Source organism: Canis aureus, chromosome 29 (genome assembly GCF_053574225.1).
Source record: "Canis aureus isolate CA01 chromosome 29, VMU_Caureus_v.1.0, whole genome shotgun sequence".
NCBI classification, from domain to species: domain Eukaryota; kingdom Metazoa; phylum Chordata; class Mammalia; order Carnivora; family Canidae; genus Canis; species Canis aureus.
This window is the reverse complement of record NC_135639.1, coordinates 3,711,491-3,855,669: the sequence shown is the minus strand read 5'-3', so window position 1 is coordinate 3,855,669 and position 144,179 is coordinate 3,711,491. Positions and strand designations below refer to the sequence as shown.

General features: G+C 46.8%; 1 long non-coding RNA gene across 5 annotated transcripts; it reads left to right on the top strand.

Annotated features, from left to right (window-relative positions):
- Positions 1 to 27,074: 27,074 nt before the first annotated feature.
- LOC144300936 (uncharacterized) lies at positions 27,075 to 114,237 on the top strand. Of its 5 annotated transcripts, XR_013367680.1 has the most exons (7): positions 27,075 to 27,187; positions 27,314 to 27,403; positions 27,519 to 27,688; positions 66,014 to 66,391; positions 91,790 to 91,889; positions 112,209 to 112,324; positions 114,026 to 114,237. It is a non-coding gene; the product is annotated as an uncharacterized LOC144300936 (long non-coding RNA). The 5 variants fall into 5 exon arrangements; XR_013367682.1 differs by lacking the exon at positions 112,209 to 112,324 and having other exon boundaries at positions 114,026 to 114,235; XR_013367679.1 differs by lacking the exon at positions 114,026 to 114,237 and having other exon boundaries at positions 112,209 to 112,672.
- The last annotated feature ends 29,942 nt before the right edge of the window (positions 114,238 to 144,179 follow it).

Sequence of the window (144,179 nt, the reverse complement as noted above, 5' to 3'; positions counted from 1 at the left end):
CCCACATGCATATGTATGTATACGTGTATATGCACAGTATATATTCTAATATAATATATTATATATTAGGTATTCCACATATGTATTATATATAATATATATCATATATTTTCATGTACATATGTATATATATACATTATATATTCTAATTTAATATAATATTATATATTCCCACATGCATATAATACACATATATATGTTACATATTGTATATATTATATATTCCCACATGCATATATATGTATGTATATGGACATTATGTAGTCTAAATAAAACTGAAATCGTGCCAATACGCATCCGTGTGGCATCTGGTTTTATTCATTTCTATTTAACAAACATTGCAGACACCAGGCGGGCCAGCCGTACTGCAGAAGCGCTGCCTGCATCGCATTCCCCTCTAGGAATGTGCCATGACTTCGTCCTGAAGGATCTAAAATTTCGGTTCCTTGGGATCTTTGCTTTTCCACACGTGATTGCCATGCTACCCTTGTACGTATCTGTTAACAGACTCGTGGTAACACTTCTCTAGGGACGAGGTGTTTGGTCATAAAATACACACATTCACAAACGTGCTTCCCAAATGGCTCTGCAAACGGGCACCGTCCCAAGAGTAGGAAAACCGCCCGTTTCCCACACTCTACTTTGAGAAAGCGTGTCAATCAGTGTGAGAGGCAAAGATCTTGGCCCATTATGTTGGGCACTTTTATTTCTTTGTTCCCTGGTTTTCTGGTTGTTCACAGGGGAGATAGTACATCTAGGGCTCCAGAGTTCACCTCTACTCCCGACGGAGATAAGGAAGATCGGGAACGTGGCCTGGTACAAAATTAACAGTAAAATATCTCAACATTAATGGTTTAATTGACTTATTTTATTTTATTTTATTTTTTGTTTTCATTTTCAGGGCTAGTTGATCCAGCAGGTGAGTAGTTACACGCTCCTTAGCGGACCATTTTTGGACTTCCTCGGACGTAGACAAATAATGACATTTTATACTTTCTTCCTAATATTTGCACTGCTTCCTCTTTTCCTTGTCTTGGCTGGTAGAAAGGATCACAAGGGTAAAAAAACATGACTAAAAATCTGTGTTCTCGGGTGGGCAGGCTGGGGCGGGAGCAGGAACACGCTCCATGGTTCATGGCGAAGCGCAGGCCTGGCCGCCTGTTTCTGGCACATGTTTCTTCCGTGTTTACTTAATTATTTTGTTTTAGGGTCTCTGCCTCTGGACCTGAAGGCCCTTCACAGTCCTGTCTCCGAGTTCGGGATGTTCTCAACAGCTGAAGCTGTTGGCAAATTTTAGTTACCATCAGTTCAGTTCAAGAAATACCTGTCAGATGCGTGCACCTGGAAGGCCCTGGGGACACCGCAGCAAAGACAGTGGCAGAGGTCTCTGTCCCTGGGGAGCCAACAGCACACCTGGAGTTCAAGTGCCATGGGCGTCCCATGGCAGCCGTGGCGGGGTGTCGAGGGAGCCCCAGGGAGGGAGCCCCAGCCTCCCAGGGGAGGGCCAGCCCGACTCAGCCCGAAAGGGCCATCGCTGCCTCAGGACCATATTCGCAGTGAGGACTAAGCCACAATCTTCATCTAAAATTGATGATCCTCTGATTAATTGACCACCGAGAAGTCTCTGCTGCAGGTGCCCGATTCCCCAGGAACGCCTGGGATTTACCTCCTGATGGCTTTGTGCCTTCAGAAAACTCAGAACCACGTCTGTGTGCGTGGAGGGTCTCCTCGGGGACCCGTTACTGCGGTGCCATTGGCCTAACCCTAAAACCCCCATTACCTGTGTGTCCGAGGGAGGCAGCCGGGAGGCCTGGCCCCTGCCCTCCAGGAGGACCCGCAGCCTCCAGCTCTGCCCTTGGGGTCAGCCTCGTCTTTTCGGTCAAGGGGATGCTCTCGGAGGGGCAGCCGCAGCCGGGGAGCAAACAAGGGCCCGGCGTTTCGCCCACAGCTGGGTCCTGGCTCCGAGGGCCACGGGCGGGCAGAGAACCGGTCTGTCCCGAGGCCCCCTCAGATGGCTTCGCCGCCTAGGCCTGCCCTCCTCTCTCCCTTGCGGGGGGGGGGGGGGTGCTTCCCGATGAAACTCAGGCAGCCCTGCAGAGCCCCCAACCCGTGGGGAAACTGAGGCCCCGGGAGCAGCCACCCACATTCGCTGCTTTGCTATTTATTCTTGGCTGCCTTGGACGGGCACAGAGTCAAATGTGTCCTCGGGTCCCCTCGGATGCTCCCGCAGACGTCCCTGGGGTAGAAACTCCCCATTCCTTCCACTCACCTCCCCTGCCCCACGGCCCCAGCCCAGCCCTGGAGAGGCCCGGCCTCCGCTGGCACACGCATGACGTCTGCTACCCCCTCTTATTTTACTTATTTATTCATTTATTTATCTATCTCTTTATTGAAAAGATTATTTATTTATTTATTTATTTATTTATAAAAGACCCAGAGAGAGGCAGAGACACAGGCAGAGGGAGGAGCAAGCTCCATGCAGGGAGCCCGCCGTGGGACTCGATCCCAGGACCCTGGGATCACCCCCTGAGCTGAAGGCAGATGCTCAACCTCCAAGCCACCCAGGCGCCCCGCTGCTCCCTCATCAGGAGGGCCTGGCGTAGCTGGGGCACCTGTGAAATGGGAGGCGAGTAGCACCCCGAGATGAAGGGGCGCCGGCCTGCAGGGCCTGATGGCGACCGTGGGAGTGTTTGCCTTGTAACCCAATCGCAGAGGGCGCGCTGGCAGGGCGGCTGTTTTATGACACCGGCTCGAGTGTGTTTTCTTTTGGCACCTAGCAAACACCTCAGGTGGCACAGAAGTCACCAGACAGGGGCGGGGAGCCCAGCAGCTCATGAATGGGAGCTTTCAGGTCCCCCCAAAGCGCTTGGGGCCCCTTCACTCCTGAGGGGACTGATTCCCAGCACCCTGGCCGGGCGTCCACACTAGCGACTGGGTTTACTGGGGCCTGGCCGAGCTGCGGTGTCCACACTGGTTGGTCTTTCTCATGGACAGCTTAGAGCACAACGTCAAAGGAGCTTTCACAAGAGAAAAGAAAACTTATTTTTTTAAAGATTTTATTTATTCGTGAGAGACACATAGAGCGGGACAGAGACAGAGGCAGAGGAACAAGCAGGCTCCCTGCGGGGACCCCGACGTGGGACTCGATCCCGGGACCCCAGGATCATGCCCTGAGCTGAAGAGAGTTGCTCAACCACTGAGCCACCCAGGCATCCCGAGAAAAGGAAACTTAAGGTCTGATAAAAATGTCTTGAATTTTGCAGTGAAAAACCTTGTGTGCTCACCTTGTAGGGACCAAGGAAGCAGCCCCGCGGGTGCCCCTGTGACTCCTGCCATGAGCAGGCCAACCCAGGTCTTGAGCTGCCTCCTGGGGTCAAATATTTTGCCCCAGTGCCCCAGACCCAGAGGCGAATCAGGTTTTAGGAGGCCCCGAGTATACACAATTTGGGAAGCCTTTTTAAAGAAAAAGATACAAATTGGGAATAAAAGTACATATTTATCTGGAATAAGATCAGAGTGGTCATTATGGAGATTAGAGAGGGCTCCTAGGCGGGAGGTGTGTCCTGGGCAGGTCACAGTCCTGGGGACACGCTGTCCTGGCAGCAGCTGGTCACTGACGTGCCACCAGCTGGGCCATCGTCCCCGTCCACCCAGACACAGAGAGGAGACCCAACGTTCTCCTGTCCTGGGCTGAGCATGTGACCAACTGTGGACGTGGTGTTGCCCGAAGTTCACATCTCACCTGCCCCCGCCCCACCCATAAAGTCATCTGGGTCAGGGGGACCCACCATCCAGTTTGCCTCAAATCCAAGCAGTTTTCTGGGATCCAAGATCTTTAGTGCTAGCACACGGAACATTCTGGATGAACGGGGGCAAGTTTATCCCCTATCTGGCTCAAGTAAGTAGCCAAGTGAAGTCCTCCTGGGCCAAATTCTGAGACTGTTAATCTGCAAAACTGATAAAGTCTAAGAAGAGGAATCTGAGTTCCGTGTTTCTAGCCTTTCTCATGTGCCAGGTCGGGGCTAATACAGGACCATACACGTCCTGCAAATACTTGAACTTTTGTTATTTTACTCTTGACTGAAAAAGTTCATGGGAAAAAACAAAAACAAAACCTTGCTATCATTCAAGAACTTGTCACCTGCCATCTAAATAAATCTCCTAAAAACATTCAGAACCTTCTTAAATACAGGTTTGGCCACGTCTCTCCTGAGCCTAAAAATATTTAATGGCTCCCTAGTGCTATGTGGCCACATCTTTTAACCAAAGTCTCTGGCAAGCTGCCCCAAATCGACCTTTCTGGGCTTTCACCTGTGTCCAGATCTGCCCCTCATCCCTGTCACATGTGTCTGTTTCTGATGCTGATGGAGCCACGCACCAGCCCCATGGGTGCTCGTCAGATGGCCCACCTCTCAGAGCTGGGCTGCAGGGAAGCTCTAGGGTGTGTAAGCCCTGGGGGGGTTACTACGGTTCATCAAACACTCAGACACAGTGCGCTGAGCCTCCCACGGCACCTTCCCAGGGCACTGGAAGCACTGGGCTCACCTCTGCAAGACCACCCCACGTGCACCCGGGAGGGGCTTTGAAGTCGATGTAACTCTGTGACCTCACTGGCATCTCAGCTGCAAGGGGAGGGGTGCCGCGGGGTCCTGCCACCTTCCACAGATGACTAAATGGAGGCTCAGAGAACCGAGCTGCCTCAGCTGGCCCACCCTGCACCCACCTCGCCTCCTGGCTTCTGCACCAGCTCTGTCTCCTTGGGCCTCGTGCCTCGGCCTGCAGGCCTTGGGCTGGGCTGTCACCGGGCGGCCCTTCTTCTGTGGACTGTGACAGCCGCTTGGGTGATTTTCCATGAAGCTCATGGAGGCACTCTGTGATTTTAACGACAACCAAGAATTCAAACAACAAAACAGTCTTCCTTAAAATAAATTACTCTGGAAAACTTCAAATGTTTACAAAAATAGAAAAACATAAGTTCCCATAGACCAATCACTCAGCTTAAGCAATAATGATCTTGTTTCATGTATACCCTGCACCCTTCCACCCCTCCCCTTTTCTAGAATATTTTGAAGTAAATCTTGAGCTCATAAAATTTTCAATTTCTGCTGGTAAAAATAAGGAGATATATATATGTATATATATATATACATATATATATCTCCTTATACATACATATATATATATATAACTATTATTCCTCTAAATACTTTACAATAATTCTATTATTAAATATCCCATTAGGGTTCAAAATCCCCTGGAAACCTCATAAATCTTTAACAATTCATTGCCCAAAGCAGGATCAAGATAAGACCTATGCATTCCAATTGATTAGTGAGTCTCAAGTTACTATTAATCTTTGGTCTTTCCTTCCTTCCTTCCTTCCTTCCTTCCTTCCTTCCTTCCTTCCTTCCTTCCTTCCTTCTCCTCCTTCCCTCGCACACACACACACATTCTCTCTCCTTCTTTCTTTCCATTTCCTGAGCAATTTAATGATAAAGGATGCAGATCGATTGTCCATGGATTTCCCATTCTGCATTTCACCCAGTGATTCCTGTCACTGCATTCCCTTTTGTTGGATACCTGCTGTCATCTGGTTGTTGCATCTAGACAGGCTTTCCCAACTGATGCATTACTCTTATGTGGAACAGGATACTTTTCTGTGGTTGACTATCTTGTGCATTGTAGTGTTTTTAGCAGCATCTCTGGCCTCTACTCACTATTAGTGAGTAGCACTCCCAGCTGTGCCAACTAAAACGGTCTCTGGAAATTGTCAGCTATTCCCTGAGAGGCAAAGTTGCCTTTTGCTGAGGCTTGAAAGGGCAATGAGGTTCAAGCTTAATTTCTTCTCGAGACCTTTTGAGAGTAGCAGTGTTCACGTCCCTCTGCGTTGTATAGCTTCCTGTTCTCATTGGAGCTGCTGCTGTCTCCAAGCTGATACCAGCCCAGAATAAGGAACTGATTCAAGGATGTATTAGCCACTTCATAAGACAATAAAGAAATAGATTAAACCACAGTGTTGCTTTTTATCAAAAGTCTTGAGTGGTCTGTGCTAAATACAAGTGGATATCTGGACAAACATTTTTTCCATACTTCTTCCTTGATGACAATTGGATTAACATAAAGAGAAATGGTGTTATGGTTGGCGGTGGGCTGCCTGCAGTGGGGGGGGCGGGGGGTTGCCCACAGGGTGTTGGGCCGTCCTGTACAACACAGTCCCACGTTCTGGGGCAGTGTAGCTCTGGTTTGACTGTGCAAGGAGAGGGCGCTCTGAGCTCCACCAGTGAACTGATTTTGTCTTGATTTGTGGGGCGTGAATTCTGACAAATTAGAAACATTCAACCAACTGACTGTTCTCTAGGTCATTGCTCTAGAAAAGATGAGCTTCTTAATGAATTCTTTTACATTAAAATGCCAAAATTATTTAATAAGGTTTCTCCTTTCTGCATTAGATGACACAATTTTGACTTTTTTTCCTCTGTTTTGTATTATTACAATTTAAAATGAGGAAAGCTATGTAGCCATTTCAGGTTAATTTGTTGTTATATTTGCCAGCTTTCTTCACTGCATTATTAAAACATTTAGTACTGTGTGTCATTAGTATTCCAAAATGTAATTAGCATATTTAATCAAAAACAATTAAGAACAAACATTGCTTCCCTTTTTAAGTAATAAAATATTTACTACTGTAAAAATAAATGGAAACCAGAACATACTTTGAGGTGTTGATTCCTGAGAAAGAAGAAAGAAAGAAAGAAACAGAAAAAGAAAGAAAGAAAGAAAAAAAGAAAAGAAAAAGGAAAGAATCCTAAGGGTACTTGCCAACTCTAAGCTCCCTCTGGTGGATTCTTTAACTTCTTTTCCTCTTGGGAATTTTGATTTCTGTAAGTCAAGTACAAAGAAATAAAATTTCATTACGCCTTCTCAAGACAATAATACAGGGCAGTGCATGAACTAAGAAAAGTTATGTAATTTTGAGTCTAGGGATTTGATTTCTCAGCTGAAAATGTATTTCTGCAAAAATAAGTTTAAATGCTAAAGTATCAAATGAGGCCTTGAGATGTCAGTAACAACAACAAAAAGGGACAATTGAAAATCAGTAGACCTTCGCATTTGGCAGTGACTATGAAAACTCCACAGCTCCCAGCTAGCCTTTTGTTAGGTTTAGTTGATTAGCCTGTACTTTGTTGGGCTTCTTGAGATCATGCAAAGCCTTTCACATGTCTTTAGTTTCCATGTATTTCTACCTGTGCTTCTACCTGGCCTGCAGGTGTTAATGGTGTATGGCTTTGGCTTCTACACCTTCAACTCTGACTTTCAGAGTCATGGGCCACAGCAGTTACACTAATTTGTCCCTTCATCAAGACCATTAGACCCTGGACATCGTACTTCATGGTGAGAAATTCAAAGCTTCCTCACCAAGATCAGGTACAAGGCAAAAAGGTCCCCTCTCACCATTCCTTTTCAACACCATAGTGGAAGTTCTAGCTGATGTAGTGAGACAAGAAAAGGAAATAAAAGGTATACAGATTCAGAACAAAGAAATAAAACTTTCTATGTTTGCAGATGACATGATTATGTATGTGGAGAATCTGAAACCACAGACAACAACAAAAATGCCTGGAACCAATAAGCAGTTATAGCAAAGCTGTAAGATGCAAGGTTAATATATGACAATCACCTATCTATATGCCAACAATGAACAAAGAATTTTAAATTAAAAACACAATGCCTTTTTTATTAACACTCAAAAAATTCTAAATACTTGATCAAAATTCTAACAAGATATGTAAAGATCTATATAAGAAAACTTCAAAACTTTGCTGAATGAAATGAAATAACTAAATAATGCAGACGAGATATTTTCATATTTACTGATAGGAAGACTCAATATTTTCAAGATGTCAGTTCTTTCTTCCGAATTTGATCTATCGACACAATGTAATTCTAATTAAAATCATAGCAAGTTATTTTGTGGATGCTGACAATCTGATTCTAAAATTTATATGGAGAGGCAAAAGCCCCAGAATAGCCAACGTAATATTGGAATAGAAGAACAGCACACCTGGGTGGCTCAATGGCTGAGCATCTGCCTTTGGCTCAGGTCTTTATCCTGGGATCTTGGTCAAAAATCAATTGACTTCCCAGATGGGTTCACTGGTGAATTCTATAAAACATTTAAGGAAAAAATTATACCAATTCTCTACAATATCTTCTAGAGGATAGGAGCAGAGGGAGTATTTCCTAACTCATTCTGTGAGGCCAGCATTAGCTTAATATCAAAACCAGACAAAGATATTGTCAGAAAAAAAAACTATAGAACAATTTCTTTCATGAATATAGATGTAAATTCTATATTCTCAACAAAATACTGACAGATAATATTCAAAAAAGTACACAAACAGACACAATTGAGTGGGATTTATCCCAGGTATGCAAGGCCAGTTCAACATTGAAAATCAATGTAAACTAACATGTCAACAAACTAAAAAAGACAATTCACATATCCATATCAATAGATGCAGAACAAGCATTTGACAAAATTCAACACCCATTCATATAAAAATTCTAGTACATGAGGAATAGAGGGAAACTTCCTCAACTTGATAAAGACTATCTCCAAAACCCTACAGTTAACATAATGCTTAATGGTGAGAAACTCAAAGTTTTCCCACTAAGATCAGGTACAGGCAAGGATGTACCCTCTCACCATTCTTTTTCTTTTTGAAGATTTATTTTATTTTATTTTATTTTTTTAAGAGAGAGAGAGTGTGAGCGAGGAGAGGGGCAGAGGTAGAGAGAAATTCCTCAAGCTAACTCCTCGTTGAGTGCAGAGACTGACGCGGGGGTTAACCTCACAATCCTGATATCATGACTTGAGCTGAAATCCAGAGTCAGACGCTTAATCAACTGAGCCACCCAGGCTCCCCTCACCACTCCTTTTCAACATTAGACTAGATGTCTTTGCTAATGCAATTAGTAAGGGAAGGAAATAAAATACATACAGATTAGAAAGAAAGAAAGGAAAGATCTTTATTTGCAGATGACATGGTCATCTATGTAGAGAATCTGAAAGAATTCATTAAAAATGGAACTACTAAAGTGATTAGAGAAAAGCTATTGAATACAAGGTTAATATAAGAAACAGCAATTGCTCTTCTATATATTATTAAAGCACAAGTAGAATTTGAAAGTAAAAACACAATTATCATTTGCAATGGCACCCCAAAATTAAAATACTTAAATATATATCTAACAAAAACAGTATAAGAACTACATAAGTGAAACTACGGAACTCTGATGAATGAAATCAAAGAAGAGCTAAATAAATGGATATATATTCCATATTCATGGATAGAAAGACTCAATATTGTCAAGATGTCAGTTCTTCTGAATTTGATGTAAAGATCCAATGCAATCCCAATCAAAATCTAAGCAAGTTATTTTGTTTAAATATTGGTGAACTGATTCTAAAGTGTATAAGGAGAGGCAAAAGACCCAGAATGGCCACCACAATATTGAAGATCACAGTTGGAGAACTGACACTATACTACTTCAAGTCTTCTATAAAGCTATGGTAATCAAGATAGTGTGGTATTGTTGAAAGAATAGAGATATTGATAACACAGGTCAGAGAGTCTTAAAATGGGCCTACACAAATATAACCAACTGATCTTTAGCAAATAACTGGAGACAATAAACAGAGAAAAGATAGTCTTTGCAACAGATGCTGCCGAAACAACTGGATATCTATATGCAAAAACCCACAAAACCCAAAAAACTAATCAAGGTCCAGACCTTATGTATTTCATAAAAATTAATTCAAAATGTATCACAGATCTAAATATAAAATGCAGAACTATATGACTCCTAGAAAATAATACAGGAGAAAACCCCAATTATCTTGGGCACAGTGGTGCCTTTTTAGATAAAACGCTAAAGTCACAATCCTTGGAAGAAGTAAGTGATAAGCTGAACTTCATTAAAGTTAAAAGCCTTTGCTCTATGGAAGACCATGTCAAAAGAATGAGAAGATAAGCCACAGACTGGATGAAAGTACTTACCAAAGACACATCTGACAAAGGAGTTATTTAAAATATACAAAAGGAAAAAAAAATCACTCTTAAAACGCATCAAGAAAAAAAATAAAAATAAGCCAAAGACTTTAACAGACACTTCAGTGAAGAAGATATACAGATGGTAAATGAGTGTACCAAAAGATGTATCATGCCATATGTTATCAGGGAAGTGCAAATGAAAACGACCATGACGTACAACTGCACACCTATTAGAATGTCCAAAATCCAGAAGGCTGATGACAGCAAATGCTGGTGATATTGTGGAGCAATAGGAACTCTGACTCATCGCTGGTGAGAATGCAAAAGGGCGCACCCATTTTGGAAGACAGTTGGCCAGTTTCTTTCAAAATCAAACACATTCTTACCAGGCAGTCCCTCAGTCTTGCTCCTTGGTATTCACCTGTAGAAGCTAAAAACATGTCCACACAAAATCCTGCACATGAATGTTTTCACAGCAGCGTCATTCATAATTATCGAAACCTAAAGGCCACCAAGATTTCCTTCAGTAGGTGAATGGATAAATAGACTGGTACATACAAAAGAAATAATGCAAATAATAGTTAGATAATGTAGATAATAAATAAAAAGAGAAGAGATATCAAGCCATGAAAAGACGTGGAGGAAATGTAAATGCATGTTAGTAAGTGAGAGAAGCCCATAGGAAAGGCTATGTGGTGTATAATTCCAACTTTATGACATTTTTGAAAAGGCGAAACTTTGGAGATAGGGACAGAGCAGTGGGTGCTTGGGGTTGATAATGGGGGAGATGAACATGCAGAGTGCAGCGGATGTTTAGGGCAATGCAACTACTTCATGTGATACCATCATGATGGACACCTATCATTATACGTTTGTTTAAACCCATAGTATGCAAACCCCAAGAGTTAACCATCCTGTAAACCATGGACCCTGGTGACGATGATGTGTCAGTGTAGGTTCATCACCTGTGACCAGTGTACCCTCTGGTGGGGGTGTTGATGTGCAGAGATTATACACGGGTGGGGGGCAGTAGATACACGGGAAATCTCTGTGTCTGCCCTCCGTTTTGCTGTAATAAACACACTCTTAAAAAATAAATCTTAATTTTAAAAAATCAAAGTAAACATTAGAACACATTTGGAACTGAAGTCCAAGGAAATTCCACATGTCAACACTTACAGGCGGATTAACTGGGCAGGTGAACACTGGAACTTTCTAAGGTGTCGGACACACACGAGGTGCTGACCCTTCTCTACTACAGCTGACTCTTGTGCTACGCAGGTTTGAGCTGCGGGGTGCACACGCACACGGACTTTTTACAGGACAACAGTGTAAATGTATTTCTGTCTCTTATGATTTTCCTAATGACATTTCCTTTCCCTACCTTATTTTTGTGTAAAAATACAGCATATAATACGTATAACATATAAAATATGTGTTAATCCACTGTTTATGTTCTCCAAAAGGCTTCTAGTGACAGTGGGCTATTCATAGTTCAGTTTTGGGGGGAGTCAAAACTATATGCAGGTTTTTGACTGCATAGCGGTTTGGAACCCCTAATTCCTGCACCATTCAAAGGTCAAGTATATTTCTTCAATGGTACTCTTAAGGTTGGAACCTTTCATTGTATGTAATATATATTAACAACAATAATAAATAATAATAGTAATATGTCTTGTAGATTTCCATGAAAGAAATATTCATCTGGCAATCATTTTTTCAAGCTCATAAAAGAAAACTAAGAGCTAACTTAAGAAATACGGGTATGAACAGTAATAGTAGAAAGATTGAAATAACAGTTGGGCAGAAATTATGAGAATAAAAGAAAGAGAAGATCAACAAACCTAAAAGTTGGCTTTTTAAAATGATTAATAAGGTAGAAAGAAATAGGCAAAATTAATCAACAAAATATTGTGTTAATCCCACAAGTGTAAAAGTGGTTTAATACTAGAAAATCCATTAAGGAAGTTTGCTAAATTAACAAGTTAGAGGTGAACACCTCTATGATCAACTCCCTACATTCAGGAAAAAAAAAAAAAAAGACAACGCACATTTTTTTTTTATCAAAACTCTTAGCAAACTATGAAAAGAAGATAGATTTTCTAACATAACTACCAAAAAATTGTACAGCAAACACCACATTTGAAATTGATTAAAAACTAAAAAAAAAAAAAAAAAGAAATTGATTAAAAACTACTGGATACAGATCCTTTTAGATTAAAATCTCAGGAGCAATAGATGGACACCCACTATCACTACCTCTATTAAGCCTCACAATAAGGACCCCAGCCAGAGCAGTGCCAGGGAGGGGAAGTTCAGAGAATTTGAAAGGAAGAAAAAAGATTGTCACTAATCATGGTGGATACAATTATCAACACAAAAATTTAAAGAGAATCTGTAGAGTCATTGTCAAAACTATACGCCAGAAGTTTACAAGAATTGAAATTTTTCCCAAATTAAAATCCCCATATTCCTGCAGCAAGTAAAAATAAGAGTCCTTTCATGATAGCCACAAAATCACAACTTAAATATAAGACATTTTTTGAGTAGGGCATTTGCAGAGAAAATTTAAAACTGCATTGAAGAATTTAGGCCTAAATAAGTAGAGAGATAGCAAATCCACAGAAGGAGAGACTCAGTACCAAAAAGATAATTGATCAGTCAATAAAACAAGCAAACAAAAACTGAATTAATTAAAAAAAAAAAAGTTCAATTTCAATAAAAATGCCAAGGGTGGATTTCTCTGGAAACTTGCTTTCCATAAGAATGTTTGACTAGTTTTTCAATGGCCGAGGGCTAAAACCAGCATTAGATGGGGAAACCTACAGATACCAGGGCTCATTATTTGTACACAGCAGGTAGAAAAGGAGAAGAAACAAGATGGAAAGCCTATAAGAATATCTGTGTATTTGAATATTATTTAACATGCGACATATAGCAACATCGGCAGTAGGATTGGGAGAAACGAAGGAGTTTTGAACAAACGGTACTAGAGCTAATGGTTATTCTCACTGGAAAAAAATAAAGACAGATCCCTACATTGTGTCTTACAGACGCTTCAATTGCAGGTAGATTCAAGACCTCTGTGTAAAGAACACACCCGACTTCGTGAAGATTCCCTCCTACTTCTGCTTAGAGGTCCTCAACAAAGCGCAAGAATCCAAGACCCTAAGTTTATCTACATACAAGGTGAAAAAAAAAAATGTGTAGCAGACTAGAACATACCTGCAACCTTATCACCGATAAATATCAAACCCCAAGGGAGAAATTTGCAAAATTCACAAAAAGCTGGTTGAGACCCCAAGGGAAAGGCAGGCAGAGGTTCAGGCCATTTCCCAGAAGAGGGTCCTTGCCCCGCTGCTGATCTCGAAATCTAATCATCGGTCTTGCCCCCTCTGTTTCCTGCAATCCAGGAGGTATTCTTGGGCAAATCCTGTTAGTTTGGCCTCTGAAGCACAAGCCCAGGAGACTAGATCCCCCGGTTGGGCTTCCATGGCTACGCAGAGTCCCGTTGGCAGACACACCCCTGCAGGACTCAGCAGCCCGGGCACGGCCCCCTGCTTTGCGGCCATCCCGCGGCTCTGTAAACGTCCCCGGGTGGGGTAGCTCCTGTCTCTGTAAAACCCTCCGATTTTTCCTGTCCCCCTTAGGGGGAAAGCAAACAGTCACTTCTCACCATGGCTAAGAGTCTACAGGACCTGGCCTCTGGCTTCCTTTCCAAAATCACTTCTTACTCCTTTCCTCAGGCATAAACACTCACCCCAGAGCCTGGAACACTGTCTCCGAGATTGTGCTTCACTCGGTATTTCTCAGCGAGGCCTCCCCCATGACCACAACCACTCCCAGGTGCTTCCCATCCCATCCCTGCAGCTCCCGCCCCAGCGTGATTCCTCTGCGTGATGCTCAACACTCCCAGACATCAGACAAGAACAGATAAAGAGAAAAGATCATCTTTCTCCGGCGTAGGATGTGAGCTCTGGGAGTCTAGGCTCCCTGTCTCTGCTGCTCACTCCTTCTCTCCTGGCACCAAGGACAGGCTGGGCATTTATGGTAAGGCCTCGTGGAATGAAGGAAAACGCTCAACCCGATGGTGGTCAAGGAAATGAAAATCAGTGAAACAAGGAGCTATCATCATCCCAGACCCATGAGATGGTGAAGTTAAAACATATGCTGGGAGGGTCTGTGCAGGTGCTGAGATGGGTGCTGTGCGGTCTGTGCCTGGCTCTGTGTCCTGGCTCGACTGGGACCACTCAGGTTCACGCTTCTTGTCCAGCATAATTATCCACAGAGACTATCCTCATTGTCCCAAGGGTCCTGGTTTGACAATAAATTGTGTGGCTTCCCTCTGTTCAGGGGTCCGCACCAGGGGAAAGGGGTATCGGACATACTGTAGTGCAGTCTGGCAACATCTAGGTGGAAGACGAGTTTACTCTTCAGTCCAGCCATTCAGCTCCTGGGTGAACCTTGAGAATTCCTCCCACAGGCGCACAAGAACATTTTTAGAAGGATGAAAGAGAGGGGCGCCTGGGGAGCTCAGTCGGCGAGGCATCTGCCTTCGACTCAGGTCATAATCTTGGGGTCCTGGGTTCCAGTCCTGTATCGGGCTCCCTGCTCTGTGGAGGGTTGGCTTCTCCTTCTCTCTCTGCCGTTCCCCTGCTCATGCTCTCTCTCACTCTCTCTTCCTTATAAGTAAATAAAATTTCTCCCAAAAGAGGATAGAGAAAATGGATACAGTAATTATTATATACTTATATAATAGAATCATATGTGAGCTAGAAGGAACTAAAGCTACATGTGTGAATCTTGAAATCACGCCAAGTGAAAAATCAAGTTGTAAACAAATCTTTAGTGTATTTTGCCATTTACTCAGACTTCAGAAAAACATACATGTTGTTTGTGAAGGTATATATATTTTATATATATATATATAAAACCGAGATGGTTGGAGACCCAGTGATTTCAAGGATGTGATGGCCCTTCAGGCAAGAGAGGGCAGTAGTGGTGATAACGATGGCTTTAACTGTGTCTAGAAAGGTTTATTTTATGAAAACTTAAGACTGGAAGTAGATATGGCAAAAGCTTGCATTCCTTAATATCTGTTTGGCACTTTAATGGGCATCTGTTATATGATTCTCAGCTCTACGCTGTATGTTTGAAGTACTTCATAATTAAAATTGCAAAAACAATTAAAAAGATAAGAGCAGATATTAATAATTCAGAAAACAAAAAGCACGGATAAGTCAAAAGCTGTCATGATAAACACTAAAAAAAGGCACCTCATGAAACAGACAAAATCCTAGATGGTATAATAAGGAAGAAAAGAAAAGAAATATAAACAGAGAGGCACCCTGGAAATTATAACAAGTTGCAAGGCATTGTCTGCACAGATGTATGCTAAAGCATTCAAAAATTTCTTTTTTTTAATTTTTATTTATTTATGATACTCACACAGAGAGAGAGAGAGGCAGAGACATAGGCAGAGGGAGAAGCAGGCTCCATGCACCCGGAGCCCAACGTGGGATTTGATCCCGGGTCTCCAGGATCGCGCCCTGGGCCAAAGGCAGGCGCAAAATGGCTGTGCCACCCAGGGATCCCACATTCAAAAATTTCGATAAAATAAATGTACTTTTAGAAAAATATGAAGGAACAAAACTGAATTGTCCAGTGATAATGGAAGAAATTGGAAAAAGTTATCTCAGTCTTGATCATTCTGCTGACAGGGTGCTGAGAACCTGCTTGTTACCGGTGGTTTCCTGAGGTGCTTACATCTGCCCTGTAGAGCGACCACGTGAGCTCCGTGGCCCCGTGGCTGGCTCAGCATGGCATCATGAATAGAGTCAGAAACAGCCAAGTTCCACTTTGAGGGTTCGAGTTCAGCCTGTAATTGTTGTTCAAATACTCCTTGCCAATTGGTAAAAACCCCAGCTTGACACTGCCCAACCCAACTTCCCTATTGTCTGAAGCCCTCTTCTTGGATCCCTGGAGGGATCCCCTCAACCCTACAACCAAGGCCTCCGTGCCTCCTCTACCCTCCACGGCTCCCTGACTGCCCCTGGCCTGTTCTGTACCAGTATTACATTCTATGGACATGGATCTCACCCTGCCTATGCTACAGAAAATATTTCAGACCTTAGGAAAAAGGAGCAACTTCTGGATTTGTTTAATAAGAACAGAGTAATCTCTCATATCTAAATCCAAAAGATTACATATAAACATAGAAATAAAACTATTGATCACTTTTACTTTTTTTTTAAGATTTATTTATTTATTTATTTATTTATTTATTTATTTATTTATTTATTTATCTGCAGTGGTAGGGGCAGATAGAGAGAGAGAATTTAGCAGATGCTTGTGCTCAGCACAGAGCCCAACACCAGGCTCCATCCCAGGACCCTGAGATCATGACCTAAGCCAAAACCAAGAGTAGGGTGCTTAACCAACCACACCACCCAGGCATCCTTCTCTTTTTACTTTTGACTATCGGCCCAAAAATCTTGTCGAAATGTCGAGTTAAGTATACTAATAGAGTAATAGTTTGCACTTCCTGAATTTTACATAAATCGGATCATACAGTATATACCTTTTTTTTTTGTCTGCCTTCTTCTCCTCAGAATAATTATTTTGAGATTTATCCATAATGTTGTAGAGTGTATAGATATTCTATTCCTCTTTAATATTGACTAATATTCTTTGGTAGGGAAGTTATTTTTTTAGGGGGTGGAGAACTAACCAAAATTTTTCTACAATTCTCCTGGTAGAAAGGACATACAAGAATCATTCAGAAAATATTGAAAGGGAAGAAACACCAGTGGAGAATATTAAAACTTACTATTGAGATGCAATCATTAAAATGTGGTACAAGGCTCAGAACAATGAATGTATCACGGGATGAAAAGGGAACCTCTAGAGACTGCAGGGGATCTAGAATTTAAATAGGACAAAGGACTTTCAAAGCAACAGGTAAAGGATAGTCTATTTAATATATGCTCTTATGAAAACGAATTCACGGAGATTAACACATATACATCAGCTCAGTCTCCATTTGTATATTACTATCAACAGCCAAACTATGGAAGCATCACACAAGAAATATCTTCATAACCTGAAGGCATCTGTGGACTTTCTAAATACTCAGCCAGTGGGAGAAACCAGACAGGAGAGCGAAAGGAAGCGGAACTGCATACAAGTTAAAACTAAAGACTCTGACAATATGGAGAGACCAAAGGCACAAGACCACGAAGGACTCACATAATTAATATGCAAAGATATCTTTAGAATTAAGCTGAAAGTCCACAAAGTTTCTATGTGGAAAATGATCCTCATGGGAAATTCCCAGAAGAAATGCAAGTGCACAAATGAGAAGATGAAACCACGCTCAGATGCCCTGTCGAAACAGTCTTTCGGGCCAGGGTGAAGGGCTTGGGTTTCACTTCTAGGGAGACGCAGGGCCATTAAGGGATTTAGTGGGGTCCGAGGTATCTGAGGGAGAGAGGGTCATTGCAGGGGCAGGCGTGGGTAAGAACGGAAGCAAGAAGCTATTTGGGGGTTCTTGCTCTACTCCCGTCAAGACATATGGTGTTGGGGGCTTGGTCAACGTGGTGGTAGCTCAAAATAGATGGGTTCAGGATGTACTCGGAGGATGTTAGAGGACTTTGTCATGACTTTGTTTGGAGGCTCTGGCCCAAGAGAAGAGGGTCATCAGTACCACTACCACGGCCTCGGTTTGCCCAACAAGGAGGGCTCTGACAGTCTCCTGATTCTGTCTACCCCAAGGCCGGTGGCCTGGCCCTCTGGGCGTCTCCCCTACACTCAACCCCTGCAGGTGGACGGTGGGACTGAGTCTGACCTGGAATCCCATCGGCTGGGCTTCTGCTGAAGGAAGTGTTCTTAAAATGTTCAGACCTAAACGAGGAGATCGGTGAGACATTGGACCACTGTTATTTCATAATAAAGTTTGGAAGTTTCACAAAATTTAAGATTCATTTATTCATTTCCCTCCACGGCAAGCTCTTACCGATACTCACCAGGTGCCAGCCACCACTCGATACGATAAGAATAAAAGACAGACATGTACCAGGAGCCAGGGCCTCCCAGAACCCTCCAGGCTGCAGAGACGTGCAATCAGGCTCTCCAACAAAATTGTGCAGATGACTCCGCTGCCTGGGAGTATCTGGGTGGGTCCATAGAGGGCACGGTGTGTTGGGTTTCCTAGTATCTGCTGAGAAGTTGTCCAGGTGGGGTCTGTGCTGAGACCCTCTCCCAGAGGGGCTCATCCGATCCTCACATCAACCAGCAGATAGGTGTGCTGTCGTGGCTGGGATTCGGAAGACAGTGGGCCTTAGGGAGGTCATGTGTCTCCAAGACTGCCATGTCTAAGGTTGAGTTTTATTTTTATTTTATTTTATTTTATTTTATTTTATTTTCTTAAGGTTGAGTTTTAGAGCTGAATGTCACACCCAGGCTCACCACAGCTTCCGTCCATTCACCCCCACTCCACACATGAATCTTCCCTTGAACAAAGACCAAGGGTTCGCAAGATGAACCTGGGGTCAGGCATTCCAGACAGACGATCGAGTTGACAATAGCAAGGGGACATCTGCGGACTGTCTCAGTGCTGTGTGGCCGGCCCCCAGCTTGGGGGACCAAGAGCAGTGATGATGTCCGTGGGGGTCTGGGCTTCCTGAACAAAGACCTGGAAATGCTAAGGGAGTGGGACGGGGCTCTCACTTTGGAGATGAGCCTTGTTGGACAGTGGCTGGGCTCGCCCCTCTGTGGGGGGTCTGAACCCATACCGGAGGAGAGAGACGGTGCTCGCGAGGCTGAGGGCGGGGAGCGGGGGACACAGAGCCAGCAGAGGGGCAGGGAGCAGAGGACCCCCTCACCAGGCACTCAGGCCTGTTCGTGCCCCTCAGCAGGAGCCTGCACCCCGGAGATGCCCTGGGCTGGAAACAGTGGGGAACAAAAGCCATCACACAGCAGGGAGAGGAAGAGAGGGAGGGAGCGAGGGCGGGAAGAAACTTCCAGAATGAGGCAAACATTTGTTCAATCCTCTATGGGGAAAAAAAGCCAAACCAAATGAGCATATAATATCGATGAATGTCTCTTGGGCAAAAGTCACACCTAAGCCCATATGTTTTAACAAATTAAGAGGTAAATAATTTGCTGAAGGTAGGCTGAGCACCTCTGTCAATGAGAAATCCTTGTCCCTCGACCACCCATCTCCCTGGGAATGCGCGGCTTTGGGTTTTCCCTGGGAGACTGCTCTCTGGCCGGGCTCTGCAGGCGCGCTGGCTGCCTTGTGCTAACCCCGCAGGCTCCCCGGGAGGAGAGGGAGCCTTCGGCCTGCTTCTGTGTTGGCTTAGAATCCACCCGCGACCTCCGGGGCTGATAAGACAGAGCTTTTTCAGCAGGAAAAAAAAAAATGCACCGAGGATTGTCTCATGCATAAAAAGAGACATGCAAAGGTTACATCCTGAATTTGAAGGGCCCGCTCCTCTTCCTGCCAAGAAAACATTAATTTATGTAAAGAAGCCTGGCGCAGCCCCCAAATGGTTAAATTTCCCTGGTCGCGTTTCCTGTTCGTTAGCTGCGAATCTATCTCCACGTACAGAGGCCATCAAATCCGGCCACCAGAGGCCTCGGCGTCGGCTCACACGGGGGTCCGGGGATTGCTCCTGTTCTTGTGGAAAATATCTCGGAAATCCCCGAGCGGTGTGAGCGCGGCTGAGAAGGCTGGAGAGGGAAGAGAACACTTTCCTCGCATAATTTCATTTGTCAGGAGAATCTTGCGGCTGACATTGGAAGAGTGATTTAATTGATTTTAATCATACACCTGAGAGCGGGAAATTGAGCCCTCTGTCCTGAAAAATAATTCTAGGCTTCCACCAGAATATCTAATTTGCAGCTAATAGTTTTTTCTTGAAGTTTTGTTGTGAAGTTTGGAAAACACAGATCAAGGGTGAGTGTCAGCTGATGAACGGCTTGCAGCCCTCCAGGCTGGGGGCACCCAGGTGCTCCCTGCAGCTCGGCCTGTGGGGTCCGCGGCATCGGGCCCGGTGGCTGCCAGCCGTGGGCACCTTCCGCAGGACCCGCCGCCCCCGGCCTCCTCTGCCCCGGGAGGGGGGCTGCGGGCACAGGCTCGGGGTGGGACAGTCGCGTCCCTGGTCCCAGCCCCCTCATTAGACGCACGATCTAGGACCCCAAGGCTCCGGGGGACCCCGAGCTGTCGTGGCCTTGCCCGAAACCCAGGAGGGGCACATTGCACCACGTCTTCTTCCAAGGAAGGCTTTCATCCGAAATGGATAAACATGAAAAATAAATGAGTGTTGCTTTCATCTTCTTAAATTTAATCCACTATAAGGAAATACTATTGCACAAAAAAGAGCTTCTGGGCTGAAATGAGTTTATCTACAGAAGAGAAGTCAGATTAGCTTCGCGTGGCAAAGAGCCAGAGCATTTTATATCTGCTTCCCAGGAAAACCTCTGTGACCTTCCGGTACTATTATTAGCTATTATTCAGATGGGATCACGGTCAGCAAAAGTGTGCGCATCCCCTAAAATGCATGCACGCCGAAACAGCCTTGTAACGCACCGGCAAGCAGAGATGGGCCACGTCAGTGTGAATCCGCTTGGGATCTGCAGGGGAAAAAAAAAAAAAAAATCCAAGGAGCACCCGGCAGGGGGTGCTCGGGAAATCACCCACCGGGTGTTGGCTCTACAGAGACGCGTCTCAGCTCAGCGGAATGCTTGGTTCCCATAAAACCCAAAGACACATGTGCTCTTGTCACATGGAACGGGAGGCCATTAAGGTTCATGTACTGCATGAATACGTGACAGACACTGCTGCCTACACACCCCTCCTCCCCCCACCAGTGTGTTACCAGATTCAATTAAAGTAAAAATGTACATTTTCTTGTACGTCTCTAGCTCATCAACAGAGAAGCCGGGGAAATATTAAAGAGGCCGTATGTATTATGCACACCCAGCAGACTGAGCTACAACGCATTTTGTAATATATAATTTGTGAAATTGTGTGTTGCCTTGCCAAAAAAAAAAAAGAAATGTGCTCCGCAGACCCCAAGGAGAGATGAAAACGAGGCAGGGAAGCAAGCGGTGGGTGAGCCCACCATTCCTGGCGGGGCGGGGGACGCTTCTCAGGCCCTCCCTGGCCCTCGGGCCTGGTTCCCGGGGCCTGCAGCCTGCATCACGGCTGTGGGCTAATTCGCCTGTGACCTTGAACGTGTCACATGCCTGATTTTTTTTTTTTTTCTTTTTGCAAACGGGTCTCGCACATGCCCTCCCTGTCGCCTGGGGATGACAGGTGTGAATACTGTCACAGACATGAACACACACAGCCTCTTGAAAGTAGTGGAAAATTAAATCTGCAGCTTTCTTCACAGATCTTGGATGCAAGGATGCGTGTGTGCCTTTAGCCACCAACAGCACTCAAGGCTGCAGGTGGGTGTGCCCGCCCTGGGCTTCCCAGGGGCTCCGGATGCCAGTCACAAGCGAGCAAGGGGCCAAAATCACTGGTGTTGTAGACGCGGACTAGGGCGCGGAGTTTGAATACCTGGTATTGAATTTAAAGTTGGCCATCGGCTGAGTCTGCGAGGTAAGGTGCTGTCTGGTTCCCTGAGCGCTGGTCTTCCCATCTGTCAAATGGGAGAAGCCTCATCATTTGACCTTCTAGCAGCCTAGGAGGGAGGAAGGGAGGGCAGGAGAGAGAGCTCTGAGTGCTGGCCACATGTGGGCTGTTGCACCTGTCAGGCCAGATACCCCGCCATCTCCCCAGGCACCTACCTCTCTCCAAAGGGCCTTTACCCAGAATCCCAGGACTTGGATCAACAGAGCCGGAACTGTGGATTAGGGTGGGCCCCACCAGACCCAGGCTGAGGGTTGCTCACAGCTGGCAGGGTGCACCTGACCCCAAGGCCCACTGGCTGACAAGGCCAGGGCTGTGGAGACAAGGGGCAAAATCAAATGCCCCGAGCAGACCTGGGGAATCCTGCAGGGCAGGCTCCGCCGGCAACAGGAGAAACAGCCTGAGAAGCTGTGATCCACCTGGCAACCGACGATGAGATTGGTCTGCAAAGAAATGACACATCGGCCAGGACGGGGCCACTCACTCACATGGTGGGAGTTTGGAATTCGGCCTTTGAACTGCATTGCTTCGACCCTCTGCCTTCTCAGGCCTGAGGCCCACAAAGCACCGAGTGCTTAAAAATGCTGCCCTTTAGAACATTTTCAGTTTTCCAAGGGTATCAGCCGCAGAAGCCCACACATCTGGGCAAAGCTGGAGAGTTTACAAAGGCCTTTGATAAACATCACCACATTTAACTTTCTCGGGGACCCTCAAACTCAATATTTAATAAGCTAACATGGGCATATTGGGTCTCAGTAAATTCACATTCAGGAGCAGAACCAGGCAAATTAAAAATGTGAGAGCAGTCATTAATCTGCTTATTAAACATGTATATATTCTGCAAAATATACTGTATAATTATTTTTAATCTTTTTGACATCACACCCAGTGTGTGTGTGTGTGTGTGTGTGTGCACCCCTAATTAAGACAAGTTCCACAGAACACTCCTTATCTCTAGTACAAGCCAAGATCTTTCATATTTTCTATTTTATTCAATTTAGTTTCATTTTCAAACAAGTGCTGGCTGCAGATCATAAATGATTTCATGACCACACCAGTGGGTCATGACCAGCAGGACAAGATTTTAAGTCTCTGTATCTTTAATAGTTTTATTTATTTTTTAATTTTTTATTTATTTATTTATGATAGTCACAGAGAGAGAGAGAGGCAGAGACACAGGCAGAGGGAGAAGCAGGCTCCATGCACCGGGAGCCCGACGTGGGATTCGATCCCGGGTCTCCAGGATCGCGCCCTGGGCCAAAGGCAGGCGCCAAACCTCTGCGCCACCCAGGGATCCCTCTTTAATAGTTTTAAATATCAATAGGTTTGCTTTTGAAATTTTATTAGCAGGAAAGAAAGTAGCTGCGAATGGCAAGCACCTCACGTTTTTCATCAATTCTACCTGCCTCCCGCCCCTGAAACAGATGGATCAGGACTTGGTACATGGGGCGGTGGCCTGGTCCCGGAGGTTGACAAGACAGCGGAGTGTGTCAGCTCCAAACACCCCAACCGCCTTTAGATACCACATGCCAGCCATCATGCCAGTATTCACACGATTTCATGTGACTCACTCCTATTTAAAAAATTATAAATTATGAGCATCGGTACTGAAATAAGAATATTTTCAAGCTGAATAATTGTTTATAAAAATCCTTTTCCCTGTCAAAACCAAAGAAATGTCTGTTCTAATGACAATTTGTTTATTGATAACTCGTTTTAGTGAGTATGTGAACTTTTCTTGATGATTCCCACGTGAAGAAACAGCACGTGTTTACCGAGCACGGTTGCTACCTGGTAAGTAATGAGGTCCTGATGTGTCTGCTGACTTTATTTACCATCACAGGCTCATTCTTGCACGCGATCCGCATGCCAGGCGGTCATTTAGCATGTCCTGCCACTTGGGTTCCTCCTCTCTCCTCTCTTCTGTTCTCCTCCTTCTCCTTCTTCTCTTCTTTGTTCCCTTATTCATTTATTTTAGGTCTTAAATAATGATAGATTCCAGGTAATTACAAAATATACAGAGGGGTTTTGCGTGCCCTTCCTCCTATTCCCTCTGTGGTTCCACCTCACATAACTATGGTGCAACACTAAGACCAGGACATCGACACCAGTATCATCCATAAGGCTTTTCCAGATTGCACCAGTTTCACACGTACTCAAGTGTGTCTGCGTGTGCATGTGTAGACTTCTCTGCCATCGTGTCTATGCATAGACCACGTAACCAGCCATCACCACAGTCAGGATGCAGAACCGTTGGAGCTCCCTGGGCCCCCTCTTACAGCTGCACACTTCCCCCCAATCTCTCACGCTGGCAAGCTCTGCTCTCTTCCCGCCTCTATAATTGTGTTATTTCAGGATGTTATATGAATTGAACCATACTGTCTGGGACCTGAGATTGATTTTTTTGACTCAGCACAATTTTCTTGACTTGCGTCCTCGTTATTGTAAGTATTAGTACTTGATTCTTTCTTCTTGCTGAATAGTATTCCATATACTTACTTTGTTTAATCGTTCACCTATTTAAGGCTACCTGGGTCACTTCCAGCTTTGTGCTTTTACAAGTAAATCTGCTGTAAATATATTTGCGAACAGGTTTTTGTGTAAATGTAGATTCTTGATTCCTCTGTGGTGATGGCCGGGAGCCTGGTCACTGGGTTGTATGATAACTGCATGCTCACACTTTCAGAAATTGCTCAAGTGTTTCTTAGGGCAGCAGCACCATTTTACGTTCCCACCTGCACTGGATGAGTGATCCAATGGCTTACAGCCTGTGCCTTCATCTGAGTCCTCATGATCTTCTGATTTGGACATTCTGATAGGGATGAGTGATGCCTCATTGTGGTTTAATTTGTATCACCCTATAGCTAATAAGGTTGAATCCACCTGTTTCTTTCTAACTTTATCAAATCATTGAGTCTGTTTATAAATTGTGATAACCTCACTGAGCCTCTCCTACCCCACCCTCCTCAAGAATTTCATTCTACTTAAGACATTTTGCCTGTGGGATGAGGGAGACAGGACGTTCCCAAAGGCCTCCTCAGCATGTGGACAGGAGTCCCTCTCTAAGCCAGGCTCTCAGGCAAGCCCAGCTAGAGAGGAAGAAGGACGCAGCCAAGGGGACTTGGCAAACATGTGAGTGTTCACAGCTGAGCCTCAAGTGCGCAAAGGAGCCATCCGTGAATGCGGAGTGACCCCAGGCACGGAGATGACAGCTGAGACATGAGTGCCATGCTTCACGAGGGCATGGATGCTGAGCCTCCCTCTGTTTCTTGTCCTGTATATTTACGTCTCTCCCTCTCTCCTTCCCTCTCTCAGTCTGTCTGATGTCCCTGTCCCACTTTTTCCTTCTATTCTTGGTAAATGGCAAACACTTACAACCCAACTAAAACGCCACCAGGATAAACCTTGTGTTTGCTCTTTGGACAATATTCAATAAATTATAGTGAGCTGCAAATGTCACTGGATTGGAAACTGTAAGTGCTCTGCCTGTAAGTCTTTAAGCAAAGACGCACAGCTGATGCAGTGGCGAGGTAAGCCCCAAGGATAAGCTCCTTTTAATGTGGGGTGAGGTGGTTTTCCACAGAAACCGCAATGCATTCAGCTGGCACTAGACCCTGTGCAGGGCTATAAGGCTGGGCTTCCCTGCTTGTCCAGAGCCGTCTCTTCAGAATGGACTTGTCTCCTGCTTTCTCTAAAAATAGATTGATTTGTCTACTATTAAAAAAAAAAAAAAAAAACCTGCCAAAAGTTTGAACTGTAAAACTACCACGCTCATCTCTGGAGACCAACCTTGGACTATTAAATTCACTTGATTTGTGATTTCGGTAACCTGAACCACCCGCTGAGATTCTCTGATGTAAAATGTGGGGACAAGAATCAACTGTACCTACTGGCTCCCTTTAAAATGTATCAAAACGTGCAGCGGCTGTCCTGCAGGAAGGGTGACGATCACCTCTTCTTCCACAGCCAGCTTAGCATCGACATCCTTCTAGCTGGGTAGAGAGTGTGCCTTCCTTGGAGACTTTAACCCAGAGGTGAAAGGGAGAAATTCATTCGCATTTCTTATTTTCAGTAGAAGAGCTCCTGCTCTCCATGTGGCATTGGAAACACTGTCTCTGCTCTTTAAGAAAGAGGCAAGATGCATGACCTAGCAGGGCTCCTTGAGCATTGCCAGGTAGTGCCTTTGTGGGCACACACACCGGCCTCAGCACAGAGCCCCTCTTAGGAGGGGGCCAGCTCCTGAACACACCTCCATTATAGCAGATCCCCTACTCAGGCAACTTACTGCTTCTCAGTTAAGATTTTCGATTTTTGTTCACTTTTGGAGTTGATTTTCTGTCCAGTGACCCTTCTTATGGCTCCTTCCATTAAATCATTTGTTAAAAAAAAGGGGGGGGGAGAGAAAAAAAAAAAAACAACATAGGCCAGCAGCTGTAGGGCATCTACCAAACATAACGTAGTTTGGTTTCTTTTTCCTTTTGCCCCATGCACCCCTGTGTCCGCGTCTCCCAAGTGTGCCAGCGCTTCCTCTCAGGTCTCATGTGTGGGTTGTTCAGGGACACATCCAGAATGTGATGGGGAGCAAGGCCATCCAGCTCTGGGCTCAGGGCTGCCACCAAGACTGTAGACACAGGGAACTCAGAATCGGCCTCCCTGATTCATTTACACTCTCCCTCTTGATTATTTTAGTTTTTAACCAAAGCAGGATTTGGAGATTTTGTTGTTTTTAATGATCCCGATTACTCCTTCAGCATGGGCACACGGGGCTCCCACTGCCCGGTGCTGGGAGAGCGTGGTTTTCTCCAGTGCAGAAGTGGGGGTTTCTGCACTTGTGTGACAGAAGGCTGGCTGCCTGGCCACGCAGGCCACAGGGTAAGGACGTGATGAAACTCACTGCAAGGCAGAAACCTGGGGTGATAACTCAGATGCGACTTCAGTGTAAATGTTAACATAGGCAATCAGCAACTGAAAAACAAAATGTCTAAATAAATGTACAAGCCTGGAGAGAAAAATGGGCAGGAAAGGGAGCCTGAGTTATTCTGAGAGTGGCCAAGGTACTGGAAACAAATAAATTCTGGCAAAGGAGAGCGTGGCAGTTTGCTTTCATTCTGGAAGGAAGAGAAGGGCCGTTATTGGCTTTGTCATATAAGAGTGATGGGGACTCTTTGGATCCAAGTGATGTCAGTGGGAGATGTAACTCATATTGAGGACCAGGAAGCAACAGCCAGGCCTTTATGTCCTCTCGGGTTGGCCAAGGAGGCCTGTGAGGGACAGGGACTCAGCAGAGGACGGGGATGATGTATGCTGGCTTCCCTCTTCCCTGTAGGTCTTGTTGGAATGTTGTCTTTCTGTACCAGGTTCTAGTTCTAGAATGGAGACCCCAATATTCTAAAAGTGACTGATGGGACCCTGGTGAGCCTGTGTCAAGACAAGGGTCTCCTGCCCTCGGGAAGGGCTCCCAGAAGAAGGACATACTTGAGGAACTAGCTTGGTGAGGCCTGAATGTGGTCTTCCTGGGACAGCCTTTGGTTTCTTAAAATCCATCGTGGGAAAGAGGAGCCATTTTAAAATAAAGAGGCAGAAATGGTTGCATTAGACTCTCCTCTACCTTCTACAGTAGAGTCCCAGCCTGCAGGTGAAGGCATGGCTTCCAGCTGTATCATTGAGGATATGCCATTCACCCTCTCAGATCCCAGCAGGAAAAAACGTGAGTGTATCCTCCTCCTGGTTAGGCTGTTTTAGGCCTAAATCTACTAGTAACCCAGGGGAGGGGTTTTGTAAATTAAAAGCACATCTGTTAGATGGTATTGTTATTACTACAGGCTTCAGGGACCAGAGATTGAGCTTGCACTCAGAAGAAAACCTCGTGGAAACTTGATTCTGCTTCTGTATCAGTTCTCAAAGCTTGCCAGTGGATGTCTTGGGGAAGGCAGACAGGTTTCTCCTAGTGATGACAAGTGGCATTAAAATGATTTGTCACCAAATTCCAAGTGTAAGTGTAGACACAGGACTCCCCTTCACTCGCCCAAGAGTGGTGGCAAGGCGGTGGCCATTTAAAAAGTCAGAGATAATAGGTGTGGTTTCTCTGAAGCCTCTGAGTGAGCTCCCCTCAGAGGGCTAGCCCTTTACTTACAAAAATCCAGACTGCGGATTTCATTGATTTCAATGTATTATTGTGTGTGGCAGGTTGTTGGCCACCTCAGATGATAGCTAGCGAGCTTGGAGATTGATGGGAAGAGCAGTCATCTTCAGCTCTCAGGCAACCCACTGAAAATTCTTCCCACCCAGTAGGGAAGCATGAGGGCATGGCCTGAAGGTCACTGCACATCAGTGGTTCAGGATTCCCTGGGCCAGGATGCAGTTGGGAAGAAGGCAGACAAGCCCGAGTGATCAGGGAACATCCAGGGTCAGGGTGTTCAGAGAACTTCCAGGAGAGACCTGGAGGTGGGGGCCTGTGATGCTTGTATTTTTTCACTCAACAGTTACTGAGAGCCTGTGATGGGCCATGGTCACTGCTAGAGTTACAGCCATGAACAAGACCCAAATGCCCTCTGCATCGTAAGGGCACATATACTCCTGTGCATTCAGATATGAAGCATATAATGTGACGAGTCATACTAGAATTTGGGTAAGTTACACTTCAAACGTTAGTGAAAGTTCGCCATGAGCCTCTGCTGTGTCCTCAGCTACAGCGTTAGGGGAGTTTTCACCACTGATGAGCCCATCCTCCTGGCTGAGTAGTCAAATCTTGTCCAAATGTAGTCAGGATAGGTGAATTGCTTGTCACTGATAAGCCCAAATCTCAACAGCTTCAAACAATAAATGTTTGTTTCCCACTTTTGCTGCGATTAAATATTGGCTGGTAGAGTGGAGAAGGCTGCTCAGTGCCAGCTTCAGGATACAGAACATTCTGTCTTGTAGCTCTGCATACTCCACTTGCTGCACAGAGAAGGCAAAACATGAAGATGCCTCACGGAGATGGGTGCCACTCACCACCATCACCCCCACTCATTCCATTGGTCCATCTGGTGATATGTCTCCACCGAGAAATACCCAGAATTGGAAAATAGAGTGAGTGGTGTGCCCCAGAAGATGAAGGAACATGGCCATTGGTGAGCTTTCTGGCCACCCTCTGCCCTTAGGATCTCTCTCTTCAGTAGTGTGTGTTACTAAGATGGCATGGTTGACAACTGTGGCATGTCTTTTATTATTGATTTGTCAGCCAAGAAACACTCATAACTGTGGCTAAAAGTCAACTTTTGTTGACTTTTACTTTGTCGCCTTCACAAAATTCTCTGGTAATTATTTTCTAAGGAGTAGACTTGCCTTATACTTTCCTGGAGTTATAAGTTATATAGTATTATTATTTTTTCTTTTATTGTTTTGGTCAAAGGCTAAAGTATGCTCATCGAAAAAAAAAAGTAAGACTTTCTAAACAGACATATCATGTGCCATGGGGCTGAGATGTCTTGCTTTTGGGGTTATTTTGAGATTCAAATGAAGTAACACAAGGTGAAATAAGACAGGATGCATTGTAGGTGCTCAGTAAACATGTATATTTATGATGATTTCATAGGAACTTTCACAAACATGCTTAAGGAAAACACAACAGCAAGCCAACCTAACTGAATTGAAAATAGTCCACATTCTTATATTTCTTGAGTGGCAGGGGCTAAAAGAGATGTTCTGAGTTATAGGATGCTGACACAAGCCTGACAATTGGCAACTGGCTGGCACGTGTTTTCCTGACTCTGCTCCAGGACTTGCTGGGGCCCTGAGTGCCAAGATGAGAAGACACCATCCCTGCCCACTCCAAGGTCCCAATTTTGTGAGGGCAGATGCTTCCGTGGGGCTTTCTCAAGGCTGCCCAAGTGTCACGTGACAACAGTGATGCCCGGGCAGCTCTCCCCGGGGGCAGTCCAGCTGTCTCTGCGTGAGGCTAATTTTTTCATTCACTCACTCGGTATCGGTGGAGACATCATTCTGAGCACAGTAGTGCCTCTGGAATTTTCTGGTTTGTTTTTGAATTTTAAGTCTCTTCCTCTGTGGACGAAAACAGGCTTAGAGATACTAATAATGAGACCTCCCAGGGCTGGTGCGAGGTCGAACATGACACAGTGGGCAGAAGGCCTTCCATAAACAGCAGAGCAGCCTGGGTAAGCTGTGACTGTCAGTGTTGTAGAACAAGACATTCTGAGACATACTTTTCATTAATGTCATCTTCAGTCAAAACAAACAAATAAATGCAAAACGTTTTCCCACAATCAAATGGGCGGTGGCGCTGGGTGGCAAACATTCCCGCTGTTAAGATGTTACGACACTTGCCAAACAGTCCTTTCCCAGTCCTTTCTAGCACCTTCTAATTTCTAGATGTTTTTGCTGCTTTGGGTTTTGAAAATTGATATCTCTGTTGATCCTGACCGCACATACCGCCTGATGGATGACTTTAATTATTAATGAATTGTTTGTGTCCACTGATTAGACCCCGAACTGTTTATTTTTAAACTCTGAGATTGTTATAGTTAGAAAATCAGGGGAAGGGAATATTTGGAAATGAAGTACAGAGGAAGGACTATATTATAAGGCTATATCTCAGAGAGACAGATGAATCAAAAAAGAGAGAAAAAAAAAAGGAAAAAAAAAAAACAAAAAAGAGAGAAGTATAAAAATAGTTAAGAACAAAGCTTACTGAATTCCAAACACCTAAGGCAAGTCTGTCTTTAATTTTTGAACCATCCAATTAACTATTTTCTATTCTCCACCTTGAGCTTTTCACAAGCGGACCAGGATTCCATATCTAAGGAGGTGGTAATCCTGGGTATATTTTGCATAGTGCAACGCATTGTTTAAGGAGTAAACAGGACGGTGGCTCATATAACAGAGGACCACATTTTTTTTCCATTTGAGAGTGAAAAAAAAATTGTCCTTCACCATTTTCCCTTAAAGTTTTGATCAAATGATATTATCTTCAATTCAAGATACCTGTGGACAACGAAGCCACAGGATTCTTAGGATCAATACATTCTTCTAATACCAACCATTATGTAGCTATCCCTTAGAAGCATGATGCTCTGTTTCCTGAGCACGGCCCCTCATCTCGATGGCCCTCTCCCAAGGCCGGGAGCAGGCATCCTGCACAAGAAACCCTTGACCTCTCCTCGGTGGGGAGAGCCATTGCTGACTTTGAGGGAGAGGGCATGCTGCAGAGGGCTGGACGCTCACAAGCCACGAATGCCTCATGGGTGCCTTTTTGGAGTTTATTTCCCCTGACATATTTGTGTTTTCCTAATCCTTTTTTTAGCAGCGATGCTCCTTAGCTCAGAAAGAGGAAAAAAGTGAGACTGGTTCTCAGAGGTCAGCCTTCACTAGAGTGGCTCCCTTGCAGCTCTAAAATTAGAAAGAAAGGAAGAAAGGAAAAGGAAGGAAGGAAGGAAGGAAGGAAGGAAGGAAGGAAGGAAGGAAGGGGAAAGAAGAAAGAAAGAAGGAAAGAAAGAAAGAAAGAAAGAAAGAAAGAAAGAAAGAAAGAAAGAAAGAAAGAAAGAAAGAAAAAAGAAAAGGAGAGAGAAAGAAAGGAGAGAGAAAGGGAGAGAGAAAGGGAAAGAGAAAGAAAGAAAAACGGAAACTGTTAACTCTGAATACTGAGTCACTCAACCTATCCTCCCACCCACCCTCCCACGGAATGATCTGGGCCCTGGATCCTGAGAGTGGCAGCCCCCGAAGCCCATCCCACCCCTGCCCGAGTGACAGCAGCACTCTTCAGGGCAAGCTGGCAGATCTGGGCAGGGGGTGGGAAGAGGAAGCTGCCAGCCTTCTTTGCAATTCAGATGGTAATGTTCTCCTGGGCTTGTTTACCATCTGCTGGGCACTCAGACATTTCTCTATTTGGTCATTAATTAATGTCCTAACTACCAAGCCACACCAAACGTGCAGAACTGGTATTTCTGAGGCACTTGTTTACAAAGTCGATGCAACTGCATTTCTCTCAGAAAGCTAAGACTTTTTACCATTTGAGAATGGCCTGCTCTGCTGTAGGTTTGATTTTGTTAAGACCAATTTTTACATCATAAACTCATTTCATTGAATTGCTCAGAGGGTAGTCAGAGGAATAACATCTGAATTTTACTCTATTTTCAGTGTTTTCCCTGAGAAGTGACATTGACTCTGAGGAGCACAGAGGTCTCTTTATTCCTTTAACAATCTGATGATTATAGTTGAGGCTTAGGGCATAAAGACACATGCCCTAGGTTAGATTTCCCCTCCTTTCCAAGTTAGAGACTGGATTGCCATCTTGGTTCCAGCCCCTGAAGAGCTGGTTGGTCAAGACATGCAGGTGCTCGTTTTAAACTCACCATGTGACCTCGGATGAGTCTCAAAGCATCTCTGTATTTCAGTTTCTCTCTCTGAAGTGGAATTGGGGGCAAGTGGTCTCTGAGGACCCTTCCTGCCAGAGATCATCAAGATGATCAATCTGATGGTAAGGCTGGGGAGGGGGAGCTTTAGCAGGAAATGGGATGAAATGAGGTTATGAGGGTGGAGCCCTCATGAATGGGATTAGTTCCCTTCTAAGAGTCAGGAGAGAGCTTGCTCCCTCTTGCTTTCTCTCTGCCATGTGGGGACACAGCAAGACGACAGTGGCCTGGAAGCCAGGAAGAGGCTCTCAGCAGACCCCAACCATGACACACTCTGGTCATGGACTTCCAGCCTCCAGAACTATTGTTTACAGCCATCTAGTCTGTGGTACTTTGTTATAGGAAGCTGAACAGACTAGGAGAGCATGAAAGTAAAGATGCCTGTGAGGCTGGGCCCTGCACTGGCCAGAGGAGGAACAGGAGGCTGGTGTCTGTAGATGTCTGCAAGACCGCTCAGCCCTCTTGGTGGGTTTGACCTGCCCACCAATGAACAGAGTCAAACAATCAGCCCATAATATATAGTTAGAGAATGAACTGGTCGCTTCCCACTCCGTTTGGATGTCATCTCAGGGAACCAATGAGTGGAATCTTTTGGCCAATGGGACTAGAAGTACCCAGGCTTTCTTGGTTCATTAAGCTTCAAACCATCAGGTTCTAACATAGGGCATTTGTGTAGGGCACTGGCCCAAAATGGAGCAACTACTTTAAAAAGTATTTGCTATAATTCAGGAGTTAATATTTTCCTGCCTCCATTTCTTTGATTTGGAAAAGTTGGACAATCCAGTTAATTTTGTTGTTGTGGATTCTGTGTTTTTATATTCCACGGAGGAACAGGCTTTCTTATCCTAGTGGACAGGCCTCAAATCATAAAGGGTAGCCAGCCAGGGCTTTGGGTGAGAAAGTATGGAGTGACTTTCTCAGGTTCCTGTCATCCTGGGACTGGAAGACCTGATGTCCTATTGTTGTGGGAGTATTGCTGCATCCTCTTTGCCCCCCCAAGCTCTGTGCTTTCAGGAGTGCCTCCACGGAGGGCCTAGACTGCCATTGTCCTTGATGCCACCGTGAGCATGGCAGGGACGCCGTGGTACCCCACAAGTGGTGCCCTCACCAGGTGGGAGGAGGGAGAGCAGCAGGAGTTCCAAAGCAGAGGCCCCTGGTGACCATGCCCTCTCCCAATGGAAAGCTTGGTTTCTGAGGAGCATCCTCAGATGACCACTGAAGGACATGAGGTTAAGCGGCCTGACAGGTGGAGAAGATGCAGGCAGACCTGGCTTCTGGAGCAGCGGTGAACCGGACGCCTGGCAGGTTCAATCCCGGGGGGAGGCGGCAGGGTGACGGTGAGCCTGGGGCTGGGGCCAGGCTCAGAGGAGACGGGGCTTGACTTTAGCAGGCAGGGAAGGGATCCTTGGGTGGCTCAGCAGGTGAGTATCTGCCTTCGGCCCAGGGCGTGATCCTGAAGACCCGGGATCGAGTCCTGCATCGGGTTCCCTGCAGGGAGCCTGCTGCTCCCTCTGCCTGTGTCTCTGTCTCTCTCTGTGTGTCTCTCATGAATAAATAAATAAAATCTTAAAAAAAAAAGTCTTTAGCAGGCAGGGAAACCACCGAATAAAATGTCAGCTTCTTTTCCCATCCTTCCTCTAACGACTTTTCATCACTTCATGCACCATCCTGTCAATCGATCACCTTAAAACATGGGCCAAGGCACTCCTTTGGGACAGCGTCCCCAGGGGAGCCCAGCTGCGTGTTCCCGGCCCCAGCCCCAGCTGCAGCGACTGTTGGGGTGAGACCCCCCACTTTTCGTGAGGGCTCAGCGCGGGAAGAAGAGCCCAGGCCCCCATGCCTGCAGCCCTGTACACAGCCCGGGGAATGCTTTAGGATTCTCACTACCTGTTGAGACAGCAGACGGGAGTGACATGCCGAGGTGCCGAACAACAATCCCCCTAAACTGTTCTGAGCAGGAACACCTGTATTCACCCTTTTGGGAAATTCTGTGCTCTAGGCAGCGCTTTCTACAGGGTGTCACCCTCCGTGTGTGTGTGTACCCTACCCCCCAACTGCCTCCAAGCTGGCAGTCAGGCAGAAACATGAACTACTCTATTGTCACCGACTCTGCTAATTAAAACTGACACACACGTGCAAACAACAACCCCACCCCCACCCCGAGCAAACGCTAAAAAGAAAACAATACCTCAAAATATTTCCTTCTGGACAGCCTTTGACCTCCGTGAAGGCAAACCTTGGGGAGCAGTGCCTATCATTAATGGCTTAAATCTATCAAAACACCTTCTTGATTGATAAACATGCCAGGTTTATATTATGATTACTGCATACAATTTTCTGTCACTGTTAATTTATTTGAAAGTCTTAACCTGGTAGGGTATGACACCAGCAGTATTTTATAATGAGAACTGCGGAAATAAATCATCCCCTCCAAATAGTACAAAGAAAGCACCACCCAATCACTCAGTACACAGGTGCCAGGATGGGAGCAGGCTCAGCCCGCCGGCAGCCAGATGCAGCCCCTGGGATGGGCATCCCCGGACCTGAGCCCTTTAAAAGCCAGAAGAGGAATTCGCACCCCTCGGGGTTCTTGATCTGATGATGTCCAAGTGGTTAGAGCGGCAGGTGCGGACCCCTCCCTCCATCGGGGCAAACCCAACCCAACCCAGACCAACCCCTGAGGCTCAGCGGGGGGCAGGCTGCGGTCTGCAGTTGGCATTGCCAGCGCCTGGACTTGGAGCCCAAGGCCCAGAAGGTTCGCTCGAGGTGCCCCTGCTTCTCGCACACAGAGGCGGGCCAGGCGGGCGGGCTGCAGGACGATGCGCTGCTGGGCGGCTGCGGGGAGGCCGCCCGGCCGGTGAGACCGGGGTGGCGGGTGCTGCAGGCCTGGGGCCCCCAGCCCGGCCCGGCCCTCCTGGGGCTCCGGGCGTGCAGGTGCCCGCCGCCCTGTCCACCCGCGACACCGCCTCCAGGAGGCCGCCGCTCCTCAGGAGTTGGGGGACATCCAGACAATATTGAAACCTTCCCAAATGAACTTTGCATAGAGACATTTTCATTCGCTGCCTCCCTCCTCATGCATATTAACGAATGGTATGCGCGGCCTCATTTAATTCACTGATTTTACATTCGGATCACTTTCTCTTTTACAGCTATTTTTACCGGGCTTCATTAATCTTTGTTGAATACAATGGCATACATCTTTAATGCGGCCGCTGTCAAGTCATATTTCAGCAAGAGCTGCAAACTGAATGACAGGGAGCAATATTAATAAATTTAACATAGACTATATCAATTTTTAACAGAACGAATGTGGAAAGCTAAATGTATTATTTTTCGTTTAAATCATAGGGTTTATCACCGGTTAAGTAGCAGCGATTTCGCAGAAACTTGTGACGCGCCATACAAATAGATTTACATCTCATTAATAAGTAAATTAGGCAAATGCCTTTCAAGTTCAGACAAGTACATAAGTGTAATCTCCATATTAAAGGAGTAGTCTTTGATAAACCACCGAGGAATTGTGGCAGCCAAGGATATGCCATGTTGCCAGGGCTGGCGCCTGGTCTGTAGGCCCACCTTTAATTACGCTCCGTCATTACTAAAGAGATAAGTGTCTCTCCAGTTAAGATTCTATAAATGAACAGCATGCTGGCACCTCCCAAATCATTTCTGCAGGAACCATGAAAAGGTGGGAACGGTTATGAACAAAAACGAATTATCACCTGTTCTTTCTCTTTCCCTGCCCTGTAATAACGTGGATATATTGACACGGATTCACCTTAAATCTCTAAAAAGAAACGATCCATTAAGGATGCTGTTTTGTTTAAGGAAGAAAAGAGGAGGGAGCGTAGGAAGAGGGGAAAAAAAAAAAAAAAAGAACAACAACAACAACAAACAACTCCTGATTTTTTTTTCCTAATTTCTCTTCATAAATCCCCACAGAGATAATTTGCTGTAAAATGTAAACCCAGTGAGAACTTGCCTGTCTGTGTTAAATAAAAAGTTACGGTTGGCAGGAGGCATGTTTTTGCAGTAGCTTTAGCGATTATAGGAAATTACATGCAAAGCCAGAGTTCTGATCCTAAGTTAATTTATAATTGGAAAAAACTTATTAATTAGCTATGTCGCTCTAATTAAGAATTAGAAGAGTGTGCGCTAGGACATCATTCAGTAGCCACCTGACAGGAGTTTCTGAAAGCCCAGAAGAGACAGCTGCTCAGCCTTGCCCACCGTCTCCTGCCTCTTCCGGGAGCTTGGCAAGCACAGATGCACGCCTGTCCTGTGTCGCGGAGCTCCAGGAAAGGGCCAGAGCGTCCTGAAGCCTGGCCACCCGGAGGCCCAGGGTCTGGCCGGGCACAGCACCCCGGCCCAGCTTCCACGGAGGACCAGAAACTTCTAGCCATCCACACACACACACACACTCACACACACACAACACGCACACACCCCTCTGAGCCTGTCCCACCGTTTTTTTCTTTCTACCCTGGTTCTATTTTTGTTTCCAAACTGGCTTCTCTTCCTCTGCATTTTTTAAAGCGCCTCTTTTTATTGTTTTCTCTCCACCCCACGACAGATACAAAAAAAAAAAAAAAAAAAGAAAGAAAGAAAAAAGAAAAGAAAAAGAATTAAATATTTAAGCACTTGTAAAGGTCAGACGTTTTCTAAAAATTACACCTTTAATTAAAAAACAAAAATTTTAGAATCTTTAATCCCGGGGCCCCCCTGCCTTGGCTGCCGCTTTTTCCTGTGGATTTTGTATCTTGAGTTGCAAACCCAGGACTGTAAAATGACTTTCTGTTCTGATCAGTTAAGACAGAAAATGAAATAAGAGCACAAACAACAGGATAAAAGCTACTGTCTAAGTTAATTGTTCTCTGCAAAAAAAAAAAAAAAAAAAAGAAATACTTGATTAATTTTTTTTAACCCAACCTAAACCTTTCCCATCTGTAAGGGTCATTTTCCACGTGCAGGTTTGCTTTCAATTAGGGCAGAACAAAAGCTCAAGTGGGCATTGGAGAGAATTCCGTTTTCTTATTTGAATACCAAAAAAGATGTCCCCCAGATAATGATGCTTAAAAAAAAAAAATCTCTGCATTAGCACATTTCTACCATTCTATTCCATTTGCTGGCAAAATACAAGATTCCTGATACACTTATCTTATGAGGTTAATGATCTTTTGTTGTCTGCTCTAAGCCTATTATTCATTTTAAATTAGAGGCAAAGTGGTGTGTTTAAAAGTAATTCAAATGGGAAGTAGTCTTTCTTTAAAATAAGGGGCTTTAATCCCTTTTCACGATCATTAGCCTGTACTTAGTTAAAAGAACTAGGTTGTGGAGGATAAGGAAAAGCTTGCTAGATATTTTGGGTGTTGCCTCTAATGAAACTCTAGGGGCAAAGCCGAAGGAACCCCCTGCTTTCCGAATCCCTCCTAGCGCTCCCTTAACTCCGGGGAGGTTTTCAGCAGAACTGGAGGTTCCCCGCGAGGCTGCGTGCTCAGGGTGCAGCCTGGGACGGATTCTGTAGAGTTAGCTCCCAGTCTCAGGAACCATCACCCAACTTTAGAAGCCTGAAAATTGTGGAGTTTATCCGGAGATTAAAATCTCCGAAACCTATGGCTTTTCTGGTTTACATCCAGGTGAAGAGGGTTCGAGAAAACCCATTTAGAAAGGTGGTCACTTGGGCCAGCATCCAGGGTAGGAAAATGCAGGCTCTCCAGGAACATGGCTTGTGGTCTCTGGTCGTGAGGCCAACTGCCAGAGGTGGGCCTCTCGGGCTGCTCTCCCCCACCCGGCCCCCCATCATCTGGGACCTCTCCTCTGACACCTTAGAGCCCTTCCTGGTCTGCTTGGTGAACTTGCAACCTCACTGTAAAGTGCAGCTCGAAATGTCAGTCCTCAGCGTGCTTGCCTCCCAACACCTGCCGGTCACGCTGCTCTGGGCACCAGGCAAGCATTTGGAGGGGCCCGTCCGGCACTGTGCTGCTGTGAACTTACCTTTGTTTCTGCGTCCTCACCGTCTAGCTTGAGGCCAGGCGCGTAGTAGGTGTTTTATGAATCAGTGAATGAATGAAGGGAGAGCAGAGGTGATGGATCGGCTGACACAGAATTTGAACTAGGTCCCTCTATACCTATCCAGCCCCTCAGAATCACCTGCTGTCTCCCCATTGTTCCTTCTCCGGAGGAAGGGGAGGCCCTGCTTCCCAGAGCTGCTTGCTGTTTGTGCAGAGCCTCCTTCCTACTTTGGGAGAGCTCGACTTCTTTTGAATAGAAGGAGGTCTTCTAGCTCAGATGGCTCGGAGGAAGGAGCTGACTCTCTGGGGCTCTCAGGACCTCACCTGCAAGCAGAGGAAGCTTCCGGGGTCCCTTTGGTACCCTCAGCCTGCCAGGGCTCCCCACCAGAGCCCATCCAGTTGCTGTCATGGCTATTTCCTTACATTGTGTAGGGGGTGCTAACCCAATGCAACAAGTTCGAAAAGGAAAACAAAACAGAACAAAACAAAATGTGTAACTATTAGGACAAGGGGAGCACATTTTTTATTATTTACAAAAAAATAAATGAAAGTTTACTTGGAAAACTTAAGAATTTAAAAGAAGTACAATATTAGATAATATATAAATCAAATAATTATAAATTAGAAATATATAAATTAGATAATATATAAATATTAGAAATAATAAGATTTCAGTGACATCCATAATTTTAAATAAATAAACAAAAATCAATTGCCTTCTTATATGCCACTGATGATCATTGTGATTATAATGAGTGATTATAAAATGGGTGTATTAATGCACTGACAACATCAAACGCATGCTATAAACTACCTAGGAATAGTTACCAAGAAATGCACGAGGAAAGTATATGAGGAAAACTATAAAAATCTAATAAGAGACATAAAATAAGACTTGAATCAATGGAGGTGCAAACCATGTTTTCAGAAAGACTCAATATTGTCAAGATGGCAATTCTCTTCCGATTATTTTTTACGCTAAACATCGTCCCCATAAAATTCTAACGGGATTTTTTTCTTTTTTTTGTGGGGTAGGTTTTAGAAATGAATAAAATGAGTTCTAAGTTTAATGTAAAAGATAAACATGCAAAATAGAGTGCTTCTGAAAAACCCAGGTAAGTAGTGCGGGAGAGCAGATTGCACCATGCAGCAGACAAACCATGGGCATAACACAGTGCAGTCATGGTGCAGATACAAAGAGATCAGAAAAGCAGAAGAAAGAACTAAAAAAATGCCCAAGTACATATGGCACTTCAGTATATGCTTTAAGGTGGCATTTTAAATCTATATGAAAAATAAGTTGTTTCCTAAATGCTGCTTGGACCCCTAAGTAGGCATTTGCAAGAAGGGGATGAGGTGATGGGGTGCCACACACTGAAGCCCAGATGTGGCTTTCAAAAGGACAAGAGGCTCCCTTTTATGGAATCATCATTTTATTACTTTGGAAGTTTCTCACATTTGTGTTATGATTGTTGATTCCAAAGATGGTGCCGGTGTATTTGCGTTTGAGAATTTTCAAGCAGATGGCAGTAAAGAGTCTTAGTTGAACACAAGCTATTGTATTATGACAATTTCCCAGGATACAAAAGTCAAGCGCCTTGCTCTGACGTGGTACACGATCTGTATCATTCTACTTAAGACATTGGGAGTAAGATCAGGCTCGGTTATTGGACAATCTAGAAACATCGAGTATGACCAGGGCCTCCACTCAATGAGGGCTCGGTCTCTGATGTACACATTCATGGCTATCGTTTCCAAAATTAAATAAAACAAACAAACAAACAAAAACTTAGGATAAACAAACAGCAATAACAAACATATGATCCTCAGTGTCCTGGCTAAGAATTTGAGCCTTTCATGATATAGATAAATACCCTTTGCTGGTTATTTAATTTATCAGAGTAATATTGCTGAGTTTCCAATTTAAACTAAAAGTATTTTAGCATGTTATGAATCACTAATTACTAATATTTATTTTCTATTAATAATTTATTGTGCCAAAAATTAATTTGTTGTGATTATTATTACTAAGAAATAATAGTATATTAACTAATTTTTTTTCCTTTATGTTATTTGGACAAGGGTGCCCTATTGACTAAAAGCATCCTATTCTTCATAACATACACCAAAATTAAGTCCAGACATATCAGAGCTTTAACATAAAAACTAGAGTCCCACAGGAAATAGAAAGATATAAATATATGACCTTGAGAAGGGAGGGTCTTCTAAGCTTAATTCAAAGGGTAAAATAATTTTTAAAAAAGATGGAGAGATTCAATGAGGAAAAAAGAACATCGTTTTATAAATACTTTTTAAAACTTTATAATATTTAAATAATAAGCAAAAATTAAAGCAAAAATAAATTAAAAAAAAAAACCACAACAGAAACAAAAATTTATAAGGAAAATGCAGACCCGGAGCAGGCTAGGAAATCTGTGTCCCCGAGAGCACAGAGGAGGACTGGCAGCCTCACCTCATGAAAGCTCCCTGCTGATCCGTTCAAAAAGATGAATCCTTGGTCAAAGTATTGACCATACAAAATGGTCAAAGAAATGGGAATAGAATTAAGCAAATGGGAAGATGATGATGGCCACTTGTCATCAGAAAGTGAAAATTAACCCACGACATCATTTTGGCTACTAGGATGAAAGAAATAGTCAAAATATGGAAAACTGAAATACGCAAACATGAGAAGCAGCAAATAAATCCCAATAAAATGTGACGTTGAATATAGGAGGAAAGGGGTCCTGTCGACAGGAAGAAAGAAACATGCACAAATCCTGGAAGAGAAATCATCATACAGTGGTATAAACTTTAATAATGTTAATACCCTTTGTTTTTTGTTTCTGGTGATCAACATAAGGACCTTAATGGAAGATAAAAGCTTTTTTTTTTTTTTTTCTGAATTGTTTATAAAAGGAAAACTATTTTAAACTACTGAGACTTCATATAGTGGAGAACTGGTTAGGGAAATGATAAAATGTCTGTAAAGAAAAATACGATGCAGTTATTTAAATGAAGATGCAGATTCCTAGTTAATACCATACAACCTCATCTTGCATTATTGTGTATTTTCAGACACACGCATGAAGGTGTGAGCACTGCAATCACACACAAAATTAGCAATGGGCTTCTGTAAACTCTGAATGGCTTAATAACGAGCATGCCTTCTTTTTATAATCAGGAAAATCGAAAAGCTATCTTTGAAGAAAACATTTTTGTCGAGATTAAAATCACTTATCATTCTGAGCAACGGAGCAGTAGTGGTGCTTAAGAACCCCGTTAGAGGTTCGGGCAGCAGATCTGAATACAGACGCTAGGATGTCTCTGTGCATTCACGAAGCAGGCGTGTGTTTGCTTGCCATCAGCATCATGTGTAGCAGCCGTGCAAGGCACAGCGATCGCAGAGAGCAGAAGGATGCTCAGGCCAAGGGGGCGGCATAGGAGGCCCCTCCAGCTCAACGCGGGCACTTGGAGGCCCCTCCTGGGTTCATTCCCCCAGTTCTGTCCCTGCCGCATCTGTGTGTGGAGATTGCATATTCAGTATCCCCCTCGCTCCCACCCCTCCAACCACCACCATCATGTGCTGACAAGGCCAACCCCAACCCCGCTGGCTTTGCTGTGTTTCTGGCTGGCTTGTGAACAGACACGGGACAAAGCTGTACAAAAATGAGAACTTGTAGACTGATGACAAGATGGGAGTCATCTCCCCAGGAAAGTTTCAGGTTTGCTGGGATGAGCTTGTTTTAAATGCAGGTTCCTGGACTCTATATGGGGAGGCTGGACCATCTCCAGTCTCTCTAAAATGCCAAGGCGCTGCACATGAGGTGTAGCGTGGACAAGGCGGTAGTTGCTATTTGATCAGCAAGAAGACAGTCTTAGCACGAAAAGCGTATCATGAGAGGTCCTACATGCAGGATGGATTAGAGCAGATCCCAGGCCCTTGGGCTCCCCTTGAACCTGTACCACCTTGAACCTCTACCCATTGGAGCTCATGTTCTGTAGCCATTCAAACCAAGGCATACCCGGAAGCCAGGCAAGGGCTGGTTGGCATAGACCACCTGGAAAGGCTGAGAAACCCTAAGACAGATACATTTTATTATTTCACTGGCTGTGGTGATAGCTTTACTTGTAAAAAATATTTATTTGTTTTTTTGTTTGTTTATTTATTTTAGAGAGTGCATGTGAACAGGGAGGGGCAGAGGGAGACAGAGAGAGAGATAATCTTAAGCAGGCTCCACACTCACTGCAGAGGCCAACTCAGGGCTCCTTCTCATGACCCCAAGATCATGACCTTAGAGGAAATCAAAAATTGGATGTTCAACTAACTGAGCTACGTGTATGCTGCTGATAACTTTTTTTTTTAATTTTGGAAGAAAAATTTAATTAAGAATGTATAAATTAACTACAATGGACATTGCAGTCTGTGATAACACAGAAAATGCTTACAACTAGTCTGTATAGGGAAAAAAGCTGAATTAAGATGTGTTTCTGTAGCTTGAGTGTGGCTCAAGGCCATACAGTTTTGCGCACGTATAGCATAGACAAATAGAATATTGAATACATAAAGAGTTGGATAAAAAGTATGTAGCTAGAATATGAGGTCATTAAGATGTATTTATTGAACGAATGAATGGGTGAATAAATAACCAAATGAGCATCCAGAAAGGACGGTGGGGACACATGGAAAATAAGTTTGAGAAGGAAACAGAGGGATCCCTGGGTGGCGCAGCATTTGGCGCCTGCCTTTGGCCCAGGGCGCGATCCTGGAGACCCGGGATCGAATCCCACATCGGGCTCCCGGTGCATGGAGCCTGCTTCTCCCTCTGCCTGTGTCTCTGCCTCTCTCTCTCTCTCTGTGACTATCATAAATAAATAAATAAATAAATAAATAAATAAATAAATAAATAAATAAATAAATGAGAAGGAAACAGAATATGAGTGATTTCAAAATTTTCACTACTTTTCTCTATTTTCCAAATTTACTTTAGAAAATCCATTTTAATTTTTAAAAATAATTAAATAGAACTTGATTCTAAATCAGAATTCCAACTCGAGGTCCTACAGGGTTAGAGGAATGGAGCAAACAATGCAGGGGAGACCAGATCTGGAACACACGGTGTTCTGCAAGACCGTGATCCGGGTTCTTACAAAACACACAGTTATGGGGGGGAAGGACAGAAGATAGGGGACTTGTAGACCAAAAGGGACTAAACCAAGACCCCGCATGGGTCCGAAATGTATCCTAGAATATAGGTTATGTAGGATGGATAATATATATATAATATATATTCTTGGAATACTTAGAAAAATCAGGCTTTGGTCTGGCTATCAGATAATAGTATGAGTGTATTTATATATTTTTCAGTGTAACGGTGGCTGTGTAGAAGAATATACCTTCTTAGGAGATAAAAGGTGATGTCTATAACATAATTCTCATGATGCTTCCAAGCTTCAAATAGTTGAAAAATTTCAAGTGCAGAAAACCGTGTGTATGAAAACATACGAGGGAGACAGCAAAGATAGCCAAATGTGAACAATTGTTAGAACTAAGTTGATTTTATTGCATGATTTTTTTTTATTATATAGTGCATGATTTTTTTTTTCAGCCTGTTGGTGTGCTTGGAAATTTTCATAATACAAACTTGGGAGAATATTTTAAAATAAATATATGTACCTATGAATGGAACCACACAGCATGTGGACATACAGTGTTTTGTGTCTTGCTTTTTCTCTTAGCATGATGTTGTCAGGGTTCAAGCATGTTGTAGCGTGTACCAGTGCTTTGTCCCTTCATCTGGATGAACAAAACACATTTTGCTTATCCATTTGGCAGTTGATGGGCATTTGTGTCATTCTACTTTTTGGCTGTCATACACAATGCAGCCATGAACATTTGTGTAAATTATGCATTTGGCTACATGTTTTCGATTCTGTTAGTTACATACGTCAGGGTAGATTTTCTGAGTCATTTCTGGGACTTCCAGACTTTTTCAAAGGAGCCACACCATTGACATTCCCACCAGCAATGAGTTTCTGAACATTCCCAACAACATTCGTTATTTTCTGTCTTATAGCTATTCTAGTGTCTGTGAAGTAGTTTTGATTTGCATGTTCCTAATGATGCTGGGCATCTTTTTTATGTGCTTCATGGCCATTCATATATGAGAAAAATCTATTCAAATCCTCTGCATATTTTTAGATGGGGTTATTTGCATTTTGACCGTTAACTTGTGATATCCTTTTTATATTCTGGATACCAGACATTTGTAATGATATGGTTTGATTTTTTTCACATTCTGTGGGTTGTCTTTTCACTTTTACAGTTTTCTTGGAAGCATAAAAGTTGTTCATTACGTGGGGTTTTCCTTGTGGTTACTTACACTTTAGGGGTCCTATCTAAAAAAACCATTGCCTAATTAAAGGAAATGAAGATTCACACCTATGTTTCCATCTAAAAAATTGTATAGTTTTAGCTCTTACATGCAAGTCCTTGATCCATTTGAGTTAATTTTTGTATATGGTGTGAAGTAGGGGTGAAACTACTTTCTTTGTATGTAGAAATGTATTTGGGGCACTCTTTGCTGAAAAGACTACCTTTTTCCATTGAAATATCTTGGCATTCTTGTTGAAAGTCAATTGACTGTAAATATTTGGTTTTATTTCTGGACACTTGATTCTACTCCATTGATCTCTGTGTCTATTCTTATACCTGTACCACATTGTCTTGATTACTGGAGTTATATTTAATAAAATATTTAAACTGGCAAGGGTGATTTCTCCAACTGATTCCTTTTTTTCAAGACTGTTTTGACTATTATGGGTCCCTTGTAGTTCCATATGAATTTAGGATCAGCTTGCCAATTTCTGCAAAAACATTCAGCTGGGATTTTGATAAATATTGCATTGATTCTACAGATCGACTTGGGTAATATTGCCGTCTTTACAATATTAAGCCTTCCAATTGGTCAACATGGAATATCTTTCCTTTTATTTGGGTCCCCTTTAATGTCTTTCAAATTTTTTTTGTAGTTTCCTGTGCATAAGTCTTCCATTTCTTTTGTTAAATTTATTTCTAAGTGTTTTATTTCTTTTTGATGTTATTATAAATAGGATTGATTGTGTTCTTAACTTTGTTTTCATATTGTTTACCACCAGTGCATAAATACAATTGAAATTTTTATATCAATCTTGTACTCTGTAGCTTTGCTGAACTTGACTATTACCTCTATTACTTTTCTACGGATACATTAAGACTTTCTGTAAACACAACTGTGTCATCTGAAAATGGAGATAAGCATATGTCTTCCTTTCCAATCTGGATGTCTTGTATTTCTTTTTCTTGCCTAATTGCCCTGGCTAGGACCTCCAGAAAAACTGACAAATAGTTGGGAGAGTGGACAGCTTTGTTTTGTTCTTGACATTAGAGAGAAACTGTCAGTCTTTCCCCATTAGGTGTGATGTTAGCTTTGGGCATGTGCTAGGTGGCCTTTATCATGCTGCCACTGATCCCATCTTGTCCTAATTTGCTGATTTTTTTTTAAATAAAACCTTATATGCAGCCTTTTGAAAAACACATGTTGGTGGAAATTTTGATTCAGGGAAAGGTGTCTAATACAATGCTGAATACATAATTTAAATTTTTTTAAAAAATGGTATCTACTGAACATCAATTATGAATGGAGAAAAGCATGAGAACTCAATGGGATTAATAGTGTGTCTTTCTAGATGGTAAGGTTAATGAGTGCTTAAGCTTATTTTCTTCTTGATAATTCCCTATATTTTCTAATAAGTTAGTATATCACTTTTATTATCAGGACAGAGAGATCACTGAAAAATAAATATAAATACTCTGAGAGAGAGAGAGAGAGAGAGAGAGAGAGAGACAGAGACAGAGATAGAGACAGTGCAAGCATGAGAGCACCAGTGATGAAAAGAGAGTGAATCCAGTGAGGGAGCTCAGGGCAACCCCGCTAGGAGGCAGCATTCTAAGTGGCTGCACTGAGGGCCTATGTCTCTGTTTCTGGGTGAGAAAATGAGAACACTCTGAAATAGCAGAGGGTGACATACTGAAGGAAGTGTATCCAAGGGGTGCGAATCCTGTGTCACAGCTTAGAGGCAAAGTCTATTGCTAGGCAGCCACAGAAGATTCCTTCAGGGGCTAGAATGGGACCCAGCCTGGGAGGTTCCATGTGTTCAGCCTGTAGTGGGTCTTCTTGGGCACAGGGATATGAGCCTGACCCTGAAGACAAGGGAGCCAAAGGCCTTTGTTGCTGTGGCTAACCCTGGAAGTCGAGCCTGGACAACCAAGAATCCCACCCACCGCTTGAGAGAGCTAGTAGGTTTTTGAGTCAGGTTTAAATACGATTCTTCCCATGCTTGAAGACAAAATAAGGGTTGAAAACAAAGGCAGAAAGTGCCATATGCAAGTGCCTTGGTGGTGAAAGGTGAGGATGAGAGTTGCTTGGAGGAAGGTGTCTTTTAAGTGATGTATTCTCAAATTTCCACCGCCAAGCAAATGCTCAGAAGATTTTGTTGGGGGTAAATCCTTGGTAAGCTAAAGACTACAGTGTGTGTAGCCCCCACCTCCCACACCTAGACGCTTCAACTCATATTTATAAGGGCTGTGAAAAACTCTTCTTTTACTCTGATGATTGAAATCTGCGTTCTTTGCAGTGGAGAGAACCCGATTATGGAGGACAGAGGCCATGCCTCCAACACCCCCATTTCTCAAGGCCTGATTCCCTGATGCAATCTCTGTCGCAGAGCTGAAATGCAGCAAATACTTTTTGAGGCCATAATTAATGTAAGCTCTTCCCAAAATGTGGGTTCCACCGTCCAGAACGTGGCCCAGGGAATGGATTCTAGCCACTTTGGGTAGTTCGAACGAATCTACAAAGTTCTATAACCCCAAATCTTTGTCAAAGCCCTTCAGAAGAGATACTAGTACTGCTAACTCATTTCTTTTCTTTAAAATAGGGCCAACAAACTCTCTGTAAAAAGGGCCAGCGAGTAACTATTTTAAGTCCTGGAAAATATCTGTTGGAACAGCTCAACTTTGCCATCCTAACAGGAAAGCCACCACGGACAAGACACGAATGGCCACGGTGTTCCGGTAAACCTTGATTTACGGCCACTGAAATTTCAATTTTGTGGAATTTTCACGGAACACAAAATATTCTTCCTTTTTTTGGCTCTGTATTTTTAACCATTGAAAGATGTAAAACCCGCTCTTAGGCCTGTACAAAAAAGAGGTGGCAGGGCCAGATCTGGCCCAGGGGCCACAACCTTGTCAACCTCTGCTTTAAAAGACGAGCCCGAGAAACCTCAATCAACAGCCACAGCACAGGCACACTCGTCCAAGACATTTTTTTTCCTCTCTTCCAAGGGGCACAGTCGCTCGGTTCTTGGTGCAGGAGTTAAACGAGCGAGTGTTTCAAGACCGAACCCATTGTCTCCACATCCGTGCACCCTTGCACGATACCAGCGTGTTTGGGAGTCTGTCCCCCAGTGACACTTTTCCTTCCTACGTTCCCAGGTCCCAACATCGGGCTCCTCCAGACACTCACAGGTCGCCAGCCCAGGGTGGCGCAGGCGCACGCCCGTACCTGTGACCACAGGGCCAGGAGCCGCCGAGCCCCTGAAAATGGCTTCCCTCCTTGAATTCCTGAGAAAGAGCAAACTTTCTCTGTGCTTCTTTTTAAAATGCAACAATGTAAAGGTCACAGAGGAGGAGATGAAACTCGGAGTTGTAATAAGGAAGGAGAAATAAAAAATAATGACAGAAATAAATTGTCATAAGAGGGGATACAGTTATGATTTATTGTGATATTCTACAAATTTGGAGGTGATTAAAAGCCACCTAAAATTCACATTAACAAGTCACATAAAAATGGAATTAAACTAGTGGGCATAATGTGGCAGGGTATAAAGAAAAATCATGACAGAAATAAATTGACAGAAGAATGATACTATTCAAGTTTTACTCTGTCGGGCCGCCCTGACAGGAGCCTAGTATTTTAATTTCAGAGTTGTGGTTGAGTTTTTGGAGTTCATTAAAGGCCCACATTAAGAATCTCATAAAAGTGAGGAGAAATTAGTGACCATAATGTGGCAGAGGAAATAAAGAAACAATAATGACAGAAATAAATTGACAGAAGAATGATACACTTAATGTTTCGCTCTGACACCCTCTATTAATAGGCCGCTGCAAGCTGGAACAAATGTCATTCATATTTTAGCCAAAGTATACCACTAATTAGGCCAGCTCTCTGCACTGGAATTAGACTTGAGATCCCTCACCTTTAGAGTGGAATCATTTGAATTCTAAAGAAAAGAGCTGGTGACAGAAAAAAAAACTTTCTACTCTGGCTTTTCTAATGAGATAAAATTCCCCCTTCTCCCCATTTCGCGGCTATAATTGCTGATTATGTTGTTACATAGCGGCGGCTCCCGGCTCTCTCCTCCCATCATTATGATATAGTCTGGCAGATAAGGAGGCTTCAAACGCAGACTGGAGTGGTTTGAGTCTAATTTAGCGCTCATTTAGGCCGCAGGTACCACACAAGGTAAACACTGTATTGTTATAATTAATTACCCCTTAGGCCTCGCCAGGCCATCTCTGTTTCAGCTGACCCTTATAATAATAAGGCTTCCGGGCATATTGTATTTCTTTTGACAGATTAATTAGAAATTCAGCCGTGGAGGTACAAAGCAACGCGGTCATGAATATTTAAATGGCCTGACACAAAAAATCATGAAAGGCTGCTGAACTACATGACGGACAGGGGATATTAGGGAAGTGACTCTAATCAATAATCTCTTGATCTCTTACATATTAATACACTGCCTGCTGTTATTAAGCTCCGTAATAAGGAAGGGGAGAGAAAGTTAGTGTAGCTCTGCTGTAGGCCTCGGCGAGGCCCCCAGTGATTACGCTAAGTGACTGGGAAAATGCACAGAGGAGCGGGGCCTCAGCCTCTTCAATCTAATCCAATCTTAAGGAATGGCAGCTCTGAGTAGCACCGACTGGATAATTATTGGCGCTGACAAGGTGAGGGCGTCTGCAGGCAAATGAGCTCGGAAGCAGGCGAAGTCCCCAGACCACCCAGCGCAGGGCACGCGGAACACCGGCGCGCGTGCTGTTCGCCTTGTCGGGGCTCGAGCCGGGGGGTCTGCGGGGACCCGGGCCCTGCCGAGGCCCGGGGCGAGGGGCGGCGGCCGTCCAGGGCCCGCTGTCGGGGCGGCTCCGACACCGAGTCACGAGGCCCACTCGGGCTCCCTTTGCCGTCTCTTCCGCCACCAAGGCCGCCGCGTGAATTAAGTAGCAGAGGCAGCTGAATATCATCTAAATTCATTACGGGCGCCGGTCCTCCCAGCCCGCAGCAAGCCGCTCGCTCCGCCACCCGGGATGCACCCCCCGCCCCCCGACGGCCCACCTGGGCCCCACACCGGTGCCTCGAGGCCCCGGGCACCCCATGCAAATGCTCCCCCTGCAAGGGGCCTGGGACCGCAGAAGCCAAGGTCACGGGAAGCAGCCCGGGTCTGCAGCCTGGAGGGGTGGGGGGGTAGGGCTCGTGGTGCTCGTGCCCGTGTGCATCTCAGCCAAGTGCCTGGTGCCGTGCTCCTCATATGCCGGGTGCAGACATTAGGCACTTCCTGCCCCCCTGGAAAGGCAGAGACCCCCTCCACCCCTCAGATCAGACCAAGTCTGGGGGGTGACAATCTTGATGGGGAGCTGGGTGCCAAGGCTTCCTCCCCGGGAAGGCCGGGAAGACCGGCTGGACCAGCAAGAGCTCCTGGGGGACTTGGTGGGTGCCCCCTCGCTCCCCCAGGGGTGTGGGGGGAGAGAGCGCGGTTGGAGGGGGACACACAGTTTGGGAGGCCAGGTTCTGAGCTGTGGGAGGAGTCGAGAAATAGGTTTCAGAGAATAGAGGTGCCTGCCTCATCCTCCTGTTGTTTCCTTCCTGGGGATGTCGATCTTTTCCAGAAAGCCTGACTCTCCCCAGAGCGAGTTTTGTTTGCATGGTTTTTTGTGGCGTTAATTTTTTTTCAGTGGAAATTAAAGGAAATAAAAAGATGTTCATGCCCGTGTCAACACGATGCAGAACATAATGGCGGCGGGGGTGGGGGCGGAGCAAGACAGTTTTTTCAGCCGAATTTCAGCCGAAATGGGAGTCCTGAGCCATCCTGGGGCCATCAGGCCTGGAGTTTGTGGGCAGCTGGGCGAGAGCGTTTGCCCAGTGCTAACACCCGTTCCTGATCACGCTGGCCTGGGTGACAGGGGTGTCCTACCCTGACTGTGGCCTCCTTATCGAAAGTCGCCTCCTTTTCTCATGGCCTCTGTCCTCTGGTGGCTCCCAGGCCAGCGGGGAACTGATGCTGTCGGGAAGGGCCCTGGATTTGGGGACCAGGTCACCCAGCACAGGTTGTGTAGCTTCTGGTCAGGGGCCCAATTCTAATCTCTCAGAAGACACAACACACAAGGAGGGACTGGAGAACTGCCTGGGCCCCAGTGTGGCCGCGTGTGACACCCCCGCGCCGCACGAGATGCTGCACAACTCTTGACCTCCGCAGGCTTCCATTTTCCCATCTGCACTTGCCATCGGTTCTCCGCGGCCGCCAACGACACAAGCCATTTACAAGCAACTGGTCACGGGAGGTGCTGTTGCTCATTCCCTTACTGTTTATTCCAGCTGAGGACCCACATCCCCGTGGTGTTCTCAGGGTTCCCACGTGGCCACTTACTCTGCTTAACTTCACTGGCTCTTAGCTGTTGGATCCCCACCCTGCTCCACTGCGCCGTCCGTGTGTCCGTGTCCTCACGCTGTCTGGTCGTCGGGGCCGCGGGCTGGGGCCGTGCACAGCACACAGCGGGTACAGGTGCCGCCGGGTGCTCCAGTGGGCACCGGTCCTGCCGACTTTACCTTCACCGAAGAACTTGCGAGAACAGCCCCGCTCTGGGCTGGTGCTCAAAAGGGGAGTAGATAATTAGGAATAAAGAAAAACAACCCCGGGGGTGACTGCCGAATTAAATACTCAAGCACAAAACTTGTAAGTACTGTGCTAGGGCTAACGGTTATAACAATAATTATGGCTATGATGACAGTGATCATCTCTACCCGGGCTGTTCGGTTCGTAAAAACCTCACTGAAAGGTCTAGTTCTGGGGACTAGTTTCTGCACCCTCCATCTCCCAATCGCCAAATCGTAACGAAGTGCAAGCCAAGAAGCAAATTCACTGCAAATTGTATAAAAGATTTGGGGCCAAAATGAAGCTGTTAAAAACCACATCTGTAAAAATGGTGTAATTATGATGGGTGGGTAAAAATCTGGCAAGAATTATTTTCTTAAATAAGGCGTAAAGGAGAACAGATGTGCCGTAACTGACACTTTTTTTTTTTTTTTTTTTTTTGCAGTTTCACGATTTCTGAGAAAGGAAAAAAAAGTTGATCTGATTTATCAGATTACCCTATTTATTACAGTGCAGGTAGGGGCTAGAGAGAACCCTTTTGTCTCATTTTCATCCTCTGGAAAAGGAAAGAGGTCCAAGGGAACCAGGTGAATCTGCTCCCCGGCCCAGGCAGGTGGGCCGGGACCCCCGGGAGGTGCGCTGGGCAGGCCTGTGGGAGGCGCCGTGCTGGGGGGGAGGCGACGGAAACGGAGCAGGAAACCTCCCAGGCTAAGGAACAGCAGCGGGGACAGGCAGGAATGGGAGAAGGCGTCAAAGACAAAGACAGGCCGTTTAAGTCTGGAAATAATTACGGCTCCGTGAAGACAATTGGATTCCACATTACCTTGGTCAGTGTCTGCAGCGTGGGGAGGTATTTGGGTTGGGTTTACTTTTTGGAGCTTAGCAACATAAATTTGTTGTCACTGAACTATTAAATACAATGGACACATGTTGGCAAAGAGGGTCCAGAGAGGCATGGAAGTTATTAAGGGAAATAATCGCCTAAATGGGCCCACTGCACGATTTTAATATCCCATGACAACACTCAATTGTCAAATTCAGCTAGAGTGTCCGGGATGCTACTAAAATTAAGCCAGAAATTCCTAGATTTATTCTTTTTTTTTTTTTTTTTTCCCAAGCCAGGATTAGGAAATGCCAGTAAGCCCTAAGCAAGAAATAAGCTGGGATAGAAGAAAGGATGGTGTCCCCACTTTATGAGATTTCTGCCATTAAATCTATAACAAATGTCTTTCACCTACCCTCGATGAAGAGGCAATGTGGGATTTTAATTGGACTTTTGGCTTTTCTTCATTTGATTTAAACCAAGGTAGAATTTCAAACAATAACACTGGAACACCTGGTTAACACGTTAGATGATATGCACCGTTGTAAATTGTGGTTTTAATAGTTGCTCACTGGGGGATTTAAAAGGGTCTCATTGTTCTGTTTGGCAGATATTAAAAAAAAAAAAAGTCACCAACTACTGGGATTTAAAAGCCACACACGTGATTTCAAAGCTGCTCAGATCATGAAATTGAATCATTTGACCCCTGCTTGTGGCCACTTTACAAGGGGCGACTCGTGGCCCCATGATGGACTTCTCAAGTTTTTCCAAAGTCGGATCGCGCTGGAAGGTTAAAGAAACATGGCAATTCTGTGCCTGTAGGATGACTGGCGCGAGTTCTGGGAGTGGCGTGGAGAGGCAGCGCGGTGGGTGCGGCGTGCGCACACCTGCCGTGCCCAGCGCTCTCTGCACCCCGTGCACGCGAGGCCGCCGCTCCTCTCCCTCCTTCTTGGAAACACATGGAAGTTGCCCCAAGGAGGCTCTGGTCCACCCACCCGGGCTTGCTCGCGGGCTTCCGTGTCGCCAGCCCTCTCCTCGTGGGCAGGGGGCCGCTCCGTCTGCAGGCCCCCGAGGGTGACCGTATTTTAAAGTGACAGTTTTCAAAATGCCTGCAGGGCTCCCGCCCTTCCTCCCAGCTGTGGCCCCACCTCGCCGCCTCCCCACCCGAGCCTCGGAGGGCGCAGAGGGCACAGATGCAAAACAAGGACGGCGGCCGCCTTGCCTCCCGAGGGACGGGGACCGCGCACAGGTGCCCTCGCGGCAGCAGCAGCCCCCACCCCGCCTCCCCTGGGCGCCTGCGGGGTCATCGCAGCCCAGCTCGGGGTGGTGGGGGGACAGGGCGGGCCCCCCCACAGAGCCCTCCCCCGCGGCCCACCCCCGTGGGTCTCCCCCCAGGTCCTCCCCCGCTGTCCTCCCCACGGCCGGTACCCCGTGGCCTGTGCCCAGAGGGACGTCGTCTCAGAAGGCGGAGCAGATAAAGGGGCAGAGGCGGGCTCCAGAGGCGCGCAGCCGCAGACACCACCGTGGGCCTCCGCTCAGGCTGTTGTTTCAGGACAAGCAGTTGAGCCCAGAAAACTGCCCTGTAGCCCGGCGGGGTGGGGCCGAGCCCCCACGTGCCCACGCTCCCTGCCCTGCCCTGCAGCCCGTGCAGACCGCCGCACTCAGGACCTGGAGGCGGTCTGACTTCCAGCCTGTCCTTCTGGAAGCTTCTCTGAACTTGCCTGTCTCCTAGAAAAAGGCCTCAGTGAACAAGGAAAGTGTCCTACTAAGGGGAGGACACCCAGAGGCCAGTCTACACACCGTGGGTGCCTGTTCCTCACACAGTGGGCGCCCTGTTCCTCACACACAGTGGGTGCCTTGTTCCTCACACAGAGCAGGTGCCCTGTTCCTCACACAGAGCAGGCGCCCTGTTCCTCACACAGTGGGCACCCTGTTCCTCACACAGTGGGCGCCTTGTTCCTCACACAGTGGGCGCCCTGTTCCTCACACAGTGGGTGCTGTTCCTCACATACAGCAGGCACCCTGTTCCTCACACACAGTGAGTGCCTTGTTCCTCACACAGAGCAGGTGCCCTGTTCCTCACACAGTGGGCACCCTGTTCCTCACACAGAGCAGGCGCCCTGTTCCTCACACAGTGGGCACCCTGTTCCTCACACAGTGGGTGCCTTGTTCCTCACACAGTGGGCGCCCTGTTCCTCACACAGTGGGTGCTGTTCCTCACATACAGCAGGCACCCTGTTCCTCACACACAGTGAGTGCCTTGTTCCTCACACAGTGGGCGCCCTGTTCCTCACACAGTGGGTGCTGTTCCTCACATACAGCAGGCACCCTGTTCCTCACACACAGTGGGCGCCCTGTTCCTCACACAGTGGGCACTCTGTTCCTCACACAGTGGGTGCCCTGTTCCTCACACAGTGGGCACCCTGTTCCTCACACAGTGGGCGCCCTGTTCCTCACACAGTGGGCACGCTGTTCCTCACACACAGTGGGTGCCTTGTTCCTCACACAGAGCAGGTGCCCTGTTCCTCACACAGCAGGCACCCTGTTCCTCACACAGTGGGCGCCCTGTTCCTCACACAGTGGGCACGCTGTTCCTCACACACAGTGGGTGCCTTGTTCCTCACACAGAGCAGGTGCCCTGTTCCTCACACAGCAGGCACCCTGTTCCTCACACAGTGGGCGCCCTGTTCCTCACACAGTGGGCACGCTGTTCCTCACACACAGTGGGTGCCTTGTTCCTCACACAGAGCAGGTGCCCTGTTCCTCACACAGCAGGCACCCTGTTCCTCACACAGTGGGCGCCCTGTTCCTCACACAGTGGGCGCTGTTCCTCACACAGTGGGCGCTGTTCCTCACCGACAGCAGGGCGCAGCGCTCGCTGAATCAATCTGTCCGAGCGCTCTGCCCGGCGCCCTGTCAGAGCCGGTGTTTGTGGCATCTTTCTGCTTCACAGGAGGACATGACGGGGGAGCGTGCGGGGAAGGTCAGCTCGTTGTGTCACATCCTGCTGAGGCAAGGAGTTCGGCAGGAGAGAGCAAGGCAGTCAGACTAGAAGGGCACCTCGTTATGTGAGAGGTATCGTCGGGGCGAGGCCTGCTCGAGGAAGCCGTAACTGTTGAGGAACTGGTCGCCCAGATCGACGTGACTTCCGGGCCGCAGCGGGGAGGCCCAGCGTTCCTGGGTGGCCTCCGTTTGCGATTCCTCAGGAGTTCCGGGGAGTCCCGCCTCTGGCCCTGAGTGTCCCCGCCTGGGCTCTGTCCTGCGGTAAGAGGTGGCGGCTCCTCCATCCTGTCAGCTCCAAGCCAAAGGGCGCCATCGCTGGTCATGTCACCTGCAGACGGTGAAATGCACGTTCGGCGGGTTGGATTTTTACGCTCTCACTGTTTTTACCTCGGATTTGGCTACGAGGATCTGAAGTTTCAACCACCGCGTTGGAAGCTGAGCTTCCCTTGGCTTAGCGGGCGCAGCCGCCAGAAGCTCCTTACAAACACCCGCGCCTCAAGTCCGGAGTCCCCCGTCACCATGCCGGGTGGCCTCAGAGTTTATTTGCTTTAGCCGAGCCTCAGTTTCCTCATCTGCAAAGTGGGGTAACGACGCACCTTTCACGACATCGCTGGAGCTTCCCCCGGTGCGCCGGGGAGGAGCCGACGGTGGCCCTTGCCCGCCCGCGGGCCCAGCGCGCCCCACGCGGATCCGGCCGCCCGTGGGCACAGCTCGCGCACGACGAGGCCGCTACGCGCCGGGACGAGGACTCGCCAGCCTGTGTCTCGGGCAGATGGACGTGTCGGGGTCACTCGGCCTGAGTGCGGCGCCTCAGGATCCGTTAGGCTGAAGGGGGCCTCGATGGCGCCGCAGCCAGCCGCCCTCCTGCCCTCCTGCCCTCCTGGCCGAGGGGCTTCCCGGAACCAGCGTCCCCTTGTTCTCCTGCACCAAGAGGGACGTCGGGCCGCGTGGGAGAGGCCCCCGCCTTGCCCCCAGCCGGCTGCTGCCTGTCGGCGACGCTGGGTCCCAGGGGCCGCACGCGGGCCGCGCCTCAGCCTGAGCTGCGGGAGCCCGCCAGGCCACCGGCGTGTGCGCGGCCGAGGGCAGGAGCTCAGCCTGGGGGGGCAGGACGGGTGGCACGGCCGGAGCGCCACTCGGAGCGCGGTGACCGGGGAGCCCGGGCCCCACGTGCTGGGGGGCAAGGAGCCAGAGCCCGGCCCAGCGGCAGGTGGGCCACCCCGGGAAGGGGGCCGGGTTGTCCGGGGCCCGTCCTGTCTGCCGCTTGCTGGCGGGGCAGCGGCTGTGGGTTCTGGGGGTGGGGGTGAGCGCGGCCCCCCGGGGCAGCCTGGCCCACCGTCCTTAGGGCAGCAGCACCGGTCCGCTGCGGAGGGGAACCCCGCAAGCCGCTGAGTCACACGCCTCGGTGACCTCCGTCCAGGGCGGCCCGTAGAGCGCGCACCGCGAGCCCGAGGACCTCCAGGGCCCCCGCGTGCTGTGTCCGTGGACGTGCACTGTGTATACGCGCATGCTAGGGCTGGACACGTGCTGCGCGTGCGTGTGCCCTGTACCTGCGCATGTGCGTGCATATAGGTGCACACTTGTGAGTGTATGCGGGTGTGCACACGTGTACATCTGTGGTGTACGCATGTACATGTGCACGTGCCTCTGTGCATCTGTACGTGTGGAGGCACCTGTCATCTGAGAAGTGATGCTCAGGCTCAGGCCAGATGAACAGTGACAGAAGAACCACGGATGTGGCTCAGAACAACTTGTGGCTCCGCCATTTTCAATCTGACCTTAATTTTTTTATGTTGACAGCCACTTAGAGTGTCTGCGTTCTCTCGCTACGCCCTCCCCGCTGCTCACTTACCCAGGAGGCACCCACATGGCTAGTAGGCACCCAGATACCCGGTAGGCACTCAGGTGTCCAGTAGACATCCAGGTGTCAGTAGGCACCTAGGTGTCCAGTAGGTACCCAGGTGTGCAGTAGGCACCCAGGTGTCAGTAGGCACTCAGGTGTCCAGTAGACATCCAGGTGTCTGGTGGGCACCCGTATATTTGGTAGGCACATAGATGTCCAGTAGGCATCCAGGTGTCCAGTAGGTACCCAGATACCCAGTAGGCACCTAGATGTCCAGTAGGCATCTAAGTGACAGTAGGCACCCAGGTGTGCAGTAGGCACCCAGGTGTCAGTAGGCACTCAGGTGTCCAGTAGGCACCCAGATGTCCAGTAAGCATCTAGGTGACATTAGGCACCCAGGTGTCAGTAGACACCCAGGTGTCCAGTAGGCACCCAGATGCCCAGTAGGCACCCAGATGTCCAGTAGGTACTCAGGTGTCCAGTAGGCACCCAGATGTCCAGTAGGCATCTAGGTGATAGTAGGCACCCAGGTGTGCAGCAGGCACCCAGGTGTCAGTAGGCACTCAGGTGTCCAGTAGGCACCCAGATGTCCAGTAGGCATCCAGGTGTCTGGTAGGCACCCATATATTAGGTATGCACCCAGGTATCCAGTAGGCATCCAGGTGCCCAGTAGGCACCCAGGTGTCAGTAGGCACCCAGGTGTGCAGTAGGCATCCAGATTTCCAGTAGGCACCCAAGTGTCAATAGGCACCCAGAGGTCCAGTAGGCACCAAGGTGTGGAGTAGGCACCCAGATGCCCACTAGGCATCCAGATGTCCAGTAGGCACCCAGGTGCCCAGTAGGCACCCAGTTATCAGTAACTCATGGATTTCCAGAGTTTCTCATCACTGTCAGAGTCAGGTGGCCACCTTGCCAAGACCAGCCCCCTCCTGCCACCCTTTCTGGCCTTGCCTGCAAACCAAGGTCACTTCTGCTCCGGCTCTTTGCCCTGACTGTTCCTGGGCCCCGAATGCCCTTCTATCACCTTTGCCAGTCTGGTTCCTTCAGCTCGGGGCAGACAATCGCCCATGGCCACCCCTCACCGTCCGGAACGCTCTCGGCATTACTCCTAGCTGTCACACATCGCGCTGTTGGTCTGGTCTTGCATCCACAGGTAGGAGACATGGTTGTGTTGCCCCCCTTGTGCCCAAGGCAGCACTGGCACCATGTAGGGACTCCGTGAGTGGCTGATGAGTGGATAGAGGGGGAATGGGCCACCCTGTAAGGTCACTGGGACCAGGAGGCAACTGCGGCCCAGTGAGGGCCGCCATCCGGCCCATGGCCCCCTGGCCCCCCATGCCAGAGCCCAGACGTAAGTCAGTCCTTGGGCTTCCGAGCCAGTACTCCGTTTGACAGTGCCACACGCAATGTGGGCACCGAGCATTCTAGATTGTTTTTCCTACTGGCAGCATTAACTCTTAGGGCAGGGAGCCAGTTGGCTTCCGAGGCTGTGCCAGTGTCCCCCGCTCTGCCCCTCGGCCCCCAGGCCTCCCCGGTACCCCTGGCCATTCCTGCAGAGTCCCCCTTCTTGCGGTGCTGGAACCTTCACCGCAGCGCTCCATAGGGAAGCACGCAAGGCCGTTTCCTTAGTCGGGAGTTTCAAACGACTTTGTTTTCCGCGTCATGTTGTAAACCTGCCTGTGAGCGAATATCACACTGTTTTCTGGACAATTCTGCAAAGCTTCCGCCTTTATCCATCCCATCCAATGGTGGTTGTTTCCGTGCGGATCTTTGGGACAGAGCGCTACACCTCACCTGCCCTGTTTTATTCCTCTCTCCTCTCCCTTTAGCAGAAGCGCTACCTTCAGCCCTGCAAGGAGGAGCTGCCCCTTCCCCGGCGCGGCAGCTGCGCGGCCGGGGGGCATTGCCCCGGGTGCCAGTGCTCCATGCAGCCGTTCTAGAACCGAGCGAGGTGCGTCGGCACAACTCACTTCAAGGCAGTTAATGAATTACAGCCGCATCATTACCTCTGCATGTTGGTTTTAAACACATATTTATTCTTCTCTGGCTCAACGGTTACTCTCCAGAGCGGGTCAGGGCTGCTGGCTGCATCTCGGCTCCGTCTCCTTCCCGCTCCTTCCTCTCCTACGTCCTACCGCCCTCCTTCTCTCGCTTCATCCTCTTCGCCTGCTTGTCCTCGTCCTCCTTCTCCCCCTCCTTCCATCCTTTTAATAATATCTTTATTTTCCCGTGCCTGCTCGCCAGGACAGAGAAAGCAGGGCGGTCCTGACGGGCAGGAAGGGAGTCTTTAGCATCCGAACGCTCCAGGTCTGTGTAGACCCGGATCCCCGTCGTAGCTGGGGCACCACCTGTGAGTTGCATTTTTTTTTCCCCTTCCTTTCTTTCCGGGTCTTCTCCAGGTGGGCAGGGCGAGAAAGCAGGAGGGTGTGATTTCCTCGGACACCTGCCTTCCCTTCCTCCCCGGTCGCTGGCGTTCGATGCAGCAAGTGCGAGAGGAGACGGAAGGCACCTGAGTTACTGTACAAGGGAATTTAATTAAGAATATACACATTAGAATTTCAGTGGGATTGCCTATTTAATGTTACTTTATTAAGCCTTCTATCAAACCCTTTTTTATGTATATCAGTTGATATACAATTAATCTGTTCTCTTGTGAGAAAAAAAATAGCACCTCAGGTGGATGAACAGTGTCAGATGATCATAATTATAAGCAGCTGTTCACTTGCAGCACCTCTGGCCTACATGGGGGATGCTGTGAGCTACCACTCCTCGCAACAGCCCACCTCATTAGACTTGACCTTCCCAGCTGGGGATTTCATTTGTGTTTTTTTAATGGGTTTGTATACCGCAAATCACAACACCTTATGAAGACGGAGTCTTTGTAGCTGTAACAAAAGAGAGCCTGCGAGTTTACAAAAAAGCCGCCGCCGCCGCCGACTGGCAGGGTAGCGCCGTAATGCAGGTAACTTTTCAGCCACTGGCTGGGGAAAGGCGTGCCACCCCACGTCCCAGCTGAGATAAATGCCTTTCCTCGGCTTTGAAGCGCCTCTGCCCGGCGCAGCCACCAGCAGTAAAAAGTAATTGCTGAGTCTGGCTCGCGCCGTGGAGCACGGTGACAGTCGGCTGGCAGCCTGGGCGCCCGAGCCCCGGTGGAACTCCCCCCCCCACCTCGGTGGCCCACAGCCCCCCTGGACTCGGGGCGCCGCGCCCCCGGCAGGTGCAGGTGCCCGGCGAGCTGGCCGCCGCCGCCGCCCCGGCAGGTGCACAGATCCGAGAGGCGGCGCGGGTGCTGCGGCGAGGTGGGGGAGTCTTGGAGAAAACATCTCTGGTTTTCTTTTTGCCTTTCCATTTATGTTTGTAATAAACTCACTCTCATACAATTAGCCTCAATTGTTTTTATATCTTCGGAGGCAATAATATAGGCAGCCTGGGGAATAGAGCAGTAATCCGTATACCTGTGTTCATTTACCCAAATCACTATGGTTACAGCCAGGGCAAACTGTTTACTGTGAGAATCTGCGCGCCTCTTTCCAGCTACTAATGACCTTTCTGTTCCTCCAATAACATCAACAAACCGAGAGGCTGCCCACACCATTAAAGCCAATTGCCTCTCAAGTTACTGAGGGACTGGAAGGCTCTCTCATTTATTTTCTCTCATCTGATGTAACTCACATGCCACTTTCTTGTCTTTAAAGAAGGGGAAAAACTGTGGATTATTGATTTGCTTCTGAACAGAAGACCAACCTAAAAGCCCCGATGAATTGTCACTCATTATTGAAATTACTGAACACTAATTAAACTGGCAGCTCAAATCCCAGCAGGCCATACTCATCTGAAGCTGAAATTCAGACACTTGGGCAGTGGAAGAGACACAGCGTTAGCAACCACCGGGATTGTAATAAGCTTTGCATTAATTTTTGCTTCTTAAAGGCGCACGGTCCTGTTTGCTGCGGCCTGGGTGTACGGCCGAAGCCCCTTTCCTGTTTTTTTTATTTTTATTTTTTTATTTTTGGGGGGGGATGGTATTGGGGGGAGGGTGTTTTTGTTTTTCTTTTTCTTTTTTTTTTCTTTTCTTTTATAATTCTTTCTTTCTTTCTTTCTTTCTTTCTTTCTTTCTTTCTTTCTTTCTTTCTTTCCTCCTTCTTCAGGAACTGGTGATTCAAGTCTGTCTTCGAATTTCCTAGGAAGACTCAGCTTGGTTCCCCTGTGAAAAGAGAACATATAGTCCGAGACTCCTGCCAGAGAGCACCCAAAGCCGCAGGAAGACCAATCTAGCTGGCACAGGGCAGGCTGGAAGTTCAGATGGCTCCAGGAGAGGAAACTGAGTCACACTGGCTGGAGAGCGACAAAGCAGGCTTCCCAGAAAATGAACAATGCCAAACACCATTTCCAATTCATCAAGTCTGATTTACTTTCTAAAATATGCCTTGGCCTATTTTCAGGGCTGCACAAACTCCACATAAATTATGCATGATCATGGCTAATCCACCTCCTTTGGCTGTGCCTAAGTAGTAGCCCCTCGTTTGCTCAGCTTCAAAGGGGGCTGGTTCTGGGGAAGGGGCCGGTCCAAGGCTGAAATGGAGAGCTGATGTCCACAGTCGTGGGAAAGAGCAGAGCTGATTGGGCCTCTGGAAGGCCCCTGTACAAGGCCACGGCATGAGGGAAGGAGATGATGGATCATGGTCTCTTGGCCATGTGTACTCACACAAGGGCGTCTTGTGAGGACTGTTTCTTTCTTAAGAGGATTTTTTTTTTTTTTGGAGGAGCAGAACTATGTGAAGTGCACAGACGCTTTATTTGTAAGGGCCAGCAGTTAGAAACAACCCAAGTGTCCATCAACAGGTGCACGGATAAACAGACTGTGGTATGCACACAAAGGAACACCGCTTAGCCGTAAAAAGGAGTGAATTATTGAAATACACAGCAGAACGGTCAGAGCCTGCATTCACACTATAGTATGAATTGACGTTATCAGATTGCTTTCCTCCAAAGTCATGAAAGGATGTACATTTTATTTTTTTAAGATTTTATTTATTTGAGAGAGAGTGAAAGAGAGAGCATGAGCAGGGGGGCAAGGGCAGAGGAAGAAGCAGATTCCCCACTGAGCAAGAAGCCCCATGAGGATCCAATCCCAGGACCCTAAGATCATGACCTGAGCTAAAGTCAGACACTTAACCAACTGAGCCACCCAGGTGTCCAGGATGTGCATTTTAATAAGTATGAAGAGCATAGAGCTGAGGAAGTACTAGGAGCTGGCAAGGGCATATCCAGAAGGGGCCTTAGGGGGTTCCTCAGAGAGGAGGTGACCCAGGCTGGGTAAGCCTTAGGTGACAACTGTAAGTACAGACACATTGCATGTGCTGCCTTGGAAACTTAAAACTGAATTCCCTAGTTTTTGTCTCAAGCTGTTAGTGCCCGTCTGTACAGTTCTCCTGGCACTCAGTGTAGGTGGGGGGCTCGCAGGGGGCAACATCCACGGTGAGAAAGGAGCTCATCACAGTGACTGATTGTCATCCCAGGAGCCTAAGGTGGAGGAGTCTGTGATCTTGCAGGCACCGCACTCCCAGGCAGCTGGGCCACCTGCTCCCTCTGAGCTTCACTGTCTCAGATGGCAATAAACGGCATAGTGGCAAGGCTCTGCTAATCCTCAGGAGGACTGCTTGCTACCACTGCTGTGGAAAACAGGCCTTTGGCAGGGTTGATGTTCGCTCTCACTGGGACAAACTGCTCAGGGAATGAAGAAATCAGGCCGTGGTTCCAGGCTGGGACCCTCACTTTGGGGTGGGTCTGCTGTCCAACCTTGGGAATGTTGCATAAACCCTTTAATCTTCTGTACCCTTGTCTCTAAATTTCTGATAATTATTTCACCCTAAAAGTTAAGTGACATAATCTATATAAAACCATTTGTATAGTCCCAGGCATGTGATGAATGCTCAGTAAAAACGCTGGGTTCTTGACCCTTGACCTTGGGATTTTCTCTGCGGCTCTGGTGGCTTGCACCAATTATACATATGTTTTGCTTAGTGCCTTGGCTGTACTCACTCTGGGCTACCTGGCAAGGTTCACAATATTCACTCAAGTTGCTGCATATGCCCCCTTATACTTTCTATCAGTGAGCAATGGGATCCCTGTGTCTTCTCAAAAAATCTTATATCCTTCTTTATGAACTTATTTATCCACTTATCTGTTTATTCATCTGCCTCATTAGGAGCATGTGAGAGATGAAAGCACCTCTCTTTTAAGAACCTCCATGCCTGGCTCCATTCCTGCTCAACATTTAGCAAAGGAGTGTTATTGTCAGTTCCCCCCACACCATCCCATCCCATTCCTTGAGATGGCTTGCAAAATTGTGTTGCTGTAACAACGTTGATAATGAGAATCCGCATCTCTGGAGCCACACTGGCCTGCTGAGTACCAGGTACCTGTTGTTCGTGATGCACGCACAACTCATGTAATTCTCAAACATAGGCCCAATTAATTATTGTAATTTTATTGATGGAAGGCACAGGGAAGCCAGGTTACTTGCCCAAGGTCACACATCAGTGGTTAGGGAAGCAAAACAAATAAACAAGATTTTAGGTCAAAGAGGAAACACATTTTTTAAAAAAGATTTTATTTATTTATTCATGAGAGATGAGAGAGAGAGAGAGACAGAGACAGAGACAGAGACAGAGACACAGGAAGAGGGAGAAGCAGGCTCCATACAGGACTCCAGATGTGGGACTCTATCATGGGACCCCAAGATCATGCCCTGATTCAAAGGCAGATGCTCAACCACTGAGCCACCCAGGAGTCCCAGGAAACAAATTTTGAATAGCAGAATTGATCCAAGTGAATGTAAGGCAAATGGATCTTGTCTTGTACAACCACCAGAGTTAGCTCATGAGTAAAGGACTGTTTTGCCTGACATCAAAACAATAAGGAGAATATGATCAGTTACAAGATTTTAACTTAACCATAAAATGCCAAGGTACTGGTTTCTTGGCAGAAGTGCAGGTTTCTGTTGTGATGAATGGCAGGATCCCCATTCACATCCATACTGATTTCTAATGTAATACGCTGACACTCTAATAGGGACCGTATTATGGATACGCTTGTGGATATCTCAAAGCCAAAAAACAAGGAGATCAGAGAAGAATACTCAATTGTACTTAATGTTATTTCTATTCTTTTTTTTTCCCAAAGATAATTATGTCTTTCAGGTCAGACACTTTGTCTTCACATCCACTAGTACTTCCAAGTGATGGTAGTATTTTATATGGCTCCACCACAAAGCGTGTTCAAAGTGGGTCACATTGTTTCTTGTTCACTCCATCTGTGTGTGTTTTGAACCATTTTTTCCCCTTGCTGGTTGCAGAGTAGTGTCTTTTATTCCAGGATTTTAGAGACAAACTTTACAATTTAAATACATGCTCTAGCAAAGATTACATTTGAAAGGACAAGAACCTTAGCACACTTTTATTTCCTCCCAAACCTTCCCCTGAGTCCCACAGCATTGCCTGGGAGTTTATTTTGAGCTTATTGATATATATATATATATATATATATATATATAGGTCTTAGTCATCTCTGGCCACTGTAACGAAATAACACACACTGGGCATCTGAAACCAGCGGCAATTTCTTCTCTCATGTTTCTACAGGCTAGATATCCAGGGAGGGCTCTTTTCCTGGCTTGCAGATAGCCACTTTCTCACTGTTCTCATGTGGAGAGAGATAGAGACAGACATAGAGACAGAGATGGGAGGGAGGGAGAGAGACAAAGAGAAGGAAGGACAGTGGGAAAGAGAGAGGGAGATCTCTGGTGTCTCTTCTCAGAAGAACACTAATGGCATCAGATGAGGACTCTACCCTTACTACCTCCTTTAAGCTAATTATTTCCTTAGAGGCTTCATCTCCAAAAATAGGTACATTGGGGGTTCTGGCTTCAATGTATAAACTGGGGAGGAGAGGCACATGAACTTTCATTCCACAACATATGCCTAGGGGTTAATACCTTCATTATTGTGTCATTATTATTATTATTATTATTATTATTATTATTATGTTTCCTTAAAAAAAAGATTTTATTTATTTATTCATGAGAGACACACAGAGAGATAGAGAGGCAGAGACACAGGCAGAGGGTGAAGCAGGCTCCCTGCAAGGAGCCTGATGTGGGACTTGATTCTAGGACCCAGGGATCATGCCCTGAGCCAAAGGTAAGCTCAACTGCTGAGCCACCCAGGCATGCCTATTATTCTGTTTCAATGCCACTTATTATTTTTTTCTTCAATATTTATGTATTTACTTACTTATTTTTTGCTATTGGCTGAATTTCATTCCTTGCTTTGTGAAGTTTTGTTTTGTTCTATTTTGATTTTTCCTGTGATGCATCCCTAAGTATTTTTCATCAGGGGCCTGACTATCCGATTTCTTGTCCATCTGAAAAATATCCCTATTTTAGCTTTAATACAGCATGGTAACTGGAATGAATACAGAACTTTAGATCTGCCATTATTTTCCTTCAGCATCTTGAGGATGTTGTTTTATTACCTCCTCTTCTGTTGAAGCTGATGAGAAGTCAGCTCTAAGTCAGGTCGTTATTTTGTACCTGCTCTATTTTCTGTGTCTCACGGTTAGTTATTTGTCTTTAGTGACTCATTAACTATGTAATCATCTCTTGAGTTCTTCCATATTTCTACTTTTCATTCCCACAATTTCTAATTGGTCTTATTTTCCATAACTGTCATCTTGTTTTATAGCCACCGAGTCTTTCTTAGTCACTACTTGTTATCATTCCATATATATTAATCTGCTCTTTATCTCATGGAGGCTTTAACAATGACTTATACCGAAAGCCCTCTCAGTTTGCTCTCTTATCTCCAGTTAGTGGAGTCTGTTGACTCAGCCATGACACTGGATCCATGTGCTTGCAGCTCTGGTCGGGGAAATCATCTTCTAGGAGATTTCTCTCTTCCCAGGTCTGAGCTATGACAACATCCCTGTGGAATGGATCAGATACCTCTTTTCTCCACTTCCCATCCCCTTGATTCACCTGCCACTCCAGCCACTGTTGAAGCAGCCAGCTGTCCTCACCTGCTGCAGAGGCGTGCCTTGCTTTCTGTCACCTTGCATGGGGCACCTGTGCAAACTCACCTGTCTTTTCCAACACAGGCACCAACCAGCAAGTGCGAGGGGGTTAACACTCCATGGGGCAAAGCCTGACCAACTACGGATAGGGGGCAATGGATAAATGCTACCATCTTCTTTCCCGCAGGCAACAGATGCTATGGTGCGTTCTTCATGACTCCTCAGTCTCCAGGATTGAGACCCTGTTGTTCATACCGGGGACCAGCTCAACGACACATCTTTGTAATGAACTTCTGATCTCAGTGAGCAGTCTCCCGTCCTGGGAAAGCAGATCACCTATCCCAGGTGCAAGAGGTGTGGCCAAGCATGGCCACCTGCTCAGTGTTCAGACTCCCCTTCAGCTCTGTCTCTGGACGTTACCTGCAGATCCTCAAACCCTAGCTTCCCATTCAGGCCAGCGCTGAAGCTCAAGGTGGCAAGAATCTGACCCACTAATAGGTTCTGAGAACACTTTGTTAGAGAATATCTTCCAAGAATCAGAAGAGTCTTCCAGCCTATGACTGAGGTAAAGAGTTGTGACCGATTTCCTGTTGAGTGCCAGTTACTACTGAGGCCAGGTTTAGATCTTACAATTCACACATTTCTTTAGATCTTATAACTTACCCATCTCTTCTCATAACGAATACCATTTCACCCTCAAAACTCTCCTAGGATGTAGACATTCTGGTGATGATTCCCAGTGTAGAAAAGAGACTCAGAGGCTCAGAGACATTCCCAGGTTCCCCTGCCGGTAGCAGATCATCCTGGTCATCTCCCTCTCCTTGAGGTGTCTTCTTCTCACACTCTCCAGCGAGAACATGTCTAATATCTGGGACCAGACCTGTGCTGGGGCAGGCACAGGATCTGGGCCCTTTCACGGGAAACATACCATCTGGTTGGGAAGAAAGGACTTAGCTGGATAGAAAGTGCACAAGTCCAATGGAACTACAAGGCACACACCTATGACCTCTTCTGATCTGCGTCCTAGAGAAATATCTGAAAGTCTGGAGGCTCACGGCGGAGGTGGCCTTGGAAAGTGCGTATGGTCTGTCTTGGAGGTTGGTTCCTACAGGTCCCCAAGCCCTTGAAGGGATTTTGCGGCCTTGCCTTGTCTTCCTTCTTAAATGAGGGAGACCCCTGAGAACAAACAGACTGAATAGTGGGGCAGGACCGTAGGGCAGGGCTTGCTGTTAAGTGAGCAGAGATGGGCACAGACCAGACCCAGAAAGAGATGTTTAAAGACAGAGTTTAAGAATTAAGATAAAATGCGGCTCCGGCGGCTGTTCCGAGCAGCGTTGACGGGAGCCTGGAGAGGCAGTTATTTAAGGACTTGAGAGAGACTAAAGGCTTAGGTCTAATCTCAGTGCTGCGCTCAGACTCCCAGCACGCTCAGCTCTGTGGCCCACGGCATGGGGTGGGGCGCAGGGCAGGCCGCCAGCCAGGCTGCAAGCTCAGGACCAGTGGGGACCCAGCGGTGCCGAGCCCCGCACCCCCCCTGATGGGAGGCACCCTCCTCACAGCAGGACTTGCTGATCGCAAAGCAGCTTGGGGACAGTCAGCTATCCCCACTGGTTGCCACATGGAGCATCTGCCCAGGACTGGTGCTGGGTGAGACTTTGAAGAAACCAAACCCAAGGCAGGAATTACCCCTTGAGCCCAAAGTCCCTTGCGTGACATCTTCATATTCAGGTGTTTTATCTGATGACCACCCTTTATTGCAAGTGCAGAGGGTGGGCTTGAAAGATGGAACAGCGTTTCAGAGAAAGGAGCAGCGAACCATTCTGGAGAAAAGAGAGGAAATAGATTCTTATGAGTCCCCAGAGAACTGATGATTGTAAAAAGCAGCACTAAAGTTTTCCCAGGGCTCCTTAGTGAGAGGGGCACCCTGACCCTACAGATGACAGAGAAAAACATCCAGGGGCTTGGTCAGATTACGGGCTTTCCCTGGTGTTGCTGAATCATCAAAGGGAGGACCAATGTTCGTGCACCTGCTGCCTCCAAGCCAGGATTCTCCAACTTTCTGTTGCAGGAGGTTGAAGGAGAATGGATAGAGGGTATTTGGAGGCAACAAAAGAATAATAACAGACACTTCCAGCCTGCATGGCCCCAAGGCAGCCCAGGAGAGGGCTGTCTGTAACCTGTCCGCTCCCTGCAAAGCAGGACAGGGAAGGGCCCATCCGGCTGGCTTGGTCCTCATGGCATCTTGGCTGGGCCTTCTGTCCACACAGGTGGCCTCTCACTCATCAAGGTGATGACTTTGACTTATGTTCCCAATCCCAGGAGAGGCTGAAGGATGTTCTTAAGGTTGTATGGGCCTAACTAGCTGCTCCTTTGCATCACAGGAGCCTCCCTGGCATCTTCACCCCTGTGCCATTGTCTAGCAAATTCTGCTCCTATCTATACGTTTTCTCACCCTGATCTTTATTAGTCAGGACAAAAGTCTGAATTGGGGAGAAAATCAATTACCTTTTCCATTAGGACACGTGTACGCACCAGATACCTTGGCAATGTCTGCGAGATACGTTTAAATAATTAGAACTATAGATCTTGACTTTGGAAGCTCTGTTCTCTAAGACATAAACAGATGGAGATTTTAAAAGAACCTTGGCCACCTTGAACTCAGGTGGATTTGGGACCCATTCTTTATTACGGATGATGCTCCTTTGCTCTGGTTACTGCCTCCTGGAAGGCGGGGTGCTGGGGTCTCCCATGAAAGACCTTGAGACCGCTGGGAGGCCAGTCACCTGTCAGGAGATCCTCAGGGAGGCAGGAGGCTCCATGGGGCAAATCCAGATAAGGACCTAGGGGAACTCCAGGTCTGCTCTTTTACTTCCACCTGCAGCATTATCAGAGGAGCTGCTGCATTTCCCAGCAGCTGGGCATGGTGAGGCCTGAGGGCTCTGGGCCAGAACCTCCCAGAATCCACCCCTCAGGTCAGTACTGAGTGAGGCACTGTCCACTGAAAAGGTGCTGTGAGTCACCTATGGAATTTTACCTATTTTAGTGGCAACAGTGTGAAAGTCAAAAGAAACAGGTAGAAATGATTTTGTAGTTTGTCTAATCCAATGTATACTACATATTATTGTGTCAGCATAGGATCGATATAAAAAGCATCAACGAGATATTTTCATTTTCTCCCCCACCTGAAGTCTCTGGAATCGGGGTGCATTTTATCCCTGGAGCAGATCTCAGGATGACTAGCCTCAGCTCTAGTGCCCCATAGCGACCTAGGCTAGGGCCTTGCACGTCGGGGTGAACAGCTCTAGACGATGCTATTGTTACAATGCTCCATGCATGCCAGTGTCCTCCCCAGGGCTCCTCCTGGCCTCGACCTTCCAGACGGCTCTGCTCACGGGGGCTGTCTGGCCAATACACTGGGGAAAGCACATCCATCCCCCACAGATCAATGATAGACACTTACGTGTTGTAGCCAAATGCCTTTGGAGTTTATTAGGCACCAGAATCCTTCTTATCACAAAACACCTGGTGATATACTACACGCAACTGATGCTCTGGAGCATGCTTTAGGAATCTGGGCTTGAGGCGGGAAAGCAAGGAGACGCTGAGTGAATGCGCTCTTGCTAATGCTGTGGTTTTGCTTTCCACTCTGGCAACAGAACTCTGACTTACTCATTCCTTCAACACATGTTACCTGGGAGTTCCCAATAATCCAGGTGCTGGGACACAAAGGGGGCCCCTGTCCTCATGGAGCATCTGGTCTGGTCACAGAGAAGGCGGCCATGAGTATGTGGTACAGTTGTAATATCAGCACGAAGAAGGATTTTGAGATTTCTGGAGGTGGGTGGGACTACTCAACTATACAGGGGATGAGGCCAGGCCCTCCTGTGCAGGCTTCATTTGGGAAGATTGATGAGAAGCGTGAGGATGGGAGGGAGGGGGCAGTCTGGGGAAAAGGTACTGGGGAAGAAGGCACAGCAGGTGGAAAGGCCCAGAGGTGGGAGCCAGCTTGGTGGGTGGACTTGTTTGACAAGGCTCATGGATCATTCTTGATGGCCCAAATCACTCCCCCAGGAGCACCCTAGGCTTGGGCTCCTTCCACATGTCTCCTGGTCTCCAAATTACTCCTTTTCCCAGAGAAAGCAATCTAAGAGGCTTGGAATCCAAACCAGAACCTGAGAACTGTTAGAAACAACAAACTGGAGATAACTTGGGTGTACCATCTCCTCTGTTGTATGTTCTCGGGCTTCTGCCTATAGTTTTGGTTTCCCTTTCTACAGAATTTTGTTTTGCACTGGAAAATATCTTTTGTTGTCCTCCGTTTTTTTTTTTCATTTTTCTGATTGCATATTATATAATTTTTGTATAAATTAATATATGTAATTTATTTCAGATATGAATGATCTATGCTCACACTTGGAGTTTATTTTGTGTCAGGCACTGATAATCTTGTTTTCAAATAAAGTTTTGATTTCCTAATCAAAATATTTATTTTGAGGGATGCCTGGGTGGCTTAGTGGTTGGGTGCCTGCCTTTGGCCCAGGGTGTGATCTTGGAGTCTTGGGATCAAGTCCCATATCGGGCTCCCTGCATGGAGTCTGCTTCTTTCTCTGCCTGTGTCTCTGTCTCTCTCTCTCTGCATCTCTTATGAATAAGTAAATAAAATCTTAAAAAAATATAGATAGATAGATAGATAGATAGATAGATAATTTGTTTATTTTTGCATGAATTTTGATTTCTTAAAGCATGGCATGCAATTTCATTTACCTCACCCCCTGTTTGGGTGGCCTCCTTCACTTATGCATCCAAGGGCAGTGTCTCACCCTTCTCACTCTGAGGCTGGCCCTACTTCTAAGATATTTGTGATGTTTATTCACTTTATCCATGGTGCTGTGGGCCAGGCACCAGCCTCTGCAGAGGATCTGGGTAAAGCATGGAGTAATGGGCCCTGGACATCAGGGGCATTCTAGCTCCTAACTCCTAACTTACTGTGCCATCTCTGTGCCCATCTCTGCCCCTCTCCAAGCCCATTTCTCATTTTTATCAGGAGTTTGGTCACAAGCTGTTGTTCTAATTGTCCCTGGGGATTCTGTTGGCTTGTCTTTCCAAGGTCACCTTACATCAGGGAATATGGGGCTGGTGCCCCAACTATACTTGTACTAGAGAAGCTCTACCCTTGTCTGGGTTTCATATTGATTTTCTACCTATGATATTGAGTTTTAAATACAGATTCTGCTGGCATTGATGACAACGGTGATGATGATGGTGGTGATGTTGATGATGGTGGTGATGATGGCAGTTGTGCTGAAAGGGAGATAAGAAGCATCACGTCCTGTGGGTTTTCATCTGTCTCTTATAAATAAATGGCTTTGTTGTCAAGTAGGATTTGGAGAAATACCTAAGATCTCAACAGTTTTACTACTTCAAAATGAGAAATATGCAATGTCCTTTAAGAGAGTTACTATCAGAAATGATTATATAAATAAATGTATTTGAGAACATCAGTTATAAATTAGGGTGAATTTAAAATTTAATCCTTCCTTCTTCCTTCCTTCCTTTCTACCTTCCTTCCTTCCTTCCTTCCTTCCTTCCTTCCTTCCTTCCTTCCTTCCTTCCTTCCTCTCTCACTGAAATCTCTGGAAATGGGTCCTCTTGCAGATTTAGCAAATAGCCTTACCATATGTCTGTTGCTACTAAGAAGCAATGCAAGGGGTTCTGACATGCAAATGTGCAGACATTAAGTTTATGCCCAAGGCATCATTATTACTTAGAGTAATAAAGGGACCTCCATTTGTTCATCGTTTTTCTCTTTGCTCCCCTTGGTGGCTGTCATTTCTCACAAGGCCCCACCTGATGGTCTTCCCTTGACCTTCTCTAGTCTATTTTTTTTGAAATCTAGGACTTCTGGCTGGGTGAGAGGAAGGAGAAGCCTCCCAGCATCATCCCTGGCAGATGCCCAACTTGGCCTCAGTGTCTAGCAGTACTGAAGCTGGGGGCTGAATGTCCTGGGGGCAGGAGGAGGTGTCCTCGAGGAGACAGGTGTCTGTAGCAAGGGCCATGCTTGGCATCCCTGGACCCCCTCTGATTAGAGGGATCAGGCCACCTCCTATGCACCCTTGTGCCTCATCCAGCGCATTTAAATGAAATCAAATATTTTGGGGGTTCCCTTCTCACAGCATCATGATAGACTGAGATCCTGCACCCAGATGGTGATGGGAAGCTGGCAGGATACAGTGGTGGCCCCTGGGTATCAGCAGGGATGGGGGCCCTGGAGACCCCAGCCCCTCTAGAGGAGCTGCCGCGTGCCAGCTCTGAGAGGTCAGCATGTAGAGGACACTCGAGCTGCACTTTGCAGAGAACCGGCACTTCGGGACGGCCAGGGCTGGTCAGCGGCTGTGCAGAGGGCAGGGTGGGCCAGGCCGGGAAGGGGACCCACCAAGTCAGGGGCCTTCAGGACTCACCGGACGATCAGGCCTTCTGGCTCTCTCACTCGCTTGCTGTGGGCCTCCGGGCCAGCGACTGAACCCTCTGTCTCAGCTTCCCCATCTGTGAACGGAGCTGACCAGAGCGTCCGCCTCAGCGGGCGTGCTCGGGACTCCGAGCGGAGCTGGCTTCACGGGCGCAGGGCTGGCACCTCGCCCAGGGCCGCGCGCTTACGGGCTCGACGCCCTGCCCTCACGGTCTTAGACTCTTAGTGACTTTCGAACAAGAGGCCCTGCCTTGTCGCCTCTCCTCAGGCCCCACCAGTTACAGACTGGTCGCACGGTGCATGCCCCTGGGCCGCACGGGGTGGGCCGCAGTCTCTCGGGAAAATTCCTGCGACTGTGCCGTGGCCAGGAGCCCGGCTGCCAGGGCCAGCACCCGTGTGTGTGCAGGAGACGTCGGGCTCCGAGCTCGTGCTGGCCGAGGTCCGTGGCCTCCGCCTCCGGCACTGAACAGGGGCAGCGCCCTTCCTCCTAACGAGCCAGGACGGCAGCCAGACCTGCTTCTGAGAGCTGGAGACAGTCAGAGGAGGTTGGCAGAGTGCGTCCGCGTGGTTTCGAAATAGAGATGCTCTTAGCAGGAGTGCGGGAGCATCAACTCCGGTTCGTGTCTAGCGGAGGCCAAACAAGACTATACTGCTTCTCTCAAGCATTCTGAAAACCAGACCAGGGCAAGCGCTGATGCAGGCTCCCAGAGAAAGTCAGCTTTTTCCGAAGGTCCCACCGTCCCGGCCTGCAAGCCGCAGCTGCCAGGAGGGCGCCTTCGTGCACTTTAGGAAAAGGCATTCCCTCCGGGTGACACTGCCCTGAACCAGCGCCTCGGTGGGGGAGCAGGTGCAGGGTGGATTTCAAGCTGCAGCACCCCAGGGTGCACCCCCTGAGTGGGGCCTCTGAAGTGCCCTCCTCGGGCCTACAGGGCAGGGTGGAGGCTGAGCCAGGACAAATTGCCATTTGCAGAGACGGCGAGTCACAGCCTTCTGGTCTCAGAGTTGAAGCCTGGGCTTCCCTGCCCCCAGGTGGGGGGGTGTGGTGTCCTGCTCTGCTGGGATGCTGCTGGCCTGGGACCTGCTGCAGGGACGGGATGCACGCCTAGTGCACGGGCAGGGAGGGGCAGCCCGCCCACCACTGGGCCCGGGTAGATACTCCAGTGCCTCTGCTTCCTCTTGGCTCCTGGCTGGAGAATTTGGATGCTCCCCAGCCAGACAGTCTCGGTCACCCAGGACAGATGAGCTTCACTTCCAACACCTGCCACGGCACAAGTTCTATGTCAAGATGGGTGTTGGGGGGTGTCTCCAGGTGCCAGGCCTGCCTCTCAGGGTGAGCGCGTCTGGTCCCCGTGGTCAGGGCACGTGATGTCCTATTAACCACTCTTGCTTCACACGCATCACAGTCACGGAGCCAGGGCAACACGGGCTCCCGCCGTCTCCGCTCCAGCTCACTGCTCACTTGGCCTCCGTTTAAGGCGCAGCTCAGGATTCTAATTTGCACCTCTCAGGTTTAAAGAGATGCTTGTGGGGAGAAGTGTTGGCTCTGGCGTTTAGGCCCTGACTCCAAGCAGCATTTCAATTCTGATTGGAAAGAAATCTCCGGGATTTCTACCCTGTGCTTTCTGAATTCGCACACGAGAGGTTTTCAGTGGGTGCTTTCTCTCTGCCGCGATGTGGGTTTTTCCACCTCATCTTTTGCAAACAGAACAGGATCTGTGAGCTGAATCCCAAGAAAGCCCGGCCGGGGGTCAGGGACGGCAGCCCCGGCAGCCACCTCGGGTTCGCGCGGCTGTTATGCCGGCCTGCCTGTCAGTCCCTGCCCCTCCTGGGCTCCTGATTTTCATAATAACGTGAGGTGAGGAGCCTGCTGAAGTCACCGGGGGTTTGGCTAGAGGAGCTGGACCTTCTGTGACCATTAAGCCTCGGTTGGCAGCCTGATTGGGTGATCGTACGGAACCCCGAGACTTCGGGGGGATCCGGTGACCCTGGGGGGCAGGCCAGCTTCTAGCAGGTAACATATGGGGGTGGAGAGATAATATGCTTTCTCTGGTACAAATCCCCACAAACAACAGAGAGAGGTTCAAGTTGCACAGGGATCCAAGTTGGGGACAGAGAGCCTAAAATGGAGATGGAACCCTTCATCTGGCCAAGAAGAAAGCACTGATGGGCAGGAGAAGGTTCCGGCAGCCAACGCTTGGTGGGCAGGGGAGCGGGGCAGCTCCCGGCCCCGGCCTCTCGGCAGCGGGCAACAGGAGGGCAAGCCGGGGCCAGGGCTGGGCGACCAGGGGAGCCCACCCGGAGCACTCCCCGCTCCTTCCTCCGCTGCCTGGCCCTTGACAAAGAAAACCCAGGAAAGAAAGAGGCGGAGAGTCTGGATATTTGGGAAAGGGCTCCAGGGACCGGCCAAACGAGGGCTCAGACTCTGAAAAGTGAGATTAGCACTAAGGGAATACGAGTCTATTTCAAGCCTTGAAAAAATAAACCATTAGAGAGAGAGGAAAGAAAAAAAAAAAAGAAAAGAAAAGAAAGAAAATCCCAGAATGAGGAGGGAACAGGACCCTTCAGAGGAGACGTGGTGAAGGCTGGATGACACAAAGCGGGGAGCGATGGGGACAGGGAGGGGCAGCGGGCCTCGGAGTGCCGGCCTTGCCGCCACCAGCTCCCGGCATGGACACATGGACGCACGGACGCACGGACAGACACACGGATGCGCTCATCCACTCCTTGGGAGGCTTCCCCTCACTTTCCTGCATTCAATAGATTCCTCTTCAAGAGGAGAACACACAAACCAGAAAACATTTCCTTTTTTTTTTCCTTACCAGGGGACCCAGTGTTGCGGTATATGGGTTTTGATAACATGTATGAACTGAGCCTCTAGAAAAAGGTGTCATCCACCTTTCATGTTAAATTTGACAAAATGCCGATGTCCTCCATCCCCCCGAAATCAGGAACCGCGGCCTGCGGAGAGAGCACGGTTGTAAGAAGTGTAAAAGGCACCCTCTTAAAAGTGTTTCTTCCAGCAAAATGGAACCACCAAAGTATCCGCTTTGCCACGCCAAAGAGCGTCCCTCTGGCTCGCTTTGGCAGAAGTCCACTTTTATTCCAGTTGTTGACTTTCAGGCTTTGCTGTGTTCTGAAAATCAACAAACACCACGCCAGGAAGCATGCGCCTCATTTTATCAAATGGTACCCGGCTTGGTAATGGCCTCCCCAGATAATTCGAGCTGATCTGTGGTGATGACCAGGGGGACGGCAATGATTGTCATGTTAGTAAAAAAAATCAAAACAATCATGTTACGTCAGTTCTACCATTAAAAGACTTGCTTCTCTGCAAATTTTTGCGCTCAGTAATTAATACTCTGGGGCTTGTGGTTTCCAAGCCGGTTCTCCAGGCACAGAGATGCCACTCACCTGATAATTATTTCAGGAAACCATGCACGAATGAATGTGATTGACAAATGCAGCATTGCTGTAATTGCCTCAAGCAGAGTCGGTGAGAAAAGGAGAAAGAAAGAGGAGAGTTAACTAGTTGTGTGCTTACCTATCAGACGGGAAGTGCCATGGCACAGGAAACCTGGTTGTTGCAAGACACCTGACTGTTGTACTAATCACACAGCAAGATCGAAGCTGGCAGATTGCATCAGGCGAGGTCCTGCCTCACGTCCTAAGTGTAGCAGTGACCAGGGCTGGGTGTGTTAGAGGAGAGCGTGCAAATCTCCCGGCGCTGCTATAGCAGGTGCGCCCGGAGAGGCCGGTTCTAGCTCGTGCCCCCGAACAGAAAGCTTCCAGAAAGCCTTTCCGGGCTTCATGCTGAAGAACCCTGATTACAGAAGTTGGTTCCCTTCTGTAGCTCGCAAGTGTCTTTAGTGTTTGGGCAGGATTTTGCTTGGCTGTGGGCTGTGGGCTGTGGGGTTTTCCTCGTATGAGAAGCGTTCCGCGCATCTCAAGCAAACACCTGTCTCTTTTCTGTCCCAATCGCCACTACCTCTCACTGCTGGGGTGAGGGGAGGGGGTTGGGGGGTGGTGCACCTGTGGCTCCGCATTTGGGGTTGAAGGAACGCATTCAACACAGGCCTAGACCTCCATTTGTCATCGTAGGTCTCACGACTAACCATGCACAGGCGCTGCGTCTTGACGATACGGCTCTGCCCGGGACCGCGTCACACTGGATAATCTTGCACCCTTGACGTTTGCTTTCTTCTGTCTATTTCCAGTTTTCAACATAGTGCCAGGCATGTAGGAGGCATTCAGTGAAAAGTCATTGGGTTGATTGAAATCTTGTGGACAGATCCTTACCCGGGAGAGGCTCAGAGAGAGAGAGAGAGAGAGAGAGAGAGAGATTGAGTGGCATCTTGAAAGGACCATTCCATAATGGAAGAGCAAGATGTCCTGGAGATGAAGAATGTGGCCTTCGGGTCACCTGAGACCCTGGCTGCCACCTACGGGCTGCCAGGCTTGGCAGATGAGGCATTTCCAGCTCCAGAGTCACCACCAGCAGTTGCACGAAGAGACGGCCTTGCCAGTGGACCCCTCAACCTCAGTATTCACGTCCGTAAAATAGGGATGATCTCACCTTGCACATGCGCCCAAATGTCTTAATGTTTTTATAGTGTTCGGCAGAATACAGAACATTCAGGAGGCTTGTGCTAAATGGGAGCAAAAAGACAAGGCAAGCGTTGGCACATCCGGCAGTACACTTAGAGAACACAACCAAGCTCAGTGCCTGACTCGGTCGGAGACCTGGTCTGTGACTTTGCTAAACAGCTTCATCCCTCTGAGTCACAGGACATTGCTTTGCATACGGTTTGACTCGCTTTGAAAAGTAGGAAACAAAAGCATTAGAGCTGATGGGGGAACAGCTTTTCTTCGGTGCCAAAGTGTCTCTGCTCCTCATTCTCACGGAGGAGGAAATAAGCCTCATCTGTAAATTGACTGCCAGGAACTACCCACTGACACTATGTCAGTCTGTTTCCTTCAATTATTTGTTTCACCCAGATGTAACTTTTATTTATTTTTTTAAATTTTATTTATTTATGATAGTCACAGAGAGAGAGAGAGAGAGAGAGAGAGAGAGAGAGGCAGAGACATAGGCAGAGGGAGAAGCAGGTTCCATGCACCGGGAGCCCGATGTGGGATTCGATCCCGGGTCTCCAGGATCGCGCCCTGGGCCAAAGGCAGGCGCCAAACCGCCGCGCCACCCAGGGATTCCCCAGATGTAACTTTTAGCCTGTGTTTTCACTTAGTATTTTATTTGCTTGTCCATTCATTCATTCATTCATTCATTCATTCATTCATTTTTAGGGGCCAGGGGCAGAAGGAGAGAGAGAGAATTTCCAAGCCGACTCTGGGCTGAGCACAGATCCCGATGGGGGGCTCCATCTCATGACCCCAAGATCATGACCTGAGCAGAAATCAGGAGTCGGACGCTTAACCGATTAAGCCACCCAGGAGCCCCTTCACTTGGTATCTTAAGTACCGACTCCGACGGCCTTGTCTGGGCCACACTTGCTAACCATTCACTCCGAATGAACATCGTGCTAATTTCCATTGTCCTGACGATGGTCTTGCTGCATAAAGCGTGTTCCGCGCTTGCATTTTGTCCCTTACGTCTTCATACCTTTCCTTATGTCCTGAGCCGAGCACTACACATACTTCAAGGCTCTTGGAACTTACTGGCAAGTTGCCCCCCTGCAGGTGGTCTTACTTCACACCTTCCCCTGCCCTCCTGGAGGGGGAGCCGCCTCACAGCCCCACACCAGCCCCGCATGTCATCGTTAGCGTCGTCATGCCAACGTCATGGGTGGGAGAGTATATCTTAGAATTTGTTTACATTTACATTTTTTTGATATCTGGTTGAAGCTGAGCATTTTTTTTCTCCTGCTTATTAGTTATCTGAGTTTTCTCTTTAGTGAATTATTTATGTTCTTTGCCCATTTATCTAGTGGAATATTCAGGTTTTCTTACTGATTTGTGAGAGCCTTTTGCATATTAAGGTTAACCCTTGGTCATATTTACTGCAATTATTTTCCATCCAATTTGTTGTCGGACTTTTAATTAAAGATAATTTTATGTATTGATTTTTCAAAGTAGCCCAGGGTATTAACGCATCTCCACGACAGGGATGAGAATTTTCCAGCGGAAAAGTGAGGCTCGGTGCAGGGGGTGCACCCCCGTTGGAGGCTGGTGACTGTGGGTTTTGGGAGCCGGGTATCTCCAGATAATTCCGTCAGTCCTCTGCCTGCCTTTGGCCTCTGCGTATGCAAACATCGGGAGCGCTTCCTCCTGTTGGAACTGGTGTGGGGTTGCCAAGTGACTGTTCTGTTTGTTTTTCCCTCCTAACATAAATAATTTGGCGTGGTTTCCATACAAACATTTATCATCTCTTCCAAGTTATTAGCATGCAAACTCAGGAGCATTTCTGACTATGTCAGGGGTGTGAGGAATCAACCGCGAGATAATTACGAGGCTCGCACACCGACGGTGGCCGGTGCTCGCTCTGGGTTCCACGCGGGCCGTGCTTTGGTGGCCAGGGCCACGGGAAAGGCTGAATTAAATATTCCTATTAGTTGCTGGGCTCTTTTAGTCTCTCATTCATCTACAACTCTCAGATGAATACCATCTGGCCTCAGTCATTTATTACAATTTAATTTCTCCATTTGTTCCATCACTTCTTTCTTGATATTTCTATCAGCAAAAAAAAAAAAAAAAATGAGAGAGAGAGAGAGACCTCTTCCTCTGGCCCCTGTCACCTCGGTTGGAGGGACGCTGGACACGGGGACAGCTCCTTGCTGCCTGGGATGACCCAGAGCACTGGGCCCCCTACCCTGGGGCTCTCCATCCACACAAGGCCCTGACACGGGGCCACATCTGGGCAGCATGACAGGAAAGAGTGGACAGAAAAAGTGATCACGACTGAGTATGTTCCGCGTGGACAGCGTTTCTGTGGTTTTTCCTCTCCGTGCTGTTCTCGTTCGGGTAATCCGTGTCAGGAAGCTGTGAATCTGTGGCTAGCCGTGCACCCAGCCGACGTGCTTCACCAAAAAGTGCAAGGTCTCATCACTCCTCTCGAAGTTCACTCTTCCCTTTCTGTGGGTGATGGAAGGTGGCGTCTTCCTATAAACATCCAGGAAAGGAGCGTCCCTGCAAGAAACGATGAGACAGGCCACCTGGGTGTTTTGACAAGTCATTCTCTGCCCATGAGTGACACCTTGGGCCCTTTGGCATCCAGGCTCATCTGGGTGAGCGCGTGGCTGACCCGCCTAGACACCCCCCCGCCCCAGGCTGGGCGTGGGTCCCTTGTCTTGTGCCACTGCAGACAGATTCATCGCTAAAGCTTAGAAGGACCAAGAACCAGCAGTGGACTGTGTCCTCTCATAAACTGAAACGTTATCTTAAAGGCTCATGTATGCTCCTTGGGTGGTTTAAAACATTTCCGGGGAGGTCTCGTGGACAACGGTCGCAGCTGGGCCACTCTCCGCTCTTGCAGGGATCTGCACCTGCAGACCGTCCCCCGGCTCAGCTCCCCGGCATCCCTAGGACAGCGGCAGGATGTGCCGTCGCGGGCAGACAGTGCCTGTTTGCATGAGGAAGGTGCCCTGCAGGAGAGGGGCAGGCCGGGTCTGACACACCTGGTAGGGCGCACACCTGACCTTCCGGAGGGTAAGCTCAGGCGAGAATGATGCTCCTCACGGGCACTGCCGCCTGGCAGGTAGCTGGTCCTGACGCTTACCCTGCCCAGAGCAGCAGGCAACCAGGACCAGAGTGCGTCCCCACAGAATGGGACGTGGGATCCCTTCCTACCCTGCCAGGCTGAGGTAAGCACTGTCCCAAGAGCATGCATTCTGCGTGTAAGGCATTCCTCCTCCTCGAGACTGCTGGTCAAGCCTCAGAAACAGGAGCCCCGGAGGCCTCTGGGAAGGTCTTTCCATCCCAGGAGTGTGGGGACAGAGGCGAGGGCTCACCCAGGGTGAGGACGGGTCTCACAAAGGGGGGCTTTCTCTCCTCTGCTTAGCTCCAGGGAGAAGGGTGTGTACAGGCACATGTGTGTGTGCATACCTGTGCCCATGTGCGTCACGTGTGCACATGCAGCTGAATGTGCAGGTGTCTGTGTGCTTATGGACATGTGTGCGGCTGCATGTTCACTTTGGGGGAATGGGAAGCTCTAGATGACTTTGCATATTTCCGCTTTCTCCTCCCCATACTTTCCTCCCTGTTCCTCCCAGAGAGAAGGTGACAACCAGGCAGGGAGAGGGTGAATGGAAGGCCAGAGCCAGGCTGGGCCCCGAAAGCTCTAACTTCAGTAGCTGACATTGATAGGCTCCTGCCTGTGCCCAGGAACACAGCCCTCAAGGTCTCCTGGGAGGACAAGGTCAGGAGGGTCCCTCACCTAGACTCAGGTGTCTAGTGCCTGAGCGTAGAGGACTCCCTCCCTCCCTCAATACATAGACTCTGATCCCCTTGCAGGTGTCTCACTGTGTGCAGGCGCCTCACGGTGCTACCGGCCTCTGCGCTCAGGCGGGGTGGAGAGAGAGGCATGAAAGGATGAACACAACCTGGTGGGGGAGTGTGTGTACATATGCGTTGCATGTGTGCGAGCATGCAAGTGTTTATGCATGGAGGCGTGAGTATGCACGTGTGCCTATGCACGTGTGTGAAATGTGAGTTTGTATGCACGATAGTATGAATGTATGAGTGTGAGCATGTGAGTTCTGTGCATGACTGCATGAGTGTGCAAGTGGGAGTGGGAGCATGGAAGTTTTTATGCATGATGGTGTGTGTGCATGTGTGTATGCATGTGTATGTGCGTGTGCATGAGATGTGAGTTTGTATGCATGATGATGGAATATGTGAGTGTGTGAATATGAGCATATAAGTTGTGTGCATGATGGTGTGAGTGTGCAAGTGGGAACATGCAGGTTTTTATGCATGATGGTGTGTGTACATGTGTGCATGCGTGTGCATGAGATGTGAGTTTGCATGCATGAGGACGGAATGAGAGCGTGCAAGGGTGAGCATGCCAGTCTACGCATGATGGTGTGTGTGCATGTGGGTACACGCTGGGCATGAGCATGCACATGTGTGGCAGCAAACATGCACGTCAGTGTACGGACAGAAGTTTTGAGTTGCAAAGGGCGTTTTCAGGAACCGCAGGGTCCCAGGATAAAGAAGGGCGATGGGGGAGGCAAACATCCTTTCAGTTAAGTGGGGATTAAGGGAGGCCTGTGAAGACCGGTCTTGCAGAGTAGGTGGGCCTCCATGCGAATGCCGTGTATGCGTGCAAGTCACGGACAGCAGAGTGGGCAGGGAGGCAGCTGCCATGCCAGTTGCAAGGGGACAGAAAGCCGGAGCCCATTGCTTCGTCCCTCTGCAGAGGCGTCCCCTGCTCCGGGGGCTGTTACAAACATTAAGAGCATGTGTGAAAAGTCCCATCACAGGGTCAGGGCCTCACAGCCCCTCCACCTGGCTGGTTCCCCTTCTTCCTCTAAAAAGGTTGTCACTGTGCCATCAGTAACCCAGCGAGAGACCGACTGTCCCCTCCCTGGAGATGCCGACCGTGCCAGGGCCACGGCGGGTGCGGCGAGTGGGGAGGATTGCCTTGAGAAGACTATCTGGAGGACGCGCGGAGACTCACTTGGAGTGTTGGGGGCCCTGCCCTCTGCGCCCACACGGCTCGGTAAGAGATGGCGTGCAGGGGCAGCTGGAAAGACAGACATTCTGGCCGCCGGCCCCACTGCTGGGTCCTTGCCCTTCCACACGTCCGTCCCCGGAGCTGGCCACGCAGGGTGCCTGCCCGCTGTGCCTCCAGAGACAAGCTGCAGCCTCTGTAAGACCTCGGTGCAGGGGCTAAAGTGTATTTAAACACAATGCACATTGTTTTCAGGGTTGTTGTTTTTTTTCCTGCTGGGGATGATTTTTTGTTGATGTTGTTTTAAACGTGAGAGCCACGCTCTTTGTGGAATTCGGCATAGGTTTATGACGATGCTTCTGTGGGGAGTGCAAACCAAGGAGCCCAGCTCAAAGGGAGGCACGAGCTTGGTGCAGAATGCAGATCCTCTGTGTGGGATTCTCTGGCTAAAAGGAGGAAAATGAGCCCCCAAATAATATGAGGAGTATGTCTGCAAGTGCTCCGCTTAGCTTTGTCCGTGAAGTAATTGTGTATGAAATGAGAGTCTTTGTCCAAGTTAAGTTGCGATGTGGACTCCATGAGCACGAGTCTCCTTGCTTTGCAGAGTCACTCGCTCCTAAATGCCCATTTAAACCCAGCTGCAAAGCATGGGACAGAAGTTTTCATCTAGAAGCAAATTTCTGGGTTAGCAGTCATTCCTGATGGAATTACTAAGAAATACGAGTTTCTAGCTAGAAGCATCAACTTCCACTCCCCCTGGGGGGTCTGGACCCTGACCTCTGACCTCTGGCCTCAAACCCTGGAGTCTGGTGCTGAGTCTACACTGCAGAGCTATGTGGGCCTGGCTGCCTTGCTGGCCTGACGTCCTCGAGATTTGAGGGATCACAGGCCCCTTAAGGAACCTGACCAAAGCAGGCCACCTTTGCAGGGGAAATTCATATCAGTGCAAAACATCACCCTCAAAAGTGGGGCAACTGGGCTGGACTTTGCTGAGTTCTGCAGGTGGCGGGCGGTCCCTGATAGAAGCCCTGCCCCGGATGCTAAAAGGGACAGCGGGAAGCAGGGCACGGACGTCACCTTTTTGGGGCCTGCTCTAGCCAGTCTCTCTCTCATTTTTGCTGCACCTCAAGCAAAACAAAACCACCGGAGCCCCCCGGGGGGCGGGGTTGACACAGGTGCACCCTCCACATGCACAGACACGTACACCCCACTTCCCAAACCTGGGATCACGTGGGCCTGCAAGCTACCCTTGGCTTTAGATGTAATCACCCTAGTTTAGAGAGTGACAGCTTTATTGTTCAATAAAACAAGTTAATTGCTTCAACTATCCTCACTAGCGGATAGGAGGTTTTCTATATTTATCCGAGGAACAGGGGGACACGGCACGGAACACGAGAGGCAGGGTCCTCGGAAGCAGATCTGAAGGGGGACGGAGGCTGCGGCCCTTGACTTTGTCCCTGTGAGGCTTCGGCGCCGGCAACTAAGGGGCGGAAGAGATATTTAAGGAAATCACATCCGAAGGGGACGATTCACGGAGGCTCTTTAAAAATCCTCACGTGGAGGAGAGCCCGGCCGTCTCTTTGTGTCACCCGCCCCCCCACCTTCTCCGTCTCCCCACCAGGTCCCCTCAGCAAACAGACAGGCTGCTGCCTCTGGAGTGGAAGAAGAGGTGCCCAGAGCATCGTGATGAGGCGGAGGGCGGAGTGATTTAATTGTCTGGTTCCTTCTGTGCTGGAGAATATCAAACAGATGAGGAGGATAAAACAGGGAGCTCAATAATTAATTTTCATGTTCCTCACTAGTGGGGCTGCAGCGGGCCCTGTGCCGTGATGAGAGGAAGAGGCTGGATTGTGAAGTTTCACTCATTAGCTACGTGTTGTATGAAAATACCTGTATTTTCAAAAGGCCGAGTGACAAGAATGGAAAATTTCAGCTATTAAAAATATCCTGGTGTCAGGGACTTTGGTGAGAGAACAAAAACTCTCTGATTCCCTCAGATAAATAATGAAACGCGTGGTTGTTGAGAGGTGAAGGGTCAAAACTCCCCTATTGACTAAACACAAGGTTGACTTAAAAGATCTTCAGAAGTTGTTCAAGGAGCCGAGCGGCAGGCTGGGGTGTTTTGCCTTCTAATGAAACCGAGGGGCCTCCGCAGATCCCCGCCGCCGCCTGCCGCACGCGGGACCCGCAGCCCGGGCCAACCACCGGGTGATGCGTCCCGGGCTCCGACTTTATCCAAGGTGGGGATTAAGATGCAAATCCGATCCGCATCCACTGTGCGGGTGTCCGGCCGAGTCGGGGGGACGGTGGGCCTGCGGCAGACCCGCAGCCTCCTAAAGGCCGCTGGGCGCGCGGCCACCCCGGCCGGGTGCGGGAGCAGGGCTGCCTTTTCTTTCTGGAATACCGATGAGCCCAACGTGCAGTTGTTCCCAGGCTTAGGATTCAGACCTGGGTAACGTCATTTTTAGCACAAATTGTTCAATCATTCAAACACACAAACATTTCAAGGTAATTTCTGCAAATCCCCATTGTGATCTAATTTCTTATTAAGCAGAATAAAGCTGTTTGGCATTGCAATTAATCAGTTTGGAGCTCCGCAGAGCGTTTGCTGCAGGGAACTTCCTTTTTTTATTTTTAAAGGGGTATCAGAGTCACGTTCCTCGGGTTTATGCCCTGCAAGTCTTGCGCACCCAGCGAGCCACTGGCCCGGTCACACACCCACGTGGGCGGGACGCTCGCCCGACCTGGCAAGGATAGCCTCAGAGAGCTTTATCGCCACCACTTTCTTTTGCGTATGTGCACAGAAACCACTGCCATGAAGATTAGTAAGTTGGCATGTTATAAAAAAAAAAAAAAAAAAAAAACTCGGAGGTGACAACACTGTACGGATGATAGAATGGCCCTGTGTCTAGGTATTAGATCATAAATCCTGTTTGTGCACGTCTTTTTCCATTTTGTAAGTCTCTTCTCCCAAGAAAGCCCCTCGTGAAAGTGGGGGGGTGGGGAGCTAAGCCTGAGAAAGGGACGTGGGGACAGAGGGGGAGTGCCCGGGCCTGGCGTTCCTGCTTCAAGAGCTTTGCACAAACAACAAGTCATTCATCAGCAGCCCCACCGTCGTCGTGAGAGATGTGCACCCGGACCCCTGAAGGTTCCCGGGTAAATGTTACTCAAAGTCTCACAATTCCTTTCAAAGATTTGGATCTAATTTCTAGTTGCGACTGATCAATAGGCAATTTATGAATGACCGGTATCATTCTCAGGGGCTTCGACAGACAGCCCTGGGTAAATACTCATTCACCAGTAATCACAGTTGCGAGAGGCAGCACCACAGTTAGTAATTTAAGAGGCAAAGCAAAGCATGTGTTTTTATTTAACAAGAAAGATCTCAGGGCAGAGAGGGTTATTATTTTAGAAGCAGAAAGGACTGTCTTTTGAGCAGAATAAATGGGGGGTCATAATTCTCTAATCTGACCTAATTTTAACAAAGGAAAATGATCTGTTAAAACGTCCCAGAGATAATACAAATTAGACCAGGTCAACAGTAGGTCAAATAGATAGGGTGCTAAAACATCCTTTTTACTACTTTGTAGCATTTTATGCTAATTCAGTTCCCTCCTCTGTGATAAACAAAGCAAGTGGAAAGTAGCTAGCATCACACAGTGATGGGTCCCTGAGCTACAATTTAATACAAATCTAGTAATTCCATTGTACAACATATCTAGTTCATTTAGGAACCACCTACACTGAAGGCGCACAGATTAGATTGCTCGCCTCACATGCAGGTACATCGCCTGTAAAGCTCCAAAAACAAATACGGCTTTAGCGGATAAGCCTTACGTGGAATTGTGCGGGGTGCATGTTGGAAGAGGCACTGAGTTGTCATGAGAAAAAGGTCCTAAGTGCTGGAGGGATCACGGGCACGGGCCGCAGACCTGGTGGCTGCAGAGGGCGCAGAGGCAGCGTTGACGCCCAACAGGGGAGGCTCTGGGGTCACCGCCATTCCATATATCCTCCCCAGGACCCTGCAGGGAGGAAGGGAAGGGTGGAGGGGCGCTCTGTGTCCCTCCTGACTCATGGTGAGCGTCATAAAAGCCTCAGCCAGAAGTAACTTCACTCCCTCCATGCTCCATCAACCCATTAGGGGAATTTCCTCTCCTCCGCACTGAAAATGAAACCCCGTGCCCTGCAAAAGTTGAATTACCTGTGTATATGATCTCGCTCCTCCTAAGAGAGGGTTTTGTTCACTGTCATCCATCACGGGGTCAGACGGAAGGAAGGACTGTTGGGGGCTGGGACAAAGAACTGAGCCCGTTAGAGCTATGGAGCACCCACCGGCCTCACTGGGATGAATCCACTGGCCTCAGCACCTCATTGACAGCCTCAGGGTGACTTAGGCCCCGGCGGAAGCAAAGGCCTTTGCGCATGTGACCCGTTAGTGCCTTTTGGTGGGGAGATTGGTTTCTTGGCTGTGAAGAAAAGGAAGATAAACTGGCGAAAGCCTCCAGATGAAAAAAAAAAAAAATGCATTCAGGCCTGGAATAGGCAGTAAAGATAAAATTGGTGGTGGTTTGAATCCCTAAAGGTGTGACATTCGGATCTGATTAAATTCGCCATCAGAGACCATATCTACATGCACAACTGCTTCTTCAATTTTGATGAAATTGACTCAATCCCATCCAAAGAAAACGGCCGATTCGCAGGCCTGATGAAAACTCCTGCAGACTCTCCGAAGCCCCTTGGGATCGCCAAGGAGTCTTCTGCACAGGAAAGGGACAGTATCTTTAATTCCACATTTTGGCAAAAGCAGTAATGATTTTTGCAGACCTGCCGGTTCTCATCGGATGCAGGCATGACTTTGTTCTAACCACCTGGTGGGAGTTCTTACTGGACGTGGGGAAGCCTGACTCCTTTACCCCCCTTCCCACTTCCTCTGCGAAAAGAGATCAAGCAGCGTTAGTGTTGGGGGACTTTTAATTGTGCCCTACGTGCTCCATGCTGGGCCTGTAGGAGGGTGGTCTGTGTGTCTTCTGCCCCAGGAACATACGGTCCAGGTGAGGTGACGGGGCCAAGAGCCAGCTCAAGCATCGGGCGCCGAGGGTAGCTTCCAAGAATGGACGGATGAAGCGAGAGATGCGGAGCGACGACGTCCAGGGCACCCAGCTGGGTAGAAATACTCAGGCCTTTGTCAGGCCCAGTAATCAGGTGCCGTACCCAGCACTGGGCAGTCCTCACGCACAGCCGTGCAGAAGGGAAAGCTGTTGCTATTTTCCGAGCAGGAAACCGAGGCACAGAGGGGTCAGTGACTTTCTCCAGCTGATGATAAGGCAGTGTGGGTCCCAGCCCCTCCGTCTGGCTCCAGCACCCACACCTCCGACCACAGCTCCCGACTGGAGCACGGGACGTGATGTACGAGTCAACAGAGAGCTCGGGGTTCAAAGTCAGAGCGTGGAGGAGCGTGGACCTCACCTGTAGGTGAGAGGGAGCATTTAACATTTGCATCCCGACCCAGTATTTGAGAAGGTATCTGAGGCCAGTCATCTGGCTGAGGTGCAGACGGTAGGGGCGAATGGAGCCCCGTGTGATGTGAAATCAGGAGGGGCTGGGGGCCTGGCAGGGACTGGTCAGGGTGCAGCTGCAGGCTGGGTTCCCACGGGCAGCAGGCCAGGCCGTGGGGGCAGAGGGAGCCTGGATACACCTGCGGAGGGCCGGGGGAGAGGACGGGAGGACACCACCTGGAAGTGCGCCCCACAGCACCGGGACAGGGGCTCCCTGGACACACCAGCTGACCTTGAGTCCCGCTGACGCTGAGGGGGCCTCCGAGGGAGCCTGTCCTGCTCTCCATCTCCACGCGGGAGACACCGCCTGCGCTCAGGGGCCTCTCATAACTGATGCATTGGTGCTCCTGGGGGAAACCAGCAGCCACCTGACCTGCCACGTTTTCGGTTATCCCACTAGACTAGGAGAGACCTTTGAAGGGTGGTGTAATCTTGCCCATTCTCATCAGGATTCTTTATTTCATTAAAACTCATGAATTCCACTTAAGAATTCTGTGAAGTCTTTCACTAAAATGATATATAATTTTAATCACAAAATAATTCTTTTGTAACTTTAACTTCTGAGAGAAAAGAGGGGAAAAAGCATATAACACCATTTTCCCCCCAAGTGTTCCCGGAGTAATTGCACTGGGGTTTTCATTAGTTTACTAACTGGGAGACTCTTTGTCAGATTTCCCTCCTTACCACCCTGCCTGTGGGACCTCTGTCTAAAAATTCCTATTAGTTTTCATGGTTTTATAGCTTTTTGGTATAGATGGTCACCTGATTAATTAGCTATAAAACTACACAGGGAAGTATAAAACAGACACCCAAGTACACCTTGTATGTAATGTATTATTCATTCCACCCAGTGCGATAGTGTATTTGCGGGAGCCTTTGTGCTGGAAATCTCCGGCAAAGTGTTGCTTAGCGATGCATTTGCCTGCAATATGGACAACACAAAATACACACTAAATGTTGTTTTTCAATATTTCTTTTTGGCTAAATGAAGAAATAGAGACAATATGATGAAGCCAGATGTCCCCCACTGGAGAGCTCTCAAGTGAGCTTCCAGCATCCCAGCCCGGGCAAGGACAAAGCGATCAGCTACGATGATTTGAGAAGGGGCTGACATCATCATGTTCTTCTTCTGCCAGCAAAGCCCAGGGTCCTATCTGCATTGTCTAATTCAGCGGCATGTTCACAGAATTAAGAAGGATGCTCGAGGCCTGAGACAATGTGGAGGTATTCAGCGGGTACCTGTCAAGTGCCAGGACTTTGGCAGGATTCTAGGAGTTACACGAGAGATGGAGGTGATGCAGGTGGTCCTGTTCCTGAGGGCCCCCAGGAGGCGTGGGCCGGGGTGGTTAACGGGTCCAACGAGGATTGGATCTGTCCCCTAGGATGCCTCGTGAGGCTTTGGGAACCTGCCAGGGCAGCAAGCCCACTGCCCCTGTGCACCTGGGACTTGGGGGCAGCGAGAAGCCCACTCTCCTGGCGTCCACGGCCTACAAGAATGCTTTTCTAGCTGAGAAGCACAGGACGGACCCAGCGGGGTGGGGATTTGGAGGCACAAAGGCCGTGCTCCGGGGAAGTACAGGCATGCCTCAGGTCTGCTGGCGAGTGAGGGAAGGAATGACTGGATTGAGCAAATACTGTCTCCGCTCCGGTCTCTCTCCGTGGTCCCCTGTCCCCCCTCCCCGCCGCACCAGTCCGCTCGGCCTTGAAGTCCATCTTCTTTGCCTTCAGAAATAATCTTCAGAAGTTTGCTTCAATGGAAGGATTTTTTAAAAGGCAACTTGCACATTTTCTTCCCCGGACACTCTGGGGAAAATGGTGTCGGCCTGGCCACCTGTTGGAATGCAGCCCAGAAAGGCGGCTGAGAGTCGATATCAAATCAATAGTGTCACACACGGTGATGCATGGGAAGGGACTGTATCTCTCGCCTGAAAATCCATTTTGACAGGAGGGCAACATGGAGTCGTTTCTGACACCGAGATGATGGGCTAGCTGGTTAGGGAGTCAGTCCGCTTGCACACGGCCTTCCTGCTTGGCGGGAGGGAGCAGCCTGTGTGGACCGTAGCGAGACAGCGGCTCGGATGCACACCCACGCCTGCATGCTCCTGCCCCATTAACACATCACAAAAGGCTTGGCCATTTTCAGGGAGGAATTAGGGCTCACTGGGCCCCCACGAGGAAACTCGCTCCTGCTCCACCTGTGACTTTGTTCTGCCGCGGGGGGCTTGTGAGGGCTCCTCCTGTGATCCCACCCATCCATAGGCCAAGGCCCATGACAGTCTGGCTCTCGGTCCACGTCCCCGTAAACTGAATGCCGTGGTTAGCTTGCAAATGTAGCTCAAAAAATCCACCTAATGACACACCCAGCAGGACTAGCTTAATAAATACTCCAAATCTGGAAGATGTACACTTCTCCATACAAAATTAACACAGAGATCTCTTTCGGCTTGGCCGTTTAGCTAGGATCCCAGTATCTCTCGGGTACATTTGCATGATTATGATGATAGTGCACCGTTGGCTTTGTGTTTTCTCCACCAATGTGCTAGCTTTAGCACAAAAACACCACATGCAGTCCTCCTAGGCCACATGGGGACAGCCAAGAGCTGGCCCTGGGGTTTCTCCTCCGAGCCCTCTGTAGCACTTACACCAACACCTCGCTTCTCCATAAGTATTAGCTGAATGAATGACAACTGAGTAAAAGCTGAGCAAATCTGTTTACAGAGCACCTCAAAAATATCTCATTTAATCTTGTCACACCTATGGGGCTAGTATTCTTTGAACATTTGACTCGGAGAGGTTGAGTGACTTGTCCAAAGCCACCCAACAAGCAATGTTGTCTGAACACAGGGCTTTCTTGTGGTTCTCTGGGTCACAGAGCATACCTATCTCCTGCTCCTGCCTAAATAGTTTTACTCATACAAATGCAATGCTCTGCATGACATTTAGTTTCTAGAACTCATTTCTTTGATGAGAGTTATTTCCAAGTTATAAAGTTTGCATATAAAATAATTTATAGTATGGATCTGGGTTCCTCAAATGCAAGTACTGAGTTCTATATTCCTGCTAATCATCCACAATCCACAAAGTACCCTCCCTGGTCCTCATGTGGTGCTGGACCAGCATCAGGTGACCTCCCTCCCGTGGCATCTTGTGCATGCCTGGTGGAGGTGGCATGCTGCATCACCCTCTCTGGGCTCCTGGGATCATTGACTTGCCTGTGGAGCCAAATTCAGGATGGGCCAGGCTAGTGAAATAGTCTTCTAATCACACGGTCTTTGGAGGCAGCTAACCCTACCCCAGACCTCTCCATGTGCCAGCTCATGAGTGTGCAATGCTTCTGAAGTTTGCACGGCCTCCTGGTATTTTATTGTCTTCACCTGTGCAAGGACAAACAAGCTGTGGCATTGATCTCAGGCTCCTGAGGGACACCAGCCACCTCCCTGGGAGTCTTTTTTTCCTCCCAGACATTGGTGTGCTGCAGCCCAGATGACTATACCCAGCCTTACTCCCGACCCTGTAGGAGCTAATGGGATGGACCAGGCTACTCTCCACCAGACCTCCCTGCCAGCGTGCCTCTGCCTTGGTGGCCCTGTCTAACACAGTTGGAAGACACCTGCTCGCACAAGTTGACACTCGGTATTACGAAGCTCTGCTAACCTGAAGTGAAGACACAGCTGACATTACAGAGGACAAAGCGGAGCAAGAGATTCACAGACGCAGCCCTTTCCTCCTCCCTTCAGCTTTGCAGGTTCCTGATTTGGGTTTCCAGCAGCAGAGCCGCTTTTGCTTTTCCTCACATTACAGTTGAGGACCTGAGACGGACGCTGGCACTTCTCAATTCAGTGCTAAAAGCTCTGCAAAGCAGCAGCTGCTCTTGTCGCGGCAAACAATGTATAATGATGGCTCTTTGCACTCAGAGAGGGTTTTTATTTCCAAAGCATTTAAGAGACATTAACTAATTAACAAGTTTCTTGAAGGCTCTGGGTCTCTGTATCTCTATGGAAACTCCTTTTACATTGAACAGTTTATTCAACAGTGGAGAAAAGGAGTGTCCCTAGTACAATCATTTGTTGGGTCAATAAAATTAAATTAATGTACATTTGAAATTACAAAATCGGAGAGATAGGAAACCAGTTTTTCTTCTTTTTCTTTTTTTTTTTTTTTTTTTAATCAAACTTACTGGATTAATGAAAGAAACCTGAGTGGTCAATACAGTGTGTAGGGGGGCAAGAAAAGGCAGAAAGTCCCCAAAGATTCCCTTTTAGAATTGTAATAAACAAATCAAAATCTCTCTCTCTCTCTCTCTCTCTCTTTTTACAGGGATGGTGGACTATGGAATTATACTAACAAGTTGCAAATAATGCACAGATCAGAAGTCCCATGCCAGCACACCAGGAGACACTTGAAGTCAGTCACAAAGGTATGTGGTCCACGCGTGTGCGATGAGATACACCATCTTCTGTTCAAACATATTTGAAACAAAATCCATTAAGCCAAATACTTCCAGGTAAAACAGATAATGAAATGTTTGTGACAGTTTTCAAGGCTTCTGATTTTCCCACTTCCTCCCTACCCAAGAGGCATCGCATGAGGGGGCTTCAAGGAGCAGAACGTTTCTTCTCTTCTACTTTGGCTTTGAAGAAAAGGCCCCACTAACCCTCAAACTGTCTCAAAAAAATTTTTTTTCACACTTTACTATGTTTTGATAAATTGAGTTCTACTCCTGTGACACAGGTAATAAGAGGTCTTTGGGGAAGGTGCAGGGAAAGGGCCCCACTTGGGCTATTTCTGAGTCAGAAACTACTTCATCAGCGATAGAGCTTCTTCCAGGGAAAAGAATGATCCTGAAGTGGAAACACCAGGCAGGTTGTCAGGCCTGCTAGTGAAGATGCTCAGCATCCTGCTGGATGCGCCTCCATCCCCATCGGGCCTTGCCTGGGGATATGGCTTTGCTGGTCCAGTGATACCGGCGGGTGAGGCCAGCATGCTGTCACTCACTCCACTCAGCAGAGTTTGCACTTCCAGCCCCCCAACAGCCACCATGAGTGGGTGAGTTAAATTGCAATGGACATTTCTGAATCCCCGTCACCACCTTCCAGTGCCCCAGAGAGTGGAGAGTGATTTGCTAATGGAAAGAGGCATGGGTAAAATCCATCACTTGCTTTAGCTTCTTCATTCACCTCATCACCTTAAAAGCACTCAGAATTTGTTCTGCAAGCCTGGGGACCTCACAACGACCGCAGAGAATGTTCATGGCTGGAAATGACCACCTCATCAGGACTGAGGCCCCAAGTCACCCTAGATGCTGGTTGACTCTAAAATCATGGGAGAGAAGGGGCTGTATCCTCAGTGATCAAGTTCACTGCAGTGTTATCACAAAGTCAACAGAAAAGCTACATAAGAATGCAGAGTACATCCTTTCCCCTTGTGCCTGTAGTCTCATGGGAAAAAAATAGATGAGACAGAGCTGGAAGTAAGTAGGAACTGAAACCAAATGCCTAGATTCCAGCTTCCATTATGGCGACTACTAATCATGTGACCTTGGGTAAGTCCTTGAACATTCTAAATAAAATTGTCTCATTTATTAAAAAACGAAAGCAACAAGTAAAATGAAGTCTTAGCTGGTGTAATAAAGCAAGAAAAAGAATTCAAAGACGTGGATTGGAAAAAAAGGAAATAAAACTATCTTTATTTGCAGATAACATGATTGTCTATGTAGAAAACCCTGTAAATTCCACAAAAATACAGATTTTAAAACTAATCAGTAAATTTAGCAAGGTCACACAGGATTCAAGGTTAATGCTTAAAAGTCAATTATATTTCTGGGCCCCGTGGGTGGCTCAGTTGGTTAAGTGTCTCACTCTGGGTTTTGGCTCAGGTCATGATCTCACAGGTCATGAGATCAAGCCCTGCTTTGGACTCCACACTCAGTGGAGAGTCTACCTGAAGAGTCTCTCCTTCTACCCTTCCCCCACTGAAATAAATAAATACATCTTTTTAAAAATTAATTATATTTCCATATAATATCTTTGGAAATCCATATTAAAATAATGTCTACAAACGCTCCAAAAAGTGAAATACTTAGGTGTAAATTAAACAAAACAGGGAGAGGTTCTGGTGTCAAAAACTACAAAACACTGATGACAGAAATTAATGACAACCTAAATAAGTGGACAGACACACTAGATTCATGGCAGGAAGACTCAAGATAGTTAATATGTCAATTTTTCACAGGCTGATCAGTAGATTTAGCACACTTCGGAGACACCCCAATAGGATCTTTTATAGATATCAGCAAGATGAATATAAAGTGCACAAGGAAAGACAAAGAAACTAGAGAAGCCAGAATAATTTTGAAAAAGAAAAAAATACAATTAAAGGGCTCACACTGCCTGGTTTTAAGACTTTATATAGAACAATGGTACTCAAAACAGTGATACTCATGAAATGACACATACATCAATCAGTGGAACTGAAGAGAGTCCAGAACTAGAGCCACCAAAACATAGACAATCGATTTTTAAAGACTTAATTGTCCTAAAATAGTTTTAGGTTTACAACCAAATTCAAAGGGAGGTACAGAGATTTCCTATGGGCTCCCTGACCCCACACATGCCTAACCTTCCCCATTCTCAGTGTTACGCACTGAAGTGCTAGTGTTTTTACCAAGAATGAATCTGTAATGATTATAATCACCCAAAGTCCAGAGTTTGCTGTAGGACTCATTTCTAGTGTTGTATATTCTAAGGGTTAGGATTACAAGTATGTAATGACATATATTCATCATTGTAATTATTATAATACTATACATTTTAACATCATGCGTTCACTGTCTTAAAAACCCTCTGTGCTCTACCTATCATTCATTCCTTCCTCTCCCCAAATTCTTGGCAACCATTGATTTCTCTACAGTCTCCACAGTTTTGCCCTTTCCAAAATGTCATAAAATTGGAATCATACAGGAAGTATAGTGGGAATCATACTTTTTCAGATTGAGTTCTTTCACATAGTAGCATGCATTTAAGTTTACTTCATGTATTTTCATGGCTTGAGAGTTCATTTATTTTTAGCACTGAATAATATTCCATTGTCTGGAGTTACCACATTTTATAGATCCATTCACCTACTGGAGGACATCTTGGTTTCTTTCAAGTTTGGACCATTTTGAATAAAGCAGCAATAAAAATCCATATGTAGTCTTTTGTATGATTTATGTTTTCAACTCCTTTCACCAAGGAGTGTGATTACCAGATGACATGATAAAATATATATAACTTTACTCAGAAAACACCAAATTGCCTTCCAAAGTGGTTACACCAGTTTGTATTGCCACCAGCAATGAATGAAAGTTCCTATAGCTCTTCCTCCTCGTCAGCATTTGCAATTGTTAGTGTTCTGAATTTTGACCATTCTAAGAAATGTGCAGGGATATCTCAACATTGTTTTAATTTTCTTTTCCCTGATGACAAATGATTTGGGCAAAATTTTATGTTCTTATTTGTCATTTGTGTATCTTCCTTGGTGAGATATCTATTAAAGGCGTTTGCCTATTTTTAAATTGGGTTGTTTTCTTATTGCTCTGTTTTAAGAATTATTTGTATATTTTTGGATAACTTCTTTATCAGATGTGTCTTCGGCAAATATCTTCTCCCAGTCTGTAGCTTGTCTTCTTCTTCTCTTAACATTGTCTTTCACAAAGCAGAAGCTTTTAGCTTTAGTGAAATCCAGCTCATCAATTATTTCTTTCATGGGTCGTGTCTTTGGTCTTGTATCTAAAAAGGCACCACCATACCCAAGGTCATCTAGGTTTTCTCCTGTGTTATATTCTTAGATATTTATGGTTTTTCATTTTAAATTTAGGCCTCTGACCCATTTTTAGTTAATTTTTGTGAAGGCCATAAGGTCTATATCTTGTTTTGTATTTTATTTATTTATTTATTTATTTATTTATTTATTTATTTATTTATTATTTATTTATTTATTTTAGTTAGTTATGTGTAGATATCCAGTTGTTTCAGCAGCATCTGTTGCAAAGACTATCTTTTCTCTGTTTATTGTCTTCCATTATTTGCTAAAGATCAGTGGACTATATTCGTGTGGGCCCATTTTAAGACCCTCTGATCTGTGTTATTGATCTAACTATTCTTTTACCAATACCACACTGTCTTGATTACCATAGCTTTATAGTAAGTCTTGAAGTAGAGTAGTGTCAGTTCTCCAACTGCGTTTTTCAATGTTGTGATAGTCATTCTGGGTCTTTGTCTCTCCCTATAAACTTTAGAATCAGTTCACCAATATTTAAACAAAATAACTTGCTGCGCTTTGATTGGGATTGCATTGGATTTTCATATCAAATTGGGAAGAACAGACTCTCGACAATATTGAGTCTTTCTATCCATGAATATGAAATATATATATATATATATATATCCATTTACTTAGCTCTTATTTCATTTCATTCATCAGAGTTTTGTAATTCCACTTATGTTGTTCTTGTACATGTTTTGTTAGATGTATATTTAAGTATTTTAATTTTGGGGTGCCAAAGTAAATGATATTGTGTTTTTAATTTCAAATTCTATTTGTGCGTTGATAATATATATTACATATATTTATTATATATATATAGTGGCTTTCTCTAATCACTTTATTGGTTCCATTTTTAATGAATTCTTTCAGATTTTCTACATAGATGACCATGTCATCTGCAAACAAAGATCATTTCCTTTCTTTCTTTCTAATCTGTGTGTATTTTATTACTTTCTCTTACTAATTGCATTAGCAAAGACATCTAGTCTGATGTTGGAAGGAATGGTGAGGGGTGCCTGGGTGGCTCAGTTGGTTAAACACCTGACTCTTGATTTCAGCTCAGGTCATGATCTCAGGGTCTTTGCATGCAACGAAGAAGTCTGCTTGAGGAGTTTCTCTCTACCTCTGCCCCTCTCCTCACTCTCTCTTTCTCTCTCTCTGAAAACAAATAAAACAAATCTTAAAAAAAGAAAAAAAGTGATGAGAGGGTACATCCTTGCCTGTTCCTGATCTTAGTGGGAAAGCTTCAAGTTTCTCACCATTAAATATTGTGTTAACTGTATGGTTTTGGTGATAGTCTTTATCAAGTTGAGAAAGTTCCCCTCATTCCTAGTGTACTAGAACTTTTAAATGATTGCGTATTGAATTTTGTCAAATGCTTGTTCTACATCTCTTAATATGGCCATGTGATTTTTCTTTTTTAGTTTGTTGATGTGTTGAATTACCTTGAATTTGAATGTTTTTTTTTTTTTGCTTAAAACATAATAAATTAGTTTTTACTCTCATGTAGAAGTGTATAGGATTTCCCTACAAACACTTGAGTTATGCCTAAATTTGCTCATTTAACAATCAATTCCCCCCAATAAAACCCTAGGACATATTATTGGCCAATATATCAAGTTATTGTTAACTGTTGATATTCCCAGTGAGGTTGCACTTACTGAATTTTCTTTTGCAGGATGAATACCTGTATACCTTCAAGCATCTGCTTAAAACACAAACCTCAATGAGGATGAGTTTTGACATGAAGGAGGGGAGGAATTTCCTGAGCACCTATCTTTTTTTTTTTTTTTAACTGGGTGAATTTGTTTTTTTTTGTTTGTTTGTTTGTTTTTTGTTTTTTGTTTTGTTTTGTTTTGTTTTGCTTTGTTTTTTACTGGGTGAATTTGAATGTTGAACCAGCCTTGCATACCTGGGATAAATCCCTCTCAGTTGTGGTGTATGAATTTTTATATACTTTTTAAATTATGATTTGTCTGTATTTAATTGAGAATATGCAACTTGCATCTATATTCATGAGAGAAATTGTCCTGTAGTTTTTTTTTCCGATAATATCTTTGTCTGGTTTTGATATTAATGTAATGCTGGCCTCACAGAATGAGTTAGGAAATACTCCCTCTGCTTCTATCTTCTGGAAGTTATTGTAGAGAATTGGTATAATTTCTTCCTTAATGTTTTATAGAATTCACCAGTGAACCCATCTGGGAAGTCAATTGATTTTTGACCAATGTACTATAGTGATTCAATGAAAAATAGGATAGTCTTTCTATAGTTGTACATTCATATGCAAAAATATTAATTTCTACACATATTCCATACATTATACAAAAGCTAACTCAAAATAGATCACAGCTCTAAATATAAAGCATAAAACCATAAGGCTTTTAGAATAAAACATTGGGAAAGTATTCATGACTTTAGGTTAGGCAAAGAATTTTCAGCTATGACTCAAAAAAGAGAACTAAAAGACAAGCTACAGGCTGGCAGAAAATACTTGCAAATTACATATCTGAAGAAGGAATTGTATAAGAATATATAAAGAATGCTCCAATCCTTCCTTAATGATAAGGAAACAAGCAGCTCAATTTAAAAAATGGGCACATGATTTGAAAAGATTCTTCACCAAGGAAGATACAAAAATGGAAAATAAGCCCGTGAAAAGATACTCAACATCACTAGCCAACGGAAAATGCAAATAAAACTCACAAACTACATACCTATTAGAATGGCAAAAACATGGGAGCCACCTGGGTGACTCAGCGGTTGAGCATCTGCCATCGGCTCAGGGCATGTTTCTGTGGTCCTAGGATCGAAGCCCTCATCGGGCTCCCTGCATGGAGCCTGCTTCTCCCTCTGCCTGTGTCTCTGCCTCTCTATCTGTGTCTCTCATGAAAAAATAAATAAAATCTTTTTTTTTTAAATAAAGAATGGTGAAAACAAATAAAAACACACAAAAATTTGGACATTGTCAAAGGCTGGTGTGATGCAGAGCAACCGACAGTCTCATACAGTGCTGGTATAAATACACATGTCCAGCCCCTCTGGGAAGGTCTGACAGTTTCTTCTAAACGTGTACTTACCCTGTGACCCAGAGATCCCAATTTTGTTGTTTATGCAAGAGAAGGGAAAACATATGTTCACACATCAACCTATTTGTTAATGTGTGCAGCAGTTTTATTCCTGTTCGTTGAAAACCAGAACTAACACAAATATCTTTCAATGGATGAATGGTCAAAGGCACTGTGGTACATCCACTCCATGGAACACGACTCAGCAGTAAAAAGCAATCAGCCATTGGTGCATCCAACATGCATGAATCTCGAAGGCATGGTGCTGGGTCAAAGTGGTGCCTTTCCAGAGGTTGGATATTATGGGATCCCATTTATATGGCATTCTTACAAAAACTGAGTGACATGGATAGAGAACACATCCATGAGTTTTTGGAGGATTTGACTAGTAAAGGGCAACACGAGGGAGTTTGGGGAAGGGATGGGGCTTCTGTGTATCCTGATTATGGTGGTGGTTACATTAACCCGCATATATGTTAAAACTCATGAGATCACACAAACCCCCCTCACACCCATTAACTTTGCTATGTGTTAATTTAAATATTTTAAAAATTAAAATAAAGAATAATTAGGTGCTTTACCTGTCTCATTCATAGATTTATCAATATTTGAAAGCCCAAATAAATGGAAAATATTGGCATAAATAAAATTAAGCATCTTTGGGGCACCTGAGTGGCTCCGTGATTGAACGTCTGCCTTCAGCTCAGGACATGATCCCGGGGTCCCGGGATCGAGTCCCTCAGTGGGCTCCCTATGGGGAGCCTGCTTCTCCTTCTGCCTGTGTCTCTGCCTCTCTCTCCATGTCTCTCATGAATAAAGAAATAAAATGTAAAAATTAAAAAATTAGGCATTTTTCTAAGTCCCTGATATTTAAGGTGTTCAAGCAACTGTTTGAAATCTAAGCCCCCTTTCTTCAACATAAGTAGGAACACAATTTCTTCAGACTCGGACCCAGTCTTCGTCTTGTGTAGCTTGATGCACGAGAAGCAGAGATGTCCACAATCTGATCTTCCTGTTTGGACTCTTGCTCACTTTAGAGGGGAGTGGAATGCTGTGATGGGCAGGACTGTGTCCCCCAAAATTCATATGTTAAATCCCTCACCCCCAGGGCCCCCAGTATGTGACTGCATTTGGTCTTTAAAATGGTAACGGAATTAAAATGAGGTCATTGGCAGGGATCCTCATCCATTAAGACTCAGGTTCTCATAAGAAGTATGGACATTGGGGACCACGGGGAAGGCCATTGTGGAGACTCAGCCAGAAGACGGCCGTCCACCAGCCCAGCGCAGAGGCCTCAGACCCTGCTGATTCCCCGATCATGGGCTTAGAGCTGGGAGGGTTGCAAGAAAACCCCCGGCGGTGGTGAGAGCCGCTCAGGCTGCGGGGTTCTGTTGCAGCAGCCGGGTGCGATCCAGGCGGCCAGGTGCACGAGGCCCCCTTTTCCCCTCACGGTCCTACAACCCACGCGAGTCACGAACGGGTTAATTAAAACATCGATTGTAAAATCAGATCAGGCCTCCGCTGTCTGCTTAAAAGTTGCATCTCTAGATTTTACATGAATTTTTAATTTTAGGTGACTAGAAGTGACAGTGGAGCAGATCATTTGTGTAATTACAGCAACAATCACCGAGGCAGGAGCACCTCTCAAAAGGACAGAAAAGGAGTAAAAAAAAAAAAAAAAAAAAAAAGGACAGAAAACGTGAACTGGATTTGGCGGCAGATGAGGCTGGTGGTGGAGCCCCCCGGGGAGGGGGGGTTGTTGGGGGACCTGTCGCCTTGCAGAGCAGGAGGGCATTGACTTCCCGAGTTTTAGGGAAGGGGCGCTATTCATTCTCGGGGACGCACAGCATTTGCTTCAGAAACGTGTTGTGCTGGGATTAGAGAAAGGACAGCGCCAGCCTGCAGGTATCCGACAACCAGAACCCAGACAATGGATGGAGCCCAGTCGTGGCCATTGTCACGCGTCTAAGCATCCTGTTCATTGCGTCCTCCGCCGCTCTCCTTGCGGAGATGACATCCAAGGCATGTTGGTGACCATCAGCAGAGCAATTAGGCTGGCAGTCTGTCCGTGCAGCAGAGCCAGGATTAAAGGCTCTACAGCGACTAAGTCTGGAGAAGGCAGGAGTGGCAAGGTCCCATCTCCCATGCGAAAGGCGGCCCAGTGAAGGAGAAGCCACCCGGCTGATAAACCAAGGGGGGTGCAGTCCTGAAGGCAGGATTCTCCTTCCTTTCCCAAACCTCCAGTGTAGACCTGCCCCCAGTCCAAACCACTGCGGAGAAAAGGAGGAAATAATCTGCTGGGGGGTAAGGGGGGGTGGGGTGGGGGTTAACATAGTGATAACACCACTGTCGGATACTGATTCCCGGAAAACTGATTCCTGTTAAATACCCAGTTAAAGTTTAAGAGCAGATGTAATGTTTTTATTGCTTATGGGAAGATCACAGCTAATTAGCCTTAGTTAAATAAAGCATAGCCCTTGAAAATTAGAGACAGATTCCTTTGCCCTCTGAATCGTTGCCTCCTGTCCACACGGTTAATATTAACCTCCTGCAGCCCCAGAGATGTGTTTCCATGCTGTCATCCGAGAGAACCGGGTGGCAAACAGCCCCCAACCTCCAGGTAAAACAATGATTTTTTTTTTTTTTTGAGGGAAAAATAATTCAACAGGTGGAAATAACTAGCGGTTTCCTTTGCCAGGTTTTGATGGCCGTAACCTAAGTTCAGTTCAGATGGGAAGGCTTAGGAATTATAATTTAGATCTTTCTTGCACGTTCTGAATGCTGTTACTAGGACCGATGCTGGCATTTTCAAGGACCCGGATGATTGATTTGGGAACGTGGCCAGGATATCAAGTTTGTTATGGAGATGAGCCCCATAGGCAGGGAGGGCGGCTGGGGCCTGCGGATCACCCATTTATGAAGGATCGTCCTCAGAACAAGGGAAAGTTTCCCACCTATGCCAGGTGCCTGGGGATTTTCTTCCTTACGATTATGTTTAGTTCACATCTTTCCCTCTGATTTCCCCAATTTACTACATCTTGAAGGGAAAAGAGAAACATCTTGATGGCCTCTAGAAATAGATGCTGTGCTTGAGAAGTCAAGGAGACAGTGGCAAACAATCTGTGGCACCTGAAATAATGTCCCCTATAACTAAAAGGTTCCTACCTGGGCGTGCAGGTTGTTGGCTTATTCAAATCCCATTTCCCCTTTGCAGAGAGCCCCCAGGGCATGACTCTTCTACATTAAATATTCACTTAAAATGCACATATATTGGTCATGAGAAGAAATCAGGTATGGAAGTTCTAGACTTGTGCATCCGTGTGCTGTGCAGACACCCAGGCACAGTGGGGTTTAGGCTGTGTCTGTACACTCAGGAGCTGACCCGCTGCACCTGCTTTCCAGCCAGCCCTTTCCAGGCAGAAGGGTTTATGCAAAAAAATAAATAAATAAATAAATTTAAAAAAAGAGCCTTTCTCTAGTGGACTCCCAAAGGGAAGGACTCCTGGTGGATGAAACACAGTCATGTCAAAAGAGGAAAAAGACCCCAGATCACAATTCCAGCCAGACCTGTGGCCCAAATGCAAGTTCACTTTGTGTGCAAGTGCACTTTGGCTCCTTTGCGCTTCTGGCTGGAGTTCAACAGACCATGAGAGCAAAGCAGGACCTCGAGTCTAGATCCTGCTCAGGTCAGGTCCCCGCCGTTTCCTAATTCCTCTGGAACTTCAGCTGTCCGTCGCTGGCTTGCTAGAGCTAGAGAAATTCTCCTAGGAAGGGAGACAAAGCATTTCACTCAAAGTGGATAAAGCAAGTGTTGAGTTTGAGAGCACAAAGCGAGTTTGAGTGTTAATAGCAGAAAGGGAGACGATGTTGGGGGTAAGATACTATGGGGGGGGGTAGGAATCAAGGTGCCAGAGGACCAACTGAGGAGTTCAAGTACTAGAAAGAAAAACAGGATTCTCAGTCAACTGTGCTCTGCCCGCAGCCATTCACAAGGCGAGAAGGGATTGCTCTTTCGATCATAGACGTTTCAAAGGGTTCTTCTGGAATGAGAGATGCTGACAGATCGAACGATGGCAAACCCCAGTCTCTAAGAAAGGGCCTAGGGGAATAACCAGCACGGAGACAGCACGTCTGACCCCGGTGTAGGCAAAATCCTAGAGACATTAATAAGAGATGAGATCACGCAGCATCTGGAGAAATAAACCAGTCAGGACGGCTGGTGGGGGCAAGGGCCGTCCGGGAGGTGCGGGGAGGCCGGCCGGGGATGCTGCAGGGAGGCAGGGCCCCGAGGCCCGGCCGCGGCCGAACCAGCTCCCGAGGGGGACACAGGCCGAGCCTGGTGAGGGGAGCACCCGAGAGCGGCCGCCGAGAGCCCCTGAAGGCAGGTGGCCAGAGAAGGGGGGACCCCCAGGCTCGCTCCGGGCTGGGGAGGGGACCCCGGGCTGGGCTCAGCCCCCTGCCTGGGACCACCGCCCGCAGAGAGAGCCCACCTTTAGTATACGTGCTGCCTAAGCGAGCACGAGAGCCCACCTTTAATGACCCCCGTGGAGCACTTGCCCTGAGCTGGGTGACACGCGTTTGAGCCAAATAGCTTCTGCAAGACATGAGTGTGTTAGTTCACAGGGCAGAGAAGGAAACGGAGGAGGGATTGGCCAACCTGTGGAGGGGAGCACCCCACGACGGAGACAGGCGGCAAGGCCGGGCTCCACTGCTCCTCCCTCCCTGTGTCTCCCCCTTTTCCCCCCCCCACCACACAGCTGCTTTCCATCTCTTCTTTGGCGCCCATTTGGCTTGATCCTACAGACAGACAGACAGACAGACTCCACTCAGTGGGAAAGCCAGCCAAGAGCGGCCTTGCAGTCTCGGCCTCCGAGCTCGGCCCAGAGACACACGGGGATGGGCTGCAGGGTCCCTGTTTGAGCACCCGGCTGGGGGGACAAGCCTGAGAGGGACAGAGGCCGGGCTGCAGGCCGAGCACTCGGGGTCTTGAACGCGCCGCCCCCGGGCTTCTACTCTCAGTGTGACACAAAGTGTCACTGCCTGGACTCGGACTTGGCTCGGAACCCACTGCAGGGAAACTCGGTGCGCTCTCTTCCCTATTATTTTGAACCGCGGTGACATGGTGTAAGGACGTGAAGCGGTTTGTTGGCCCTGCGGCCCTGGCCCCAGAGCTGGGCTCTCGTGGGCATCATCCGGCTCATTGTGGAGGACAAATAGTGTGCATTGCACCGGGGGGTGGGGGGGCGGTAAGCTCGTCTTCACGCTGTGCCGGGACCCCGAGCCTCGGCAGCCTGAGCGCCTGGCCCACCATCCGCTCGCGTGGCCACAGCCAGCTGCTCTGAGCTAGGGACAGGTGGGGACACTCTGAGAGCAGAAGGTGTCATTAAGGACTAAGAAGGAAGGTCAATGGGAAATTGCAGGCGGCTACATAGCTGACTCGGACTTCCTGAGTCTTCCCGCTTGCATTCTCACCACTCCGCTCCCCACCGCCCCCCCCCACCCTCCCCACCCCCCCATACACATTCTCTGCTGCAAGCCATCCCCTCGGTCCAAGGATGGGCCCCGGATCACGGCCGCGATGAGATTACGTATTACAGCACCCCGCCTCCCTACTTAGGGAGCTTCGGGCTCTGCTCTCTCGCCTCTTCCTTTCCAAGCTTTTTGCTGCTTGTCACCTGTTCTCTATTCATCGAATGTGCTTCCCGAAGTTTCTACAGAGCTGGTTCTTTGTCCTCATTTGGCTTTAGCTTGCAAGTCGTATCTGTGAGAGAGAACCTCGCAGGTCCTGCAACCAAAGCGGCCCCCTCCTCGCTGAGCTTCCTCCAAAGAGTTTTGTCTCCTGTGTTTCTCCATCTCCGTGACTGAGGCGGGATGAGAGGCAGAGCTGTGTCCCTTTCACTCTCATCGCGGTGCCTGCCGAGTGGAAGGCCCACGAAGACATGTGCTTGAGGGACTGAAAGGTGGCCTGACGGGGCCTGTGGCCCGCGGGGGGCACCACCCGGGAAGCGTGGTCTGAACATTGACCATCTGGACAATTAGCGAGTCCCACGCGACGGCCAAAACCTACTTGTCATCTGAGGAAGCCAAAATTGTGCATCTTCTCCTCCCCGAGGCTGGTGAGCATCGCGTAGCTGGAGAATATGCTCTGCCGGCACCTCGGATGCACATTTCGTTGTTGTTGTGGCACCTCAAGGCGCCAGTACTCTCCAAGAGAGGGAAGACATAACAAAACCTCACGTGCTTTCTCTACCTTTTCCACCCACACAAGTGAACGGACCCCGGTGGCCCCTCGGGTGCTGGGAGGCTGCATGCAGGAAGCAAGTTGAGAGGCAGGAGCTCCTGTGTCGGAGGCGCTCGACAATCCGCATCCATAGTGACAAACAAGCCGGGGTCACCATAGCTAATCGTTCGCACAGATAAACCAATCCGACCAAATCTGATTTTTACAGAAGTGCGATGTGAACCATGGGCTTCTCTTGCCTTTCCCATGGAAAGTCATCAGCAGAGCGAATTTCTTTTCCTGTTTATTTAGAACTTATGTGGACACTGTCATGAACATAGGTAGAACGACAGTCATTAAGTCCTCTCGATGGGCCAGGGTCATGGGTGTGACCAGGTACGCGGAGGCTCACAAGGTCAGGGTGGTTCTCAACCGGAAATGCTCAGCACGCAGGCATGCACACGTGTAGACACAGGCTGGCACTCGAGAGCTACGGGGCCGGCAGCAAATACGCAGTGTCTGAGATGGCACCAAAGTTGTGGGGAATGCCCTGGTGGGAGCAACGCGCAGACTGCAATTAGACCAGCGTGGAACTATTAATCACACAGCATACCAGGAGGAGGCTGGCTGGCTGGGGTCAAGGTCCCATAAGTGAGGGTATTAGCCACGGATGTGACACGGGGTGCTTTTCCAACCTGCTCATTAAAGAAGTAATTGGGAGGTCAGGAAATTGCAGACACTCATCTGAATGAGCTAGGAAAGAAGCATGAGGAAAGGGCAAAGTTTTGTCATGTATATAGGAATTCTCTTGCTTTAAATGCCATATTCTTTGTTGCTTGACATATTCACATTATCCCAGAGGCCATTTTAGCTGGTCTCCAGCTGTGAAAAAGACAACATCACATCTGTGGTGTCAGGTGGAGGCAAACACAACAGGAAAAAATTAATTGAAAAATCTTGTTCAGATATTTTGTGAAGAAATTAATAATGCACTTGCTTTGTAGAGAGACGGCCCGTTTCTTGTGTCCTGTGAAGGTATTCAATACGTGTTTGAATAGCTTTTAGTTTGAACGTACTGATAATGCAGAGGCGATGCAGAAAGATGGAAGAAAAAAATAGAAATTATTCAGTGGCTTTAAAAGGCAGATACACTAGATTTATCAAGGTTTAGGCACCAACATATCTGTACTGATCATACAATGGATTTCTGTCGTTAGTGGCGGTTTTGAATTTTTAATTAAATTAAGTGAAATGTTTTCTGACCAGCAGACACATATTCACGTGACTCGGGCGAGGGTGTGTGAATTGGGTCCCGGGATCTCATCCAATCATCCCTTGCCTACTGAGCTCCACGCACAAATATGCAGGTCCCTTCGTTGCCAAACACTTGGCTGGCGTGGGGCAGCCAGAAGAGGCAGGCAGAGGATTCCCCTTGACATAATTAATCAATTTTACCATCAGATCATGTGAGGATCCTATCAATTAGTATCAATTTTTTGTTAACGTGACTCGAAGCCACTTGTAAGATGCTATTTGCCCGTCTTTTAATTGTATCAGTAAAAATGAATTTCCACCCGATATGGTAATTAAACTAAATATGTGATAATGCATTTGATTAGCGACAGGAAAACATAAGAGAAGTTGGAAATGAAAGGACATCCGCGAACGCCTCCCCGCAGCTCTCCCCAGAGCTCCGTCCTTACCCTGCTTTCCCATCTGAGGTTCCTACACTGTTGAGCGCAGAAGCTCGATCCATGAAGTAGGCCCCAAGGGTTGCATTTAGGCTCCAGGATGTGATCCCCGTGATGCCCAGGGAAGACACCCAGCTTCCGAGCTTCCCCGAGGTGACTGTGAGGGCACGGGCAGCCTGCTTCTCCACGTCCCTCACCTGCCTCTCCTGACTCGAGGCATTGGTCACCTCAGCGTTTGCCTGTGTCCCCATTGAACAAAATGCTCCCCCTCCTCCCCGGGGGGACAGGTGAGTATGATCCAGTGGGGGGCCAGAGTCAGGAGATAACCGTCCGTGCGCCGGCTCTGCGGCTACCCAGGCAAGGCGCTTGGCCTTTGCCAGCCTCACCTCTGCTGTCCAGAAATGCAGGAAGGATCTGGTGACAGGGTGGAGAAGCAGGCTGGGAGGCGACACCCGAGCAAATACAAGGCTGCTCCCCTCCTCGTCTTCCTGGTGATAAACACTCTGGCCTGCTTCCCTTCCAGGTTTCTAGGGTGAAGTAGACACTGATCATATTTGTCATTAAGCTCATAAGGTCCCATCTCTGGGCTGTAGGAGCAGGAACTGAGGACCAGCCTCCTGCCTGGTCGATTTTCACAGGAGACAAAAGGCTGAGGCCACGTGGAAGGAAGGGCACTGGGACTCGGCTTGCTTTCCTCGTCCCCAAGGGAACGCAGCTTGGGCACACTCAGCTCAGGGAGTCTCTGGTATCTGTGCGAGCACTCGAGAATTCCCTCCGTGTTTAGGGAGAGCGTGGCAGGCCATCAGCCGAGCTGGCTGTGCTTCAGAGAGAGACCAGAGGGACCAGGGACGGCAAGGGGTCCGTCACGATGGAGAGTAGGTGTGAATCGGAAGCGGTGCAAGGTGGCAGCTGGACCAGAACATTTTTCTGAAGCACCTAAGCTGGGCTTGAGACAAAGCCCCTGCGACATGGAGAAAATCACCTTCTGGAGGCTGCAAAATCAGATCAGATGAAATAGTTGGTGTCATAAAAAGGCATGTAGCCAAAGGAAGGCTGCATTACAATAGTATCTTTATGGAAGTGCATGTGACAACCACATGAATATCAAATGAATTCATTATGATCACTGCTATTTCCATGAATACCAAATGAATGTATAATGACTGGACTCTTAAAGTGTTACCAATTTAAAAAAAAATCCTAGAAATAATGGGGAAATTAATCTCATTCCATGCTGAAGAAGTCGTATTTCAGAAAAAGTCTTGGAAATACTCAGATGGTTGGCAACCAGGAGTTTCCAGACGTTGCCACAGCTCATTTATTCTTCCGGCACCGTCCAGACTCTATTTCAATTGCAAAGCATCCGCAGCGATGCCCCGGCAGAGAAGGCGCCCGGATCTGCTCTCTGAATGAGCACACACGTCCTTCATCTGGGGAGTCTCTCCCTGCTCTGAGGATTCTTGAAGTTTGTCCCACCCCAAATGTCCAACCCTGGCAGGGGCACTTTCCAATCACACGGAACTGGAGAGGCCTTTGCCCGGCGCCCCAGGAGACGAGGGGTGGCTGGCACAGAGGGAGGCCCAGTTCTGCCCTGGAACGTGGCTGCTCTTTAAGCTCCAGCCCCAACAATTTGAGGAGAAGCTGGCATGTGCAGAACTAGGGGAGGAGCCCAAGTGGTCCAGGGTAGGACAGGGCTTCCCCATTTTTTTGTTGTCCCTGAATACACCCTTTCTCTGGACACTGAAGATGACAGAAATGGTTAGCCACCTCCTTGGAAAGACCCTTCAAGTCTTTCTGGACCTCCGGGTCAATGAACAATGGTGACTGAAGTCTCGGGAGGGGGTCATTTGGTCTGTGTCTTTGCCAGCCCCCTGTCAGAGGCCCTACTCAGCCAACCCAGGCTGGAGGGCAAGGCACACTCAGTGTGCATGCCTTGACATCCAGTGGACTTCAGGCTAGGGCTGCTTGGCTACCTGCTGGGGCAGGGAGGTATGGGGTGCAGCCCAGGCAGCCGGGTTGACCTGTGGAAGAGCCTGCTTCAGCACATTCACTAGACATTCTGCAAAGGCCGCAGACGGGGGTGGGGGTGGGGGTGGTGGGGGTGGGTTAAACCCAGCATTCCCAGCTACAGATTCCCCAATGTGAGCTGCAGGAGAAATACCGTCCAGCTCCCAGGGGCCAGGAGGATAAAGGACTGTCTGTCGTGTCCTCTGCTCCTCCTGCCCGCACCCTCCACCCCCCCTTGGCAGGAATGGTCTACAGAACTCATCACCAGGTCCTGCCTTGGAAAACCAACCTGAAGCAATTTGTCTTAAAATATTTTTTCAGGTTTCTCTCTACTCTTCCTTCATTGCTTGGCTGGGGGACAAGGCCTGAGATCTTTCTAGATCCGTGCCAGGGAGTGGGGATACCAATGGGAGACACGGACATGCCAGTGTTTGGAAGAAGCCAGAACCTATAATTGGTTTTTACACTAAACAGAATGTACAGGGTCGTGGTGAAGAGAAGGTTTGAATGTCAGACTGCCTGAGTTCAAATCGAGCCCCTGACTCCCAACCTGCCTGTGCCTCAGTTTCTTTAGATGTGCCATAGGATGGCTGGCTTGTGTCCCTGAGATGGTTGTCCTGGGAGTTCAGTGCAGCTGGTAAATGTAATATCTGGCATCGAGCAAGTGCTCGATAGAATGTGTGTGAATTTACCTGTCCATCCCTTTCACAGGTGTGTATGTGTGTGTGTGTGTGTGTGTAAGACAGAAAGTGTATGCATGCATGTAATTTTATTTTTTAAGGTTTTATTTATTTATTCATGAGATACAGAGAGAGAGAGGCAGAGACACAGGCAGAGGGAGACGCAGGCTCCCTGCAGGAGGGCCGATGTTGGATTGGATCCCAGGACCCCGGGATCACGCCCTGGGCCAAAGGCAGGCGCTGGACCACTGAGCCACCCAGGTGCCCCTATGCATGTAATTTTAAATGCATTTAGACACATGTACACACACTGTCAACTTTCAGTAGCCCTAGGAGCCCGCCTTATTCTTCCCTGCAATGCAGCCGCTAAAGAGTGTGCTCTTCGACATCAGGATTTGGAGTGGGAATTTGTTCCTTAAACAAAGAATCTTACACAAATTTTGCACTGATGATTTCACTTATATTCCGTTTGATTTTCCCCTTCCCTGACTATGAATGATTCAGAAGTTCTCAAATGCTGGCCAGGGCCAGACCGGATTCACACAAGTGGCATTTTTTTTTTTTTACAAGTGGCATTTTTAGTTTTTATTTTAGATTCATTTATTTAAAGAGAGAGAGAAAAAGAGAGAGTGTGTGTGCATGAGTAGGGGGAGGGGCGGAAGGAGAGGGACAGAGAATCTCAAGCAGACTCCCTGCTGAGCTAGGAGCCTGACGCGGGGCTCGATCCCATGACCCCAAGATCATGAACTGAGCTGAAAGCAAGAGTCAGATGCTCAACTGACCGAATCACCCAGGTGCCCCCACACAAGGGCATTTTAAACACACGCTATGGAGCCTTCCCTCGGGGCTTCCGATTCAGGAGGTGCAGGTTAGAGCCCACGGGGAGCTTTAAAACACCCCAAAAAATAGTCATGTGTGGTCACAGTGGGACCACTGATGAGCTTACCAGACAGGTATCAACTCACTCCCCTACGGCCTTCTGTGTCCACCTGGTAATAACAGGAAGTGGGGAGGCCATGGTGGCGGAGCTGAAAGGACCGGGTCCAGAATTCAAAAGAAGAGAGTGTGTCATCATTTCTTGAGTCTGAACTAGTCGGAGGAAAGAGTAAGATGTAGGGCAGCCCCCAGCAACTACTCCAGGGGACACGCCGGGTTCAGGGACCTCAAGGCACAGCTTGGGACAACTTGGGACACTTTGGGTGCTGGGAACCTAACCTGGACACACCCCACCCCTCTGGGCAGTTGCTGGGAAACCTCAGGTCCTGCACAAGAGAACGCGTCACTGCAGCATCTGGGGCATCCCCAAGGCTGCCTGTCCCCTGCTCTCCCCCTTCTCAGGCTTGCTCCTCCCAAACCACTCCACACAGCCTAGTGTGGTCATGACCTGTCACCCCACAACCTTCCTGTCTCCAGAATGCAAAATCCAAAGGAAAGATTCTGCTTCTGCTGGAGGCACACGTATGAGGCCATAGGGGAGATCCTGGGGGCAGATGGGCCGGGAGTCCCTCCTCAATCCCAGGCAATGAAGTAGCGGTGGGAGTGAGATGCCAGGTCTCCGATGGCCGTGGACAACAGAGCTCCTGGTTCTGAGGCCTTGAGCCTCAAACTGAGGCTCCCACCCCGGCTGCCCTGCTTCTCAGACCTTCACATTCCGAGTCACACCACCAGGGATCCTGGGGTCCCCAGCTTGCAGACAGCAGATTTGGAACTTCTTGACCTCCATAACCGTGTGAGCCAATTCCAGTCATAAATCCCTCCTTAAGGACGCCTGGGTGACTCAGTCAGTTAATCATCTGCCTTCAGCTCAAGTCATGATCCCAGATTCCTGGGGGCAAGCCCCACGTTGGGTTCCACACTCCATGACTCTGCTTCTCCCTCTGCCTCTGCCCTTCCCCCTACTTGTCCTCTCTTGCTCTCTTTCAAATAAATAAATAAAACTTTTAAAAAACCCAAACAAATCCCCTCTTAGATCTATCTGTGTATACATCTCCTATAGGTTCTGTTTCTCTGGAGAACCCTAATACAAATAATTTCAAAATGAAACGTTGAAAATAATAACAGGACCCTGGAGGCCCTCATTGAGTGTTTTCAGAATGATTGCATTTTACGGGCTGGAGGAGATGGTGTCCCTAGACTGATGACAACAGACCCTGAGTGGGGAACCCTCAGTAACAGGCAGTTATGCCGTCAGTGGTCAGCTCAGGAGCAAGTCAGCTCCTTACTAAGGCGTAAGGCGTGCTCACCCTTTACCGCTACCCCAGGCCCCTGCCTCCTAAACCGATGGCAGAGCCGTCCAGGGCTCCCTGCAGGGCTCAGCTGCACCACGCTCTCCCTGGACTCCAGGCCAGCGCATGTTGCTCCCTGTATCTGTTTCCACCCTCTTCATCTGGCCAGTGCTCCCTGGGCCTCCTCAGTTTAGATGTCATTTCTTCTTCTTTTTTTTTTTTAAGACTTTATTTATTTATTCATGAGAGACAGAGAGAGAGAGAGAGAGAGGAAGAGACACAGGCAGAGGGAGAAGCAGGTTCCATGCAAGGAGCCTGATGTGGGACTCGATCCAGGGTCTCCAGGATCACGCCCTGGGCTGCAGGCGGCACTAAACTGCTGCGCCACCGGGGCCGCCCAGATGTCATTTCTTCTAAGGAGCCATCCCTGATCCCCCAATACTGAATCTAGAGCCCATCATCTACAGGAGCTGTCGTGACACTTCCTTAACTTGTCCTCACCAACTGGACTAAGGGCCCAGGGCTGGGCTGGTCGTGCTCTGCGCCGGGCAAGTATTTGAGTAAGTGAGTGAATACTGATCGTGCTTCTGCAGGTCATGGACCGTAAGCTCCTCAGGTGCTTTCTGCACCTTCTCAACTCCCCCCCACCCCGCCCCAACATGATGTTAAGCACAAAATTGGTTACCATAGAGTTCTATGCTTGATGGAAGAGCAAGAAAAACACCTCAAGAAAAACATACTTATATGAAATGCAATCAGGAGATGAGTCAGGCGAAGATAAATCATCGCCTTCCCCAAGACGTACTTTCCCCAGTGGTGAAATCAGCATCGTGCCTTGGTCGCCGCTCCTATGCCTACAGTCAACCACAGGCTTCGCAATGGGCAGGCCAGGGCTGACGCCCAGCTGTCCTCTCACGCTCACCCTGAGCAGGCCCAAGGCTCCCAGCAATCAGGTTGATACCTGTGCCCTTGAATTTGCAATGGGTCCTTTTTCTTTTACTATTTGACTCTGACACATTTTCCTTCTCCCATAAAATAGATTCCTCTTGATGTGAATGACACCCACCCTGTTACCCAAGGGACAGGTGATACCACAAGAATCATACTTGTCCCGGTCTTCAACGAGATCACAGCATCTTTGGAGAAAGCAGATTTGTAAGAACTATCCACGATCAGGCCTGCCATAGGGAGGCTAATGAGGAGGCTGGGGGAGACCTGGGAGCAGGGATGAGCACCCAGGAGTGGCTCTGTATCAACAACCAGATATCCCGAGTTTCTGAGGATGCTCTGTGTCTTGCATTAATGAAATGCTAAGTCTTGTGCTGAAAGTAAAATATCTAACAGAAGGGTTTGACGATGTGTTCTAGAATGGTAAAGGCAAGTTGACGGTGACGGCGGCAGGTCACAGACCTGCTCCGTGCGCTCCATCAGCAGTTCCAGCTGAGTAATTTGCAGGGCCCACGGCAAAATGAGAATGTGGCCCCTTTTTAAAAAAGAATAGTAAGAATTTCAAGATGGTGACAGCAGAGCCTTAGATGTTCCTTCTTAGCATGGGACCCAATAAAAGAAACGCCACCGATTGCTTGCCCCTGAAGCCAGCCCTGCCATCAGGCAAAAACTGGAGCAGACCCTCAGTCCTACTTTGCTGACGGGGGAACCGTTCAGCTCACCAGCAGGAAGCTAAGGCACAGGGGGGCACACGGTTAAAACACTGCTCATCGTTTTGACTCGACCCCACTGCCAGAGCCTTTCCTCAGAAGATCATTGTCCGTTTACGTGGAATGTTCTAAACAAGTTCCCTTCCAAGAATGAACCACGGGGTCCCATGATCTTCATTAGCCACTGAAGGGATTGTCTCTGCTTGGTCTCTTGCCTTGATTGTGGGAAGAAATTAGTGAAGGAACAAAATTCAATATTTATTCAGGAGAAATCTAAATAAAAGAAAAACTAAAATCCAGAGCAATTAAAAAGATGTAAGATAGCCCCTCAACAGGACAATTTGAAGGAACAACTTTCAAAACCCACGAAGGCAGAAGCATCTTGTTTTAAATATCAGTTATATGTGAGTTTAAATTAAGGTAACAAATAAGGACAATATTTTAGCCACAGCCATCACGAGATGTATAATCAGTGACACAGAATCTTTTTTTATATAAATTTATTTTTTTATTGGTGTTCAATTTGCCAACATATAGAATAACACCCAGTGCTCATCCCATCAAGTGCCCCCCTCAGTGCCTGTCACCCAGTCACCCCCACCCCATGCCCATCTCCCCTTCCACCACCCCTAGTTTGTTTCCCAGAGTTAGGAGTCTTCATGTTCTGTCTCCCTTTCTGATATTTCCCACTCAATTTTCTCCTTTCCCCTTTATTCCCTTTCACTATTTTTTATATTCCCCAAATGAATGAGACCATATAATGTTTGTCCTTCTCTGACTGACTTACTTCACTCAGCATAATACCCTCCAGGTCCATCCACGTCAAAGCAAATGGTGGGTATTTGTCGCAGAATCGAATGCAAAGTTCATCCAGAAAAAGTAATTTAACTCTACATTTTTGAGATGTTTAGAGCAAATTATAATATTAGTATATTTATTATTGTTTTGACAAGACTGACGAAAATATGATTTATGCAGGGATGGGAATGTTTGTAAATTTATCTGCATGTCGTTTGTTTGACAACTTTTAACATGAGATGAGAATAAGACAAATGTTTCTAGAAAGAAGCCAATGCTGTTTCAATTAACTCATGGTAAAAAACCTCAGGAGAAGGATCCACATTAACACAACATTATCTCACTTTTTGGGGAAATAGATGGTTAACCCCGATGCCCTTGCATCCAAAATACAAAACAGGTCAGAGGAAGAGCTCCCAGCTCCTGTGTCCCTCATCTGCGGAGAGAGAAGCTGGCGTCCGGCACCTCTCTCAGGAGCACCTCTCAGTCAACTTTTAGGAGAAACCACCAGGCTCAGCGCCCAGTTCTCCGCTTTCTGGGCTGAGAGTGGAGATACCACTGAGCACTCTGAGCATCTAGCAGGCCTCCTGGATGATTCCAGAGTAAGTTGTGGGTTGTACCACTTTGTATTAAGTACATTAAGTACAATTAAGTACTTTAAGTACAATTTTTGGAAAATGATAACATGCTTGGTCCAAGTCTGGCGGTGCAGAAGCCACACATTCTAAATTTCTCATGGCAGCCCTGGTCTCAGAGGGTATCTCGTGATCCCTTAATCCCTCCTTCACATCTGTTGGGCTACAGGCTGCCACTGCCACCGCCTTTTTCTCTTTCCCCCTCCTCTTTCTGTTCCTCCTACTCCTCCTTCTCCTTTTCTTCTTCCTCTTTCTCTTCTCCTTCTCCTTCTTCATTTTATTTTATTTTATTTTATTTTATTTTATTTTATTTTATTTTTACTTTATTTATTTTATTTTTATTTCTATTTCTGTCCGTCCATGGGTAGAAGAATTGTGATGGGATCAGAAGCTTCAGCTAAGCAAAAGAACCTCTCCCCCAACCCCTTAAAAGTGTCACAGTGATTGTTGGCTACGGTTGTCTAGCTCAAATACCTTGAGGTTTATTAACTGGGCCTTGAGTGTTCATTATTTGACGTTGTCCTTCACCAAGATAGCCCGCCCCACAGGGCCTGGGAGGATCCCACCTGGCCAAACCAGCCATCACCTCTTTTCCTACTGGCAACATGGAACCTCCTTCCAATGGGTTAACTAGGCCCTGCTTTTGTTGCCTATCATGGCAATAGTCCTACAGGGGCTGTTTCTAGCTTCCATCTCAAGTGACTTCTTATTCACATTATATTAAATTAATATGCACATTATACCAATGAACATTTTATATTTCTTCAATTATAATTCCCTACCCAAATATACTGCTTTAATTGCTGGGAACACCAGTATTAAGTCCACATCTCTGTTGAACACGGCTGAGATTGCTTTCCCCTCATAATACAGCCACACCTTTTCACATGTCCTTCCCAGGTGAGGACAGGCGGTACAAGCCACCTGAGACAACAGGACTAGTTATTCCTGAGCGAGAGGCCAGGGAACTCCTGTCCTCAGACCTGAAGGCTTTAGGGATGAGAGTGGTTGATCGCTGGCTGCTGGTGGTCTTCAGAGAGGAAATAAGGAAACAAAACATCTTGTAACTGGGAATGAGAAACTGGAAGTGATAGACTCCACATGTCTCGTGCAACAGCCCAGATGGTATGTCCAGAGGCCGCCCGGCTGACCCTTTGGTCTCCCCAACACCCTGCTCCTTACTGTCGATGGCTTTCGATCTGCTTCCTCCACTATGTGGGGTACCTTCCCCCACTCTGTCCACCTGGGAAGCTCTAGCTGAACCTTGAGGGAGCAAGCCTGGTAGGCCACCCCCTGCCTGCATTCAACAAACATCTGTGGCTCATCTGCTCTGTTCCAGTTTGTTCTGAATAGGAGAAGCTCGGGGTAACTGACCCATGGACAGGAGGTTTACTTACTAAGGTACCAAGAGTCCACGTGGGTGGGCTTCACCTGGGAAGCAAGCACAGCTTCCTTCGGTTGAAGGAAGGAAGGAAAAAACAAACCAAAGAGTGAGAAGCACAAAAATTAGACCACTGGACTCGTCGGGCAGCACTCGGAAGCCTCGGGGGACAGACGAGTATACATGTAATGAGCGCAGTGAAATCCATAAGGTCAAAGCGTGAACAATAGTTGACAAGTGTCCTATTTTCTTCAACAGCCGAACCCGCACTGAAGCTATCCTGGGCCACGTACGTTCAGCTCTTCCTTATGCATAATTTAAACATTTTCTCACATCTTTCTACATTTTCCCACAGAGTATCAGAAAGTTGATACAAGGCAGAATCCTACTTTCCCGTCACATCGACAAAGAAGAAAGGCAGAGTTCCAGTTTGAAAAGTGAATTCTGTGCTGCTGAAAAGCATGGGGCTGCCCTGCCCACTGGCATAGCAGAGAGTGGGGTGGACGGTCCAGGAAGGGGCAGCCCGGGGAGGGCAGGGGTCTGGTCTCTGAGGCTGTGTCCCTTTCCTGTAGGACCTGTGATGCCCTACCCTCCACGACCTACCAGAATTCAGATGTAACAGACTTGCCCTGACTTCCCAAATCAGCAGAGCCACTCACGATTTCCTCTATTCCTGGTCCCGTGGATCCACTCCTACACCACCCACTTTGTTAGAATTTACAGTAAAAACAAATGCTGTCCTATTTATCTACCACTGTAGCCCATCAGTGACCAAAAGATTCTTTCACCCAATGGGGTAAGCCTGACAAGCCGACCCTGGACTGCCACTCAGCCACCATCCCAGGGCCTAGCTTCCACCCACACAGCACACATGGACAGTGGAGAGCTGGCCTGCCCAGGGAATGGCTCACCTGAGAATTCAGGCCATGGTCCACATGGCTACGGCCAGCGGCTGAGCCCCATACCTTCACAGTTTGGATGCTGGCTTGGTGGTAATGAAAGGCAAAGAGGCAAGTGAATTGGGGAGATAGTCACCCTCGGCCCAGGAGCTCAGCAGAGAGTCAGGCCAGAAGGACTTGGGGAGATGGCCCTTGATGGCCATGTGGCTTTCCAGATGGGCTTGGGGTGGGAGTCTGGACAGAGACAGAAAAGCAAAGAACCAATCAAGGTAAAGGCAAGAGGCTGAAAGCTAGAGAGGCCCCAAAGGAGGTGTGCAGTGGGGGATGTGGTGAGGTCAGAGGTCACAGCCCAGCTGGGTTCCAAGGGACAAGCTTGCACCAAAATCCCCTGGGACAGGGTCAGTGCCTTGTCTTCACTGTAAGACCACACCTAGCTCCCATTGTTGAGGGTCTGCCTATACCAGGCTCAGTGCTTGGCTCTGATGCTACAGAGGGGAGTAGGACCATATCCACAAGCTCTCCTGCTGGCTGGGCAGACAGTCCTGTGCACAGATAACTAACTATAACCTCCTGGGCAACTGGTGCAACCAAGAGTGGTCCCTGGAATTGGGGACATCCAGCCAGAACTCTCACAGCCCAGGCACTAAAACAGGCTTGTGAACAAAGTCAAATGAGCGAGTGCTTTAGTTCAAATTGCCCTGATGGACCATCACAGACAGGGAGGCTGACATGACAGACATGGGTTTCTCACAGTCCTGGAAGCTGGAAGGGCAAGATCAGCATGCCAGCAGACTTGGTGTCAGGTGAGGGCCCTCTCTCTGGCTCACAGGGGACTGCCTTCTCAATGTGTGCTCACAAGTGCAGGAGAGACTGAGCACCTGTCTTCCTCTCCTCATAGGGACAATGACCCCATCACTGGGGCTTCTTTTCGTGACCTAATCACCTCCTGAAGGCCCCAGCTCCTGATATCAACTTATTGGAAACTAGGGCTTCAATACATGAGTTTTGAAGGAACCAAAGCATGCAGTTTATAACAGTGAGTGAATGAGTAAGTCGTGATGGAGCAAGGAGCAGATAGTACAGATACGACAGAGGAAGGTGGTGATGCCACGTGGCCACACAGGATCTGGGTGTTGCAAAATACAGCCAGTATGTGGCTAGTTGCAAGCAAATTACAAACAATTACTATTAACTGACCTGTTTGGTCACATCATTGTTTTTTTTGATTAGTCATGAATGAGAGTAGTTTGTTATTACTTTACCAAAATGCTATAGCCATGCTTACGACAGTCAGATTACCTGACTGGCCTGAAATATGGAAATGGTTGATGTGATCAGGACTGTAGGAGGAGAAGAGGGAAGACTCACTTGGAGCTTTTATTTTAATTTTTTTTTTTTTTTTTTTCCACTTGGAGCTTTTAGTATCTGGGGCTGGCTGTGAGGCTGCATTTAATAGATGCTGCAGTGTGTGTGTGTGTGTGTGTGTGTGTGTGCGCATGTATGTGCATGTGTGTGCATGTGAGAGAGAGCTAGCATGTATATATGAGTGTGTGCTGGTGTGTATATCTGAGTGTGTGAGCATGTGTGTGGGCTAGTCATGTACATATGAACATGTGTGTGCTGGTTGTATTTGAGGGTGTATTGGTATATATATACACACACACACACACTAGTGTGGTACTAGTGTGCATATATGTTTGTTCATGCATATGTATATACATCCACACACCAGGTAAACCAAGAGAAGCTCCTTGAGTGGGGCTCCCATATTCTAGACCCTTCTATGATGTGACGTGTGTACTTCTGAGAGCCTTGAATTGAACTTAACATCTCTTCATGAGGGAGAAGTCATGACATAGGAAACAATAGAATATCTTGGGCCAAAAGGTCATGGCTAGTAGCTCAGCAGGCTAGTGGCCTGCTCCATGGGGTGGGTCACTCATACCCACTGGGAGAGATTCAACCGCAGCGTGCTGGGAAGAGGTTTTAATGTTAAAAATTCGACAAAAGAGCAACACACTGACAAAGATACTCACAGTGAAAGATTGAAACCTGTAGGTAGGACTTAGAAGCCATGGGAGAGAGCAGGGACAGTGGCAGGATAGGCACGGGAGGACAGGGGACATGGCAGAGGTCAGCTGAGGCTGTCCCCAGCCCCTCTCAGTCCACAGGGGCCCTCCCAGCATGTCCTTGTGGCCAAGCATCTTCACTGACCCACTTTGATGTCCTTGCAACAAGGTCACAATTTTCCCCTCGGGTGTTTGGCAGACTTTAATTTATCCTCCTCATGTAAATGTCAAGAGCGTGTTAAGTGCCTTCTCCAGAACCTCCCCGCAGCACCCAGATTGGGAACTGGTGCTGGGTCCACACAGTGAGCGCCGGTGAACACCCACCAGGCCCATCCCAGGGCTGGCCGGACAGAGCAGCCTGTGGGGGACACGGACACAGAGTCCACACACTGCGCCCCGTGTCCTTGCTTCTGGAGGAAGAATTTTAAATTCTGACTCCACTTTCCCATATTTGGACATTTCATAAATAAGGATGAACCACCGTGTCCATATAGGCTGAAAGCATTTCTTTTCCAACCCCCACTAAAAGCAGTCTGAAAAGAATGAAACCTTAAAAATGAGGGAGTATGATAATGTTTGTTTGATAAAGAGATCTTTAGGTTGTGAGAGATGCTTTTGGGAAATAATAACTAGACTGATGAGCCCCCCCTAAGAATTTCCCTATCTCCACAACTTGATTCAAGTTCTTTCCTCTATTGGAAATGCCAGCACCCCAACCTGCCTGTTTGGCAAAATCATATGATTTTCTCATCATTTTTGAAAGGACCTCCCTTCCCTGGTCCTGACTGACAAAATACATACTCCTCTGCTTGCCCAAATATCCTGTGACCGACTATCACATTTTGTTCAAGGGGGTGGGCTGTCACCAGACCCAGAACACTCAGTGTTGTCTTCTGTTAGAGCCCTCATCGTATTTGTTGATAATTAATTAACAGCTAGCTCCTTCATCAGCTCTCGGTGGGCCAGGCTCTCCTCTAAGGGGTTCACAGACATTAACTTGCTTGATCCTCTTAACTCTTCCCCCCCCCCCACAAAGATCCTATTGTTATGCCTATTTTACAGGGAAGGAAGCTGAGGCTTAAGTAACTTGCTGAAGTCAGGATCCTCCTTTCTTCTACTCGAGCTGTTTCTCCCTTGTCACCCCACAGTGCCCTGTAAGCTGTTGGGACTGAGGTCTGGGTTCTCCTTGCTTCAGAACCCACTGTGTTCCCCTGGAATCACTGTGTTCAGTTCCCCCTTGCCCTCCCTGCCTCCCCTGGCCCAAACCAGAAGACAGATGGCCTTATAGGGAAGGACAGTGCATCATCACCAGGGCTTGGCTCTCCAACAGCCCCCTCTGTCTGGCTTTCAGGGCCAGGGGTGCCACAAGTAGAGCAGATCTTAACCGAGCAGGTTGGGGTTCCTTGAGTCTTCTGAGTTTCCCATAATAAGCAGGGCTTGGCTGTGTTGGGCGGTGAACTTCCTATGAGGCAAAGACATCTCTAAGATACTCCACATAACAGGGCAGGGGTGGCCAGGAACACTGGGACTCCCAATACCACTTCTACTCCAGAGGTGGGACCTGAATTATTCCAGGCCATGTCTAATTCTCAGATTTGGGTTTCGTGTTTATTTAATTTTTTTTTTTTTTTAGCTTTTTTTTTCCTTTTGCAATTCAGGGAACTCATTAATGTCTTCACTAAATATCCTAACTGGGCCTTTTAGAATGTAAATTTTCTCCAGTCGTTGAAATGGAAAGTGCCCTTCCAATTTTTGTCCTAATTTGCTAAGTGAACTTGGCATGAGGTGTGAAGCAGCATCCAACGTGCTCATGCGCTGGCGGAGGTTACGGACGTGGCGTTCTCTAGGCTCCCGGTAGAGAGATGCTGAACCATGGAAGCTCAACCTTTCACTCGTACAAAGAGGTGACGTCTTCAGATTTGTGAGAGGAGACAAACTCAGATTTATGGCGAGTATCCTGAGGGATTTTTCAAACAGACCGGACTTGTGAAAAGTCACTCCCTGTCCCTCTTCCTCCTTCGCGGTTGGTGGGGACCCAGACAGAGGCTGTGCTTTGCGGTGGTGCAGGGGACGATCACACAGGCAAGAAGGTGCAACCGTGTGCTGAATTTATCCCAATAATTGCAACAGACAGATCATTTGACAGGCTCTGTTCAGACTTCCTGAACAATCCAGCCCATAGTGGTCCATTTTGGAATACTTTTGGCTTATGTCTTCCGGAGGCTTCTATTTTTTTCATCCTAAAAGTTTCCCCTTGGGAAGCAGGGCTGTCTTGGACAATCAAGAGTGGTTAACAACCATAGTAGAAGCTGCCTACAGGTTGACAGACAAACCGGTAGGATATCTCATGTAATCTCTCAGGTAATTTGGTGTCATAGCTTTAATAATTTCTATGAATGTCTTCATGCGAGGCTTCAAGGGTTCTTTTTGTTTTGGACAAAATACAAAATAAAATAGGACAACTTTAAGATCAATGATGCCATACAAAATGGTCCCCTCTTCTGATTTCTGCATTTGTATTTTAATCAAATAGCGTGAAAGGATTGGAAAGGACAACACTAACAGCTAGTTGACTTCTATTTGTTCTAGAGGCAGACACTAATTGTTCATGTCAGTTTACCTCACTGTGGCCCGCTGCTAGGCTTTGACATCAGGTGAGCCAGTGTCCCAGAGCCTGCGGCCCGGGTGTGGCTTGAAGGATGCAGCGAGCAGGGCCGCAAATAAAGGGGTAGAGGCTGCACTGGTATAAATGAGCTCTCATGTCCTTTATGTATTTTAATTAACCTGACAGATTTTTCAACAGTGGAAATGCCTTTTCACCATTCTTTGACCCGGTGAGCACTTCCCCTCGACACATGTGTCACTGTGTCCTGCCTTATCTCGTGTCCCACAGTGGTGTCCGCTGTGCTCTGCACCCAGCGGGGTGGGGACCGAGTTCTCCAGCACTGTTGGCCTGTCAGAACCTTCCATGCATGGGCCAGTGACTAAAGTGCTGAGCTAAACCCAGCCCCTCAAACAGTAAGCCATCCCCCAACAGGCATACCCAGCTTTTGAGAGGTCTGTCTCAAACATGTGGCTCAAGGAAAGAGAGATACTCCTTTGACTAGTTGACCTTTTCTAGAATTCCCAAATTAAGAACCCCCTCTCCCTTTGACTGAGATTCCCACGTTATCCAGAAGTCTCAAGCTTCCTTGGATACCTGAAATTTCTGACTACTGCAGCACCTGGTGACAATTAAGAGGTGCTGCTGGATTTCTAAAAATCTACCACCTAGTGATGTGGTAAACTTGTACTCACTCAGGATTGGCCATCCAGTAGGGAGTCTTTGACTCAAGGTTCTTAAAAATCCTCCATAAGATGGTGCCCTCCTCTTCATCTCCCTCTATGCTGGTCCAGGCCAAGGTCTGTGGTTCAGGCAAGGGACAGCATTTGTGTGGGAGGCTTGGCCATGAAGGAAGTTGACTTGCTCCACCCCATGGAGCCCTAACACCAGCCCGGTGCCGAGCTCAGCAGTCCTGGCTGAGTCCTGGTCACCCTCACACTACTGGTCCAACCCACGCAGTGAGGCTTTTGATGCTTCTCTATTTCCATCTTGAAAGTGGATCTAGGACCCTTAACTTTAAGAAGGATCTATGTTTCAGCCCGTGGGTATCTTGTGTCATCAGACAGGCCTCTGCTCCCTTCCGCCAATGCTGTGTGAATGAGTACATCATGGACCACATCCCATTGCATGTGGAAACCATGGAGCAGACATCTGGTGCCCTTTCCTCAGTCGAGTACCAGAACCTACCACCCTACCGTATTTAGATTCAGGAAAAAGAGGCAATGAGATAGTCAGAATGCAAAGTCCAACCATACTTCCTTCCCGACTCATTCTGAGAGCCCCAGAATCCATGGGAAATCCCTGGGCACATTACCAGCAGGCTTTTCCCTCCATGTCACCCCCACTGGGGGTGCCTCTTGGTCACTGTTTCCTCTGTTCCTCATCACGCACACCAAAGGCAAACGAGGCCTGGCTTGTATTAATAGCCACCTTAGAGAAGATTCCAAGTCTCTTACCTTCTCTGATTTCTGTTTTAGAGATGATATAAGGAAATATAACACTCTGGATCACTCCATCTTACTCAAAGCAAGGCTGTCCTAAAGGATTTAGATACTGGAAAAAAAATGTGCATGCTATAGTTACTTTCAGAAACACACACAACAGATTTTGAACTCCATCCAGATCTAGCTCAAGAACCACAGGCCCCAATGTGTTGGCTCATATTTGAAAGCAAGGCGGCCTCTACGAGATTGCCAATTTGAACACAGGCCAAACGGCAACCAGATCCTACGAAAAGGGAAGATAGATTGAAATATGTACGTGGCACTCAGATTCAGTCTTCTGTCCTATGAGATTTTTTTTCTTAAAAACACAGAGTTTCACATGCAACATCTGCCTCAGCCCGGTGGTGCGCTGGAGCCGGCTTGTACAGGCTCTCAGGAACCACTGGTTCAATTTGCAGGCATTTTGTGAGCCGGTTGTCGAACACAGCTGTTTTAAATATTAGGTCATACAAATTCACAATTAAATAAATCATATTTTTATTATTATTATTTTTTAATAAATCATATTTTTAAAAGGTAGTTATTTTATTTAAAACAAAGGAAGTTATTTAAACAATGAATATTCAAGGAAAGGTGTTTATTTAAAAGATATTTATTTCATCTTAGAGGTTCCAAATGAATCCCTTTCTACTGATTTTACTACATTCTCCTACTATCTATGGTCTTGAGGTCATTTATGGGTTTATCCCTAGGGTGAAGGTGGTACGCGTCGGTGTGCTCTGTGATGGCAGTGTTTACACCACAGAAAGGGGCGAACACCGTGGATCAGGGCCTTTGCCCTCTGGAGAGCTGGGTATTGAGCATTGATGGCTCACCACCGCCCACACCCACAGCTCTGCAGTATTTCAGCGTGAGGTTTGGGAGGTGCTTAAAAACTGTGCTTCTCCACTCATTTTCCTCATGAAGTCTGTTGCCCACGTTTAGCAGCGAACATTCATCCACTCCTGTTTGTGGGAAGTGAGAGTCTCATCCCTTTTTTTTCCCCCTTTAAATAGATTCAGCCACATACAGAATTATCCCATGTAATGGATTTCGTCTCCATACTGCAATTATTAATACCGGGCAGAGGTCGTGTGTTTCTTGGCAAGGCTCACGTTCCCATGTATAAATCATGATAAAGTAGGTTAGCTCTGGAGGGGTGGACTGCTGTTTCCAATTTGGCCAGTGTAGATGTAGTTGGTCTCAACAAGGGCTCTTTTAAACACTGAGGTCCCGTTGGACGGCGGGGGCTGACGTTACCTGGATGCACTCGCAAACGTGGCAGCCAGTGGAACTGGGGCCGGGCACAGAAGGCATGGCCTGTGCCTGCGGGGGCCTGCTCAGGCCCAGGGCACCAGCAGGTCTGTGTTGCACACCTCCTTTTGGCCACTTGAGAGGGTGATCTCCTTCACCTGTTAGGGGGGAGCTTGCGGTCCCTGCGCTGAGCCCTTGAGTGCGAGCTCACACACATCCTGTGTAAGCCTTCTCTGATTAGCAGTTACAAAAAGAAACAGGACCTGAGGAACAGGTATGATCTTCTCGCATGGAGACTTTTTGCACTACAGGTACCCCAGCCACGTGCCCCGGGGTCAGGCAAACGCGGTGCCACGGTCCCCACGGGCTTCCCACCCCCCGAGCCCCCAGCTCCCACATTTCCTACAGACTCCATCTCCTGCTTCTCTGGGTCAGGAGTCCGGATGTCTCCTTCCTCACAGCTTAGGGATCCAGAAATTAAAAAGAAAGAAAGAAAGAAAGAAAGAAAGAAAGAAAGAAAGAAAGAAAGAAAGAAAGAAAGAAAGAAAGAAAAAAAGAAAGAAAGAAAGAAAAAGGAAGGAAGGAAGGAAGGAAGGAAGGAAGGAAGGAAGGGGAACAAGAAGAAGAAGAAGAAGAAGAAGAAGAAGAAGAAGAAGAAGAAGAAAAAAGAAAGAAAGAAAGAAAGAAAGAAAGAAAGAAAGAAAGAAAGAAAGAAAGAAAGAAAGAAAATAAAAAAGCCAGATCAGGCCTGTCTTCCTGCTCCGGGGGTGGGGTGGGGGGGGTCAGAGACAGCAGGGATGATCCTGCCCCCAGAGCCTCCAGCTCGATCTGATTAGACTCTGCTGCTCCCTGTCAACGTTCCCTAGTTTATGTAACTTTATCTCCTCATCTGGGCTTTTCTTCATTTATTGCTTTTAAATGAATATTTATTGAGGATTTATTAGATGCCAGGAAGAAGGAAGAGGATGCCCGGAGGTACGTGGAGGGGCCTCCAGGAGATCTGACGGCCGTGAGGCGGGTCCTTCGGGAAACGGTGGGTACGAGGATGAACGAGGTGCGCGGGTTATCAGGGCATCTTGCTGTTATGCTCGGGATTCTTCTTCAGGCAGAGGGAGCTTCTACGTGATTTTAATTCGGGACATACACGTACGTGCATACACGCCCACGTGTCGAGCTACGGTTGGGGGAATCCCAGCTCGGCGCGGCCTTCGCTGCTGCCCCGTGGCCACTCTCTGGTTGTGCACCTGCTGGGGAAGATGCTGGTTTCACGTCTGTCTTGCACAGTGTCTCTAGTTCAGAATTTCATTCTACTCGAAGAGCTAACTCAAATTGTCTATCTTCGTCCGTGTATCCTTCTGGGTTTAGCTACACGATGCTCTTGTACACTTGCCTTCTTCCCGCGTGGAGGTGCCGGGGTGTCCCATCAATCTGCTTGTCTGTGTGTCGTTCTAACGGCGCAGGTGGCAGGACCTCGCCTCAGGTATTGTGCAAACTGCTAAGTTCAAGGTGGGACCAACACGAGTCCTTCTCTGCGATGGTCACCCCTTCACGGCAGGCCTGGGGGCCTCATCTCCCTTGGCCAATGAAGGGGGAGCAGAGGTGACGCTTGCCCCCCGCCCCCAAGCAGGAGCTCTTTGACCCAGGGCCGCCTTCACCCGGATTGCCTCGCCCCTGCCCGAGTCCAGCCTCCCCACCCGGGCAAACCACCGCTATTTGGACATGTTCACTTTTGACCTTTCCACTGGGCAACTCCGTCGACCCTGATGTGCTCATATGCTTAGTTTTGTACTTGGAGTTTCAGGCAAGCCCACGGAGGATTAGAATTTTTATGCCATCCTGAGGGATTTGCCTCATACCGATTTGCTGCTAAAGGGAACGAGGATTCGGGTACCTGTAATGTTGACAACACCTCAGGTGTACGAGCAATGGACGCGGGAATGCTTCCGTTAGGTCGCAGTTGATAAATATATGGCGATTAGGTGCCTGTGAGTGAATACAGCACCAACCTTAGTAAATAATGAAAAACAACATGTCATGAAACGATGAACACCCATCTTCCAAGCCCTAAATGCAATCTGCAACCACCAGGCTAATCAGACTCCGTTTTGTTTGAAGGCCAGTCTCATTTATACCAGCTTCTCTCACTATGGTTTTCTTTTCTTTTCTCTTTTCATTTCTTTTTTTCTTTCCTTTTCTTTTTTTCCTCTTATCTTTTCTTCTCACCTCTTCTCTTCTCTTTCTTTTCTTTTTTTTTAAGCATTCCTTTTGACTTGACATCAACCCATCTGGCTAAGTAGTTCAAAGACAAACCCACAGCCCTAACAACATTTCCTCTGATTTTAGCTGAAGCTCCTTTAACAAAAGTTTCTAAGCTGCTCCCAATTTCCTTACATATTTTTCTTATTTTTTAAATCACCACAATTTTTAATGGAGTCATGCTTAAACAAAAAGGGTGGGTGGGTGGGGGGATCCCTGGGTGGCTCAGTGGTTTAGCGCCTGCCTTCGGCCCAGGGCCTGATCCTGGAGACCCAGGTTCGAGTCCCACATCGGGCTTCCTGCACGGAGCCTGCTTCTCCCTCTGCCTGTGTCTCTGCCTCTCTCTCTCTCTCTCTGTGTGTCTCTCATGAATAAATAAATAAAATCTTAAAAAAAAGGTCAAATTCCTCAGAATCATACTGAGTTAAGAGATAATTTCCTTTATTACCCTTCCCAGATCCACTTGCCTTTTCAGAGATGCCTATTGCAAGCAATATGGTGTGTATCATTTATATCTTTTTGTGCCAAAATGCATGAGTAAACATTTTATCCCTGCTAGTTTGTTCTTATTAAATATCCTTTGTATTTTTCCACAGCATCTTTTTCTCCACTTCTGTCAATGTGTCTTTTATCTTTTTCAGTCTTATTTAAAAAATATTATTTTTGATGCCCACATAATATTCTGTAGAAAGGATGTACCATCATGTATTGAGCCATTATCCAAATGATGAGTATGTAAGCTGGTTCCAGTTTTTAGCTATTATAAATCACACTGCCATGAACATCTGCATATGCTCAGTTTTATGTACTTGTGCTAATATTTCCATTAAATAGATCCACTCAGGTGACTCATTGTCAAGGGTATGCACTGTAAATGTTGATGGTTGCTGCTATGTGACCCTTCAAAAATGCTCTATCAAAGTACACTCACTAAACCACAGTGAGTGTGTATGAGTGTGCCTACTGCCCCCTACCGGGGCTCTCACTCAATGCTACATTAATCTGAATTTGCAAAATATGACCTTTGTTGTGGTTGTTGTCATTTGCAATCTACTCCATTCTTCGCTTTTTCTGTAAGTTGCTCACATCTTCCAAGTGTGTAATGTGATGTTTTAACACGTGTCTGTTGCAAAATGAGAACCACGATCAAGTTATGTCCCACATCCCTCACATCATAGAGCTAACCTTTGGGAGCAGGACATCAGTGACAACGGGTAAGATCTACTCTTTTAGCAAATTGGAAGTATACAATAGAGGATTGTTGGCTCTCTTTGCCGTGCTGAACCTTAGCTCCCTGAACTTACACTCATTTTACCACCAAAACGTGACGGGCACCGAGGGGGGCACTTGACGGGATGAGCACTGGGTGTTATTCTGCATGTTGGCAAATTGAACACCAATAAAAAATAAATTTATTATTAAAAAAAAAACAAAAAAACAAAACAAAAGCGTGTGCTTTTTGATTAACATTTGCCCCGCCCCGCCACCCCAGCCCCTGACAACTGCCCCTCCACACTCTGGTTCTGTGACACTATCGGCTATTGCACTGACGCTATGTTCACTCGTTCGTGGGTAGATGTATCATCCCTGCACCTGGAAATACTCCTGCTTTCTTATCCTTTCTTTTTTTTTTCTTTTCATCTTTTCTCTTTCTAGTTTTAATGACTTTTGCCAAATTTATTGTAATCTATTCCTTTATTTTTTAGCCTTTTAAGTTTTCAATGTTACTTTGTGTTTCTTGTTCATAGCAGATCATTCTGGTTTTATCCAATTTGTTCTTTAATGTGCAAAATTAATTCTGCACCTGTATTGTGCTGACTTGATTTTCTTGCTGTTTTGTGTGTGTCTTCTCTGCTTTAGCTGGATGGATGAAATTTTCTTTCTTTCTTTCTTTCTTTTTTTTTTTTTTTTTTTTACTTATTTGCTCTAATGATTTGGCATTTATAGATACTATTTCTATTCTTCTAATACTACCTTAAAATTGTTTTTATTTGTTTTAAAGACTTCTATTTTGAACTAATCTCTCTCTACCCAACATGGGGCTAGCACCCATGACCCCAAGATCTAGTTGCATGCTACACTCACTGAGCCAGCCAGGCATCCCTTAAATTTGTTTTTATATCAATGCTGAGAACTCATTCTAATTTTCCCTTTCCCTCCAAAGAAAAGGTCAAGATTTGCACACTTTTCTTTCTCTCATCACTGTTTCTTTTAGCTCATATATTGGTTTTTATCAAATTATTATTTTTTAAAGATTTATTTATTTACTTGAGAGAGAGAGAGAGCACACGAGGGGCCAAGGGTAGCGGGAGAGAGAGAATCTCAAACAGCAACACCCCACCCCAGCACGGATCCTGACCCGGAGCTCGATCTCACGACTCTGCTCCATCTGAGCCAAAACCAAGAGTCAGAAATTAACAGAATGAGCCACCCAGGTGCCCTTCAAATTTTTTTTTTTCCTTTGCTGGAGTACATCCTGGAGAATCCTTAAGAAAGAGTGGTACACATTTTGAATGTTTACAAGAGTAAAAATGCATTTATTTTATCTTTGGTTTTGAATAGTAATTATCTTGAATTATTTAATTAAGATAGACATAGATTCTTAATTTAAAATTGTTGCCTCTTGAAGACACAGCACCACTGGTTTCCCGTGTCCTATGTTGCAAGCTGGAATTCTAATACCAGTCTCATTTAATTCTTTTATTGGTGACTTTTCTGTCTTTTCTTTCTGTTAGGTTTTAATATTTCTTCTTTTTCCTGGCATATTAGTTGGGGTTTTGTCAGAAAGCCCTGGCATATGTTTGCCTGTGCCAACATCACAGCTCATTTTTCTTCTCTTCAGCATTCTCAGCCTGGTCTCTGTGGCATCTTACTGGAAACTGCTGCTCACTGGTACAAAGTACAGACCCAGGAACAGCAGCCCCCTTGGCAGAGGAGAAAGCTGAAAGAGATGGACCCATCCTAGGAGTCAAGGACTATTGTCCAGCAGGCCTTGCACTATGGCATCCGGGACAAATGCATCTTATTATCGCTACTTAGCACGTGGCAGGGTCGGAGACACTCCCCAGTTTCAGAAATTTGCTTGTAATGTTCGCTCATTGTCTCTGCACCCCTTTCCTCCTACAGCTCCTGGTACACAGATGTTGGGCTTCTGGATCTGGACACATACTTTATAACATTTAATTTTTTTCCCTTATATCCTTCAGGTCTTCCTCATGTTGCAGTACATCACAGGAGAGTCCTTTTCTCGCTAATTTTATCTCCAGATCTGTCTGTTCTATTATTCAGCCAAACTATTGAGGGTTTTTGTTTGTTTTTATTGTTGGGTTGCATCTTCGTTCCTAAAGATACAATTTTTCTTTTTAATTAATGTGCAGGGTTTTTTTTTAAGATTTTATTTAATTTAGAGAAAAAGAGAGAGAGAGAGAGTATCTCAGAGGGGGGAGGAGCAGAGGGAGAGGGAGAGAGAGAATCTCAAGCAGACTCCACGCTGAGCATGGATGCCAAAGTGGGGCTCAACCTCACAAATGTGAGATCATGACATGACTTGAAGTCAAAAGTCAGAGCTTAACTGACTAAGCTATCCAGGCACCCCTGAATTAATATGCTTTTAATTTTTATGGATGCATATCCTATAAAATAAGAATAATGAGCATGCTTAGAAGACAATCTTCAGATCTCTGTTTTCTGTTAATTTTATTTCCTTGGAGTTTTTCAGAGTTTTAGTCTAGTGCCTCTATTTAATATTTGGAATTCAGTTTCTTTTGTGTTTGAAATTCTGTTTATTCCTATAGATGGTGGTCTAAATTGATCAATATCAGGGACTGGGATGTTATTTCTCAGTCCAAATAAAAATCCTCCTTCCTCATGTGGTCAACGCAGATTTTGATTACAGCAGCCCCAATTCCCGTGTTTATGAAAAAAAAAAAAAGTGTGCCTCCATTTAGGATGTTCAGGTAGTTTGCTTCATGGGCATGGGGACTTCTCAGCCTTCTTGACTGCTGTCAGTTGCCTGGACCAGCACCTTCATTCCTCAACCCCCAGACTTGCTGTTCTCCAGAAGAGACCAGGAGCAGGCTGGTGTGAAGTGCTGCTGTCACGACTCTGGGCAAACTCCAGAAGGTGACTATGAGACCGGGGACTCCCAGTAGATATTCCACATTCCTGAATTTAATTGCTTGGCAAGGAGGCATGGCCCAGGCCTCCTCCCTTCCTCTGTTGTCCCTGACCAATGGGGTGATTCCTGAATTCTCCAGGGAAAGCACATTTGTTAGGTGGTCCTACCTTCACTCCCCTGAGGCTGCAGTTTCCTTTTCTCTCTCCCTCTCTCTCTCTCTCTTTTAGTTTCCTTTTCTCTATTGGATTGTGAGGTCTATCTGTCTTTTGCATTATATTTTATAGAATTTTATTGACACCTTTGTCTGCTAATGACACTCTTCATCGCTTCCTAACATTGCTTTAAATTAAGTCTTTTTAAAAAATGTTTCCTACATCCTAACATCAGAAGAGTGATGGGGGAGGAGTAAGGATAGATTCAGGAAAGAAGAATTAACTGGAAGAGCACTTCTTTCTTTAACGCTTTAAAAAAAACTAGCATTCTACATAAAGCATCATGTTTATATATTGCAATTTTAATGATTGGTAATGTTCAGGGCTGGCCTTCTTCCAAACTGGAAGTGGCTTATATTTTCCAACATCCATTTAAACAAGGCATAAGATAATGGAACAGAGAGTATGTCAAGGAAGCAAGGTTGGATGCTTTTGGAAATAGAGATTAAAATTAAATCACTCGGTCAATATATTTTGCTCTATATTTTCTAAAGATAAGATGTAAATTGGGCTACTTAATTTAAATCTGAATGTAATGCAATTGGAAAATGTTAACAATATCACATTGTAAAATTTTATTTTGATTTCAATCTATGTTTATGGCTTCTTTAACCTACTAAGGTGGCATTTCCTTAACAATAACATCTTGGGGGATCCCTGGGTGGCTCAGCAGTTTAGCGCCTGCCTTTGGCCCAGGGCGGAATCCTGGAGACCCGGGATCGAGTCCCATGTTGGCTCCTGGCATGGAGCCTGCTTCTCCCTCTGCTTGTGTCTCTTCCTCTCTCTCTCTCTCTCTCTATGTCTATCATAAATAAATTTTAAAAAATAATAACACCTTGGCTCAAGTGATTAGATGTCAATGCTACTCTGGTCAAGGTTATACTGAGTGTGTTAACCTTTTCTATGGCTCTGTTCAAAACCAAACAATGGCATCCATCTTGCCACTACCTTCAAATTAATTCAGAAAAGCTTCTGAGAGCTTACAGTTTGTCTGGTTCTTTGTCAGTCACTTTCAAGTTCCATAGCACTTATGCCCATTTTACTGATAAAGAAAGTGAGGTTTAGCTAATAGCAGAGCTAGGATTTGCATTAAGGTCTTTTGACAACAGTCATTTGTTCCTTAAGACTAAATTCAGGAAATGGCCTGTATGAGGAAATAAAACACTTTAGACATTTAGTTCAGAGATGCTGATTTTTTATGACTAATAATTATTGCTATTGCCTTTCCATCAGTAATTCAGCTGCCCCCAGGAATCAAAGGAAATCAAGCTGATTACAAGTGATGAACTATTCTTCTCAGTTAGATTATACTAACTACTTCACACCAATAGTTCCAGTGCTTGGTGGGCAAGAAGTGATCTAGTGAAAACACACTATAATTAATAACAAAGATCAAATTGAATTGGGGCAGAAACCTGCTTTAAATTTATCTGTGCTTCTTTCACTCTTACTGAGCTGTGGGTTGCTGACATTGTCTTGCCGCAAATAGAGGTGAATTCTCAGACAGTGCTACTCTACCAACACCATTCCTGTTGTTTTCATTAGAAAATGGGCCAGAATTTCCCAGTGGTGAAACAGTAATCATGGGAAAGGAAAAGTGCAAGTTCACAGGCTCAAGCATTTGCTGGGAGCTCCGCAGGGATCTTGCCTTGCGCTCGCCCAGTCATAAGAGAATTGGCCAAAGGCTGCACCAAACTCACATCCCAACAACCCCAGTACAGCTAGAGGCCATTGGCTTTGACATGACTTGCCAGCATGGCTGGTGGGGCCATCACTGAACCAAAAGGGTAAAAATTCAGTTTTATTACCAAATGGAAAACAAAAGAATGAGGACAGAAATAAAGTCAAAATATATCAGTGATGATAACAACTGTGACCAGCTCTAATTTTTCTATTAAAATATTTACAGGTGAATAAACACAAATTACACACAGTTCGGCTTTGCTTATACATGCACATCAAAACAATTGATAGAGACACTTTTACAGTCAGACAGCCAAATGCTAATAGTGGAAAACTAAATGTGGCAGTATTCATAGCAGAAAAAGTAGAATTCAAGTCAGAAATATTTAAATAGGACAAAGACATATATATTTGATATTGATGAAAATTAAAATAGCCTGAGAAGGAAGAACAGTCATTATCTTATAAGCAACAGAAAACATGAATCAAACTATATCAAGGAAATATTAATTATTATGAAAAAATGATTTTTTTCATTTTTCTAGCCCATCAGATAAAGGACTAGTATTCACAGCCATAGAGGGAGGCTTGAATCTACTTTCTTTGGCATTGGAAAATCAAATAGACAAAAATAAAAAGTGTGCCTATAGAGAGTTTATTTGACAAAATTAATAAGTTCCATCACTCACAAACACAGGTACATGAATACATATCACACTGGAGTTAGTGTTTTATAACTACCCTCTGCATGTTTGTATGATCATATATAAGCACACACATATGCACACACACATCTTTGCCCTATAAATAAAGACTAACTTTCTTCAATTATGTATTGAATATATGCAAGATTATCGACATGGTAGGCTATATACAAAGTCATAGAAGAAAATCTAAATAAGCCTTAGTATATTTCTAAGTGCAGGAATCTTTTAGGCAAAATGTAATAGCATTAGAATCAAATAACAGAAGAAGAGTAAAAGAATCAAATGACTTGAAAATTTTAAAAAATAAGCTTTTCTAAAGAACTCAGAATTAAGAGATATAACTATTCTAAAGAGAAGATGGATGTGTATTTGATGAAAATATAACTTAGAAAACCCAAAAGAATCAATAAGAAAACCCAATAAAAAAATCAAACACACACAAGGCAAGACTATAAGCACTGATAGTGCTTCTGGATGTCAGCAGCAACCAGTTAAAAGATGGTTAGGAAATAGCATCCCTCTCATGTTAGAAGGCAAAACCGAAGAAAGAAATTTGGGATCATACCTATAAGGAATGAATAGGTACCATAAGGAGAAAATGTTTAATGTTTCTAAACCCGAATAGCCAAAGGATTGTTCAAAAAGAAAACCAAAACTGGTGGCCTCACAATTCTGGACTTAAAGCTCTATTACAAAGCTGTAATTATCAAGACAGCATGATATTGGCACAAAACCAGACACATAGATCAGTGGAATGGAAGAGAGAGACCAGAAATAGACCCTCAACTCTATGGTTTACTAATCTTCAACAAAGCAGGGAAGTGTATCCAATGGAAAAAAGAGTCTCTTCCACAAATGGTGTTGGGAAAATTAGACAGCCACATGTCCAAGAATGAAACTGGACCATTTCCTCACACCATACATAAAACTAGATTCAAAATGGATGAAAGACCTAAGTGTGAGAAAAAAATCCATCAGGGGATCCCTGGGTGGCTCAGTGTTTTAGTGCCTGCCTTCTGCCCAGGGCATGATCCTGTGGTCCTAGGATCGAGTCCCATATCAGGCTCCCTGCATAGAAGCTGCTTCTCCCTCTGCCTGTGTCTCTGCCTCTCTCTCTCCTCTCTCATAAATAAATAAAATCTTAAAAAAAAAAAAAGAATCCATCAAAATCCTAGAGAAGAACACAGCAGCAACCTCTTTTGACCTCAGCCACAGCAACTACTTGCTAGATAGATCTCCATAGACAAGGGAAACAAAGGCAAAAATGAACTTTTGGGACTTCATCAACATGGAAAGCTTTTGCACAGCAAAGGAAACAGTAGGCAAAAGGCAACCTACAGAATGGGAGAAGATATTTGCAAATTACTACAAATTATTACATCAGATAAAGGGCTAGTATCCAAAATCTAACTCATCAAACCCAAAATCCAAGGAACAAATGAGCCAATCAAGAAATGGGCAGAAGACGTGAACAGACATTTCTCCAAAGAAGACATACAAATGGCCAACAGACACATGAAGAAATGTTCAACATCACTCGGCATCAGGAAAATGCAAATCAAAACCAAAATGAGATACCACCTCACAGCAGTCAGAATGGCTAAAATTAACAAGTCAGGAAACAACAGATGTTGTCAGGGATGTGGAAAGAGGAAACCCTCTTACTGGTGGGAATGAAAGTTGGTGCAGCCACTCTGGAAAAAAGTATGGAGGTTCCTCAAAAAGTTGAAAACAGAACTACCCTACAATCCAGCAATTGTGTTACCGGATATTTACTCCACAGATACAAATGTAGTGATCCTAAGGGGCACTTGCACACCAATGTTTGTAACAGCAATGTCCACGATAACCAAACAATGGAAAGAGCCCAGGCGTCCATCAACAGATGAATGGATAAAGATGTGGTATATATATATAACGGAATACTACTCAGCCATCAAAAAAATGAAATCTTGCTATTTTAATGACGTGGATGGAACTAGAGGGTTTTATGCTGAGTTAAATAAATCAATCAGAGAAAGACAATTATCATATGATTGCACTTATATGTGGAATTTAAGACGCAAAAAAGAAGATTATAGGGGAAGGGAGGAAAAAGTAAAACAAAATGAAATCAGAGAAGAAAAAACCGTAAGAGACTTGTAATCATAAGAAACAAACTGAGGGCTGCTGGAGGGGAGGGGAGCAGGGGGTTGTGGTAACTGGGGGATGAACATTAAGGAGGGCATGTGATGTAATGCGTACTGGGTGTTACATAAGACTGATGAATCCCTGACTTCTGCCTCTGAGGCCAATAATACATTATATGTTAATTAATTGAATTTAAATAAAACTTAAAAAAGAAAATAAACAAACAAATAAATAAAATGACATAAATAAAGAGAAATCCCTTGCTCTTGGTTGTGAAAATCACATATGATACAGGTATCAAAACACAATCCAGGGATCCCTGGGTGGCGCAGCGGTTTAGTGCCTGCCTTTGGCCTGGGGCGCGATCCTGGAGACTCAGGATCGAATCCCACGTCGGGCTCCCGGTGTATGGAGCCTGCTTCTTCCTGTGCGTGTGTCTCTGCCTCTCTCTCTCTCTGTGTGACTATCATAAATAAATAAAAATTAAAAAAAAATCCATATCAAAATCTCAGTGGGATTTTTATTTAACTTGAAAAAATTATTCTGAAAAATCATCTGAAAGACTAAATTATGAAGGACAATGCCAGGATGTCCATTATCCCCCTTTCTTTTCAAAATTGTACTGGAAGTTCTCACAAAAGCAGGTGACAGGACAGTGCTTGAAAAGCTGAAAAACTGACTGGAAAAGAAGAAACAAAACTATAATTTTTGAAAATGATAAAAAAGTAGGTAAGACAGTAAGAAATTGTGTATATTGATAGCCCTAAAGGATGCTAAGATTAATTAATGAATTAATAAATGACTTTAAAACTTTTTCTAGATGGAAAGTTAATATTGAAAACTTATTAATATAGTTCTGTTAAACAAAACTTGGAATGTGTAAAGGTTTGCAATTTGATAAAAAAAAATAGGTACATGGAAATTAATATTGCACATAAGGTAGGCAAAACTTCCAAATAAGAAACTATTACATTAAGTTGAAGAAGAGGCAAATAATGAAAACATTCACCATTTGTGAATTAGGTGGTACAACAGCATAAAGATTTCAACTCTGTGAAGACTATCAGTAGATTTGGAGTGTGAGTACAGTGGTTTAAAGGGGTTCTCCTTGTGGACTGATTGTAAAACTAAATTTAAAATTCATATGGAAATTAGGGGCACTTGGGTGGTTCAGTCAGTTAAGTATAAGACTCTTGATTTCAGCTTAGGTCATGATCCCAAGGTCTTGGGATCAAGCCCCCGATGCTGAGCATGGAGTCTGCTTCTCTTCCTCTTCCCCTTCCCCTACTCTTGCTCTCTCTCAAACAGATTTAAAAAAAAAAATCTTTAAAAATTCAGATGGAAACCTAAGTTGTCCATTCAAAAAAAGAAAGACAAGTAGGAATAATTGCTTTCTCAGAAATTAAAGTTTATTGTGATGCTTTATTAAGATAGTGAGTAGTGGCAAAGTGATACTGAAACAGACTCATATAATGAAATTAGATCTGAAGCTAACCTATGCATATATGGCAAGTGATTCACAGCAAAGATGTAGTTGTAAGACAATGAGGAAAAGATGAATTTTCAAAAACAATGCTGGGAAAATTAGGTGTCTTTACAGGAAAAATGAGATTGGGTCACTAACACACCCTATACCCCAAATTCTATTTCAAGGGGTTGTAGACTTGAATGTGAAAGGTCAAAGAAGACATTGTAAAAACACATCTTTATGACTTTGAGCAGAAAAAGATTTCTTAAACAGGGCACATAAAAACATTCCAAAAGGATTTGACTGAAAAAAAAAAAAAAAAAAAAGGATTTGACTGATACATTTGAATACCTTCAAAAATGAGAACCCTTTTCATTAATAGATGCCATCAAATGTGGAAAAGGACAAACCACAAAATAGGAGGAGATATTCACCATCCATCTACTGGTGAGAGGCTCCAACCTGGAAAATATAAAGAATCTCTACAAAACATAAGAAGGACAGACAACCCAAGTAGAAATGGGCAGAAGACATGAACAGGCACTTCACAAAGGAGGGCATCAAAATAGCCAATAAACATATGGAAATGTGTTCAGCTTTATTAATCATCAGGGAAATGCAAATGAAAACCACATGAGCTACTGTCACACCCACCTGAAAAGCCAAAATGGAAAGGATAACCAATGCCAGGTAACGGTGAGAATGGAAACCCTTACACTCTGCTGGTGGCTATGTACTAGATTTGACATGCTCAAAAACACTTATTATTCTCTATCAAAATTAAACATATGCACACACCCTGAGGCATAGCACATAAAGTCTCAGGTGTGTGCTCAGGAGAACATGTATTCACACCTGCCTACATACAAGACACATACATGAATCTACAACGGCCTTATTCACAAAAGCCTCAAGCTGGAAACAATGCACATTTTCAAATCAAATTTCACATATTAATTCTATAGAATATTACATAGCAATGAACGTGACTGAATTGAAACTACACAAAAAAATATGGATGCATTTTTAAAACAAAATATTGAGCAGAAAAACTAGATATAAAAAACTAAAATCCTTTTACATAAAGCCCATTTATACAATGTTCAAAAATGTGCAGAATTACACTATAGGGTTTTAGAATGCATACTTTAGATAAAAATAATAAATAAAGGCAAGGCTGTGATAGCCATAAAAGTCAGGATGGTGTGTCCCTGTGAGGAGCAGGGTGTAAGGACCAGGACCAGCCTTGCCTGGCCTCTCAGATTTCCAATGTTCCATTTTTTGATCTAGGTGGTAGTTACAAGGATATTCATTTTATAATAATTTGCTACATTTTTGTTTTATGCACTTTTTAATACGTGTGTTATATTTGATAATAAAAGTGTCTTAAGAAGAATCTCTAGGAAAGAATAAATTTGTCACGAAGAGAATAACGAGCAAGTTCTTGCCCTTCCATTTATGAATGTGCATAATAATCTGCAGTCATGAAACCAGTGTCCCAAGAACAGATGGACCTGTCTACAGGACAGAACGGGTCACTCTGCAGCAGCCCCTAAGATGAAAGAGCACTTAAGATGTGAAAAGGAGTCTTTTCAAACCATGGAGAGATGGGTTGGCTAGTTAATAAATGGTGCCAGCACTACCGTCTGGCTAGGTAGAAAAAATATTGAGCTAAATGCTCCCTCACATCACATTCTAAAACAAACATTAGATGAAATGGTAAGATAAATATAAAAATCAAATAATATATGGTATGATTTGACCTTTGGATGTATGAGGGCTTTCTAATTTAAAAAAGCAAAGGGGGGAAAAACAATATAGTAAGAACATCAATAAAATAACCAGTTAATATTTTAAAACTTCTGACGTCAAAAACTTCCAAAGTGAAAAATTAAAAAGCATGTGTCTAAGTGGGAAAACCACATTTCAAACCATTATCATGCACAAAGATTAACATCCTTAAGCCACAGAGGTGCGCATGTTACTAAAAAAAAGTACAGATTCACAGATACAGCCAGCGTATTCATAAAATATAAATACAAACAGACAGTGACTATTAAAAAGTTCAAACTCGTGAGTAATCGAATAATTAAGATTAGGACACGAAGCTGCACTCTCTCACCTACCACATTGACAGGAATTTTAAAATGCTTATTTTTAAGTATTGTCAAGGGCGCCGTTGGGGAGACTCGTCATCATGCTGATGGCACGTCCATCGGGGGGGGAAGCGATTTGCCAATGAGTATCAAGAACCGGAAATCCATTTCTCGCCCCCACTCCCCCCAACTAATTCTCCTCCTGGAAGTCCATTCCAAGGAAATAATAGGAAATGTGGACAAAGATTAATGCATAATCATGTTGCTCGCTGTTATTTGTGATAGCAATATCGGAATAGCCTCAGGGCCAACGCTAAGGAAATAAACTCTGGTTCACCCCCCGTGGCCCACAGCAACCCACGGAATCCCATTTATAAAGAGATGCTAATACCGTGGGAAGACTCAGGGAATATGAACAAGGACAGCTCCGGGTTTGGGGGAGCTGGAAAGTACACAACTTGTGTGGTTCCTTTTAGGGAGAGGATTACAATCAGCAGTGCGGGAGGGAGGCCCACACAGGTCAGGGGGCCTGAGATGAACACACGGAGCATGTGGTTCATCCAACCCCATCTCTGAATATTAAGTTACAAAGCTTTAAAAAAAAGTGGGTGCAATAAAGGGACTGAGATAAAGGTGAAAATTTTTAACTTTGGAATTTGGGGTCATGGTCGATCCATAGCCTCTTCTCTTTAGGATCCGGCATCTTAAAAACACCAAAACACATTTTAAGTGAGGATGAGAAGGGAATGGGGAACTCTGGGAGGGGGAGACAATGAGCCAGGGCATGCAGAGTGGGCCTGCTGGGGAGAGGCGGGACCCAGACCTCGGGGCCTCTGTGGCAGGAAGCCCAGGGCTTCTGGAAAGTGGGGTGGGCAGGGCAGTGGGAGCCGCCCCAACCCACACCAAATGCTCATTAAAGATCTTTGAGACCTGGAACAATCTGCTTCCCCATTTCACTTGCTGTGTGGCTTGTCTTCCATCACTAGGGATCTGGAGCTGTTGTTTTTTTTTTTTTTTAATAATACATTTATTTTTTATTGGTGTTCAATTTGCCAACATACAGAATAACACCCAGTGCTCATCCGTCAAGTGCCCCCGTCAGTGCCCGTCACCCAGTCACCCCCACCCCCCGCCCTCCTCCCCTTCCATCACCCCTAGTTCGTTTCCCAGAGTTAGGAGTCTTCATGTTCTGTCTCCCTTTCTGATATTTCCCACTCATTTCTTCCCTCTTCCCTTATATTCTCTTTCACTATTATTTATATTCCCCAAATGAATGAGAACATATAAATCTGGAGCTGTTTTGAAGTTAAAACATGGGGAGCAGCTGAGTGGTTCCATCGTTAAGCCTCCTACTCGTGATTTCAGCTCAGGTCCTGACCCCAGGGTCATGAGATCAAGCCCCTCACGGGGCTCGTGGTGGGTGTGGAACCTACTTAAGATTCTCTTTCTCCTTCTCCCTCCGCCCCCTCCCTCCCACCTCCATTCTCTAAAATAAATAGAGTAAAAACCGAGTGGGGTGTTGGCACCATAAGGACTCGGCCATCAGTGGGAGTTTGTCAGAAATCCCAGGTCCGAGTCCTCCCTGAGTGTGGGGATGTTTCCCAGTCCAACGACTCAGTAGGCCAAGGTGGGCCCCGGGGAAAGCAGTCTGAAGGGCTCAGGAGAGGAGAGCTTCCAGATCCCCTAGGATCCGTCGGTGAGCGGTGGGTGGGATTCCAAGTGGGGAAAAGACCCTGAGCAGAGGGGGTGCGGAACAGGGAACCGGGAGCCCCAGGCCAGCACGGAGGCCACGCCGCCAGGGGCCCAGAGGTTCTGGGGGCCGAACCTGTGATCTTCCCCTTCCACCGAGGTGCTCGGGGCCCTAATCCCGCCCCTGCAGAACGGCTGTCCTCCGGGAGGACGGGGAGGAGGGGATGAAAGCAGAGCACATCAAACGGCCGTGCAAGCAGAGAAGGCGACGCGCCACCCAGGCCAGGCGACATGCATATTCCAATTTACTATGTGACCGAGTTACTAATTTAGAGATCAGATTGTGTAAAGGTTGGTGCCAGCCGACGTATGCATGGGGCAAAGGTGTGGGGAGCAAAGGGACGTCCCTTCGCCAAGTAGCTCTTGTTGGGGGGCCGTGGAGGCCACCCTGTTCTCACTCAGGGACCACTCGGGTGTCTGTCGGCTTGTCTCAATTCTAAAACTCTAAAAATCATTGAAGAAACACTTGGCAGGGACCCACCCCTCTTCCCTTCAGAGCTCATTTGTGGGCACGTGAGATGCCCACAGGACGCTTAGGAAGAGGGAGAGGGTGCAGGGGAGGAGCCACTTCCAGGGAAATGAATCGTTCTCCCCATCACTTTGCCCCAAAGAAATCTAATTATTTTTACTCCACCATAACCTTTACTATTCAAAAGGTAAAATAGGGAAAAAATTAATTTTATTAGCCAAATTTACTAGATTAATATGACGGAGAGCTCCCCATAAAATGCTAGCATTAAATATTAAAATATATTAATAAAATGCTAGATTATTAAAGCCTAATATTTAATATAATGCATTAATTGGGGAAATTGCATCAGTTTAAACATAAAAGAGAAAAGTGAAGGCGATAGTGACCTTTGCAAAACGGGACGACCCCGGCCACGGGCTTGAGACCTGGCTCCGTGGCAATCAAGGCAGGGGGGACTCCGGGGGGAGGGGGGACAGGCCCGCAGGGGACAGTGCATGAGCTGCAGGGAGTCAGCAAGGGATGGCGAGGCCTCAGGGACCCACAACCATGACCTGAGGGGAGGGGAGGGCAGGGCAGGGGAGAGGAGGGGAGGGCACCGCAGCAGGAGGGCTGAGGACGAAGGACCTCAGGAAAGGGGGCAGGGAGCAGTCCCTGCCCAGCTCGCAGCTGCCCAGAGAGACGGAGGACCATCAACACCTCAACCTCCCCTCCCCTCCCCTCCTCCTACCTCCCCTTCCCTCCTCTTCCCTCCTTCCCCTTCCGTCTTCTTCCCTCCCCTCCCCTCCTGGCCAGCTCCTCCTGTTGGCCACACCAATGGAAGCTGAGGTCGAGGGAGGGAGCCTGGAAGATGCAGGTACAGGGTGCCGGGCTCCAGAGCTCAGGGTGGTGGGCAGCGGGGAGGGGAAGGGCCGCAGGAGGGACCCGGCCTGCTCAGCCTCCCACCATCCCTGTGGCACCCACCCCACCTTGCTCGTCCACCGGTAACGAGTCAACCGTCTCTGGCTTTGCCAGTGCTACCTGCAAACCACATCCATCGGAGCAACAAGCAGCTGGAGGGACCGCAACGTGTTAACAAAGGCCCAGAATCTGGGACCAGCCTCCAGTGGGTCAGCGCGGGGCTGCCGCTGGCTCCCCGGTGGAGGTGAAGCTGCCTCAGCCACCACGCTGGCCTCTGGCCTCCGCCCACCCTGTCGTCCCCTGGAGACCACGGTGCTCTGCGGAGAGGGAAGGGCACAGACAAGTCCTGGTGAGGCTTTGGCCACCCCTGCCCCATGGCCTTGGGCATAGCCCTTCCTTCTGGTCTCACCTGAAAAGTAGTGGCCAGGCTGGGTGACATCAGAGGCCCAGACTGGGACATGTCCACAGAGACCCACCGACGTGCGGGAGCGCCTGTGTCCATGCCTTCAGTGTGGGCGCCCATCAGGTGCACTGGCGATGGGGGGCATCTTGTCCCCTACCCCCACCTCGGGGGCATCGGGCAATGGTTAGAGACACACCTGATCGTGCTGACTCGGGCCGTGCTACTGGCACCTCGTGAACGGAGACCAGAGACGCCACTGAACATCCCGCCACAGAATTATTCAAGCCCCAAATGTCCATAGCTCCAAGGCTGAGGCTCCCTGGATTCTTCATGGAAATGTTCTGGACTGACTTACATTTCCTTCAAACCTGGAGTGATACAATTTTAAAATTAAAAATTAGGGTTCATGGCTTAGCCAGTGTCTGCGTCTGCGAGGGCTTCATAACAAAGCACCGCAGGCTGGGGATTTAAACAAGCGAAAGTAATTTTTTCCCCAGTTCTGGAAGCGAGAAATCTGGGCTCAGGGTATCCTCAGGGTTGGTTTCTCTTGAGGCCTCGCTCCTTGGCTCACAGACGGCTGCTTTCTGTATCTGTGTGTGTGCGTGTGTGTGCTTGTGTGTGTGCGTGTGTGCGTGTGTATGTCCTAATCGCCTTTTCTTACAAGGACACCCATCGGATTGGAGTAGCACCCACTCCACAGGCCTCTTTTGCCTTCATCACCTCTTTAAAAAAAGTCTTAGCAATAAACACAGTCACATCCTGAGGTGCTACCAGGGCTCGAGGGCTTCCTGGTGCACATTTGGGGAGGGCGGGACACAACGCAGATCACACCAGCAAGTGACATCGGCAGAACCAGTGAGAAGGGTGGCAACTCACCAGGGGGCCCTGACTCTCCTGACAGCCCGGCGACATCCGCCATGGGAACGAATGTGGACACGTGGCTGCCGTGCCCAGAAAAGTGCCAGGCAGAAGGAGCCCCGTAAACACGCACCCCCCGCCATCTCTCCACCCCAAGAAAGCTCTGCGGCCAAGATCCCCTCGGTGGTTTTCTATATGCAGGTGCATCTTTCCTCAGGAGGTCCCGTGAGATGGAAAATGCTTACGAACCTGTACTTTTGCAAAAGGCTCATCTGGACAATCACCCCCTAACCCCTAATCTCCTAACCACAGCCCCCTAACCACAACCCCCTAGCCCCTCAAGTTTTCTGGAAACACAACTAATTGATGGCATTGTTTCTCACCAGAAACGTCCCCATCACGGAGGATTCCCATCTGCTCACTGTGCAGGGACGTTGCAAAACTGAATTTACGCAATTCCACCAAACAGAGGAGTTCAGAATTAAGGAAAGACAATCTGTGAATTTGAAATGAATGAAATATAAAAATTCGCCATGATTTTTAAAAAAAAATGTATTTCAAAAGATGCATTCAAACCGTATGTTTGGTGTTTTTTTTTTAAGATATATTAAAATGTAGGGTGATTAAACAAATAGTTGAGATGACATCCTAAGGGAGGTTATGGTTTTAATAACAAAATAAAGAATCACACACCTCGAAGGCTGTGTCACTCACAAACATTGTGCTCTAGCCTAAATATCACAGTTAGTTTTTAACACATTTGCCCTCGGTACACAAAACCAATAATATATGTCTTAATGCTGCCAGCCCGGCATTTATGGCAGATGTAAAAAAAAATTGTATTTAAATTAGAAATACTAAAATTAATATTTATTGACTCCTTGTTTCATTATCATTAGAAATTAGTTTGTTCTTGGCTAAACAGTTTATAGCAAGATATAAATATGTTCCATTGACCTATTAACTGGCCTAATATATTATGGACTTATTGACAGCAGCAGTAAAATTTACTAACAGCTATTAAACCTTTTAACATACTTGATATGCCTCTGTCCCTGTAATTCCCGGGAATTAGGTGTGTTTTTTTTTTTTTTCTTTTTTAGGATAATCCGCCGCTGATGTTAAATTCTCCCAAGATTTTAATATGTTGTCTAAGTTTATGGCTCATAAAATAAACCTAGA